General features: G+C 40.8%; 13 protein-coding genes across 17 annotated transcripts; 8 read left to right on the forward strand and 5 right to left on the reverse strand.

Moving 5' to 3' along the window:
* Positions 1-240: 240 nt before the first annotated feature.
* LOC115731590 (fumarylacetoacetase) lies at positions 241-4,716 on the forward strand. The gene is made up of 14 exons (XM_030662248.2): positions 241-559; positions 1,007-1,085; positions 1,283-1,341; positions 1,425-1,549; positions 1,643-1,717; positions 2,010-2,085; positions 2,266-2,365; positions 2,446-2,505; positions 2,706-2,776; positions 2,876-2,938; positions 3,063-3,127; positions 3,988-4,084; positions 4,224-4,349; positions 4,504-4,716. Exons 1-14 carry the CDS (start codon positions 269-271, stop codon positions 4,564-4,566), a joined length of 1,350 nt encoding a protein of 449 aa, XP_030518108.1. The 5' UTR covers positions 241-268; the 3' UTR covers positions 4,567-4,716.
* A 269-nt stretch (positions 4,717-4,985) lies between these two features.
* Positions 4,986-5,843, forward strand: LOC115731591 (BAG family molecular chaperone regulator 5, mitochondrial). The gene has a single exon (XM_030662249.2). The coding sequence runs from the start codon at positions 5,049-5,051 to the stop codon at positions 5,646-5,648; it is 600 nt and encodes a 199-aa protein (XP_030518109.2). The 5' UTR covers positions 4,986-5,048; the 3' UTR covers positions 5,649-5,843.
* Positions 5,844-10,003: 4,160 nt separating this feature from the next.
* On the reverse strand, positions 10,004-11,662 carry LOC115742931 (acyl-CoA--sterol O-acyltransferase 1-like). Its single transcript, XM_030677479.2, has 2 exons — positions 10,859-11,662; positions 10,004-10,513 (listed from the first exon to the last, which is right to left on the reverse strand). Exons 1-2 carry the CDS (start codon positions 11,536-11,538, stop codon positions 10,111-10,113), a joined length of 1,083 nt encoding a protein of 360 aa, XP_030533339.1. The 5' UTR covers positions 11,539-11,662; the 3' UTR covers positions 10,004-10,110.
* A 16,182-nt stretch (positions 11,663-27,844) lies between these two features.
* Positions 27,845-30,326, forward strand: LOC115742896 (disease resistance protein L6-like). Its single transcript, XM_048284831.1, has 3 exons — positions 27,845-28,338; positions 29,039-30,167; positions 30,273-30,326. Exons 1-3 carry the CDS (start codon positions 27,845-27,847, stop codon positions 30,324-30,326), a joined length of 1,677 nt encoding a protein of 558 aa, XP_048140788.1.
* Positions 30,322-32,467, forward strand: LOC115742979 (disease resistance protein TAO1-like). 3 transcript variants are annotated; one of them, XR_007199711.1, is made up of 4 exons: positions 30,322-30,600; positions 30,687-31,374; positions 31,406-31,746; positions 32,421-32,467. XR_007199711.1 is itself a non-coding variant. In XM_048285306.1 (3 exons), exons 1-3 carry the CDS (start codon positions 30,520-30,522, stop codon positions 31,432-31,434), a joined length of 798 nt encoding a protein of 265 aa, XP_048141263.1. In that variant the 5' UTR covers positions 30,322-30,519; the 3' UTR covers positions 31,435-31,773. The 3 variants fall into 3 exon arrangements, 1 of the variants encoding a protein (XP_048141263.1); XR_007199712.1 differs by lacking the exon at positions 32,421-32,467 and having other exon boundaries at positions 31,406-31,586; positions 31,705-31,787; XM_048285306.1 differs by lacking the exon at positions 32,421-32,467 and having other exon boundaries at positions 31,406-31,773.
* A 23,873-nt stretch (positions 32,468-56,340) lies between these two features.
* Positions 56,341-58,007, reverse strand: LOC125316484. Its single transcript, XM_048284832.1, has 2 exons — positions 57,339-58,007; positions 56,341-57,123 (listed from the first exon to the last, which is right to left on the reverse strand). The coding sequence occupies exons 1-2, from the start codon at positions 58,005-58,007 to the stop codon at positions 56,341-56,343; spliced, it is 1,452 nt and encodes a 483-aa protein (XP_048140789.1).
* A 19,800-nt stretch (positions 58,008-77,807) lies between these two features.
* Positions 77,808-81,720, forward strand: LOC115742985 (putative disease resistance protein At5g47280). Its single transcript, XM_048285307.1, has 4 exons — positions 77,808-78,515; positions 80,456-80,743; positions 80,823-81,250; positions 81,625-81,720. Exons 1-3 carry the CDS (start codon positions 78,492-78,494, stop codon positions 81,171-81,173), a joined length of 663 nt encoding a protein of 220 aa, XP_048141264.1. The 5' UTR covers positions 77,808-78,491; the 3' UTR covers positions 81,174-81,250; positions 81,625-81,720.
* Positions 81,721-84,614: 2,894 nt separating this feature from the next.
* Positions 84,615-85,427, forward strand: LOC115743005 (coatomer subunit gamma-2). The gene is made up of 2 exons (XM_048284833.1): positions 84,615-84,656; positions 84,926-85,427. The coding sequence occupies exons 1-2, from the start codon at positions 84,615-84,617 to the stop codon at positions 85,118-85,120; spliced, it is 237 nt and encodes a 78-aa protein (XP_048140790.1). The 3' UTR covers positions 85,121-85,427.
* A 7,216-nt stretch (positions 85,428-92,643) lies between these two features.
* On the forward strand, positions 92,644-97,940 carry LOC115742978 (disease resistance protein L6-like). Of its 2 annotated transcripts, none has more exons than XM_048285304.1 (6): positions 92,644-93,274; positions 93,814-94,924; positions 95,079-95,363; positions 95,448-97,085; positions 97,280-97,344; positions 97,375-97,940. In XM_048285304.1, the coding sequence occupies exons 1-6, from the start codon at positions 92,787-92,789 to the stop codon at positions 97,727-97,729; spliced, it is 3,942 nt and encodes a 1,313-aa protein (XP_048141261.1). In that variant the 5' UTR covers positions 92,644-92,786; the 3' UTR covers positions 97,730-97,940. The 2 variants fall into 2 exon arrangements, with proteins under 2 accessions (XP_048141261.1, XP_048141262.1); XM_048285305.1 differs by having other exon boundaries at positions 93,814-94,012.
* Positions 97,941-100,391: 2,451 nt separating this feature from the next.
* LOC115742981 (acyl-CoA--sterol O-acyltransferase 1-like) lies at positions 100,392-102,809 on the reverse strand. Its single transcript, XM_030677553.2, has one exon. It carries the CDS (start codon positions 101,868-101,870, stop codon positions 100,773-100,775), a length of 1,098 nt encoding a protein of 365 aa, XP_030533413.1. The 5' UTR covers positions 101,871-102,809; the 3' UTR covers positions 100,392-100,772.
* A 128-nt stretch (positions 102,810-102,937) lies between these two features.
* On the reverse strand, positions 102,938-106,752 carry LOC115742983 (rho GDP-dissociation inhibitor 1-like). 2 transcript variants are annotated; one of them, XM_048285536.1, is made up of 6 exons: positions 106,207-106,752; positions 105,875-106,100; positions 105,705-105,771; positions 104,374-104,592; positions 104,168-104,292; positions 102,938-103,451 (listed from the first exon to the last, which is right to left on the reverse strand). In XM_048285536.1, the coding sequence occupies exons 2-6, from the start codon at positions 106,088-106,090 to the stop codon at positions 103,371-103,373; spliced, it is 708 nt and encodes a 235-aa protein (XP_048141493.1). In that variant the 5' UTR covers positions 106,091-106,100; positions 106,207-106,752; the 3' UTR covers positions 102,938-103,370. The 2 variants fall into 2 exon arrangements, with proteins under 2 accessions (XP_048141493.1, XP_030533415.1); XM_030677555.2 differs by having other exon boundaries at positions 105,875-106,752.
* A 4,063-nt stretch (positions 106,753-110,815) lies between these two features.
* On the reverse strand, positions 110,816-112,374 carry LOC115742982. The gene is made up of 5 exons (XM_030677554.2): positions 111,934-112,374; positions 111,594-111,705; positions 111,425-111,503; positions 111,269-111,320; positions 110,816-111,158 (listed from the first exon to the last, which is right to left on the reverse strand). Exons 1-5 carry the CDS (start codon positions 112,333-112,335, stop codon positions 111,012-111,014), a joined length of 792 nt encoding a protein of 263 aa, XP_030533414.1. The 5' UTR covers positions 112,336-112,374; the 3' UTR covers positions 110,816-111,011.
* Positions 112,375-113,850: 1,476 nt separating this feature from the next.
* Positions 113,851-116,917, forward strand: LOC115742984 (ER membrane protein complex subunit 3). Its single transcript, XM_030677557.2, has 8 exons — positions 113,851-114,078; positions 114,222-114,315; positions 114,839-114,958; positions 115,041-115,089; positions 115,249-115,348; positions 115,428-115,489; positions 115,583-115,641; positions 116,559-116,917. The coding sequence occupies exons 1-8, from the start codon at positions 113,927-113,929 to the stop codon at positions 116,661-116,663; spliced, it is 741 nt and encodes a 246-aa protein (XP_030533417.1). The 5' UTR covers positions 113,851-113,926; the 3' UTR covers positions 116,664-116,917.
* Positions 116,918-121,367: the final 4,450 nt, after the last annotated feature.

Genomic DNA, 121,367 nt, shown 5'->3' on the forward strand with positions numbered 1-121,367 from the left:
ACTGAAGCTAATAGATAATGAATTTATCACGGATTACCACGTGAATATTAATTTGGAGATAAATATGACATGGGTGTATCGATTTGACATTTCTCGCAATACATATATTTTTTTTATTTGGAATCAATATGACTTGAGGTACGATGAAAATTCGTCCGTGTATTAATTTTATGAGACAGAGAAAAATTTTACAGGCTGATATTGTGATAAGACCTAGGATTGCTCGAAAAAAATAATTCACCAAACATAAAGACAGTGACTCCATTACATGCTATATCACTTCTCCTTCCCCCACTACTCACTCCCTCCAAGACTCTACCACACCGTCCGCCGGAGCTTCGGAAACAGCGCCTCAATGGCCCTAAAATCCTTCATCGACGTCGGCCCCGACTCTCACTTCCCGATCCAGAACCTGCCGTTCGGGGTCTTCAGGCCGGACAGCGGCTCGCCGGCTCGGCCGGGGGTCGCGATCGGGGACCACGTCCTGGACCTCTCCGCCGTCGCCTCCGCCGGCCTGTTCGGCGGCCCGATCCTCGCCGGGTCCGATTGCTTCCACCAGGTTTGGGTTTTCGCTGAGGTCGTTGCGTGCCTTCGTTTTGCTGGCCGCGAGAATCTTGCGCGGACTGAAGTGTCGGTTTTTACTGCGAGTTTCTTTGCGTTGCCTTCTGATTGCTTAGCAGGACTGTGGTCACTCCTTAGTGTGCTCTTTTTCTGTTTTAAGTTGATTTCTGTACGTTTTTGACTTGCTGAACAATCGGAAAATGCTCTGTTTTACCCGGTAGTGGTGTGGTCGACGTTTCGGATGATTTTCTGCTCATGAAGTGAATGTGAGCTTTGTCTCTTGTAATGTTCAATAATCAGTTTGTTAATTACATGAATTTTTCGATTCCTTTGTTTTCTGAAGGTTTAAATAAGAATTGTATGAATCTCTTTACTTTGTGTGAACTACATTTGAAAACCTGTAGTAGAAGTCGAATGATTGACCTTCGTCTGATTTTGTTGCCAGCCCAACCTTAACAAGTTTTTGGCACTGGGGCGGCCTGCGTGGAGGGAAGCTCGAACCACGCTGCAAAAGATGTTGTCATGTATGTCATCTACATTGGGTGAAGTGCGCTTTCTGTATGTGTTATCCCCATAAAGGCGTGAGCCTAAGGAAGGAATTTGTTTAATTTCCAGTAGATCTATGTGCCTATGGTGCTTCATGAAGGGAGCTCCTGGCATTCCTTGAGGCATATTTGTTTGTTTCATACCAAATGATGAAATTTTTTTAAATTGTACTCAGCGACTGAACCTGTGCTGCGTGACAACGCTGAGTTGAAGAAAAAATCACTTTTTCCCATGGTGAGACATGTTTTCAGTTAGAAATAATTTTCATATCGATAGATTACATTGTCTCTAACTAAAGTTTATATTTGAATTTTCAGGACAAGGTGGAGATGGTTCTTCCTATTGCAATTGGTGACTACACGGACTTCTTTTCATCGATGCATCATGCAAAGAACTGCGGGACCATGTTTCGCGGGCCACAGGATCCAATTCCTCAGAATTGGTATGTTCATTTAATTGGAAAGGTTTTTTCTTTTCATTCCCAATTCAGCCTCAGAATAGTAGCAAAACAATGCTTGTATTTGCCCTTTTTCAGGTTCCATCTTCCCATTGCTTATCATGGACGGGCGTCATCTATTGTTATCTCCGGAACAAACATCATTCGACCAAGGTACTTAATGTTATAGTTCTCTCTGCCTATTCACAGGAGAAAAGAAAGAACAAAGGTTTGGTGTATGTCGAATTCACACATCTGGGCCATCAAATAAACCATCCTTATTTGAGTATAATTCCACATGCAAGGACTCTCTCCTAGATAATTGGGGTCTGCTGGTTCTTCACGTATTGTCTTCTATGGAAGAACCTATTGGATTGTCGGTTTGATTGCTCAGTTGCATTGTTGGACCTCCCATTGTTTATGGATATACTCACCGCATCTTAATAGTTTTTCCTCTCCATCACAGAGGTCAAGGTTACCCGAGTGGCAACTCTCCACCTTATTTTGGACCTTCCTTGAAGCTAGACTTTGAGCTAGAAATGGTAAGTTTCATGCTCTGAATGTTAGAATTGTCTTTTCTCGCCAATGGTTATATAAATTGAAGAAATAAATTTAATTGCTTATGGCTTGCATTTATCCAATTAGCTGATTTACTGTTTACTCAAGTATTTCAACACATAACTGCACCTCTTATCCTCTGTCTGCATTGTTTTCGATGGTAGGCTGCTGTTGTTGGTCCTGGAAATGAATTGGGGAAGCCTATTGACGTTAACAATGCTGCCGATCATATATTTGGACTTGTGTTAATGAATGATTGGAGTGGTGTGTGCAGCTTCTTCATGTTTTTATGTATTTCCAGTAATTGTATTCGTGTTTTACATGGAAGACGTTTGGTTTTGCAGCTAGAGACATTCAAGCTTGGGAATATGTGCCTCTTGGGCCTTTCCTTGGAAAAAGTTTCGGTAAATGATGCTATTATTTTTGGATATTTACATGTGATTATATAAAAAGTAGTAATGCCTAAGCTGCACTTTACACTCCTAAAAACCGTAGTCGTGTCAAAATTTGACCGTAAGCAATGAAGGTCATTTTATATGTATGGAGAAGGCATCAAGTGTGGATATTACACCTAGTCTTGGGTTTCTGTTGTGAATGTTTCTAGGTACCACAGTATCCCCTTGGATTGTGACCCTAGAAGCTCTGGAAGCTTTTGCATGCAAGGCACCGGAACAGGTAAAAAAATTCAATATCACTTCAGCAAGTTCTCGATAATAGTGCCAAATTTTGCTGGTCTCAGGCAGTGTGCTGCATTACATCCTTTGTGATTTTCAGGAGCCGAAGCCATTACCGTATCTAGCAGAAAAAGTGTCCAAGAATTATGACATATCTTTGGAGGTGATATACCCTAACACCATTCCTATCTGCCAGTAATAACTTGTCTTAATTGTTCTACATCTTCCAAACTGTCCGGTATTAAATTATTCCTGTGTGCAATGGAAACTTTTACTACTGCTAACAGGTTCAGATCAAACCTGCTGGACAGAAAGATTCCTGTATTGTCACGAAGAGTAATTTCAAGAACTTGTAAGTCATCTCAAGTTTCAGCTGGCGAAAAATAATGCTCTGAGAATTTTCAGACACTGCTTAATAGGATGACTAAGGTCTTAGCAGCTACCCCTAAGCATGTTTATCATATCATTCCATGTATATCAGCTGCGATGCCACTGGTTCAGTGAAAAGCGGTGCTATCACCTCAACATGATAAATCTTATGCTGTTAAAATTGTCGACTGACAAATTGGGCAGTCTCAAAATATTTGATGTGCATGCCTTATTTCTTTTATGCATGTTATCTGTAGAATTATATAGCCAGACACTCTTTCCTTTATTTCCTTGCACTTCTCTTCAGACACCCTTTCTAAACTTTACTTTTCCTTCTTCCTCAAGACAAATGTACTTGCCTTCTTATAGACTCTTAACACTCTTGTATATCGATGGGGCGCATTGACTTAATTGCTCAATTTTGAGCTGAATGAGTGAGTGCGGAATTCGTTGCTCAGATAAGTGACACTCTAACGAATCTAGTAAGCTAGGCATCCCTGATCCCAAACTGTCATTCTACTTCGGCGTGGGTTTTGAAATTTGTACACGAGGACCCGTTTCAGTCAACGCCCACCTGCCAACATTATGATTAAATGTCATATTGTACCATGACGGGATTTCTACAGATTAGTACCACATGAAGAAAGTATCCCAAGTTCTATGTGCAATTTGTGGTGCTATGTGTTTGTGTGAGCTCATCTATTTTGAATTATGTACCAGGTGCTTAAAAAATTGCAACATTGAACTTTTCATGTTTCCGATGGCAGTTATAGTGCTGTCCATGAATTTACTCTGTGTATCTCTATCTGCCACCATAATCCACGATTTCCTTATGTTATGCAGATATTGGACGGTGACACAACAACTCGCACACCATACAATCAATGGCTGCAACTTAAGGCCAGGTGATCTCCTTGGGACAGGAACAATTAGCGGACCGGTATTGTCTTGTTTATCTATGTCTTTCTAGAACTTCTGTTTAGTATCAAACCTATTGCTTTCAGTCTCATTCTCTCGAATTGTACATACCAGGAATTTGTTTTAACTAATTCTATCTTTTGGTTTGTAAATTTGTATAGGAACCAGAATCTCGTGGATGCTTGCTGGAGTTGACTTGGAATGGACAGAATTCACTCTCACTAAAAGGGACTTCGCGCAAATTTCTTGAAGATGGAGATGAAGTAACCATTACTGGCCTTTGCAAAGTAAGCTTGTCAGCTTCTTTTTTCCTTCAATTTTGAATTTTGAAGATCATATTGCCTTTTTTTGGCTCGAAACTGCTGCTGAAATTTAAGATGACATGTCAATGGTCTTGCTGCCGGATATTCTCTGAACGTTCTAATTTCTGATCCTGTGCAGGGAGATGGATACACCGTCGGATTTGGGGCATGCTCTGGAAAGGTTGTTCCGGCACCTCAGTGAGTTCATCGGCTGCGGTCGAGGGCATTGTTGTTCTCATTAGTACTAGAGTGAGAGTCCCTTAAGGAGTCGCTGAACTGTCCAGTTGCAACCTATTTGTGGAACTCCAATAATGTACACTTTGGTTGATAAAAAAAATGCTCTCTCTCTCTCTCTCTCTCTCTCTTGCATTGGATAATCATACTATGGACTGAAGCTTGAGTTTCCATCAATTGGCTTGGAGCTAAATCGTAAAACAGTGAAGTCTCTAACAGTAGGATTTGGTATGTACTAGACAAATTTGTGGGTAGAGAAAAAAGTAGATGGGCCCACACGAGCAGAAAAGCGTGGCCCACTAGCCCAAAAGCAGGACAAAAATGGTCCGTTGCCAACGGGACGGTGCTCTCAAAACTTCTTCCTATTATGCGCCAAAAAGCATTCAAGAAAGCAACTTCTGTCCTTCACTTTCCCCCCCCTCTCTCTCTCTTGATCTCTCCGTCTCTGCCATGAAATCAGCTCGGAAGCTCAGCTTCTCCTCCTCCTCCCCCACCACCACCGTCACGGTCACCTCCCCAGATGACCCGTTTGTCCCTCCTCCACCACCCAACATCAAGCTCCACCTCCAACCCAACCAAGCCCAATCCCAGGCCGCCACCAAGATCCAATCTGTCTACCGCGCCCACCTGATCCGCACCCTCTACAAGATCATCTCCTCCGTCGACTCCGCCGCGGACCGCCTCCAGAGTCGGATCCAGCGGCAGGACACCGTTGATGCTCTCCGGGGCAGCCCCCTCGAGAGGGCGAGGATTGAGGAGGAGTTGATGAGGCTGCTGCTGAGGCTGGACTCCGTGCCCGGCGGTATCGATGCTGCGGTGCGGGAGGGGAGGAAGAAGGTAAGCCGCCGGATCGTAGGGTTGCAGGAGATCGTCGACGGGGTGTGCTGCAGCGGAGGAGAGACGGCAGAGGGAGGCGAAGACAGTTGGGGGGGGTGGTGTGAGAGGACGGAGGAGGAGGTGTGTAGGGAGAGAGGAGGGGAGGAGTTGGAGAGGTACTGTGCCAACTACTTGGGGTTTCGTTGCTTGGAGAGATTTCTTCACGAGCCTTAAAAGAGTTTCACATTCAAACGCTCTTTGGTTCTTCCTCTCAGAACATCACTTTTTTCTGTTCGTTTCCTTTTCATGGCTTGTGGCAATAGATCTATACACTCGTGTTCTTATCCGTTCTTAGATCTTGTAGAATTTTCTCTTTTGTCTTCAAGCTTGTAAACTATTCAATCTATGCATTTAAGAAATTAGAACTATGGTTGTGGGGGTAACTAGCATTAGTAATGGGTTGGATTCACAAGAAAAGTGCATAGTGAAACCGGCATTTTTGACAGATTTTGATTACCCGATGTCTGATGAATGATTTGAGTCCATTACGTTTTGAGAATTATGTGCTAGCCATTATGAAGTTCGTACGTAGCTTAAGGGATATATTCAATTTGAGTCGAGTTGATATAGCGCAACGTCCGAGCTCGGCTTGGCTCGACTCGCGTACTCAATGAGTGCCATCGAGTATTGAAACCTTCGAACTAGATAAAAGGAGGGCGTGCGACTAAATAAAACAAGGGCCACATCAAAGAGTGGGTCGATTTTTACTAGGTAAAGAGCAGCGTCATTCGATGCTTTGAATCACCTCATTAATTGTTGAATTTGAGGAGCTATTCGACCATCGTGTAGAATCGTACGAGCTTTTGTCAATTCTTATGCACGAATATTTACTTTTGCTCCATTTTGGGCTCTTATGTTAGCTATTCATTGTATCATGAAGGACCCAGCTTTTGAGAAACAGCTAATAGCCAAACCAGTTTCACCACCTAGCCGAAGTAATTATCAAGTGTCATCATGTATGGACTATGGATGATTGTAGGCCTGCTTGTTTGTCATTAATTAAAAGCAATTTTCTAATTTTCCCATCACAACTTATGATATTATCTCGATTTAAAAAAAATGTGCGATTTAGAAGTAAGTGGGTTTCTAAAATAAAGTGTAAACCGGGTGACAGATTTTGAAGATTAAAAGCGAGACTAGTGGTGAAATGCTATAATAAACAATGCGGATTAGACTATGGCGAAACCTTGAGCCCAACTGTGAAGGTCGGAACTTTAAAGATTAGCCACATCTATTGCAAACTGTTATGATTGGAAGTTTCATCAACTAGATGACCCATTGCATTTTTGCACGAAGACCTAAAAAATTATATATGGAGCAACCACTAGGATAATGATATCATGTATCTGACAATGGAGAAAGCAAATTCACGGGTAAGGACACATTGACATATAAATTATCCAATTATTGAGATTTGTCCTTTTATGTTTTTTTTTCCTCTGTCCTTTTTTGTTCTATCCTATCCTCCTTTCTCTTCTTCCTTTGTCTTTTCTTCTTCACTATCTCGAGCAAGCCACCATCGTTGAAGGTCCAAGCATGTTGTCGCTAAGGGGCTGCATGATAACACTTCTTTTTTTTTTATTTCTCTGCCAGAAGTCAATCTGGCAGGGAAATCCGTTTAGTAAAAACTCTGCCGAAGTAGAAATCCGTTTGGTAAAAAAATTGACTTACGGTAGGATTTTTAACTTCCGGCAAGATTTTTAACTTCCGGCAAGATTTTTGGCCAACTTTGAGAAGCAATTTTTTTTTACTTCTCCACCTTAGAATTACTTCTTTGATCAAGCCGACCACCGCCAGCCGCCTATCGCCGACCACCGCCGGCCGCCGGCCGCTGCCGCCCGCCCGCCGGCCGCCGGTCGCGGCCGCGGCCGCGGTCGCCGCCGCCGCCGCCCGCCCGCCGCCGCCGCCGCCGCCGCCGCCCGCCGCCCGCCGCCGCCGCCGCCCGCCGGTCGCCGCCGGCGGCGCGCCGGTCGAAGTAAAAATTTGTTTCGGTTATCAAACGCATTTCTTTGTCAGAAATCAACTTATGAAGTAGAAATAGAAAAAACTACTTTTGCTAAAAAGCAGAAGCTGAAAAATTCACTTCTTGCTGGAATAACTTCCGGAAGAGAGAAGTGTTACCATGCGCGCCCTAAGCTGTCGTCTTCCATCATACTAGGGGCGCATTTGGTTAAGTACTCTGAAAGCCCCTTGAAGGTCCAAAACCCCATGCGGAAAATTTAGGGCGTTTGACAACCATTCCGAAAGGGCTTTGGGGTGAAAGTTAGTCTTGGGAAGGGTGAAAGCACAATGGTTGTAGAGACCAGTATTGAACTTTCAATATTTTCGGAATGTTGAGGCCTCATTAATAAAAAATATTGAGTTGCCTATTTTGCCTTCAAAATCTTATTAAAAATTCAATTTTACCCCTCTTAAAAAGTGAAATTCTAGATCACTGTTTATCTTCCTTCTTGAGCTAGGGTGGTCGGCGAGGGTGGATTTGGGCAGCGAAGGGTTGGTGAGGTTGGTGAAGGGCCGCTTGGAGTTGGGCGACCTTCGTCTAGGACAGCCTGGGTTGCGCAACCCGGGTGACCTTCGTCGGAGACGAAGGATTTTGATATTTTTTTAATAGAAAATAACATAATCCCAGCCAAAGCCCTTTGCAAATCATTTTTTTTTTTTGCCAAACACTAATTATCCCAAAATTATATTTCAAAGGAGTTTTTACCAAACGCCATTTCCATTTCTTCAAAGCTCATTTCAATGTCGAACCAAACGCACCCTAAGAGTCTTTGATGTTGCCCCTCAAGCCACCATATATATACACACACACATACATAAGGATCAATTTTGCTACCTCTGATGCAGAGGTCCCAACCTCTGTTTAGAGTTTGCCTAAGGCGCGTGAGTGACATCCTTGATTTAACTCACTTGATGTATTATTCCTTTTGGTTTTGTCGAATGACATATAAGTAGGAACTATTCTAGGAAGCTAAAAGCCTGGGCTCAAGGATGGTCCCTTTGCCGTGCTAACAATCTATTAGGAGTCTCCTTTCGTTCAATTCCTCTCAATAGACTCCTAATAGACCATAGACTATAGCTTCCTAGGATAGTTCTTGTCCCCTTGCCGTGCTAAAAGTCTATTAGGAGTCTCCTCGTTCAATTCCTCTCACCTGGAAATTAGTCCTTGTCCTAGCCGAATCGGGTTCTTACAGTGCGACAACATATCTGTAACAGCGCGACCATCGTTGAGCCCATGCCGGAGGTCGTGGCCCCCACCTCACATGGCTTGCGAGCAACTGGGAGACAGGACTAGCGAGTGATGCGGTGGAGAGGACAGGGGCTGAACGACGCAGCTGTGGCCGTTTCGGTGGCTGCTGCGCTTGTCTCTGCAGATGGGATAACGGCGATAAATGGTGATGGTGGCGGAGCGCGACGGAGTTGGCTGAGAGAGAGAGAGAGAGAGAGAGAGAGAGAATCTGGGGGTTGAAGTGGCCAAATGGACCTGTGGGCTCGGAACCGGTCCGTTGACCAGCCCGAAACCGGCCCATTGATCGGGCCCACGGTTCCAACCCAAAACCAGAACCGGCCCTCAAGGGCCGGTTCCGGGTCGGTTCCAACCCGTTTTTTTTATTAAAAAAAAAAAGGGAGGAGGCCGGATGAAAAGAGTAATTGGGTCTTGGAATCGGCGGTTCCGAACCGGAACCGGAACCGGCCTGGAACTGGCCACGTCTAGTTGAAGGTTCTCTACTTAGTGGGCGTGTATTTTCGGAGAACGTGTGGGTATTTTGGTAAAGGATAGCGTTTTTGCAAGATGCGGACTGATCTAAGTGCTAGGGAGTTGAATTTTCTCTTTCATCCTAACCTAAGAAATTAATTGGAAAAGGACGTTTCGAAAATTTAGCTTTCCTAAGAGGCTTTAGGCAAGTCCCTCCGGAAAAGGGTGGGTGTTTGGCAATCTTTTTCGAGAGACATTGGATCAAATGTCAATCTCGAACATGAAAACTCAATGCTAGTGGGGGCTTTCAGCATTCTGAAAACACTAAAGGCCTCATAAATGAAAATTAGTCAATTACGTATTTTGCCCTTAAAAATTTACTGAAAATCCATTTTTATCCATCCTCTGAAAGTAGAACCCTAATTATTGTTCATCTTAGTCGCGTACTGCTCATCTTCTTCGAGAGGCTGGTGAAGGATGGCAAGGGCCCGTGAAGGCTACCTAGATTGCATGACCTCAAGCCTTATCGCCTGGGGTCGTGCGACTCAGGCGGTGTCGCCGGGGGTCGCGTGACCCCGGACGGCCTTGGTTGACGGCCACCAGCACTAGATTTGGCTCGTCGGTGGCTAGAGTTCTTCGGCGGCCGGCAAGGGTTTTCATTTCCCCTTTTTTTTTTACAATAAAAGAAAGAAATAAAAAAAAATAAATAGCGAAAAGAAATATGCAGCCAAAAGCCCCTTGCAAATCCTTTTTTGTCGAACATTACTTAGCCCAAAGTTGCATTTCGAAGTATTTGTTATGAAACGCCATTTGTATTTACCCAAAGCCATTTAGGTTAAAGATATTTGCATTTGCTCAAAATTCATTTTCAAAGCTAAACCAAATGCACCCTAACACCAAATATCTATCAAATGCACGTCGAGTCTTCAACCAATAAAATCACCTACTAGCTTTCACAATGGAGCTAAATCTCACAACGCTCCAAGTCTCCTTCACAAAGTCCACGACCGCCATGGCCTCTCGACGCGCCTTGTCCTCCGCGTCGCACCACAAAAGGGCCGGCAGGAACAACCACAGCGCCGTCGCGAGGATGAAGCCGACCGCCATCGGTCCTGACGCCCCCCTCGGGAGACGGAACTTGCCGGCAAGCGCTTTCTTGGCTGCGATCTCGGCGCCCACGCAGAGGCCGTGCAAGAGGAAGAAGGAGGTGACCACCCACCTCGGCTTCTTACGTCCGATGTAGTAGAAAATCAGCTCATGCATGAGCGCCGAGACGAGGAAGCACGCAAATGATGCCGGCAGCGGGGCCCACTTCCTCCCGATCACGCGGCTGGAAATGGATCTGGTGTGAGCCGAGGAAGAGAGCGATGCATCAGATATTGAAATCATAGTATGTCGAGCATTTTTTTTTTTTTTCCGAAATATGTCTTGAATTTATTGAACTTCTTTTATAGTTCGTTAGGTTGTACACAACTTCATTACATGTATGAAAACATACACAACATAGATATAGACATAAATGTTTCATCAAAACCGGTCAATGAGCGTCAACCCATTCAATGTTCATAGAGATAAACAATGAAAGCTAATTGATCCATGTCAAAATGATCCAAAGTACAATTTTAGTACAATGATTAATGATGCATCTGTTAGTATCTTAAAAAATTAAAGAAAAACAGAGTCTCACCTAACGGGAAAATAGACAGCAGGGCGGAGTATATCCGTGACCATGAGGTTCCATCTCCTCCCCCAAAAGTCCTGCAGTGAGGTCGAGATGTATGGCTCTTCGAATTGCGGCTCGAGCGTGATGCCGGTAAGTGCTCGGATCATGGCTCCGACCACGGCCAGGGACACCTCCAACCCGACGTACACGTGCACCAAATACATCAAATTGACGATCAACGGATGAACTCGATCCTTCCTCTCGTAGGCGGGCAAAAAGGCAACTATTACCAAGCACTTGATGGCATAATTCGTCGGCGATTTGAGGCCTCTCTTGTTGATCTCCGAACAAGGGCGTTCTTCGTTTTTGGTGCTCTCGATTGGTTTGTGAATCTTGATGGGAAGGCAAGCGATGGGAATGAAGTACGCCAAAGACCAAGACTGGCTCGATGACAGCGGGCCTTTGTCGTAGGCGAAGAGGATGAGCTTGAAGTTGCAAAGCCAGGCGATGAAGAACGAAGTGAGGCCGCCGAGGGAGATGGTGGTGAGGTTGAGCGGGAGGATGAAGAAGAGGACAATGACCGGCGAGATGGCCAAGAGCCTCTTAGTGCCGCTAGGGACGAATTTAGAGACGGTGTGGCAATAGGTGAGCGAAGTCACCACCAAGGTCCATACCATCATGAAGTTGCTGATCTCGCCCTCCATGTTTGGTCACTAGAGGCAAGCAACGGAGGCTGTGAAGCTTGTATAATTAGATGTAGCTCTCTCTAGCATAAGATATTGGTCTTAAATTCGCATTGAAAGCAGTTGTTGGGAGGGAAGGCATGGGGCTTGCTTTGAAGACAATGGCATGCCAGCCATGACCCTTTCCTAGTCAATGTCGGTGCTAATGAGGAGGAAACGACTGTGGAGCTGCAAGATTGACCGTTTGTTTTTGCTAATGTCGTGCGTGGGGAAAGGGAGTCATCAACTTCGAATAGTTGCCCTTTTTGAACTCAGTCGATTGCATAATGCTAAGTATTATTAGACTTGGCAAAGATTATGTTTCTTTGTTATAATAAACGGGTGCAATTGAATCTAATTGGTTTATGAATAGCCCCTTGTAGATTAAAAGTGTCAAACCTCTTCACATAACGGACGGGTTAATTGCCGGAAAAAAAGTTCTAAACCTATTGCAATGATACTAATTTAGTCTTATACCTTTTGATTTTGTGCCAAATTCAACCATTCCAACCAATTTTGATCGAAAATTGCTGACGTAGCGTGTCATGCGCCGACATGTCAATTATTAATAATATTTTAATATATATATATTTTATAGAGGTGAGCCTCGCCGCCCCGGGCGAGGTTAACCTCACCGTTGTTGGGTGAGGTTGGCCTCGCCGGTGGATGGGTGAGGCCCAATCTCGTCGTGGAGAGACTCGACCTCGTCATCGCCGGTGGTTGGAGAGGCCAACCTCGCCGTCACTAGTGGCCGACAAGGTTCGACAACCGGCGGGAGGAGAAAGGAAGGAAAATAAGAGAGAAGGAAAAGAAAATAGAAAAAAGAAAAAAAATTGACAATATTAGAATATTATTGAAAATTGCCACGTCAAGACCGGTCGTGATACGTCGGCGATTTCCCGCCAAAATTGGTCGAAGAATTGAATTGGCACGGATGCAAAAGGTTTAAGATTGAATTGATAAAAAAAAATATTTACGACTAGATTGACATAATTACAATAAATTTAAGACTGTTTCAAAAATTATCCCCGTTATAGACCTATCGACTCTGTTTATTGTTTATAATGAAGTGGTCTGGTGTTTGATCCAAGAACAAAAGCGGGATCGGGGGGCTCCACTCAAATTTGGCCACGCACTAAGACCGCATGCATATTTCCAAGTCATCCTAAGGGAAAAAGTCATTGAGGCACATATGTTTCAGAAGAATTGCTCACAACGCACCACTAATTCTCGGAGAAAATTGGCATGAGGTCGGAATGATACACGGGGAACATAAGCCAGATTGAAATACTCCAACACTCCACCTTTGTCATACGTTCCATACATCCCCAGCCCACCTAAACAGTTTGAAATCATCCCATTCTTGACCACCGCAGTTTTTCCTCCTGCTAATTCTTATTTAGGCAGCTCATACCTTCCATATGAAAGGCTTGCTCCGGGAATGTTTGGATAACTTACAATACACGGGTCTACGAAGAAGAGTCCAATAACGAGAATCGTGCACGAAATTTATTAAATTGAATAAAGCTGAGCTTAGGTAGAGATATTTATCCTAAACTTTTTCTGGTGATATCATAAACCCCAAACTTATATTCATGTGACACATTTACCTCAAATTATTCTTTTGTAAAACCAAAAACCCCAAATTTGTAGACATGTGATACATTTATCCCAAATTTGGCAAATTGCATCGTGTCAGTCACCCGCCTCGAGTCATTAAACGAATAATGTTTCCTTTTTCATTAGCTCATTCAGATATTTAGGATCCTTGTCATGTGGTTTCGAATTTGGATTTTAGATACTTTGTTACTTTTGTTGATGGCTATTCCAAAGTCACTTGGCTATGTTTAATAAAAAGTTGTTCATAATTGTTTTCTATAATTTGTGCATTTATTTCTAAAATTCATACTCGGTTCGGTGTGCGGTTAAAGTCTAGTGTTTCGATAACGCTAAGGAGTACTTTTATGCACTTTTTCCTCACTTATTTACTTAACATGCTATGATCCATGAAACTTTATGTTCTGATACACCATTACAAAAGGGTGTAGTTTAAAGGAAGAATAGGAATTAATTGGAAGTCACAAGGTCCATGTTGTTTGAGATGATGTTTCCCAAAACCTTTTGTTCTGATGCTGTCCTGACTACATGTTATCTCGTTAATTCCATGTCTTCTTCTGTTTTACGAGGTGATATTTCATTTTTTTATTTTGTTTCCAATTCAGTCTTTGTTTGTATTACAACATTGTATCTTTGGTTGTTTGTTTTATTCGTGATCATTGATCTAGAGTATCAAAATTTGATCTTAGGGCCATCAAGTGTATGTTTTTTGGGTTATTCTTGTACTAAAAAAGGATACCATTGTTATTCTCCATCATTGAGGAAGTACTTTATAGCTGTTGATATTCCATTCTTTGTGTCTACACACAATCATGATGTTTCAATCACTGTTTCTGAGGTGGACGAAGACTTACATGTGACCATCATTATTGTCTAGTTGTCTCACCAGTACCTGAACAGGAACCACTTCCTCTCAAGGTCTATATTTAGTGTCCTTGAGTAGTGTCCTTGAGTAGATACTACTCCCCCCTTCCTCCTGGCACTACCAAGTCATATTCATCTCTAAATCCGTTATTAGGTGATCATCTTCTTGTGTATGATCTTGATTTTCCTATTGCTCATCGCAAAGGAACATATGCTTACACTCAATGTGCTATTGCAAACTTTATTTCATACTCTCTATGTCTCTTTGCTTTCGATCATTTTTGTCCACTGTTGACCAATATCCTCTCCCCAAGTCTGCAGCTGAGGCATTACGAGACCTTGGCAAGAGAAAAGCTACGGAAGAAGAATTAAATGTCTTACAGGTTAATTAAACTTGGGACTTTGTACCTCTTCCTTAAGGAAAAACTACTATTAGTTGTCAATGAGTTTATGCTGTGAAAGTTAATCCCAGTGGTTCTCTTGCTCACTTAAAAGAAAGAATTGTTGCAAAAGGATATGCTCAAGTGTATGGGGTCGACCATATGGACACTTTTTCTCCTATTACCAAGCTTACATCTGCTCATATTTTGATCTCTCTTACTGTCACATATAACTGGCCCTTGTTTCAACTTGATATTAAGAATGCTTTCTTGTATGGTACTCTTCGTAATGAGGTCTATATGGAGCAACCTCCGGGGTTTGTTGCCCAGGCGGAGTCTCGGGGATTATTGGTTTGTAAATTAAAAAAATTCTTTATAAGATTTGAAGCAATCCCCATGGGCATGGCTTGGAAGATTTTCTGAGAGTGTACTCTCTTTTGGAGCGTCTAGATGAGAAAATGATCACTCTTTCCTATATAAACAGTTAGGAGGAGGCAAGCTATTTTTGATTGTGTATATTAATGATATTATTAACACGAGAGATGGCTTGATTGGTATAGCTGAATTAGAGCTTTATTTCTAGCAACAATTTCAGATTAAGAACTTGGGAAAGTTGAAATATTTCCTAAGGATTGATGTGGCACAATAACAGAAATGTATTGTTTTGTCACAACAAGAATTTGTCATGAATTTGCTCACTGGGATGAGCATTTTAGGATCAAAGCCTCTTGATTGTCCCATGGAACAAGAGGTTAAACCAGCAGTTGAGGGAGGACAAATTCTTGATAATTCTTAGAGATATAGAAGATTGGTGGGGAAGCCAAATAAACTCACAGTTACTCAACTAGAGATTGCCTTTCCAGTTAGTGCGATTAGCTAGTTTCCATCTTCCCCTCCTACATCTCACTGGGATGCAGTCCTTCAGATTTTGAGATACTTGAAGAAGGCTTCGGGGAAAGGAATTGTTTACCGAAACCATGGTCATGGTAGAGTTGAAAGATTCTCTTATGTTGATTGGGCAGAGTATCCAAATTGATAGGAGATCAAGACCACTAGCTGCCGTACCTTAGTTGAAGGAAATCTGGTGTCATGGAAGAGTAAGGAACATAGTGTTGTTGCTCGGTCCAGTCTTGAGTCGGAATATAGAGCCATGGCCCAAGCTATTGGCTGAATCAGGCTTTAAAGTTTCAGCTCTTACAGTACATATAGCTTCCAACCCTATGTTTCATAAGAGAACAAAACACATTGAGGTTGACTGTCAATTTATTCGAACGAAGATGCAAAGTGGAGTAATTCTTCCCAGTCATATTAGGATCGGTGAACAACTTGCAGACTTCTTTAATGAACCTCTGGCTAATGAGAGGATATAATATATTTGTAATAAGCTGGACGTAATTTATATCTATGCTCTAGCTCGAGGTATGTTCAAGATCGCTTAATGGATATATTGACATCTATTGACGATTATTGAATAAGATATAACAATTTTCCTTTCACTGAGAGAAAAGAAGATTTTGAGTTTGGTGCCATCCGGTATTTACGGGAAATTATCATTCCTCTATGTCTCAAACGGAAGGCAGGTTCTGCTTGACGCTCAAATCCAGATGTTTTCTCCAACCCTATGCAGAATAACTCAAGATCCATCCAGTCTTCATGTGTGAAAGCCAGAGTTCAGTGCTAGCAAAGGAGAAAGGGTCTTCTATCAACCGACCCTGCAAAAGATGGGTTCAGCGGCAGCTATGTGGCCTGCAACGATGCCATCGTCAGTCGCAAGCTCACCTTAGGCATCGGCGCGACCAGCTGCAATGTCTCAGAGATTGGCCGAAGCAACGTTTTTGTTTTTGGATGGAGGAAGAAGACGGGGCCTCCTCCATTCATGGAGTTTGAATCTCAAAATGATACCGTTTAAAGCCAAATTAAGATCACAATTTTGCCACATTGGATTATATAAGTAGTGTCATTTCAATACTCATTCAAAAACATCTAGTGTACTTTTCCCTATTTCCTGGTTTCTGCCATTTCAATACTCGTTCAAAAACTTCAGCAACTTCCTTGTATTTTCTCAAATTTACACATCAACCCTGAATCATCCCTCCACACTAGGATACTTCTCTCAATCTAATGTGCAAACCCGCTTTTAACCATCTAGAGAAGCAACAAAAGAAGCTAAATTATATCTACTGGCTCCAGTCATAATACATAATACAACACAATAATCTTAAGTACAATTTCCTATAATTTAAGAATCATCAGATCACAAGTACAGGTTAAAAGCCTCTCAAGATCAACCTCACTAGACCAAAATTGTGCTCACCCGAGCTCTTCTTTAAGCAGTTTGCTTTATCTTCTCTCCTGCTTTGCCCTCTTCGGACGCTGTCCCCTAACAAAAGTTTTAATGGGAAAAATCATGCTTTCAGGACTCGGACATTGTCCTAATTGTCGCATTTTCTGCTGTTTCTCAAACAGATCCTGCAATCAAGCAAAATCTTATTTAGCAATCTCTAGAAAAGACACAATCCTACAGATCAAGAATGAATCACTGAAAGAGAATTGTCACCTGACGTAATTGTGCAATGTGTGATAACATTCCAATAAGTAAGTCTGTGTTCAAGCTTCTCTCATGAGCCTCATCCAGAACAATGATGGAGTAACGCTTCAACAAAAAGTCAATCTGCACATGAAGTTCAGTAAAGAAGTCGACAAAGCAATTATACAATGTTTTCCACCCAGTAAAGCATGCTTGTAAACGAATTCATTCCGAGGGGGAACACCAAAAACTACTTGTAGTTTGGAAGTACAATTGGTTGAGTAACACCAGCTATTCCACTCCGCACAGTAGACTGGTTTGAACCAAATCCCGCTTCAAACAAAAACTGAGAACATTGGAGAAGCAATTGTTGTCAAAATCGCTCAAATGAGTCGTAAAGCACGACATCCTTGCTATAATTCAAAGTCAAAGCTTACTTTACCTGTGGAACTTGCGTTGTTTTACCGCAGCCTGTTTCTCCAGCAGAGAACAACAGTGGAATGGTAATTAATAGATTCCATTATCTACTGCTCCATCATGACTATTGGAAGATCTTTTCTCTTGTCTTCAACTTCCTTTGGCCTCGATACATGCCCTATAATAGGTGGTAGTCACTAGCCCACATAACTGTGACAGGCTTGTCTCGTCAAACTTTGATTTCAAAGTATCCTCTGAACTATCCTGCCATGCATTCAAATCCCCGAATCCTTATGATGACCGGCCACGAAAAAGTTGCAAGGATAGAATTCTGCATATGAATTTTCATTACCATGCAATTCCACAGTAATAGTCACAGTTATCTGTGCAAGAGAGTACGATTGAGATTCGTCATGTAAAGTATCACATAACGAAGGAGAACAAGTGATCTTGGAAATTATCCTGTCAAAGCAAGCACTCAACTTACTAGAAAATTACTGAATCAATGATGAGGGGAAGAACTTCAGAGATTAAAATTATGCCATAAACTCAGGCCCACCAACGTGCGAATGCATATGCAAGCACATGCCTATAGGCACACAGGCGTGAGCGCAATATGCATGGACATGACCGTGTACATGCAAATGCATGGACGGACGTGCACACTTAAATTCTTCTTAACTAAGTAGACATTTAGAAGTGTTTCAAAATCTGTATAAGTTCTAGACATTGATAAGTCAGAAAATTATTATGAATCAGCAAAAGCTATCGGACTCTAGGGATATCATATACAACTTTGCCCCATGAAACTCATATTCAGAACAAGCAACACCAGATTCGAGCATAGCATTCTTTCTGTCATCATGAGCATGAGTTGTGTGAGGAAATTTGCAGATATCCACCTCTGAATGTATCACTGTAGGCAGCTTTTCTAGCCAGAAGTTGGTTCAGGCGTTTTCTCACCGGTGTCAAAACTTTTGCCACCAACCAATTCTTGAGAAGAGCCAAAAGGAGCACATCCACTATCTACACGTCTCTTTTGTACTTTAGTTGGCTCCAAACCATTGTTACCAGTATCTTGCACATCAGAACTTACCTCCAATTTCTTTTTTTCTTTCTCTTTTGAGATGTACTAGGACTAGGCACAGTCTCCGATTTTATTTTCCCTTGCTGCTGCATAGACAGATTCAACTGATTGAACTCCTTCCATGACATTGAAAGAGTATAGAAGAGGAAACTGAAGGTCATTTATCCTACCTGATTCATGCCTTTCCTATCCTTCCTCTTCCTTTTCGGCAAGATTACCGCATTGCATTCATTGGTTCCGACACCGCGAAAAGCATGACCGCTTGACCTGAGTAAATGCAGTGTGATATCAGGAACATAATATACTTGCTATTTCCACTAGTTAATAGTTAATCCCGACATGGAATGAAAGAAGCCTAAATTAAAATTCAACCGCATTGACAATCAAAAACACAGGAAAGAGAAAAAAGATAGCCATGTTGGTTCAGAGAGCTCGGCTACAAAAGATAGCCCTCATATTTTGTGCAATAGTTCTAACTAGGGATAACGCGCACCTAAGCTCTTTCCGGGTGAGTTGGTGGGATTGTTTTATAGTCACGACGAAAGATAGAAATGGGATTACTACTTTCATTCCATTCCTCGTCATTATATTTCTTCACAACATATGTGCGGTTTGAGTTGCCAATAGCCATACCCCACGTGGAACATTCAATGTTGGTTCAATTAATCCTATGGAAATTCTAAGTGAAGAGTTGCCACTAGCCATTAATAGGGGTCGGCTAGATCTCAATCGAGACACGGGAGTCATTTCGATTTCTACATAATCAGAGATTTCTAGGAAAGGGGACTTTATTACACTAGCTATGTAGCTAATAGCCTTTCGGTACCTAAACTTAATCAGTTATCAACTGATGTGTCCATGCAGCCTATACTAAGCCCTAACCATGCTAATAGGGAAACAACAATCAATGTATTAAAAGTGCACAATCAAGTAATAAAAGTTATAGAGATGCAAGCAAAACAATTCTAATATTTGTCTCTAGACACACAATGCTCTATGGTAAAGCCCTAAAGGCTTATTCAATTTTGAGTCTAAAATTTAGTCCAAAGGTTTTCCCATTTTTTGCTAAACCTAAATGTTTATCTAAAATTCCTAAACTAATGTGAATTCTAACTTAGGAAAATCCGCACAAGTTCTAAACTAGAATTAGCACTAAGAATATAACACAACTATTCAAAACCTAATTGTTGTGGGTCGTGCCTCACCGCAGGCACTAAATGAATGAAATGAGTGGAGATCTTCCTTTCCTTCCCCCCCTGCCTGCTAGGCAAGAGGATAGCAAGTTACAAATCCTGCTTTGGTTTCAAAGTTTTTAATTTTTTTTGGGAAATTCAGAATTTTTTATTTTCTGAAAATTGAGGACTCAAATCACGTCAGGGAACCCGTGCAAACTCGTGGGTCTGACCCGGACCTTAAAGGTCCGAGTTGGGTCTCAAATTTGGACTGACCTTCGGGTCTGGTCCGAATACGTTCAAATCCTAACCCATTTTGCTCAGCCTGTAAATCCCTAATTAGCCTAAGCCCAAATGAACTCAAACACTGCACTCCCGGCCCGCCCTCCAATTCAGTTAGCCTAGCCTATTAATGCTCAGCCCACATTTTCTATTTTTATTTATTTGGGGTCATGCTTTTTTCACCTCTACCATAGCTGAAACACTCCTAATTAAAGTATTTTGACAATATAAATCCTTGTGGGTCCCATATTTTTCTAAGCATCCTTTTTGTTTGGTTATGGTGTCACTTTTTTTTTTCTTCTATCTTTTCTCGTGGGTCCCATTTTCCTCCTTTCTTTTTACTTCTCTTTGTCCCTCTTAATCCAACCATGGTTCAAGCCTTAGTCGTTCCGTAAAAAAAAAAAAAAAAAAAAACACTCTCCTTTGTGGTCTGCCTCTGTTACTTGTCGTATAGGCCACGTCGTACTCATTGATTTTTCAATCTTTAACCGAAGTTTGATACCCAAAAACATAATTGACCTAAAGGCAATAGCATTGAACTTCTTAATGGCGATTTGAACAATTGATAGACAACGGAGCCTCCTCATTGCCTAAGGGCTTGGACATGAGTGTTGAGTTTGAGATAACCTCTTCGGCGCTCTTAATTGTCCGCGATGGTGTGTTGGTGCCCGAGATTGACACTGAAGAAGGAGAGACTATGGGGGCCAAATCCTTCTCAGTCTAGAGGATTGTTGTTGTTGAAGGTGGCATTCTTGGTTTGCGTAAACAACTTAGTGAGATCAAGGGCGGATTCCAGCCATGGATTTGGAAGCGGGTAGGTGATGGCAAATTGGCAATGACAATGAAGATAAGGACCAAGAAGACGAAGAAGAAGTAGACATTGCTAATAGCTTGATGAGGATTTGGGCGAGCGATTCAACTCCTGGATTTGAATCTTCAATGGGAGTTCTTCTTGCCTTCGTGATTGATCAATCAAAATGTTTGATACAAAATGGAGCGAATAAAAAGGAGCGAAAGGGATGAAATGAGGGTGAAGAATAAAGAGATATGAGGTTTTTTCGCTTGTAATAGTTTTGAATTGAAGAAGTGTATATGGAAGAGGACTAGTTGGATAAGGGATAGGTTTCTGCAAATTTGGGCTTCAACTACGTCAATTGGTTGTGTCGGTGACAAACATTTTCTTTTGTGCTGGTGATGGACATTTTCCTTTTTTTTTTGTCAAATCCGGTGATGAAGATGTCAAAAACTTGTTTATTATTGGCATGAGAGGGGTGTTTTAGAAAGAGAACAAAGACATAAATGATAAGAAGGAAAGTGGCATAAAAAAGAGAAAGAAGAAAAACAAATGAAGAATGCTTAAAAAAAGTGGGACCCACAAAGGTTAATATTGTCAAAACAATGTGCTAGGGAGTGTTTTAGCCATAGTGGGAGTGGAAAAAATGCTACCTCTATCTATTCTACATTTTTTATTTATTTTTCTATTTTCTATTTCCTAAGCTTCAACAGATCCAATGCCTAAGCTTCATCAATCGGTAGATTTTTCAATAATATTATATTGTGATAATCTATCCGCCATAAGCTTTGGTGAGAATCCATTTTTCCATGCCAAGACTAAGCATGTAAAAGTACAATATTATTTTCTACGAGAGAAGGTGTTGCAAGGTGAGATCAAGATGGAGTACGACAAGACAAGTGATCAAGTTGCCGACATCTTCACCAAAGGTCTTGGAACTGCAAAATTTGAAGAGTTTCGAACTCAACTTGGTATGGTCGCAAGATGTGTCCTTAGAGAGAGTAGTCGGTGAGAGGGAGTATTGAAGAATTCACTGCCTATCTCTAATCCTTCTTGGTTAGTTTTGACTGTTTGTATTTTGATGATTGTCGATAGTCTTTACGTTTACCGATTGGCGTCTATTCGACACACGTGGTACATGTCATTATCGTATTGTTGTTTTCAAGAGTCTATTCAATTTTCAATGTTGGCTGTTCATATTTCTAAGAGTCTATCTTCTTGGAATTTTAGATGTATTAATGAGTCGGTCGATAAGTCACGTAGTTGAAGAGTCTTGTATGATGTCCATATATAGGCGAGTCTTGTAATTGTTTCTGTAAGGTGAATTCAGCAAATCAAATAGTCCATTTATCCACTTCCTTGAGTATTTCTCTTTGTGTGAGTGTTATCGAGTGAGTTTTTTACCTTCAATAGTTGTCGATCAAACTTGTGGATCGAGACTTGATAGCAAGCGTTGCACCTTTGATTCTCTACACTCATTGCGGCATTTTCTTTTTTGACTTTATGAAGATTGCCCTGCTTTTGTATTTTGCTTTCTCTGGGTTGAGGCAGTTGGGGATTGCTTGGTAATTTTGGGTGTTGAGGATAAACGGCGAAGTGAAATAAGGCGGCAAGGTTTTCAATTTGAGTCTGTAATTGAGATTGGGTTGTGGATCTGATCATTTAGGTAGATGTAGAATTGTCAAAAGCAAACTGCAAAAACTTGAAGCTATTTGTTGCTGTTTTGCTAGATTTCCTGATGCACTTAACTAATTTGTACACTCACATTGGTGAACCCAATTTCAAACTATGTTTGCTATGACACATTTACGTCAAGTTTCAAACTAATTGCCCATTTTGAGAGTGTGCAACTTCACTTGGACTTGGGAGCTTCTCGCTCCGCATTTACTGAGGATGATGGAACTAGAATGGACCTTATAGGTGCCGAAAGTACTCCCCCACAGTATGCTGCATGTTGCGGAAGTGCACAAGGTTGCCAGATTCTAATAGGCCACTGTTCCAGTCTCACAAATGTAAACATGTGGTCTCCCTCCTTTCTAACAGTTCCAATGCATGAGCTTCAACAGTATCCTCCCCTGTTTTCTTCCATTTGTCTAATCACCACTTCAAGCAGGATCAAAAGCAGACAGGGAGGCTGGGAAGATTGTCCCTCTCATGCCTAAGCTTCAACAGAATGCCATGTTGATTGCAAGTAAAGATGGCAGTGCTGGCCGATTATTCGTCAGGGGACACTTGCCATCAAGCCAGAAAGAAGGTGGCTGAAAGCAGAGCTAGAGAGTATAGAAACACTAGAAATGCAATGGAGGGAATACTTACCAAGTTTAGGGATTTATGCCAATGGCGTCAAGCAAAGCAAACCCAAAAGATGTCACCATTGGCCGGGAACAAAGTCCACCTAGTCTGTACTGTATTTGTGGTCTATTGTTATATCGTAGAAAGCATTGGTTTCTTTAGTACCTCTTTACTTCTATGCTCGGGCTTTGAAGTACATATTGACTCCAACCAATATGTACTTAAAGAATGTGGTGATTCTTCAATTTTCAAACAATGACTTCATAGATCATCCATGCTTGAGTTTCTTTCACTTTTTTAATTTTTTTTGTTTTTTCCCTTCCTGCCATGGCTACGGCTAGTGACCAACCACAAGCAAGGCATGAGCTCGAGCCTCGCGGCCTCGCTCCAGGCCGTCAAGGCAGCAAGGCGAGCCTCTAGCTGGCTAGATCCTGCGAGGCTAGCAAGGCCCGGCTGCCAAAATCTAGCGAGCTCGAGCCTCCCTAGCTAGTTGCTAGCCAAAGAAGAAAGGGAAAATCAAAGAAAAATAAAGAAAAAAGTGACAAAATAAAATGATTTAAAAATATTTCTTTAAAAAAAATTATAAGTTGTGTGCCGTGGAAATTAATTTTCCTCACCAGACAGCATTCGTTTTCAAATTTCAACCAAATATCGGAAAATATTGTCATTTTCCTAGAAAATGACCTCCTGAAGAACATTTTCCAAAAATGCCATATTTTTTTCGTGGAACAATCAGAGCCCAGTAAAGTTTTGATTTAGATGACAAGGGTGCTTACACCTCTCATTCTGGTCTTGGGTTCAAGTATTGTCGGGAGCACTCTGAGTGATCTTGAGCGCACCAAGCCGACCTGAGGAAGTGCTCTCTTAACATCGTTCGAACAAGTTAATAGATTGCGAACTTCATCAAAAGTTTAGAAGTACAGTAGTACAGTTAGTATTATTTCCCTTTTCAAGTCTTAAAAATTTTATATTATTTTTTTATATCCTAGCCACTATAAGACTATTTAGAATGAAAATTTTGAATTCTAATAAACAAATCGGTTCGATTATTGATAATAAAAAAAAGATATGTTCATTGGAATTCCTAAAACTTATCACGAAGATGCAATTGAGTCCTAAAACTTATAAAAATTACAATCGAGTCCTAAAAATTTGTCAAATTGATGCAGTCGAGTTTTTTCCGTTAACTTCATCCACTTTGGCTACCGGAAAATGATGACGTGGTATTTTTTTTTAATATTTTCTCTCTCCCATGTGGCGATCATGTGGCTAAAACGACATCATTTTAGCCCAAATCTGATTTTTAGTACAATTTTTACTTAAATTAATTTAAAAAATAAGGTAAAATTTAAATGATTAAAAAAAAAAATGCAGAAACAAAACTGCGGTAAGGGTTTCAGACCTTGTGCCGCCGCCCTATTACCACCGAAAAGGGCTGCTATTGGTGAGGAAGTGGTCGGCTCGTCAACTAATGGCGAGGGCCTTCTGGCCCTTGTCCAAATGTAAGCGAGGGTCGTCGGCCCTCGCCTAGTTCTGGCCTAGATTGAGCTTTGTTTTTTAGTTGTTGATGCTAGTCTTCCTCTCTGAACTGCTTCGAAATGAATAGATCTTATGAGGCTGGATATTTTGGATCTCATTTTCTCTAGTACATCCTCTGTGATTTATTCCTTGCTCTCCGGCCAAGTGATCGAGCTCATGTCGCCAGTTGCAGTGCTTGCTTGATCTGAAAGCTCGATTGTGTGATTGTCCTACTTGCTTCAAATTCTAGTGCTTACTTGATCTTAATGCCATTGGTCAGCGAGGGTCGCCGGCCTCTGGTCTAGTTTCCAATAGTGGTGGGGCAGTGGCGTGAGGACTGAAACCCTCGTCTCTATTCTGTTTTTTCCTTTTTTTAGCTTATTTTATTATTTTAAGTAAAAATTATATTAAAAATCAGATTTGGGCCAAAATGACATCGCTTTAATCATGTCCTCGCCACGTGAGAGAGAGAAAATATTAGCAAAAGTCATGTCAGTATTTTTCGTTATCAAAGTAGATGGTGTAAATAAAAGGACTTGATTATATCAATTTATCAAATTTTAAGATTCATTTATGCTTTTTGTAAGTTTTATGAATTAATCATACTTCATAGAAAATTTTCGAATACCTAGTGATCATATCTCTTATCGAAATTTAGGTGAGCCCGGAGCAATCCCGGATCAAAAGCAAGGCTAGTCCGGACTTTCTGCCTTTAGAAAAGTCAAAATTGGTTAGCCAACACGTTTTCTGGCAATCCAGCTAAAAGTCATAATGTCTTCCAGCATTACCTTTAGAACTCCATCAAATGCGGGAAATTTTCTAGTCTTTTTTCTGTGAATTAACCTAGATAGCACGGATATCGACATACAACATAATATGATATTACAAGTAAATACATAATTTTTAAAATGGAATTTTTGGACATATTCCAATACGTTGTATATTAAATATATAATTAATATTTTTATTTATGATTTTTTGAATGAATTTTCCATCATGAATAGTCCCGTAATTTGAACTAAAGTCTGGATACTTGACAGATCACACGGAACACGCTCTCTACCCTCCCTCCTGGAAAAATCTCTTGCACGCTTGAGCCCAGCAGATTTACGAAAATCTGGTTTTTTTCTCTCTCCTATTAATTGAAAAAAATTGAGTTCTGCACTAGCTATAGACTGCACAGTAGACTAGCTAGGTAGCACCGACACGCCTAGAAGGCCGTCGCGTCGGTGTCGGACATCCGACACCTGGTCGACACAGGCGACTCGCCGGCGACACGCGCGTCGTTGAGGAAGGAGAGCAGGCAAAGAACGGAACTGGAGGGCAGAGATCGGCGGAAGAGGGGGAGTCGACTTCGAGGATCAAGAGACAACCAGAAAAGTGAATCGGCGAGAAATAGAAGCAGCCACCGCCGTTGAGGCTGCGGTGGAAGCTGAAAGGGAAGGAGATAGGTGTCTGGAAGGGACCTGCCTCCATTTAGGTCTTCGGTAGAGGTGGCACTCAAAAGAGGCGAGGTAGGCATTGCGAGAAGGCTGACGGAGGAGCGGGGCCAGATCCAAATCTCGATCGAACCCGTCCTCTGCTTAGGAAGAAGTCTCTGCCTGGATGGAGAGAGGGAGAGAGAAGATGGAGAAAATGGAGAGAGAAAGTGAAGGAGACGACAAGATACGTGGCTGTGCAAACAGAAAAGGACGTGTCCCATCACATGAGCTGGAACGCAAGAGGCAATAGCCAAGCAGCAGTACACGAAAATATCTATTTACTCCATTTTGATTTTTTTTCCCCGATTTTTTCTTGATTTTTGATATTTTTTGGTGAAGAGGACTCTATCTTGGTTAACGAGATTACAATTTATCCCAATTTTAATGTAAATTCATTTAAGTTCTTTTTTTATTTATATATTTATGTATTTGAATAAATCAATTACAAAATATTAATTTTAAATATATATTTAATATATGACGTGTCCTGACGTGTCAAAATTTTTTATTTTTGAAAAATTACGTATCGGAGTGTCGAGTCATGTCGTGTCCCATGTCGCGTATCAGTGTCGATGCTAGCTACTACACAAAAGTCATAACACGTTCTCTTTCCTTTCTCTTGCGATCTTACCACCCCCTCCCTCTCTTCACTTTTTGAAAAGATCTCTGCCTCACCTCTCTCTCTCCCGGAGGGAACGACGACCGCCACTATTTAGCCACCACTTATGCTCCAAACCCATTTGATGTAATTTGTTTTATTACTCCATTATTTTCTGATGACGAGTTGACGCGGCCTCGTTCAACGACTTTCTGCTTCGACCCTTTCATATCGATCCACCGGAAAATTTGTCTGGAAAAATAGTTTGAATTATGGAGGTTTGATCCCTTGGCTTCGGCGCATCGCAGGGCATAATCACCGTTGTTTCAACCCATTTGCACATGGGGCTTGCAACATAAGCTATATATGATGGATAGATGAGAATGGTGAAGAGGGTAGAGAGAGAGAATAACCTTTGCTTTCTTGCTACGTTTGGGGAGTTGGCTTCAACGATTTCAAAAATTTTTTTTTTTTTAATCATTGGAGAAAATATTTTTTGGAAATTTTTTTTTCCGTAAAACAAAGGCAGATCAAGTCTGGGAAAGTTTTCAGATTTTTCCTCGACAGCACCCCAGATCTTATCCCCAAAGCTGGGCAATTTTGGCCTTTTCTGAATCCCTTCTGTCGACCACTTTGTTTAGCCACATCTTCTTTTTTTTTTCCCCCGTAACTCATCAACCAATAGCATTTGATTTTATGGTCGTCCTCGTAAGAAATTACGACTTTCTGTCTCCACCATTTTCTCATTGACTCATGACTTTTTCATTGGTTTTCGCTTTCTGTGCTCGATTATTTCCTCATGACGATGTTGACGCGACCGCTTTCTCTGTGAAGAACGTTGGGGAGAGATATATAGAGGAATAAATAAAATACTTGTGGAAAAATGCAATGAAAATAGAAAAAGTACTAACACATGAGTTATCAAAATTTGACTGCCGAGTTCCGTGCAAGTCATGCCATAATCACTGATCTTTCGGTCCTCTGCACATGGTGCCTGCGACTGGGAATGGTAAAAGAGCGTAGAAAGAGAGAATTCACATTGAGTGATCTGCAACTATGTCATGCATAAATAATATTGTAAACATCTTCTTCTCATCGACCAATAGCATTCGCTTTTATGGTCTTCGTCTTCTTTAAAGCAAAAACTCCCTGTTTCAACCACTTTTCATCCACCCATAGCATTTGATCGGTACTCTCTTTCTCTGTTGAGAACATCGGCAGAGGGATACAGAGATCTGCAAAGCTGAGCACACTACTATTATGGCGAGCTCAGGCGCGGGAACATCGTTGGGAAGCGAGTATGACGTGTTCTTGAGCTTTAGAGCATCCGACACTCGCGTCAGATTCACCGACTCCCTCTTCCATAGCTTGACTGATGCTGGAATCCGCGTCTTTCGAGATGATGAAGAGCTCCGCGTGGGTGAAAGGATCGATGGATTGCTTCAGCGAGCGATAGACAACTCCAGAATTTACATACTCGTCTTATCTCGGACCTATGCTTCGAGCCCGTGGTGCCTCCGCGAGCTCACACGGATTGTGGCAAACACCCTTGAATCGGAAGGTACTAAAGAGATCCTACCTATTTTCTTCGACGTGAATCCGGACGATGTTAAGCTGAAAACTCCTCTGTATCGTGATACCATAATCAATCTGGAGCGCAACAAGAAGTTGAGCAGTGAATTAGTAGATACGTGGAGAGAGGCCCTCGTGAAGGTTACTGCGATAAAAGGGTGGGAAGCGAACAAGTACGAAGGGTAAGCTAACTGCTTTCAAAATCGCTTATTTCCCCAATTTTCCTTAACAATCATATATATAGAAAATTTCAGTGGGATTGATGTGGGACTTTACTTAAGTAATACAAAATGATGAACCTATGCTCCTTCCGTATGAAAATATGAAATTGATTAACATGGTCATCTTGTATAATGGACGAATAATAATATTAACGACCAGGTAGCTAAATTAATATTTGTTTGTGCGCACCGAGGAAAAAGAATGGGACAATGAAATGCCATGCGCATTCCTATCTAATCAGCTAATCTTTCAATAGGTTAAACATTTCTTCTCTTGTATACGCGATGTTCAATTTCTATTGTCGTTGCTCGAACATAAATCATAATTGCCAATTTCAAATGCATATAAATTTATTCGTCGATTTTGCACGAAAGTTATTAACATAGTCCCAACATTGCTAATCTCATGTTGAAATAAAATCAAGTCCATTTTCGGGTTATGACATGGCATATGTATTGCCGAGAGCATAAAAAAGTTATGTTTCGGCTGATGTTATTGTCCAATATTGACTCTTAGGATATCACGTTTAGATTGTTAAGGTCCCATTATTTATCTTATTATTATATAATTTGTCATCCGGTGCTTGAATAGCAACACTTTTAGCTAGGTAATTGTGGTTTTGCATTTCTTCCCCACTAAAATGGTTTTCTCCTGTGGCAGCCTCGGTGAACTGATCTTATCGATAGTTAGGGAGGTCGTGAACAAGTTGAAGGAAGAACAGAAATGGGTGAATGAACGTTTAGTTGGACTTAATGATCAAGTTAAAGGAGTAATCAAATTGTTAGACTTCAAATCTGGTGGAGTGCGACTCCTCATGATTTATGGTATGGGGGGTATCGGTAAGACGACTCTCACCAGAGTCGTCTTAGACGAACTCTCTTATCATTTTGGAAAGTATTGTTATTTCCTCGAAGATGTTCGAGCAAACTCATCAAGAGCAAATGGCTTAGTTGAGTTGCAAAAGAAGTTATTATCCCAAATTGGCCATCCTGCAAAAATATGGAGAATTGAGGAAATTGATTATGGAATGGAGATGATTGGGGAAGCACTTTGCGATAAGAAAGTTCTCATTATACTTGATGATGTTGATAACAGTGAACAAGTGGAGAAATTAGTTGGAAAGATTAGTTTGCATTCGGGTTCTAGAATATTGATTTCAACTAGAAATAAAGATGTTTTGCGAACCTATAAACCACAGTATCAAATTTTCAAGTATGAAATGGAGGGGATGAGTTATGATAATGCGCTTCAACTTTTTAGTTGGCATGCATTCCATGGAGACCACCCTCCGGATGATTATACTGATCTTTCAAGGGACATCATAACTACTACAGGGAGACTTCCATTAGCTCTTGAAGTAATTGGTTCGTTTCTCTACCGCAAGAATTCACAAGAATTGTGGAAAGGGATATTGGATAAGTTGAACAAAGTATCTCCAATGGATGTTTATGGAAAGTTGAAGATTATCTACGAAGGCTTAACTTTCAGTCAACAACAAATTTTCCTCCATATCGCATGCTTTTTTGTTGGTCACGATACCACGAATGCACTTTATATGTGGACAGATTGTGACTTTTTCCAAGATCGTGAAGTTTCCCCAGTGATTACACTTCCTGTCCTCATTCGGTTGTCTCTGGTAAAGATTTTGGGGAACAATACTTTTTGGATGCACGATCAACTCAGAGATTTCGGTAGAGAAATTGTTCGTCTAGAAAATCTAAAGAATCCCGAACAACGAAGTAGGATATGGACTTCAATGGAAGACCTCGATGCAACGAGAATAAAGCAGGTAAATCACTGTTAAAGAGAACTAATAGATAAAAATTCATGCACACTGACTAAGGATGCTCTATGTTCTTCCTTTTTATTATAGTACTTTCACTCTTTGAAACAGAATACTGATGTCACTCATTGCTCATTCTCATTTGCAGATGGGCCTGGAAGTTGAAGCGCTATCTCATGATTCAAATGCACAAAGTTTCAAAGATGATGTCGTTCTAAGTAAAGAGATTGGAAGGTTTGATAATCTAAGGTTCCTTAAATTACTCGGAGGAACTTTTGCCGGCGACTTAGCAAATTGTTTTCCCCGCTTAAGATGGATTTCTTGGTATTTTCCTCCGCGAACCTATGAATGGACAAATATGTACCTAAAGAATGTGGTCGTTCTTGAATTTACAGGCATTGACTTGTTAGATGATTCAAGATTACGGGACTTAATCGAGGTGTGTAATTTGCTCATCTCTTTCTATTTTCTTTGAAAAATTTTCGTTGGCTGTTTGTCCATTGAATGTTGCGTTCATTTTGATAGGTGGCGAGAAAATTGAAAGTTCTCTCTCTTAAAAGTTGTCACAGCATAATGACAACACCAGTCTTCTCTGGATGCCCGACTTTAGAGAGGCTTACTTTCGAAGATTGTTCCATCTTGAATAGAATTGACGTCTCTATTGGGAAATTGCAGTGCCTGATTGACCTGAAGATTGATAGGTGCTGTTGTCTTAAAGATTTGCCTGAAGAAATTGGGGACCTAATCAATCTGGAGCACTTCTTTGTACAACGGTGTAAAGTGAAGAAACTCCCTGATTCCATATGGAAGTTGAAATCACTACGGGAATTGTACTTTTCAAGTCGCTTTTTGGCATTGACCTCAACAGATTTATGGGAGTTACCTAGTGCCATTGGAAGGTTTCAAAATCTGGAAGTGCTTCTAGTCAATAGTCCCAATTTGAAAGGTCAACTTCCTTCTGGGATCGGATATTTGCCTCTTCTAAGAATTTTAAATCTATCAAAAACTCAGATCAGTGAACTTCCAAAGACCATCAGCATGCTTCCTCGCTTGCAAGTATTGGAGTTGATGGCATGTCATGATATTCAAGAGTTGCCGGTGCTTCCAACAAGTTTAACCCATTTACGAGTGTCATCTGCATCATTGCGGAAAATCCCGAATCTCTCGAACTTAAATAATTTGGTTCGGTTGGATCTAATCATAGTGGATGAGGAGGAGAAAAACTCTGTCTCGGTGAATGATGATGGATTGGGAATTTATTCAAACTGACTAAGTTGAGCTTGGGACTTCACAATGTCCCTCCTCCCGGGGAGCTGGCTTCCCTTCTCTGCTAACCCAACTTGATTTGTTTGGCTCGGATCTGCAAACCCTTCGGCAACTGCACGTTCTCTGCGGAGGCTACGCCTTGATAATTTCAATTCCATTGTATCATTCTCTCAGAACTTGAGCAACTTGTCATGTGTAGCTGTCTCTTGGTTTCAAATGCAAGAATTTCAGCTCGTGGGCTTCAAGTTCCACATCCAATGGAGCTGCTTGTCGAAAGGTGCGTAACCCTCAGGAGATTCAGGAGGCGAAAGATGTCCAGGTGAGATACTGTCAAAAGCTAGTTGAGATCCAATTTTCTTGGGTGTTCAATTTACTGGAGGCTTTGTTTATTAAATTATGCTGTCTCTTTGTATAAGGTGACTTACATATTCATCCTCATTGTATAAAGTGTCTCATTGACTTCGGTTATCTGTTGGTCCGGTGTTTCCAGCAGTGTAACAAAGGAATTTTGACTTTCATTTAAGTGCCTTCTCCATCATCCTTGCTTGTATGTTAGTCATGTGTCATGATTAATCTATATTGTTTTCGTTTGTGATATGAAGGTGGTACGTTACTGTCTGGACTATGGACAGCAGGCGTCCCTGCCTCTTTGATGTCAATTAATCCTTTGCGCAAGCCCCAAGCCAACTCTCACCGGTCCTCATGTCTCGTGGATGCGTCCGGACGAGTTTTGAATGTTGTAATGTCATTTTCAAGTCCAAAGAATGTGTCATGCCCGCCGCTCACACTGGTAGGCATTCTGGACGAGGTGATTTCTTGCGCTGTTCTTTCATCTCACGTCCCGGGTTGGCCTCTATTGGCCCTTACGATCCGTAGGATGCGTCGGGATCACCCGGGGCTTGTTGTAGAGCCATTTTTTGCACTAGAAAGAGAGGTTAGCTCACGCGGTTAAGTAGAAAATGAAGCTCTCAAGTTTTTTCTATCTCACTTCAGGGAAATCGCTGCCGAATGAAGGGAGGATGATGAAGTGGAGTGTCCGAACCCTCACGCACTCTTCCTTTTTGTCCCTTTTATAGAGCCACGGTTGAATCTCCTATTAGCGGTCTGCCTTAGGAACTAATTAAGGTTGATACTCTAACATTAGATGTGAATTAAGTTATGTTGAAAAACGACATTCACTATACTTAGGTAGTCATAATGTGTTGCTAGAGATTGCTTATGACTTGTGAGCCAAAAAAAGGTTTTGAGCACACTGCTAATGTTCGGTGAACCTACGGGATCACACACAATAGCGAACCGAGTTCATATTTTCTCTGCGCCTTGATCTACTTAAGAAGTAGATTTTAATTTATTCTCATATTCTAAATATTTATGCGATCATGCATGTTATGAGATAACGATTAAACGCACGATTAGAGATAGACGGTTTGGCGGGCTCAATCGCTTGGCCCATCTTCTTTTGTTACGCGTAAATATTGAGGCTATATATGGCCAATTATAACCCCTTACTTCGGGCACGCACACGTGAGGTTAGAGAAACCGAAGTATGATCCGACGACATGTGAACCCCGTGCACGGAATGCGGGGGTTCGGGGGTAGCGCCTCCGACATGGGTGTCCCGCCGCCCTGTGAGCGTGCGGGGGTTCCGCTCCTCGGTGAGCGGACAGCTCCCCCGCTTGCCGGTGAGCCGACCCGCTCGCCGGTGAGTCGACGGGGGTTCGGGGGCAGCGCCTCCGAAACCTCAACGGGTTTGGGCTTTTGTTTAAGTTAGCTCATTTGTTGAGGGATTAAAGGAATTTTGAATAGATTAGGTTTTGGGGCCGTTTATGGCATATATATATATATATATTTGCTCGTTTTTGGCTGATCATTTAACAAGTTGTGCGGCTATAAACCAAAAATTATAGTGCCTTACCAAAAAAATCAAAAATCATAGTGAAATCTTTTTACGGGACGTGGCTCTATTTCGGGATGAACTTGGGTAAACCGTGCGTCGTCTATTTTTTTTTCTATTATCCGTGTGATCGTTCCGAATCGGTTTACAATAGATCTTTTCAGCAAGAGAAGCTCCAAGATCCGTAAGCTAGCACTTAGATCGTTGGAGACTTCGGTTCGTATGTGTGGATACAGATACGGACGCAATACTTGGGGCGCTAATCTGGACACAACTAATTGTCAATTTATCGTCGATCTATAAAAGGTACGTTTTGAACTCCTATTGATTTCAATATACGCATGAATCCTGTCTAGGGTTTCGATTTATAAATATATATTCCGCTGCGTTTTGACTATCTCAAAACCCCTTCACCTCTTGCTTTCCCTATCTTTGCCTTGCAATTTTTACACCTTTTCGTTTTTTCTGGTTTTCCTCTGCAATTTGCAGCAGGTCTGGCTAGCTCGTTTCCCTTTTGGATGATCTCATCTGGCTGTTGAAATGCTTCAGCTTTTTCTTGTACATTCCTTTCGCGAACCTCCCAAAGCAATCCTGATGCACGTTGGGGGAGACAGGTTTAGAAGTAGGGCCGAGCGGCGATAAACAGTCCCCATATTCGATGTTATCCCTCGTACGGCCCAAGTTCTCCAAACCCTTTAGTTCTTGTGATGTTGGGAATTTCTTTTCATTTGATGTATCTATGAATTTTATCCTATCTTGAAATAGGTACTTTAAACACTCGGTTGGCTTTAATAGGTGTCTCCTATGATCTTTGCCACATTATGAGTCTTAAAATCCTTCTTTATTAAATGCCAGTGCAGGATTGTTCATTTGATCTTGATGCTAGAGTGAATTCAACTTAAGACAAATGAAAATAAATGAATCACAACATGAAGGCAATGTACGAAATCAAAACAGCTAGTTGCTTTGTTTTGCACCTTAAGATATGGTCCCGATAAGCTGACCCGCACAAGCTGGGCAAAGACTATACAAAGCTTTATTATTAAGTGTTGGTACCTAAATTTTGACAATTCCCTCGGTCATTAATTCATTTTAAAACCAGGACTAACGTTAGTCCCTAGTAAAAATATCAAGTTATTTTTTATATTGATTTTATATAGGATAGTTTAAATTTAGCATTCATCACATTACATTTGCATTTAAACCGGATTGGCGATGAATGGATTTAAGTGGATGGTTCTAAGCTCAGCTAGTTTGGACTAACCCCACGGTGAGGAAACTTCGGTCAAGCCTATAAAAAATTTCATGTTGGCCGAAAATTGTGCTACGCGTGTGGATTGTTGTTGTCGCGACACACCTTTGGCCTCCCGCGAGGGTCCGACAGGTTTAGAGGTATTGCCATCGATCAATAGCTTGAACTCTCCCAAGTCCCATTTCGAGTGACATTGAATTTTTTTTTACCGATTAGCAAATTAAAATGCTATTAAGAGTCGCCACTATCCTATTGGAGTCGGCTAGAAACCAATCGAGACACGGAAGTGTTAACTTCATTCCTACACAACTAGAGCCTCTAGGTTCGGGGACTTGTTTATGCTAACTGGATAATTATCGTTCTTTCGGTAACTAACCGGTCAATATTCCCTAAGGTGACTATACATTCTGCATATCATTTTAAGCTTATCAAGTATCTAACCAGTACTAAATGATCATGCATAATATTTTTCTGTCATTTCGTGCAATTACATATTTATCCTTAACCTAATAATATAGGGAAAGTGATTAACAGACTATTTTTCAAAAGAGAGTGTATGTAAACACTCAATCACGTAAATATGCCAAATAAAGATCGGGATAAACACATCCGGACCTAATCTATGATTGTGATATTTAAACAAACAACTTCGACTCGAAGGTCGAATTAAAACAGTATCAAACCGGACTAGACATCGATCTTCAATCAACGCCAATTTGAGGCTTAAAATTTCACATGTAAAAAGGTCATGAAAATCAATTTTCTAATTTTCTGAAATTTTTCTGATTTTTTGGAAATTTTTTTATTTTTTATTATAATTTTTTATAATTTTTATTTTTATTTAATAAAAGGGAACCCGGGCCCGGGTCGGTTTCTCAGATCCAGGCCTGGATCAGGTCGTTGGACCTGATCAGGCCCTAGAAAAAGGACCCGAATCAGGCCCGATCGGCACAACAAGGTCAGGCCCACTTTTCCATGCTTTGACTGAACTGGGCCTAAAACCTTATGGCCCAGACTCCAGCACCCCAAACCAACACAGGCCCGGCAGCTTCTGTTCATTTCTCCTAAGCCAAGCCTCACGTTCGACTGGCCCAGACTAAAGCCCAAAGCAGTCAACAAAAAAACGTGCGATAGCCCTACTACTCCTATTCATCTTCTTCTTCGTGCATCTGCCTCTGCCTTTCTGCAACACCGACGGCAACTCTGCACCTCTGACACCCACCAGCTCTGCCGCTCGCCTCGCTGCCGGAACTCGTTCATCGCGCCTCCACCCCGCCAGACTTCCCTGGGCGCCCACCAGTTTTGTTCACCGAGCTCCCAGACCGTGATGCCAAGATCCGCCCGTCATTCCACTGCCTATCGACGCCGCCGACCACCGCCAGTCACCTCCGAGTGCCAACGACCACTACCAGGACCTGCTCGCTTGGATCCCTTCGTCCGAAAGTCTGGTTCGGATCGCTTCATACTGAACCATCGATGCTGGGATAAGCCTGCCGCGCCGCCGTTTCTGGTCTAGCCTACCATGCGCATCGCCACTAGTACGAGCTCGCAAGGCACCTTCACTCCGTTGGCTACCGTCGACGCCGGGTGGTTGCAAGCGTTGTCCATACCTTCTCACCCAAAAGCTCTCCGTTTATTTTCCTTTTCTCTCACGTGTCTGCAACATTCGACTGTCTTGGCACCATAGTCTCACTTTCCAGCGCTTCTTCGCGTCGCATTTGATCCGGGGCTTCCTCCCCAACTCTGACTCATTCTAGCCCGGCTTCGTTCCGAGGTCCACTGCGAGCCGAAGGCTTCACAAGATCTACTTCACGCCGGCACCTCACTGGAACCCGACCGGTAACACCAAACTTTCCATCAGCTCTGGCGACCCTTAGCAACACTTGACAGATGACTATGGCTTCGCGGCAAGGTTCCGCAGAGGCTACCAAGACCCATTACGCTCTCCACTCAGGCAGTTGAACCCCCGCAAGATCGTCCGCGGCAGATCCAAATACCCACTGCTACGACGGTGCTATGAACGACTCGTCGAGCGATCGAAACCAGGTGGAGGTTTAAACACGCAAAAGGCACCGAAACCGACGGTGAATAGAGACACAACCATAAGCAAAGGCAATGCATAGATAAAGGAATAAAGTAAAGCGAACAAGGGAAAATGCTGGAGCAGACATTCTACGACCACATACTAGGTGCCTACAGACTCGACATATAGGAAATGAATGTAGGAAACGACAATATCAAATAAACGTAAGAGAGAAAGCAGGATACTGGGAGAATGGCCCGGAACTCGCGCAAACCAGTGAGCATGAGACTCTGGTCTGCCGAGTTCCGCACGGCCCAAGACAGAGTCTTGGGTGCTCACGCGAGGCCTACCTAAATGGCGATGGGGGATGACGCACGAGGGCTAGAAACGGACGACCTTCTTGCTCTTCCTTGTGCTACCACCTCCCCCTCACCAGAACAGACTCTCTGTAAACTCCCCTTTTTTTCTCTTTTTGGAACTGGCCGTATATTTTTTTTGAGCCGACCCTAGGGCCTACCATCTCAGTCCTGTTTTATGCACGTCTTGCCTCCTTCAGCAAGTTTGTTTCTGTGGACGGGAGTAAAATTCGTTTGACATCGACGTGGTTGATGAGCGACCACGTGCAGTGTGTGGTGAAATTGTAGTGACGTAAGTTGATGAGAGAGGGAGTGATGTGAGTTGAATGAGAGAAAAAAAAAAAAAAACCGTGAGGGAATGAATGTGGGCTAAAAATGGGCTGTGGGAAATAAAAGGAAGAGAAGATGGGTTGCGGACAGGGCCCAAGCGAGAAAGAAAAAGAGGGAGACAACTGGGCTGCTAAGAAGAAGTCCATCCAAAGGGAGAAAAAGGCCCAAATAGGGCAATGGACGGGCTGGCCCCGCGGATTGAATTCGCGAGCCACAGTCTGCCCGCGCAGCTCCGGGCCTAGTCGCCCGATCCATTTTCTTCTTTTTCTTTTTTAAATAATAATAAAACTAAAAAATAAATATAAAAATAAAATAAAATAAAATAAAAAATGAAATTTAATTAATTTTTTTATTTTATAATAAAACAAGAAAATATGCATATTCAATAGCTTGACATTTTTTATATTTTACAAAGAAAATAAAATTCGGGATTGCCAAAATTAGGTGTCAACAATTGCCTCTCTTGGAATGAGAGCTTGAAGAGGTTTCATTCCAAGACGAAAGGACACATAATTTTGTCTGTAAACTAACTTGATAGTGCTTGGGAAAACCGTCAAAGCAACTATCGAGACCAAAAATTGAGGAGATTCACTCGGAGAACCGGCTCCGGGGTTGCACGCCTCTCGGTATCTACGCATGCAAGGTTAACTGAAACAAACAAAACTCTAGGACGACCGTATAAACGATACGGGCTTGGCCCTCATATGGAAATGGCACGACCTTATAAATGATACGGGCTTAGCATTGACTTGGCAATGCGTTTGTTCTGGGCTTTAAGGCTCACCGGGCTTGAGGGGACTTGCTCGGGGAACTAACTCTGAGGCTGCACGCCGCTCCGTACCTACTCCGGCAAGGTTACCTCAAACAAACACACCTCCGGGATGACCATATAAGCGATACGGGCTTGGCCCTTAGAGGAAAATACATAGTTCACGATATTCTAACCCATGAAAAGGTAATTTGAAAAGACTCGGTTCATGGTCTTTGACCCATGAAAAGATGATTTTGAACAAGTCTCGATCCATGGCCTTTGACCCATGAAAAGGCAATTGAAAAGTCTCGGTTCACGGTCTTTGACTCATGAAAATGCAATTTTGAAAAAGTCTCGATCCACGATCTTTGACTAATGAAAAGGCGATTGAAAATTCTTAGTTCACGGTTTTTGGCCCATGAAAAGGCTATTGTAAAGTCTCGGTTTACGGTTTTTCACCCATGAAAAGGCAATTTTGAAAAAGAAGGGAAATTGGCTTAGCATTGTGTTATGATCACTAGAATGAGAAACCCGCTTATGGAACGGGGCTTCGAGAAGCTAAAGTTCACCTTACCTGTCCAAAAAAGTTAGCTTCAACGAATAATTATACCAATGGGGAGAGAGTGCTACTCGAGGCTGAACTTACACTTTGGCCTTTGGAGTATATTCTCTAGATTGCACGGGACAAGCTCTCGACCTTAGCGGTTGCATGTTGATCGGAACTCTCCGAATGAAGTGGAAATATTGCCAAGGAACTCTGATACCGCGACTTATACTTGCGTGACTTGGCTCTTGATAAGCGCTTGGCGTCATATCTATCCAAACAAGGTTAGCTCAAACAAATACTAACGCCAATGAACAATTTTGATAGGTTCCTTTACAACTTAAAACTCCGCTGAGATAACCGAACCGGTCACACTGGGTCCATACACAATTGAGTACTTATGAAACATGTTTGGAATGATGGGTAGATGACATTAAATGCATGGGCAGATAGAGCTAAGTTTACCTCTTTGGGAAGCTACTTGGTGTGATGCGATACCAAAATCTTCTCATTCGGATAGACAACATCGCTGACCGTTGGACTCCATGGAGAAAATTAATTAATGGGAGAAGTGTCATTCCTGAATTTTTTTTTTTGGGTGAAAACTTCGATTAATGAAAATAATAATTTTGCTTCATGAAAAAGATTTATTAAGCATGCCAAGCCAAGATCCTTAATTTGAAAGGGCTTCTCACACACTCTCGCTAGTGAATATTTCTTGATCTCAATCGCTCACTTGAGGGTTACGGGATAAATACTCTCGAGACCTCGCACTCTTTTCATGTTTAAGGTTTCAAACATATTCGCAATGCGTACATTGTTGATCAACATGAAAGGTCTTTCAGGGATCATAATGTTAGCTTAGTCATGGGCTTACATAAGGGGTTTCTCCCGCTTTGAGGCCATACTGGGGAAACATTTGAAATTACTATCTTCATCGGGTTTACAAGTCAAGAACCTAAAAGATAAGACAAGAAATGATTGACTCCACTCCTTCAAGCGGTAGCTTCTTTGCAAAATCTTCATGTCAACTCGAAACATCCCAATCGGAAAAGTCTTTGGATGGGTTGTAATGTCGGTTTGGGAAGGCTTATAGGCTTTGATGATTTTTTTTTTATGGGGTTTATGAGTTGGTGACCATCTTGGTGTCTTTACCAATCTCGCTCCATCTGGGGAAAGCATATGACTCTGGAGATCGCAACATGCCTCGAGAGTCCAATCGGTTTTCTATTTTTGCTTGGCAAGAAAAGAGTTTTTCTCTATTTTCTGCATTTGTTTTTGTTCAAGGCAAGATCAATGCTTTTCTACATTTGGCTTTTTTCTCTATGGGCTTTGGCCTTGCTTTTACTAGGCATTTTGCTTTTTTTTTTTTTATGAGCTCATTGGACTCTTGAGACATGTCACATTGACCATTTTTCTGGTAAATCATTCATCTTGCCCCAATTTGCGGAGATGATCACCACTCTGGTTTATAAATGAATGATTTCGGGCTCAACTTGGCTAGCAAATGGTATTTAGTGTTTGGGTAGAGAAAGAAATGCTCTTATTCATTTTGGGACCCGTCGAGCCTCCATAAAGATTTACCCGAAGTTACCACACAAAGGTTAATGCAAGTGAAGACAATTAAATCTTTCTTACCTTTCTCCAAGCGATTTTCAACTACGATCTCCTGCATTTGCCCCGGTGTGGGGTGGTTCTTGACAGGGGTATTTTGAATTTCTCCTTTTGTCACCTCGGCCCATGTATATATTGCGAATGGATCCTCTATCCCAAGACATGAATTTTGTTCTCACTTCACTCGGTCTTAGAGTGTATCGGGGGTGTATTTAGGTGGGGCTTGCCTTTCATCCTAAGCACTCTCACTTGGCAAACTCAATATCTCCGCTTCATTAGGCAAAATCATCTGACCAAATGAACCGGCAGGAGATTTCAAAGCAAGATGCATGTATGCATGAATGGACGCACCAATTCGGTGAACGTGGATGCTTTTTATTTTTTTTGGGAAACAGATGCGTTTACTCCAATATGACCGGAAATGAGATGTTTTAACAATGCTTTATGGACTGAACAATTGTTATGACACGACCAAGGATGAAACATTTGAGCAGTCATGCATCTTACAAAAGTTTTAGAAGAAAGATACTTACCTAGGCTAGAGTGGCCAATTAACCTTTTATATCTAATCCTCCGAGGATTCATGCTAGCAGAGCATCTTGAGATTTTGTAAATTGTCCCATTTGACTAGTTATCGGGAGTGTCTAGTGCACCGCTGAATGGTGACACAGTTCTTCGCAGACCCACTACTGCAGAAAAATGATACGATCGACAAAAATTTTATTGCTTGAAGCTCAATCTTCAATACGGAGAAGGGAAGCACCTTAATGCCTCATCTAGTTTTCCACCGGGGTGAAGTATTATCTTTTTTCTACAAAAATGAAATGGACGCAAAAAGTTTTTTATTATTGCAAAAAATGAAATGAGTGCAATTTTCTTTTTATTATATTTACAAGGGAGCCCCCCCCCCAATTTTTACAATGTGGCTCACTGGGATGCCATCCCGGGGGTTCGAACCCCGGTCGCGTCCGGACCACCTTCATTCCCCTAACCACCAGGCTATGGCGCTATTGGTATCATGTGGAGGGCTTCGCTTTTATTTAAGCGATCCCACCGAGGTGAGGCATGACTTTCCATGTGACTTCGGGCGTCGGTCATTTGTATGTTCGCTTCCACTAAGGCGCTCCAGATTGAGTTAATCTAGTCATTTGGCTCGGGTTCATTGAGTATCACACCTAAATATGTAGCACAAAAATGATATACATGTATGCATGATATGTATGATGCTAACAATTGGAGTGACTCAAATCCGCACAGGAAACAACCACCGGGGCCTCTGATTTTATTCATGGGAAGTACTTTTTCACCATATCGGCATTTACAAGATTCGACCAGACCTAGCCATCTATCTCGCCTAAAATCAACGTGCTACTAGAGAGGACTTTCTTGATCACATATGGCTCTTCATAGTTCGGTGTGAATTTGCCTCCCGGGTGCAGTATAAATGCCAATCTCTTCTTCAATACCAAGTCATCGATCTCGAAATGCCGGGGATGAACTTTATGGTGGAATGACTTCGCCACACGCTTCTAATAACATTAACCGTGACCAGATGCCCCAGTCTTTTCTCATCGATCATATTCAACTGTTCATATCTCTGCTGAATCCACTCTGCTTCCGATAGTTTCAATTGTGATAGAATCTTGAGTGATGGAATCTCTGTTTCTACTGGTAGAACCGCTTCCATACCATATACCAATGAGAAAGGATTTTCCCCGGTTGAAGTATGGATTGACGTCCGGTATGCCATCGGTGCATAGGGCAGCCTCTTATGCCAATCCCGATAATTCTCTACTGTCTTGGATAGAATCTTCTTGATGTTCTTGTTCGCCGCTTCTACGGTACCATTCATCTGCGGGTGGTAAGGCAAAGAATTCAAATGCCGAATGCGAAACTCACCAAGAACCTCATCAACCACCTTGTTATTGAGGTTTAAGTCGTTGTCCATGATTATAGCCTCCGGCGCTCCATATCGAGCAAAGATATCTCGATGCAAAAATCTCGCCACATTCTTGGTTGTGACATTGGCGTATGAACTTGCTTCAATCCACTTTGAGAAGTAGTCAATTGCCACAAGTATAAAATGATGTCCGTTTGAAGCTTTGGGATAATTGGCCCTATGACGTCGATGCCCCACATTGAGAAAGGCCACGCCTCGGACATCCGGTGTTGCTCATTAGGAGGAGCATCGATTCTATCTCCATAGACCTGACATTGATGGTAGGAACGAACATGCTGAATATAATCGGCTTCCAAGGTGAGCTAATAATATCCCAATCTCATGATCTTCTTACTCAACGGGTGGCCATTCATATAGGGGCCACATTCACCCTCATGAATTTCACTCATCAATTAATTGGCTTCCTTGGCGTCAACACACCTGTCAGCCGCCGAGGAGAATGGAGTCATATGACCTCTTGTACAACATATCGCCGCCGAGGAAAAACTTTAAAGATAGTTTCATTAGATACTTCCTATTAGCTGCTTCACTACCTTCAAGAAACTCTCGGGTCTACGGGTAGACCTTAATGTCTTGATACCATGGCTCTCCATCCGCCTCTTCTTCTATTAGATGGAGTCGGCGGAACGCTTCAAGATTTCAATTCTCAAATGGCTTTATGTCTAAACCCCTGATCACTTGGAACATTGACGAGAGGGTGGCCAAGGCATCCGCAAATTGGTTATGGGCTGCGGGAATTTATTCGAACGCTATCCCATCGAACTCTTCAATTATATCATCCGGAAACTCATGATATGGGATTAACTTCGAGTCACGAGTCTTCTGCTTGCCTTCTGTCCGAAGGATAATGAGGGCAGAGTTACCATATACCCGTAGTCTCCTGATATCTATCTCCACGGTAGCTTGTAGCCCTAGAATGCAGGCCTCGTATTCAGCGATGTTATTGGTGCACGGAAACAATAACTTGGTGGCTCTTGGATAATGTTGGCCATTTGAGGAGATAAGGATTGCCCCTATGCCGGATCCGGATAGGTTAACAGGCCTGTCGAAGTACATGACCTACTTTTACGTAGTGACCAGTAAAACATGTGTTGAGAAAAATCCCTAGACGGTTTTGAAGTTGACAAAACAATCCTAGCACTCTTGTATTTTGAGATAATACCGTGATTTATTTGTTTTGCAGATTATCCTTTGGTGTGGGAATGCACATGATTGAATCCGGCAAAATGTTTTGGCTCGGATGTTGTTTCTGAGAGTCTCGGACGTTGTTTCTGAGAGTCTCGGACGCTGGTTCGAGCTTAGACGTTGAGTGGGGATAGCTCAAACGCTGGAATGATGCTCAAGCTCCGAGAGGAGTATTTCACTAGTAGTAATCAGAACTTCAAGAGGAATACAAATTGAGCTTAATTGATGCATCAAGCTGGATCATTCTTGAAGATTTTCAGTGACCGAGATCAATCAAGGATGCGGAACCAAGAGGACAAACAAAGACTTTCCAAATGGAAGAAACCATCTATGGAAACCAGGGATTATAATTGTATGGGCGATTTGATCCAATCCCCAATGGCTAGGAGATCTTCTTTTTGCAAATATCTCATCAAAAAGGGTAGATTTGGAGAGATCTCTTCTAGATGCCTTGCAACGGCTAGATTGGAGGCGGAAGAGTATAAAAGACATCTCAAAGACGAAGGGAAGGAAGATCGGCGTAAAGAGGGAAAAGTGTTCACAATTCCTAGATAGAGTGTACTCCATTTCAAACACACTTTTTGTTCCATCCATTATAATTGTGAGGAGGTGTACACACGAGTGTTGAACGCTAGGTGTAAAGTTCTGCGTGTCAAGGAGATCACCGATCCGTAACCTTTGAGCATATTAACAGTGGAATCTAGCCGATTGGGCGTCAGCAGAAGAAGTGGACGTAGGCTTAACCAAAGCCGAACCACTATAATCCCTCCGTGCGGTTTCTCTTTATCTCTTACTTTGATCACTCTATATATTTTGTGATAGCTAAATTGTACATGAAAAGCACGCATCGATCTTACTACATATCCTGCATCAATTGAATTGCTTGATCATCCGAGATCTCTGTTTTACACCGTGTCATTTGAATTCCGCAATAAAATCTTAAAATCACACTTTATCACCTATTCACCCCCATCTAGGTGAAATCACTAGCCACCAACAATTGGTATCAGAGCAAGGTGCTCGTATTTTGTGAAGTGTTTTTACTTTTGAGCTAACGATCTTTATGGCTAGCGGTTTCTCTCCTTCTTGGATTGAAGGTGGAAGCAACAACGGACCATCATACTTTGAAGGAAATGATTATAGCGACTGGCAGAACAAATTTAAAGCATTTCTTAGATGCCATGATCCTCAAATCTGGGATGTCGTACAAAGAGGAGTAAATCTAGCGACAGAGACTACAAGTGTGGGGGATAACACGATGGTTGCTCTAAGCGCAAGAGAGACAACCAAGAGAGATGTTCTTAATGCAAAGGCCATTTATTTCATTTTATAGTGCACTATCTCCTACTGAATATAGACATATTGCAAATTGCTCCCCATCAAAAGAAATATGGGATAAGCTTCACGTTACCTATGAAGGAACAGACAGAGTAAAAGAGACAAAAGTCAAATTTCTACTTGAACAATATGAAACATTTAAAATGAAGCCTGAAGAGACAGTGAAAGAGATGTTTGACGGGTTCATTGAAATAGTGAATGGTCTCACATATCACCGGCAACCAGTTTCTAGACCAATGAGAATTAACAAGCTACTACGAGCTCTTACAAAGGAATGAGACAATGTTAAAAATTCCATTCGAGAGACTCAAAGAATATCTCCCTTGTCAATGGATGAGCTCATTGGGACTCTTCAATCTTATGAAGAAGAAAGAATCAATGATGAAACCACAACTAGAGGTAAGAAGGCAATTGCCTTAAAATCTAATATTGATTATGATGTTTCAGATTCCGAAGTTGAAGATGATGAAGAGCTAGCGCTCATGATCAAAAGATTCAGACGAATGGCTAAACAAGGTAGAAACTTCAAAGACAGAAAGGATCTCGGACGATTTAATCGGAGAAGATCATCTGAGACAAAAAATGAAGGTCATGAAGTCATTTGTTTCGAGTGTAAGAAAAGAGGCCACATCAAACCCAATTGTCCTCTATTAAAGAAGAAAGGTAAGGATGAGAAATCCAAGAAAGCCTTGAAAGCGGAAACTTGGAGCGACACCAAATGTGAAAGTGATGAAGAATATGCAAATGTTTGTCTAATGGCAGACTCGGATGATGATCTTGAGGTAACTCACCCAAACATCTCTCCCGAAATATCTGCGTATATAGATGAGTTATGTTTAGAATACAAGGCTACTCTTAAGAAACTTTCCGAATTGAAAAAGGAAGTTGTTGTCTTTAAACAGAAGGATATTTCGCAAAAAGATAAAATCAGCTTTCTTGAAAAGGAATTTTGTCAATTAAATGAGAAATCCGATTCTATATCTTGCGAAAAATTGCAATTGAAATCAAGGGTAGAATTTCTCGAAAAGGAAAACGATTTCTTGAAAAAGGAAAGAAATCATTTTGAAAAGGAAAACACTTCTCCGAAAAAGGAAAAAGATCTTTTCGAAAAAGGGAATACCGTGTTGAAAAAGAAAGTTTGAGAGATACACAAAAAATTCTCATCGGGTTTAAAAACCTTACAAGATATACTTTCTATACAAGTTTCTTACTACAACAAGTCAAGACTTGGTTTTAAAAAGGGAAGTGATGAGAAAAATTATTTTCCAAAGAAAACTTAAGCGGCGACCTCCTAAAGATGCCTACGTGAGTCACTTTAGGAAACAATTTGTAAGATTCGAAGGACAACATCTCTCGGGATGTTCAAATTATGGTGATCCAAAACATTCCAAGAGCTACTGCTCAAAGATCAATCGATCAACACGTAACATGCTTAGATACTCTTCTATGGCTAACCTCAAAGGACCCAAACAAATTTGGGTACCAAAGAAAAAGTGAGAATCTTTGATCATTGCGGGTACCAAACAAAAGAAGAGACAAATGATACCTTGATAGCGGATGCTCTAGACATATGATTGGTGACTCATTCATGTTTATTGATTTAAAAAAATTTGATGGAGGAAATGTATCCTTTGGAGGCAACAACAAATGAGCGATTATTGGCAAAGGAACCGTGAAGATTGGAAATCTACTCATTAAAGATGTTTCATTAGTCAAGGGTTTGAATTTCAATCTTGTTAGTATTAACCAATTATGTGATATTGGATACAAAGTTTTTTTTGCAGAAAATAAGTGCTCGGGTACAAGCCAAGACAACAAGTCATCATTTCTCGGACGAAGATATGGGAACATGTACCTTCTTGATACATCATCTGAAAATGAAAAATGTCTTCTATCCGTCAAAGACGATCTAGAACTATGGCACAGGAAGCTGGGACATATAAGCCTCAAGCAAATCAACAAGCTCTCAAAAAAGAAGCTTGTGAGAGGACTTCCAAATGCCGGATTCGAAAAGACAAAACTATGCGAATCATGCACACTTGGAAAGCAAGTAAGAAATTCTTACAAACCCATAAATGAAGTCATCACTACCCGTGCTCTACAACTGTTGCACATGGATATCTTCGGACCCACTCGAATACAGAGTATTGGAGGTAAAAAGTATTGCTTTGTTATTGTGGATGACTATACAAGATTCACTTGGATATTCTTTCTTACTCATAAGAGTGATGCATTATCATTCTTTAAAACCTTTTCTAGAAAATTTCAAAATGAAAAAGGTTGTTCAATTACAAGTATCAAAACCGATCACGGAGGAGAATTTGAAAATAATTACTTTGCCGATTTACGTGATCAAAGTGGTTTTCAACACAATTTTTCTTCTCTTTATACTCTTCAACAAAATGAAGTTGTTGAAAGGAAAAATAGATCTTTACAAGAAATGACACGAACTTTTTTAATTGAAAGCAAAGCTCCACCTCATTTTTGGGTTGAAGTTGTTTCGATTGCCTGTTATATAATCAATCGTGTTTTCCTCGGACCATTGATTGAGAAAACTCCCTATGAACTCTACAAGGGAAGAAAATCAAATATTTCATATTTTCATGTGTTTGGTAGTAAATGTTATATTCTTAAGAATGCAAGTGATAGGACTGGTAAGTTTGATGAGAGATCGGATGAAGGTATATTCTTGGGTTACTCTACTACTAGTAAAGCATACCGAGTCTTCAACAAGAACTCTCGGACAGTTGAAGAATCAATGAATGTGAAATTTGAAGAAGAGCGGATTGCTGAGATGATGGATTCTGAAGAAACAATAAGATCTGAAAATCGGAATGCATCATCTCGAAAAGAAAAACCATCATCCGAAGACGCAGAACTAGTCGAAACATCTCAGAACATGGAAAACACTCCGCAAGGCACATCATTTGAAGAATCAAATGGTGAAAACCTCATTGAGACTGGACATAACAAGTCAAATAGGAGCTGGAAATACAGATCAAGTCATCCCGCAAATCAGGTTATTGGGAATATAGATGAAGGAGTCGGAACCGGATCCGGACTCAAGGATACAATAAATGCCTTTGCTCTAGTTTCTGAAGTTGAACCCAAAAGAATTGAAGAAGCTCTCGAAGATGAAAGTTGGATCGAAACTATGCACCAAGAGTTACAACAATTCGGACTGAATGAAGTTTGGGAACTTGTACCCAAACCAAAGAATCATCCTGTCATTGAAATCAAATGGGTTTTCTAAAATAAGCTGGATGACAAAGGAAAAGTAGTCGGGAACAAAGCAAGGCTTGTTGCACAAGGCTACTCACGGGAAGAAGAGATTGATTATGATGAAACCTATGCACCGGGGGCAAGACTGGAAGCTATCGGGTTGCTACTTACTTACGCTTGCCATCATGGCTTCAAGTTGTACCGGATGGATGTTAAAAGCACATTTCTCAATGGGTATATCAAGGAGGAAGTTTATGTCAAACAACCTCCAGGCTTTGAAGATCCAAAGAACTCTGATCATGTGTACAAACCGAAGAAGGCTCTTTACGGGCTGAAGCAAGCACGTCGAGCTTGGTATGAAAGGTTAAGTAATTTTCTAACTGAAAAAGGTTTCGAAAAAGGTAAAGTCGATACAACCCTTTTTATCAGAAGGGAAGGTAAAGACATTATGCTTATCCGGATATATGTTGATGATATTATCTTTGGCTTATCTAACCAACATCTTTGTGAGAACTTTTCTCGGAACATGCGGAATGAGTTCAAGATGAGCATGATGGGAGAACTCAAATTCTTCCTAGGGCTACGAGTAAATCGGACTAATCGGGGCACATTCATACATCAAGAAAAATATGCCTTGGAACTAGTGAAGAAATTTGGTCAAAATAATTACAAGAAACAGAATCACCAATGTCTACCTCATCCAAATTAGATAAGGATGAACAAGGTAAACAAAGTTGATCGAAGCTTTACGGGAGCATGATTGGTTGTTTGTTATACCTTATCGCTTCTCGATATGATATTATATTCGGTGTATGCATGTGTACGAGATTTCAATTTGATCCTAAAGAATCTCATATGTCTGTTGTTAAAAGAATCATCAAGTATATAGGAACCAATCCAAACCTAGGATTATGGTATCCCAAAACATCGGATCTTATATTACATGGCTATTCGGATGCTGATCTTGCGGGTTGTAAGTTGGATAGAAAAAGTACTTGGGGCACATGTCAAATTTCGGGATCAATGCTGGTGTCTTGGTTCTCCAAGAAACAGAACACCGTAGCTCTATCAACTGCATAAGCTGAATATGTGGCACTAGGAAGCTGTTGCGCTCAAATACTATGGATGAAGCAATAATCGAAGGACTTTGGTGTTGAAGCTCACAATGTGAAAATCAAATGTGACAACACAAGTGCTATCAACCTTACAAAGAATCCAGTTCTCCACTCACGAGCTAAGCATATTGTAATCAAGCATCATTTTATTCGTGATCATGTGCATAACCGTGACATCAACATTAAATTTGTTGATTCTAAACATCAATTCCTATTTGAGCTGAGATCTAGATAGGAGAAATTTCCTCAAAACTTGGAAAATATCATCTGAAGATCTTCAGCGGCTCCAAAGCATCTTTCGAAGGAACTCAAGAATCTCGGAACTTGAAAAATCATCTGAAGACAACATCTTCTGAGCTGACACGACAAAAGATTTGATCGTTCGAAATCTTGGTGCATAAGTCATTTTTATTTTTGGCAACAAATAAGGTACGCATCAACACAATCTTCTTATATATTCGGCAAATATTATGTGATTGTGTTGATTGCTCTGATTGAATATTTGATTGCCTTGATTGAATTTAAATTGATTGAGTTAAAAATATTCTCAAAATATTATCAAAAGAATTTCCTTTTTTTTTATATCAAAATTAGGATCATCTTTTACGGAATCCTTCTTTCTTTCTAAATCGAAGTCATCTCTTCAAAAGGGGTGATCTTCACACTTGTTTTTCCCCAAAACCTTCTCGGTTTCCTAAAACTATCAACGCCCTACAATCCTTGTGGACCCCAAAAACATCCCATCTTCAAAAAACTACCCCGATCTTTCTCAAAGTGATCCGGAGAATGATGATCATCTTTCCCTCAACGAGTTCGTTGAAGGAGTCAGAAAGGAAAGAACAACAGTCACCAAAGCAAAACATGGAATTCCGGAAGAAGAAGATATCTATCATAAAGAGATGTTGGCAGAATACCATGACGCTCCGGTTGAAAACCGTGAAGAAGAAATTGCTGATCCAATGCAGCTGTACGTAAGCCAAGAAGAAAAATCTGCGAGGGAGGACATGGAGACAGAAACAAGCATTGAGGAAGAAGAAATGAATCGGAATAATGACTCTGGCCTGTTGGAGGATGTATTGTACTACCGGACTAAGATGAAGTACCAAATCACTGGAATGTATAAATTGCTCTTTTAGGAAATAGGAGAAACGAGGGAAAGGCTGATGGAAGAGTTCGGTGCACGGGCACGGGAACTCTCGGAGAAAGCACGACAAATCCTCTTCAAAACCGATAGATTAAACAAGTTAGTGGATACACTTCGAGAATCCATCAACCAAAGGCTGGAAAAATTCTCAAAACTGGTGTTGATGAAATTCCCGCAAGACTTCATACTATCAACAGTACCACATAACTCCTTACAATCAACAAGAAAGGAAACCGACCAGCATTCTAAACTGGTAAAGTCTCTCACTACCAAAAGAGCTGCCTTTTATCTTGAAAGGAAAATAAGGCTGGCCAAAGTTGTTAGAAAGACAATTCTTACGGCTCGACAAAAAGAAGATGAAGAGGAATCCGTGAAAGCTTTGATAAGGCACAATGGGTTCGTCTCTGAGCAAGAAGTGATCGAATATGCAACCAAGCCAATCGAGGAAGAATTGAGGAATGCCTCACCGCAAGGAATTCAAACCGATAACGAGTTGTACCTCAATGATTTCCACATTCATGATCTTCTTTGCTTCTGCAAGGAAAATGAGCAAGACTTTGCTCGAGCGGAATGTGCAAGAGCAGTGGTGGAAGAACGGAAATTGGATCCAAGCTACATCTTGATCGGAATATAGGCTCTTGAAAAGCTATCTACGGAGATAAACAAGGATATCGTCCGGAAGATTCAACAAGATAAAAATGATCACACTCGGGAATATTGGTGTCATTTCTGGGACACAAAGAAATCAGAAATCTCTGACACGGACAAGCTATGGGATATTCTGTTTAAGCGGGGTAAATGCAAAGATAACTTGAGGAAGTTTAGCACATAATTCAACATTGAAATGACTGCGATCAAAGATCGCCTGAATTTGAAGGGACAGACCCTCAAAGAAACTATGAACAATAAATCTCATCTCACGGGTTTCGAGCTCGAACAAGCTGAAAAGAATCTGCACAAGCTAACATTATGATCAATGAAAAGTCTGTCGCACATGACACGAGCTGTTGTGTTTCAAATCTTCTAAAGCTCTCTTGCAACTCCTTTTAGTCTTAACCTCATTACTCTGAATAAGAACCTCATCTATCACACTCTTCACTTTTCTGTTCTTCTTTGATTGAATGATTGACAATTTGAATGCCAGCATCATTTGATTAAATGATTCATTATTTTCTGAATGCTAGTATATTTTGAGTATCTTGCGTAAATGACTTGAATAAGCATTGAATTCAGGGGGAGCAATGTTTTATCACTATATGACTATGTAGGTTACTCCATTTTGCTGATGACAAAAAGGGGGAGAATGGTATATAGTTGAGATATATTTGTGATGATGTTTTGATGGTGTTGTGATATACACTTCATAATTATATATAATTGCATGAATGGATCGTGTGAGATCAATCTGTTATATGCGTGCGTATTTTGGTAAGTATCCTTCAAATACGGGATTTCGGGTTAAGCATGTTCCGTGGAATACAAAAGCATGAACTCTGGAAACATCATCTGAGAAGGAACATCTTCTCCTAAACAGAAGCGGTGAACAAGTTCCACTTTTTTAAAATCACATATTTGAAAGCTCTGACTAAACAGGACAAGTTCTGAGCATTAACAAAGCGTGATGATTTGAGGAGTTACAATCTTCATACTTGTTTGTATTTGAAATCGTTTCATATCTCAATGTACTTAGAATACAAACTTATCAATTGAGATAGCACAAGTTCTGAAGATTGCTCATCATAGCGTATAAATGCATTCTTTCTTAGAACTTAATATTGCTAAAAGTACAAGGAACGAAACTCAAAACTTATTACTTAGCAAGATTATCACTAGAGTAACTTTGTTGAAGTTGCTCATCCTTTTCTAAACTAATTTTTCATAAGTGGATCGTTTTGTCACCATCAAAAAGGGGGAGATTGCTGAGAAAAATCCCTAAACGGTTTTGAAGTTGACAAAACAATCCTAGCACTCTTGTGTTTTGAGATAATGTCGTGATTTACTTGTTTTGCAGATTATCCTTTGGTGTGGGGATGCATAGGATTGAATCTGGCAAAAGGTTTTGGCTCGGATGTTGTTTTTGAGAGTCTCGGACGCTAGTTCGAGCTTAGACATTGAGTGGGGATAGCTCGGACGTTGGAATGATGCTCAAGCTACGAGAGGAGTATTTCACTAGCAGTAATTAGAACTTCAAGAGAAATACAAATTGAGCTTAATTGATGCATATCAACGGACGCCATTGAGCTGGATCATTCTTGAAGATTTTCGGTGATCGAGATCAATCAAGGATGCGAAACCAAGAGGACAAACAAAGACTTTCCAAATGGAATAAACCATCTATGGAAACTCGGGATTATAATTGTATGGGCGATTTGATCCAAGCGGGGAAGACTTTCCTTTGGCGATCCCCAACGGCTAAGAGATCTTCTTTTTGCAAAAATCTCGTCCAAAAAGGTAGATTTGGAGAGATCTCTTCTGGATGCCTTGCAACGGCTAGATTGGAGGCGGAAGAGTATAAAAGATATCTCAAAGACGAAGGGAAGAAAGATCGGCGTAAAGAGGGAAAAGTGTTCACAATTCCTAGATAGAGTGTACTCCATTTCAAACACACTTTTTGTTCCATCCATTATAATTGTGAGGAGGTGTACACACAAGTGTTGAACGCTAGGTGTAAAGTTCTGCGTGTCAAGGAGATCACCGATCCGTAACCTCCGAGTAGATTAATAGTGGAATCCAGCCGATTGGCTATCAGCCGAAGAAGTGGACGTAGGCTTAACCAAAGCCGAACCACTATAATCCCTCTATGCGGTTTTTCTTTATCTCTTACTCTGATCACTCTACATATTTTGTGATAGCTAAACCGCACACGAACAGCACGCATCGATCTTACTACATATCCTGCATCAATTGAATTGCTTGATCATCCGGGATCTCTGTTTTACCCCGTGTGATTTGAATTCCGCAATAAAATCTTAAAATCACGCTTTATCACCTATTCACCCTCCTCTAGGTGAAATCACCAGCCACCAACAACATGGTCATCAAGAGGATCTATCTCATCTCCAACTTGTGATCCTGCAGCGTTATATGCTAACATGTCCGCTATAGCTCGACCTTTCATTGATTTACGTGTCATGGTCTACACATCAAACTCAAAAATGAGAATCTGCTACTTGGCTAATTTGCTGACTAAAGCCAGCTTTTCCAGTAGATACTTAATGAGATCACATTCGGTGGTTAGCATGATATGGTATACTGTCGCGATCCGTGTAACATCCAAACCAGAGCTACACAAGCCTTCTCGACCTCCGAGTATTTGGCTTGAGAATCCGAGAATTTCTTGCTGAGATAGTATATCACACATTCTTTTCCATTTGATGGTCTTTTTCGCACCAATACAGCTCCCAAGGCCTCCTTGCGGATGGTTAGGTAAATGATCGGTGGCATGCCGGAACAGGTAGAACTAGAAGAGGGGAATGGGTCGGATAATGCTGAATCTTCAAGAAAGCGGTCTGTCATTCGATATCCCACACAATCTTCACATTCTTCTTGAGAAGCTTGAAAAATGGCCTGCAGTCTCTCGACGGTTGGGATATGAATCTTGCTACATAGTTCAATCTGTCTAGCAAACTACGAACTTCCTTCATAGAAGACGGGTGTTGCAGCTCACATATGGCCTTCACCTTGGATGGATCAATCTCGATGCCCCTACTACTGACCATGAAGCCTAGTAATTTCCTAGATTTTGCCCCAAATATACACTTTGTGGGATTGAGATGTAACCGGTATTTACGTAGGCGCTCAAATAGCTTGCGGCGAATTGCAACATGGTCTTCGCCCGATCTTGACTTCGCGATCATGTCATCGACGTATACTTCAATTTCATTGTGCATTATATCATGGAACAAGGTCACATAGCTCTTTGATATGTGGTACCCGCATTTTTCAGGCCGAAAGGTATGACCCTATAGCAAAAGGTTCCCCATGGGGTTATTAATGAAGTTTTGCTTCTGTTTGCTTCATTCATACGAATCTGGTTATAGCCGGAGAAACCGTCCATGAAGGAAAATAGCTTGAACCCGGTCGTCTTGTCAACTAACACGTCAATATACGGGAGCGGGAAGTCGTCCTTTGGCTGGCCTTATTCGGATCACGGAATTCAACGTACACCCCGACTCTTTCGTCTTTCTTCATCACTGGAATGATATTTGCTATCCAATCTGGGTAAAGATCGACTTCAATGACGTCGACTTTCGGGAGCTTCATTACTTCATCCTCAATCTTCTTAGACAATTCGGGCATCGTCCTTCTCAATCGTTGTTTCTTCGGCGGTATATCCGGGTTAATTGGTAGAGCATGTTGCATGATATCCGGATCCAATCCTGGCATGTCAATGTACGACCGGGCGAATACATCCCGAAACTCTTGAAGAAGGCCGACCAATTTGGCGGCTTACGCTTCCTGTAACCCTGCTCCAATTTTGCTTTCTCGGATGTTATCTTCAATACCCAAATTCACTGTCATAGTTGGCTTAGCTGTTAATGGCTTTGATTCCTCGTGGCGACTCTATTCGATGTTAATCCCTTTCGGATCATCACTATCGCTGCTCGAGTCTGAAGAATCGTCGCCTAGTGAGTCCGAGTCACATGCGCTCTTATCATGAATATGAAAAATGCTATGCTTGAGACATGATGCAAAAAGGTCAATTCATTTCAATGAGATATAAACAAGAGCAGAAAAGTGTGTTTTTCAAAACAAATTTGCAACGACATTTTTCAAATGAGTAAGCTCCGAGAAATACCTTCATATCATCGGGTCATCCAGGTTTTTTAGAAAAGCCAAAACTAGGAAGCGTGTGAAAGTCCAATTCTCGGGCTTATACTTAGGCTCATAATCACATCGTCATGGGACCGACAGTATACTTTCACACATCCTTAATAAACATGTACTGATTTTATTTAACCGGGAGCCGCGTTACAATATGTACTCCCCCAAGCTAATGGTTCGAGACCCGGGGGTATGCAAAAAATGGTTAGCACAGTAGAAACGTGTTCCCCGATAGGGAGTAGGGCAACAAAGTATATATACATGACAAAAAATAAATAAACCCCACAATCCTACTTTGGAGAGTTGGGGAACCGGGTCGACGACTCTGCCACCTCGGATACGGCAGCACATGTGGAAGGCTCTTCGGGAATAATCTTCTAAGAATTATCGGACTCACCCTCAAGAGTTTGTGCTTCAAGGAAGGCTTCAACATTAGTAGATGTGATAACGGTATCTGTGACAGGTTCCTTGAATAGCTGCGTTATCCCTTCTAAGTTGGAGAGGCTTGTCTCGTCTAGCATTTTGGGCGGATGAGGAAAAAGTAGCTTGGGGGATTTCCGATGGCACGGCTACCGGAACTCCCTCTTATCGCTAAGTGAGCGGCATTATTCACACGACCTCCTTGATTATCCCGACCTTCTTGTTCGTAGCGACTACACCAAAGGGGAGATGGGTAGGGCTTAGTGGCATTATGGTGCCTAGTCGAAATAGAAGGACAGTGGGGGCCGTTGGGTTGGTTGTGACCTCCTAAATATCAAAGTCCGAAGAACCGTTATTTGGTTACGTGCGGATGGGCTCAATGATGCCCCGACCACACAATCCCAAACCCTTTCCGAGGACATGGCCGTATTAGAGCAAGACTCTACTGGACATAAGGGTGGGGCCAAATAGTGACGAGGGTTGAGTGATAGCATCTTTCGGGACATGTATTGTTGATACCAATTCAAATGTATGATAACTGGCTTTTTCTTCAACCCTAGGCGGGATGTACGAAACGACTACTCTCTCAAGAAGTCGCATGTCCATTTCTCCATTAACTGCTATCATTTGGCCGTTATCAATAAATCGAACCTTATGATGGAGGCTTGAAGAGACAGCCCTAGCCATATGAATCCACGGTCTACCTAGCAACATGTTGAAGGAAGATGAAATGTCCGGAATTTGAAACGTCATTGAGAACTTGGAAGGCCCAATCAACACCTCCAATTTAGCTTCACCCAGGACATTCTCGCTCATACCATCAAAAGCCCTCACATTTGACCTAGATGGATGCATGTACGACTTTTCAAATCCCAGTATATGGTATGTACTCAAGGGGAAAATGTTCATAGCAGACCTATTGTCAATAAGGACTCGTGAAATCATTTTGCTTCGGCACTTAATGGAGATGTGGAGAGCATTGCAATGGAAGGACCACCGGACGGAAGATTCTCATCAGAAAACGATATTTGATTATTTAGCGGAATAGAGCCAACAAATTCCTCCAACTGGAGTGCGCCGGTACTATTGGGAACATGCACCTCGTTAAGCACCTTTAGAAGGGTCTCTTTATGCTTTTCCGACGATTGGAATAACTCGAGGATGGAAATGCGGGCCGGTATTTTTCTAAGGCGATCTACCACAGAGAACTCACTAGTTTTTACAACAGATAGAAGATGCTCGGCCTCCACTTCGATCACGGGTTTCTTCCGAGATAGCCCCGGAGATGCATAAGAACGACCTGTCCTGGTGGCCGAATCAAATGTCTCGGCCCCATAATCCCAGGCCACTTCCTTAGTGTTGATGGGAACTGGTGGACCTTTACTCGCAACCATTGATGGTGTATCAACCGTGATTAGGCAGAAGCTGCTTCCCACGATGTCCAAACTAGCATCCAACCGAGCTCCCATACGAATGAAATCTTCGGAAGTGAGATCAATAACCATGTAGCCCTCATCTTCAAGCTTGTAATTGCCTAAATCCTCTACGACAGTAAGGTCTATAACAACAGGCTCTACCATAGTGATAAGTGTCTCATTCAAATCCGACACTATTTCGAGGGCAATTGCATCATCAAGAGCCACCTCTTCTATGCTTATAAGCCGTTCTGCTTCATTCAAGACAACCGCTCCGTCGGTGGGCTCCAGCACGTCGAACTCATCCCCCTACTCGTTCCAATAAGCTCGTGTCTCGGGGATTGCTCCTCAAAGAACCAAGATGGCGGTGAATACTTTACCGGAAAATCATATCCACCATTGGGCTATCCCAAAGTATCAACGATCTCCCCTGTAGTATATGCGCTTCGCGAGAATTCTTGATCCTAGTAGTGCGAGTTGTATGTGGCATCGGTTATTAGATCTTGATTCTCGTCTGGTTGCACCGGCGCCACCTCGGGCACGATTATGTCTTCCGACTCAACAAAGGGATTGCCAGGCTCAACCACGGCTACCTCCAAGTCCGGCTCGACATGGGCGGTTTCGGGAATACCAACCACATGAGGGGATGAAGAGCCAATGACTTCCTTTGGGATAGCCCAAATTACTCCATTTTGGAACATCTCGGCGATGTGCACATGCTTCCCTTGGATAGGGATCAAATCCGTACCTTTGTAGTGCCCATTTGAAATGAGTGCATGATACATTTCCACAACATCTATTCGGAATCTCTTCTTGGTGACGCTCCTCACCTCTTCAATGATCGCCACATTTGAGGCATGGCCCGATAACGGATTCTTATGCACATTCAGCTCGAAGTCTTTAAACGACAAATAATTTCCCTCTAGAAGATCTTTGACTTTATGCTTGAGGATGTAGCAGCCGTCAACGTCATGCCTCTTTTCCCTCGTGTGGAAAACGCGGGATTTGGAAGGGTCGAACCCACGATACTTCGGGGGGTTAGCTCGAGCGACTTCTTTAGCTACAAGCTGCTTGCCCAACAAAGCGGGTAAAAGTTGTGATAATGGCATCGGCAATGGAGTAAATGGTCTTGGCTTTCTGAGCTGAGTATTCTGATATCCACTATTATGATAACTTCCGGACGCATAAGTCATCCGATTGGGGGCGGGTTGGGAAATTGGTGTTGATCGGGTAACTGGAGCTTGAACAAAGGATACTTCGACCTCCTTTTCCTTTCTGATCGGTGTCCTCTGCCGGTACCTTTCGTTATTCTTCCTTCATGCATTCTACCCTCAATTCTCTCCCCGGCTTCGATGAGTAAAGGGAAATTCTGAAATCCTGCTCCAATGAGCTTTTAATAGAACTTATTCGGAAAGGTCTTTACAAATATGTTGATCATCTCGGGTTCCTCGAGGGGTGGACGAACTTCGGCGGCTAAAGCGCGCCACCTGTGAGCAAAAACCCCGAATGATTCGTCTCTCTTCTTTATCGTACGGGACAACACTTCCCTTGTTGGAGCCATTTCGGTGTTGTATTGGTATTTCTCTATGAATACCTTAGCCAAGTCTTCCCATCTTTCAATTCTATCTGGCTTCGGATCTAATAACCAATGAAGCGCCGCATCCTCCAAACTATTCCGGAAAGTACGTATCAGCAAAGGAATATTCTTGACGTACCGACCCATCCGATTGGTGTAATAAATCAATTGCGCCCTTGGATCGCCCTTGCCAGAATACTTCGCGAAGTATGGAACTGTAAACTTATCGGGAAAGCTGACTTGTCATATCGGAACAGATTCCCAACATTTCCGAGTCCATGCTTGTCATTGAGCTGTTGCTCTAGATTCGCGAACCGCTTTTTGGTTTCCTTCTCCAATCGGGCCGAAATGGCTACCGAGATGGGATCAAGTGGAGCGGGCGTAAGAACTTAAGCAACTACCTCTTCAGTGATTGGATTTGCTGGGTGGTCATCAATAAGGCTAGGCACATCAGCGGGCGGCAGAAGCCGCACTTGATTCCGGTTGCCCTATACAGAAAGTGCCACGACTTCGGTAGATGACTGGATCAACATGGCCCTTAAATCTTGGACCTCCGCGAAGGCGGCTGCTCTTAGACTTCGATTTTGCGCTTCGTCATCTGCATGGGTTTCCATATGTGCCGTTACGGACCTAGTACGACTAGGTGAACGCGTAAAGCCCGTAATATCTACCTGTTTCAAGGTGAAATCCATCGGTGATTTCAAATAGAAATGTACACGATTTTCTCTGAAAATATAAACTTTTGCAACGAACTTGAGATAAGTAAATTCTCTAGCAAATCTAAATTGAGAGAATAGACTCTATCATGGGTCGTTTAGAAAAGAATACATTGTCAAACGGAAAAACACGTAATAATTAAATTAATAACAAAGTCGGTAAGGAAATGAAGACTTCATATAATAAGTTTAAGTAGGGTTTTAACAACAGATTACAAAAGACCAATTCGGAAAACACTAAAATATGATATAAACTCGATGGGTAACGGTTCCATCGATATCAAAATGCCCACTCCCTTGACCGCTAAATGGGAGTTTCGAGCAACCTATCCCTGTTCTTGGCTTATCGGCCGTGTTCTTGCTGGGGCCCATGATGAATGACCTCCGGGGGGATGACGGATAAAACGACTCGGTAATTAGGATCCTCAGGGCGGTGAATGTACGCCAATGATGCTTGATGGAGTCCCATCTCGCCTTCTAGTTCGGGAGCTTGGACAATGGTCCGCTTAAAACAACTCTCCCAGGCATTCTTGATATTGTCAATGTCCACTTGACAAAGGGCGATTTCTTGCTGATCCATATGACCGTGCATGAGGTTGAACCTAAACAATTGCCCTCTCGGTGGTGGTGGGATATCCTGAAGAGCCCCATATTGTCTAACCGTCCTCAATGGGTAACCGGTAATAGCACTAGTGAACCCCAACAAGGGTATGGGATCGGTGTTAGCGGGAGCAAGGTGGATGTTTTGGAATTGGGAACCCCCGAATTTCCATTGGATTTGGCACGGGGTTAAGCTCCTCAAAAAATAAAACCAGGTGCGGTATGACCGCGTATGAGGTTGCATATGCAAGTGTATAAGCTTTTCAAATGGGTGAGTACGATGCTTAAGATCGGAATATGTTATGTGGAAGGATCTTTCATGAATATGAGAGATGAACCAAGTATACAAAAGTCCAACAGGCGCTTCTCTAGTTTGTAGGAGTAATTTAGTTCTCCCGCTAATTGTTAGAACTTGAGAGGGATGAAGCTAAGTTAATTAGTCTAATTAATTCATTTGGTAATTCATTAATTTGAAACTTGAAAAACTCGATTTTTAGATTGCGACATTAAGCCTTGATACATGAATTCGTTGACTCGATCGCGACCATTGAAATCAAGGTCTAATTTCGACAACAATGTCTATTGGAGCCATCAAGATCACTTGGGCTGCACCTCCCATCAAACCCTATATGTTCGCAACTCGGTTGCTAAAACCGAGTCTTTATAACTCGGTGATAGAATCCGTATCATACGGATATTTCTGACGAGCAGAGCCTAGTGTCCATTCAAAGAATAGGTTTATCTTTTATTGTGATCCTAAGTCTGACTTGACCTAAAATATTATTACTTTATCCGTAAGAATATTGCCTAAACTACGGAATTAGGCTTAAATGGATTTATTCAAACTAAAACTATCCCTTGAATTATTTAGACTACATGATTAAATCTAAGCCTAAGTATAAATCCGGATTGCCAACTATGAAAGTAATCCGAGAAAAGTACATTAGAAGTGCTATAACTTGTGTACGGCGTTCACTTGAGTGCCATAACTTTCAAAACGTTCATTTAAGTGCCATAACTTTCAAAAATCGTTCACTTGAATGCTACGTCGGAGCAAAATCGTTCACTTGAGTACTACAAGAACTTTTCCGGCGTGCCACATCGGCTTTCCGGCGTGCCACGTCAACTTTCCGGTTTCTACAGTAACTTTTCCGGCATGCTACAATAACTTTCCCGGCGTGCTACAGTAACTTTTCGGGCTGCCACGTCAACATGGCACTCAAGTGAACGATTTTTAAAAGTCATGGCACTTAAGTGAACGTTTTGAAAGTTATGGCACTTAAGTAAACGCCGTACAAAAGTTATGGCATTTCTAGTGTACTTTTCCCAAGTAATCCTAACCTTAATGGAATCTGATGACCTCTTAAAACTCCTCCGAATTGAACCCAAGGTTCTCCTACCATTACATTGCAACCGTTATGATCCACATTTTAACAAAATTATTAGCAACTAAACATCGATAAGTACAATCCACAAGCAGCAAGTCACACTTATCAATCAAAGTAAGTAGTTTCTCCCCTCCCCCCCCCGCGCCTAACTTTTTCCTTTTCCTCACTATTTCCCTATCTATCTTCTCATCTCTTTATTTTAAAGAATTTTCAAGACTTCTTTCACGATTTTGTAGACGTCGTTCGAGCCTCCGTAAGTCTTGGGAGCTCCTTTCTCATTGCGTTCAACAATGAGTTTATCTAAAATTATTTTGATCAACTACAGTTGTTTTATAGCTCTTCTTTCTTCATTTAGAGTTAGATATCAATTTGGGAGTTCTTCTGTCCCAATCTAAATATAGATCGCTTTACAAGATGTTATTTGTGCATTTTCAATATATTGGTGTTGTTATCATCTCTATACGATGATGATGCGGGGATGCTTGAACTCGGGGTGCACCGCCTTTCGACAAAATCTTAGTTACTATAGAGAAAGATTTCAGCGTGTGCTCGTCACAATGATATACGAGTTTTGGTGATTGGCCATCCATTGTGCTATGATGCTATGAGTAGTTCGTTCTTGTGGAAGGAGGGAGTTGCTACATATTAGATGAAATTGATCTATTTTTCAGATTTGCATTGGATTATAAGGTTTTGTGATTGATTTGGTCTTGAAATTATGTATCTCTCTTTTGAGTGAAATGAAAACCTCCACCTCATAAAAAAATTCAAATCAAGCAAATGGAATCAATTCATACTTAATGAAAATTCAAACATAAGTCTCCCATTTTTCTATAAAGTGGCCATTATTCATTTGTTGACAACTTTTTGAGATAAGTGTTGGGGTGTGATTCATACTCCCTTGCGACGGGAAAGCATTTGGGTCCCACTCATGAATAGCTACTATTATATATACTTTTTTTCACTTATAATTGAGTGATGAGCGAGAGGTGTGAGGTGCTAATTATAGTGAATCCTCTGCTGGACGTAGCCCTAGTTTTAGGGTAAACCAAGATAAGATCTCGTGTCTCAATTTTCTCGTTCTTGCTTTTTTTGCTTGTATGCTATTGTACGCCGATCATTATATCCGGTATCAGAGCCTATGGTTGATTGCTAGCTCACTCCCAATATGTATTGGTGTTTAGCGAACATCTCAAGAAAGAAATCTAGTGGTCAAAGCGGTTTCCGAACCGATGGGTGTTGTGGTGTAACCGTGCGGGCTCAATGGGTGTTGATGACAATTGAAGCTGAGATGGATTTTCTCAAGGAAGGAATTTGGTGGCCAACACGGTTTCCAGGTCGGTGGCATTGTGGTGTAGCAATGCTGGCCCGATGGGCGTTGATGGAGATTCAAGTTGAGATAAGTTGGCACGGAAAGATACTTGGATTAAGGGGGAGCAAACCTACTACTGAAACTTACACGTGAGGGGAGATTGTTAGGATGCACGTATGAGTTGTGTTAAAGAAGTCCTAAATTAGAGAATGTGTAGAACAGTTAATATATCCAAATTGTCCCACAACTCATTGGCTTAAACTTTTGAGTGAAAGTGGGTCCAACTACGTATGTTAGCAGGCTCGGACTTGGGCTCTCTCTTGACGATCTCCCTGGTAAAGTATCGAACTTCCGCTACATCCCAACAAATGGTATTGGAGCAAGGTTTGAGGTTAGGGTTCTCTTGGTGAAGAGAGATCCGAAAAATCGAATCTTGGGAAGTTGTCAACCGGTCAATCGCGAATTAAAGCAGAGAAGTTTGGAGGAAAAGGTTTTGAGTTCTGAAAATTAAAGATAGAGGCTTTCCTTGTGGATAGAGATCTATGGTACGTGATCGAATAAGATAAACTTGTGGTGATTACCAAGGAAAAAGCGAAGGAGGAGGAGATTGCATTTGCATCAAATCAATTGAAGGCATGGATTAGTAGTGATCAGAAAATGCAAAGCCCGATCTGGCTATGTCTAGCTGAAAATGTCTTGGTGAACATGACCTTTGAGAAGACGACAAAGGATCTCTAGACTAAGATGGGAAGCCTTTATCGGAGCAAATCGCTCGTGAATAGGTTATTTCTGCGAAAACGACTATATAACCTTCGGATGAGTGAAGGTGATTCTTTTTCTGCACACTTAAACGAGTTTAATAGTATATGTGGGTAGCTTGTGTCTATTGATGTTAATCTTGATGAGGAAGATAAAAAATGTACTTTGCTATGTTCACTCCCGAATTCATGGGAACATATAATTGTTTCGATTGGCATTGGTGTTAGTACGTTGTCCTTTGAGAACGTTGTATCCGTTTTATTATCTGAAGAGATGAGGAAAACAGGTTTTGATAATACAACAAATGATGCTCTTTTCATAAGAGGAATGAGTAGTGAACGATCTAAATCTAGATTTGGTGTTAGGAATAAGTCTAGAGGAAGATCTAAAAGCCGAGATTGATCTCGAAAAAAGTGTTGGAAGTGCGGAAAAGCTGGACACTTGAAGAAGGATTGCAGAAGCAAAAGTGTGGGTCCGGAGAAGCGAGATGAGGTGACATCGTCTAGTTTAAAGAAGGATGATGACACTAGTGCGGGAGATATGTATCTCGTTTGCAGCTCATCTCAAATTGACTGCGATGCATGGATAATTGATACTAGAGCGTCTTTCCACATAACGCCTCATAGAGATTGGTTACGCTATTATGAGCCATATCATGGAGGTATAATGCGTATGGGAGATAATACGACGCTTTATATTATCGATCGCAGAAAGGTGAAACTAAAGATGAAAGATGGGACAGCCAAGAATCTTCCATATATGATGCATATTCCTAGTCTTACCGGGAATCTTATTTCTGTGAGAATGATGGCAGATGCTAGTATTACTTTCGCCAGCGATAAGTATTCATGCAAGCTAACCTATAGTTCTATGGTAATCACCAAAGGGGAACGGGAAGGAAAACTATGGAAATTACTGAGAATCACGGTGATTAGTGGTCAGAGTTATATCACGGAACAGGTGCAAGAAGATTCTTTGATGTTGTGGCATCGGAGATTGGGTCATATCGGTGAGAAAGGGCTGGTGACTCTTACTTCAAAGAAGATGGTGGATGGAAACCCAAGCTGTTCTATGAGTTTTGGATTTTGTGAACATGTCTACATGGGAAACAAAATTGGGTATCTTTTGAATTCGTAGGAGGAAGAGCGAAAGGGATTTTGGATTTAATCCACAGTGACATCTTCGATTCTACACCTGTAGCATCGTTTGGAAAATCAAGGTGTTATGTTTCTTTTTTCGACGACTTTTCCAAGCATGTATGGATATATTTCTTGTACAGAAAAGATGATGTATTTGAAAAATTTCTGAGTTTAAAGATTTGGTGGAGTTTGATAGAACAATCAAAGTTTTGCGGATCGACAATGGAGGAGAGTTCCGTTCAACGAAATTTGATTAATTCTGTGCAACTAGTGGTATTGCAAGGTGGAAAACAACGCCCTATTCACCTCAGCAAAATGGTGTAGCGGAAAGGCTTAATCGGTCTCTAAATAATAGCTCTCCTACATCAGCCTTGAAGGATAAGACACCTTTTGAGGCACTGTCCGGAAAGAAGCCATACATATCCCATGTTAGAGTGTTTGACTGCGAAGCGTATGTGCATCTGCCAAAGAAAAAGAGAAATAAGCTTGAAAAGTCGGAGAAGTGCATCGTCATTGGGTACAAGATGTGGAATTCTGATATTAAATGTATTATTTATAGCGGGGATGTCGTGTTCATAGAATCTACGATAAATTAGATTGTTTCACGGGCTCTTGAAGAACCACATATGGTTGAGTTAGATGTTGGTTTGCGGGGAGAGACAGAGGCTACACAGGCTGAAATAGAAAATTCAGATTTCGAAGGCGATGAGCCTAATATGGAGAATGATATAGTAGATTCTGATGCTGAGTTTGAAGTCAAAGTACCACCTAAAGCGGCCTTAAGGAGGTCCATACAACAACGAAGACCACCCGAGAGGTATATCTTATGTGTCAGTAATGAAAATTGTGCTCTGATTGTTATTGGTGATGATCCAAATACTGTTAAGGAAGCAAGAAGCGTGAAAGATGTCAAGCAGTGGGAGAAAGTCATGAAAGATGAGATGGAGTCATTAGATAAAAACAGAACATGGAATTTGGTAAAATTACCTGCAAATTAGAAGGCAATTTGTCATAAGTGGGTATTCAAGAAGAAGATATCTGCAAATGGAGATATAAAATGATACAAAGCTCGTTTGGTTGCAAAGGGGTACTTGTAGATAGTGGGAGTCAATTATGGTGAGATTTTTTTTCCTGTTGATAAATTAAATTTCATAAGACTTGTTTTTATCTATAGTAGCTGCATATAATCTAGAGGTAAAGTAGCTCGATCCAAAAATAGATTTCCTATATGGTGAGTTGGAGGAGGAAATTTACATGAAACAACCCGATGGGTTTATGGTCAAAGGAAAAGAAGATTTTGTTTGCAAACCGAGCAAGTCTTTGTATGGCCTAAAACAATCTCCAAGAATATGGTACCGGAAGTTTGACTCATATGCCTTGAAGCTTGACTTTGTTATTTGTGATGCTGATCATTGCGTTTACGTGAAGAGGTTAGATGATCATTTTGTTATTTTAGCTTTATATGTTGATAATATGCTAGTTGTTGGGAGTAGTATGAGAATGATTAGCACTGTAAAAGGACTGTTAGCGAAACAATTTGAGACGAAAGATCGAGGCTTAACAAACTTCATCTTGGGCATGTAAATAAAAAGGGAGCGTGAGAATGGGAAGTTGTGGCTCGGTCGGAAGATCTATATTGAAAGTGTGTTGAAGAAGTTCAATATGATAGATCGTAAACCAGTAAATATCCCCATGCCCACGAGCTCTAAGTTATCAGCCCTCCAATGTCCCAAGATTGAAGAGGAAGCTGAAAAGATGGCAGCAGTTTCATATGCAAGTGCAAGAGGGAGCTTAATGAATGCCATGGTGTGTACTTGTCCGGATATTGCTCATGCAGTGGGAGTTTTGAGTAGATATGTCCAATTCGAGTAAAGAGCATTAGATAGCTATAAAGAGGGTATTTCGATATCTTCGCGATATGTCTAACTTTGAGTTATGTAATGAAAGCATGAAAAGCTTAAAGGGACAGTAAGCGTTAGAACTGAAGTGTTTTGTTGATGTTGATTGGGGAGGTAACATTGATAGCAAGAGGTCGACTAGTGGTTATGTTATTTCTTTATTTGGCCGAGCTGTAAGTTGGATGAGCAAGAGACAGAGCACGGTTGCTTTATCTACTACTGAGGTAGAATACATGACTCTTACTCATACTGCTAAAGAAGTGATCCGGATACATAGATTGTGTATTGCACAAGGAGAAGTCAAGATTGGGTGTGATAGCCAGAGTGTCATATTCTTGGCTAAGAATCCTCCTTTTCATGCAAGAACAAAGCACATTGATATACAATATCACTTCATCCAAGAGAAAGTAGAACATAAAGTTGTAGTACTAGGAAAAGTTGACACACGGGTGAATAGTATAGATTTTTTTACCAAGGCGGTGACTACGGAAAAGTATGAATGTTGTACAACCGAGTTGAGTCTAAAGAAGCATAGGAAGTATTCACCAAGTGGGAGAGTGTTGGGATATAGTTCATACTCTCCTATAACAGGAAAGCACGTGAGTTTCGCTCCGACGGGGGTCTCAAGGGGGCAGCACCTTCTGAACACGAGAGGGCTTTTACGATTTAAACCAGTAATTTTTTATTAGTAGTTTAGGCTTAGGGTTATGAACAGCTACTACTATATATACTCTTTTTAGCTTGTAATTGCATGATGTACAAGAGCTGCGAGGTGCTAATTATAGTGGAATCATCTGCTGGACGTAATCTTAATTTAGGGGTGAATCAAGATAAAATATCATGTTTCAATTTTCTCGTCCTTGCTCGTTTTGCTTCTATACGATTGTGAATGCGATTGTGAGCTGATCCTTACAATACGGACCACAAAAACTCGAAATTAACAAATGCCCCGACTAGTCGGATTATCCCCTATATTTGGATCGGTACTTTGTGCCTTTACTTAACCTACCAAACCATCATAGAAAATTGTGAAAGTTCCCTAATTGAAAAGGTCGGGTGTCTTCTAAAACTTTCTAGTTCATTTTTTTGGGATGTAGCCCATTTGTTTACGCAACTATAGAAATAGCTCAACCGACTCTGAAATTAGCCCCGTACGTGCTCGCACTTTGGAAAAATCATTTGACCTGGAAAGTTGACCCGGATATTTGTGAATTTTATCTTGTTTAAAAGAATAAGAAATCCTATAAAACTTGTTTGCTCACGACTTTCTACAATTTTACGTTTAGGATTTCTAATTTCCTAAGTACCAAGACATGCTCATGAGGAATCTATCATCAAAATTTCCAATCGGTTTTCTTGGATTTTGGTATAGATTTGCAATGTTATTTTAATGTAGAAAACGATGTAAATTTTTCCTCAAGACCTATCAAATTGAAGCTTAAGATGTCTTCTTCAATTTATTAATTGACAATTTCCATTATTTTTCCATTAACTAGGTGAAATCACCTAATTAACGGGACTACGTGGACTCCCAAGTCGGCATGCATTCAATTAATGAATGAGCGTTCCTAGCCTAACAGCCAACTCAATTGGCTTCAAACCAAACTCATCTAGCATTATTCAGCATTCATCAATATCATCAAGGAATATGAAGTAATAATCACATGGGTGTACATGGAATCATCATCTATACAAATCGGTTATCAACTACAAAAACATATACACTTGCTCACTTATGCCAAAGCGAGGGCGGTGGTTGTTGCTCTCATGGTTGTCACATTTGAGACTCACTAGGGCTTCCGTCATCTTAGAGCATAGACCGAGCAACTGAAATAAACACACAAGCACCGTGAGAAAGCTCTATCATCGCCGACGAAAGGCACTAGATTGAAAACCCTGGCTCATCAAAAGCAATTGCGAGAGGGAAGGAATGGGTTTGCGTTGGAACCAAAACAATAATGATGACTTTGAAGATTTAGAACAAAAGCACAAATAAAGATAAGATGGAAAACTAATTGAAATGCAAATGCTTTTACTTTTGGTGAGTCTACAAGCCCGAACGCCACATCTTTTATAGAGGTTAGTTGCACAATTTCGGGCGACATTAAATGAGGAACCAAAGAAAGTCCACAAAGCGATAAAACCACACAAACAAAAAGTCAAATAAAACAAACTCCATAAATACATCGGAAAGCATGCATATCTTCCCATGATGAATTCAATTACTTCTGTAGAGCTCTTTGTCTTTATAAATGCTTGCAGTGTTTCTCTTTTACTCTTTTTTAGGTGCCTGCCATAAATCAAGCTTCACCGATTTATTTTCAATTTTCTTCTTCTTCGGCGCCCGCCATAAATCAAATGCATCTCTTTGAATTGGACCAACAAGCAAATCTAGAAACCGCAATTAACATGCTTAAAACTTCAACAATCAATTTTATGTTGTTCAAACAGTCCGGGAGAAGATTTCTTTATCGACATTAGTAAAGCTCTCAAGCCTCCGCGCTATCCATCTCATCTTGCTCCCCTTGGCATCTCACCTTTTCGCAAGTCTCCCTCTTGTCCTATTCTTGCAATATCTAGCTCTTCTTGCCATGGCCCCGTTGACACCTAAATTTACCCGAGGAGTCACGTGATAGGTACGTGGAGAAGTCATGATCGATTACAAATGAGAGCATTGGAATCGGAGTCTGGCTGATTGTAAGGAGGCCACGTGCCAAGGATGGGTTTTGACGAAGGAAAGAGAGACACGCGAAAGAGACCACAATCAAAGCGATTGCAGAAATGGGTAGCAATCCTCAAAAGTGTATAGTGAATGGCACATAAAACAAGAAATCATCGATGATAAATCGTTGATGGATAGGAGAACGTGCTCAAAGTGGAGCATGACATAGAAAGCCAAGGATGGTAACTGGTTGACGGTTACTAAAATATCTCTATAAATATCATGAGTCGCCCAGCAAGGAAGGCCCCCCCAAATCAACACAATAAGTGTTTTATCTTTCATTAGCTTTCAGTACTTAGCTTAGCCTAGCAGTAGTACAGATTCCCATCGTAGATTCAATTTCGGCGAATTTCTTATCCTAGGTTGGTGTTGTTGATTAGATTCCGGCATCCATCCACCATCCAGTGTCGTCGATTAAATTCCGGCATTGTGTCCTACCTTGTCCGGTGTCGCCGATTAAATTACGGCATTGTGTCCTATAGTGTCCAGCATCGTCGATTAAATTCTGGTGTTGTACCTTTAGTGTTCGTATATCATACGTCATCGGTTGCGTCGACCATTAATTGGTTAAGAGTCTTTATAGTGCTGCTGATATTAATATATCTTTTGTATTTGACATCTCTATCCAAAACCGACCCGAAACACTTTATTGGAAAATGAACTTCTTACGTTTGATAAAAGATTTGTGTCAACAATCCTTTTTAGCACGCCCGATGGGACCTGAAGGTGTTAGTTCGAGAGAGTACTATGCTACGCACAAGAGGACATAGCAACTTAGATGGCATTGGAGACGAACCCGTGAAAAAAAAATGCAACGAACAGAGTCATCAACTATTCACAGGTTGCTAAACCAAGTCTAGGGTAATGATGATGACATTCCTCGACAACATGTGGAAGAGCCAAGAAGAAACATGGAAATAATGCATGTCATGTTGTTGTCAATCAGACATACCATTGAGGAAACTTAGAATCGGTTTGCAGACCATATTATTCAACGGATGATTGATGTTGTTAGAACATTAATCATCAGCACTTATCATGAGTGTACCTCGAGTCAACATGAATCTTCGATAGGGCCGTTGCAGCCTCAAGTTGGGAATGTTCTCATACCCGCTAGGTACACCTAGTTATTAGCCACTCCATCGACGAACATGGGTTACGTTGGGCAGAACGTACCACCGATAGCCCCCGCTAGGGTTTTGCAATAAGGAGAAACTTGTCCGTCGCCCAAGTTAATGGTTAGAACCTTCAAGCAAATGAAAATCCAAATGAGGCGCCCGGTTACTTCATTCGACAAAATATGCCTGCTGCCCAACCTATCGTTGCTGCTCACGCTCAACAAAACTTTATCACTATAAATGAGCTATCTGCACCCATGGTTATCACTCCTCTTAGGGTGCGGTGTCGAGCTAGGGGCAGGATTAGTTGCCCCAGGTTAGGAGACCGGATCAGCCTTTCCAACCAAGATATCATGTACAGCAGTAGTTTGTACAACCAAGGTTCCAACCAGCGTATCGGGTTCCGCTGCAGCCGCAGGCTCCCCGATCAGTATTTCGGGCTTTTCGATCGACGTATCAAGCTCTACAGCAGCTAGGGTATCCGAGACCGTACCAACCAGTGTATCAGAATTAGCCAGCTATCGATTCGGTGGTACAGTATTACGATCCACCGATCGGGTATAGAGTTAATGTTTATCTTAAGCCATACCCCGATTGGATGGATACGATCCCTTACCCAAGAGGATTTAAGATACCTAAATTCACATTATTTATTGGCGAGGATAATCGGTCCACATACTAACACATTAACCGCTTCTTAGCATTGTGTGGAGATACTACTCATGCCGATCATTGGAAATTAAGGTTGTTCCTACTTTCTTTATCAAAGACAGCCTTTACATGGTATCTTGCCTTACCATCGAATTCGGTGCTAACATGGAAACAAATGGAGCAACTATTTCACAGCAAGTTCCAAGGAGCATTACTAAACACGTTGGTCACCGACTTGTAGACAATGAAGCAAATAGCATGCAAAACTGTGGACCAATTCATCACAAGGTTCAAGAGAGCTAGAAACAAATGCTTGGTTCCTTTGCATGAGAGAACATTTGCTATCAAGCATGAAAGCCTACTTAGAGATAAGGATTGAAGTTTGAAATTCGGGACAAAATGGTCCGCCAACTATGTGTAGACTTGTTTGAACCGTCGACAATAACTGTTAAGCATGAAAGCCTACTTAGAGAAAAGGATAAAAGACACACATGAAGGGGAGATATGAATTTTGTCGAACCATACGACCTCGATGAAGAACCGAGAGACCCTATTGCAATAATTGTTGCCCAGATGATCATCAACAAGCCATATACTTGCTAGGCGTTAAGGCCTGCGAGGGGTAAAGAAAGATCAACCATCATGGACAAGGCTAAGGAAGCTGTGTATTATTCCTTCGATATAAGTCAAACTAAGGAGATTTTTGATATATTGTTGGTGATTGACGGATCAAGCTAACAAAAGGGCAAAAATACCGACTAAAGATGAATTAGTAGGGAAGAAGTACTGCAAATTGCATCATTCACGGAGCCATAACACCTCGAATTGCCTAGTGCTCAAGAAGAATATCCAAGAAGCAATTCGACAGAGGAAAATCAAGTTTACTGATAAGGGTAAATCCCCAATGGATAGAGACGATGATCCTTTCCCTGTGATGACGTAAATGGTATCCCTAAGGTATTTAGACAAGGGGTATAAGTTGTCGAATCTATGTGCACGTTGCGGATGAAGGTTGGAGAGCATAGATCAACAAGAAAATGACTATTAGAGGGATGACCGAGCTGACATGAAGCCCCTTGATGCCAAGGTTTCCGGGCCGAGTCAAAAGCGATCCCAAGTTAAGAATGCAACGTCAAAGGGATTTCCTGTCTATCAAAAGCCTCGTAAGTCCTTTAAGCAAAGATATGAGGAAGGAGATCCTACTATTGGTACAATAGGAGAGCCTAGTGGTAAATTCAATTACTATGTAAGCTATGCTTCCTTGCCCGCATACCCTCGAAGTGAAGTTCCTTCTAGATAGGGAAAGGTGTTTAATGATGATATCTATCGGGGTTACTATGCTCCGATAAGACTACATCGACGATGAACCCTTAAGATACCAAATGATCCGCTCGAGGGGTTGTGGTATGAGGCGATGGAGGTCCCAAAAGAAGTCATGACTCGCACCTAGAAAAGGAGGATATAAAGGAAGAGAAGAATCCATCAGCTACATCAACGGCCTAATCAAGTTGACTTAGCTCAAGTTAAGCCGGTGCCGGTGGTAACTGGTGGTCTCAGATTTTGAAGGTCCAAGAATTTGGTTTGGAGGCACAAACCAAATGATGAGGAAGCTTGACTTGCTCGAGAGAAAAAACATGTGCAATCAGCTCCCTAAGAGGCCGCAAAGCCAAAGTCACGATTCGAATCTCTCATAAGTAGGTCGGTATCGCCCTTGAGGTCATGTATCGTCCAAGTGAAACCGCCTAATGAGTTTCGACTAGAATCGCCAGCATTTGGCGACGCTAGCGAGGATGCGTTTCAAGAAAAGGAGGGACCTCGATTATACTTCGACAGTGAAGAAAAAATGGAATTCGAGAAGCCCTCAAAGAATGTCTTCAATCATTCAAGGTCACTCAACATTAATGCCAAGATAAATGGGTGACCGACAATGAAGGTAGTTGTGGATGATGGATCAATGCTGAATCTCATCTCGTACGGGTTCTTTGAGAAACCGGGAAGGAGAGATGAGGAAATAATCTCATCGAATATTCAGCCGTCAGATTTTCTTGGTGAAATCACCGAGGTAAAAGGTATATATATTGTGAGTCTGATTGCAGGATCAAAGACGTAAAGGACATCTTTCTATGTTGTCGATGCTGACGATTCATATAATCTACTCTTGGGAAGATATTGGATACATGGGAATCAGTGTGTTCCATGAACATTACACCAAGGCATCGGCATTCGAAATGGAGATAAGGCAGAGTATGTGAAAGTTGATACTCCTCTTTGTACGACATCCCGTATTTGAGGATCCCGGCATCCGAGAAATGCTTTAAATTTGTTACGCCGATCGCTATAATCCTTTCCTTCAAAGTATGGTGGCCTGTTGTTGCTTCCACCTTCGATCCAAGAAGGAGAGAAATTGCTAGCCATAAAAATCGTTAGCTCGAAGTAAAAAAATACTGCACAAAATTCGAGCACCTTGCTCTGATACCAATTGTTGGTGGCTAGTAAATTCAACTAGAGGGGGTGAATAGGTGATAACGTGTGATTTTAAGATTTTATTGCGGAATTCAAATCACACGGTGTAAAACAGAAATCTCGGATGCTCAAGCAATTCAATTGATGCAAGATATGTAATAGGATCGATGCGTATTGTCCGTGTGCGGTTTAGCTATCACAAAGTATTTAGAGTGATCAGAGTAAGAGATAAGGAAACCGCACGGAAGGATTATAGTGGTTCGGCTTTGGTTAAGCCTACGTCCACTTCTTCGGCTGACGCCCAATCGGCCGGATTCCACTATTAATCTACTCGGAGGTTACGGATCGTTGATCGTTTTGACACGTAAGACTTCACACCTAGCATTCAACACTCTTGTGTACACCTCCTCACGATTACAATGGATGAATCAAGAAATGTGTTTAAAATGGAGTACACTCTATCTAGGAATTATGAACATTTTTCCCTCTTTACGCCGATCTTTTTTCCCTTCGTCTTCGAGATGTCTTTTATACTCTTCCGCCTCCAATCTAGCCGTTGCAAGGCATCCAGAAGAGATCTCTCCAAATCTACCCTTTTGGACGAGATGTTTACAAAAAAAAGATCTCTTAGCCGTTGGGGATCGCCAAAGCAAAGTCTTCCCTGTTTGGATCAAATCGCTCATACAATTATGATCCCGAGTTTCCATAGATGGTTTCTTCCATTTGGAAAGTCTTGATTTGTCTTCTCGGTTCTGCATTCTTGATTGATCTCAATCGATGAGAATCTTCAAGGATGATCCAGCTCGATGGCGTCCGTTGATATGCATCAATTAAGCTCAATTTGTATTCCTCTTGAAATTCTGATTACTACTAGTGAAGTACTTCTCTCAGAGCTTGAGCGTCATTCCAACGTCCGAGCTATCCACATTCAATGTCCGAGTTCGAACCAGCATCCGAGACTCTTAGAAACAACATCCGAGCCAAATCCTTTTGCTAGATTCAATCCCGTACATCCCCGCACCAAAGGATAATCTGCAAAACAAGTAAATCACAGCATTATCTCAAAATACAAGGGTACTAGGATTGTTTTGTCAACTTCAAAACCGTCTAGGGATTTTTTCTTAACAGGAAGGGGCTTGAACTTAATGAATTATCATTAAGTGCCTATATATCTTCTTGGGAATAGAAGAATGAAAAGCTCATATAGTTCTTTTACCTTTGATAACACCAACTTACCTCATCATTAATAAGTCGCTACCCATTGTGATACCCGTGGGGGAGGTTTCTCCATTATCATCATTGAAGATTTCGTCGTCTCGATCCAACTTTTGTTGTCGAAATTTAGGCTTTGTCCAATCATCAACACAAGCTTGAGTCTCCACAGCATCTGGATTTAATATTGAACTGCGATCGTCCAAAATTAATCCTCCAGTGCTAAATGCTTGTTCAATCGCAATCGTTAAAGAATGAATTGCTAATATCTGTCTTGCGATGAGAGCGAGGAATGGGAATTGGGTTGAATGAGTCTTTCATCACTCTAGAATTTTGAAATCTGTATTGTGTTCGGAATTACGGAGCTTAAAAGCAATGGTTAAATAGTTTTTTAATTTGAAAATATTACATGATGCTCCATTTTATTTTATTTTTTGCCTACTAATGAGCAGATTATACCCTCTACTAATTCTACCACTATCCTCCCTTTGTGAGGCGCTAGATTGAGAAGATCCACTATCACCTAAACCATATTTACTACAAAATTCATTATATAATGCTACTATAGCATCTTTAACCTCTCATTGTATAGTTTTAATATCTCTTGTTTCATTCAAATATAAATAATCATAATAATAATCCTTTAGATAATCATACAAACCATCTAATTTAGTACGTTAATCAAAAACAATAGTAATCAAATAAATAAGAGGAATGCATGCATAATAATGCAGTCATTTTTCTTTCATTGCTATTATAGTCGGAGCTAATTGATCATCTTTTTCATATTTACAAAAATACCAGCAATATTAACACGCTCTACTAAAAATAAATGCGTAGTAGGATAATAAACACCAGATAAAGTACAAGTTGCATCATTAAAAACTTTCAAAAAGTAAAATTTTTTTTCAAACAACCCAATTTTGCGGGAGTAAACTAATTTCGGAAACATTATTCGAAATAAATGCACATAATAAATCTTTATAAGCAAAAGATTGATGAAGCAACTCGTAGGTAGAATTCCAACGAGTCAGAACATCTTTTGAAAATAGTTTTTGTTTTTGTGCATGTGCTTGACAAAATCTGCCCCATTCTTTCATAACTTTGGGATCACTCCATAAAAATTTAATTACTCTCTTTATTGGGGTGAGAAAAACCTCAAGAGTTCGTAAACCATCTTGTACACATAAATTTAAAACATGGCAAGAATATCTAATGTAAAAAAATTATCCGCCAAAAGAGGGTTTACAAATATTTTCAAACTCGGGAATGGAAGCGGTATTTGATGCGGCATTATCAAAACCAGCTGAAAAAACTTTATTAATCAAATTATATTCTTCTAAAATTTGCCTAATTATTCTATAAATATTATTGGCCGTACGCCTTTCATCAAACACTCGAAATGCAAGTACTCTTTTTTTATTGTTCCAATCGTCATCTATCTAATAATATGTGATACCCATATAAAAATGAATTTGCCAAGGATCACTCCAAATGTCGCTACCTATATGCACACGTCCATTGAAATCCGTAAAAAAATTTTCAAAACCTTTTTTTTATTTTTTATAAACCCTAAAAAGTTTGCGTTTAAAAATAGTTCTCGGAACAGGTTTTGTTTGTAGAGTACATGTAGTGTTTATCAAAAAATTCAAACCAAAATTTTCACTAGTAGTAAACGGTAAATGTTCAATGGCAACATATTCAGCTAATGTTTCTTTATAAGCTTCATCACTGTAACGAAATAAATGAGAAGTGTTAGGATTTGCGTACTCGAAAATTTGTTGTTGGGTGGTGTCGATCCCCACTTGCGTTGCATGTTTTTGCATCGGATACCGACGGTATGTTCCATAGCTGTCTCCTTTATTAAAATTGTATGATTTCGTACAAGATAACTATCTCTACCTACATGTACCTTGTCGAAGTGTTGCCATAAGTTGGATGTACTCTCCCGGGCTTGCCATTCGACTCCTTTCTTTGTCGACATTTCTTCGATCTTGGTAGGAGGATGAAGACTTTCTTGTGTTTGGACGTGCTCGACTTTGGGAATATAGTTGATATTATCATCAACGTCTACCGAATATGTAAACTCGGGAGGTTGAGGATAATCGGATTTCCCCATCCCCATCGACATCAGACTCTTTCTCCTGTCCCTAGCTCCGCTTCCACTTGCCATTTTTGTCAGAGAATTGAGTGGAAAGCCGATTCAGAAAATTGAGAGAATTGAGAGAATTTGAGAGAAATTGTGAGGAAAAATGAAAGAAATGAAATGATATTTATAGAGAATTTAGGAAAAAAAATGGGAGGGGGTATTTAGCCGTTACAATGCAACGGTCAAAATGACCGTTACGTTGCAACGGCCCAAAATTGGGCCTTTGGGGAAAAGAACCGTCACCCCACATCTGCTCCCCCCCTTTTCGGCTTTAGCCCAATGGCTATAAGGCGGTTTAGAATCGGCTCGGAACCGCCGGTTTCGGGTCTGTTCCCAATTTTTTTGAAATCGTAACCGACTCATGAGAGGCGGGGCCGATTTCGATTTCGAATTGGTGGTCCCGATCAACGGGCTAGTTGTGGGCTCAAACCGGCCCGTGGCCATGTCTAGTTCCAGCTCAATAGGCTATGGATTTTTAGCACTAGCAACACCATAAAAAATATGCAAAAGATGGACGTATTAAACTATAAAGAAAATTTTGACCATAAAAAAAACAGGTGATTTATAAAGAAAAATGTGACCCAAAAAAAGCTATAAAGAAAAGGAGAGAAATTGGAAAAAATAAAATTCGGAAGAATGGAGTTGTCACGAGGGCAAATCGCATCCCCACCTATGAAGTATTGACATTCTCCGAAGGACTTCGTGTTGTGTTGGACGCATGTCAGACACTCCGACACTTTCCAACATGCGATCGACACGTGATTAGCACTCCAAACACACCAGCAACAAACGAGTCTCACATCCTAACAAGCTATTTTTGTCACATACGTGGATCAATTTTAAGCATTTTTAATATATTAAATGTCAAAATGTAAATCTATTATATATATACATATTTAAATCATATATCTAGTCATCCTAAAATTAATATATCTAGCCAATCTAAAAAAAAACCATAATTATGAATTCCTAACAAAAAAAGAAAGAGAGACTCACTCCTGAAATTTATTTAAATAATAATTTGTCATTCCTTTTTAAAAATATATATTTAATATATAATATGTATCAATGTGCCGCGATTCTATTACATATCGGCATGTCAATATGGGTGCTATTTAGATCTCTGCAACAGCGGGACAATCAACTTGGTGCCGAAAGCTGCGCAATTTTGGCCTTTTCTAACTCTGTCCTGTCTTCGACCGACAAAAAAAGAGAAGAAAACACTCTATCCTGTCGGCCATTTGTTTGGCCGCATCTTCGATTTTTATTTTTTCGATCGACCAATAGCATTTGATTTTATGGTCTTCCTCATAAAATTAGAACTCTCTGTTTCGACCACCGTTTTCTCATCGACCCAGAGCATTTCATTCTTTTTCCTATCAATTCCTCATTACCCGTGAACGTGGCCTCTTTCTCTGTTACGAACATGGGAAATGTCTTCAGATCTACATGTCTGAGAGCGAGAGAGAGCGAGACGGAGACAGGAGGTGAGCAAACTACTGCTATGGCAAGCTCAGATGCAGGAACTTCATCAGGAAGCAAGTATCAAGTGTTTTTGAACTTCAGAGGACCCGACACTCGCAAGGGATTCATCAGCTTCCTCTACAATAGCTTGGATGTTGCTGGAATCCGTGTCTTTCTAGACGATGAAGAGCTCTCTTTCGGTGCAAGGATTGATGGATCGCTAGAGCGAGCGATCAACGACTCAAGGATCTACATACCCGTCTTCTCTAAGAACTATGCCTCCAGCCAATGGTGCCTCCGCGAGCTTGAGCAGATCGTGTCTAACACCTTTAATTCGGAAGGTAACAAAGAGATCCTTCCTATTTTCTACGATGTGATACCTGACGATGTTAAGCTGAAAACTCAGCGGTATTGCAAAGCCATACGAATATTAAAGGACGAGAAGAGATTGAGCGATGAGCAAGTAAATGCGTGGAGAAAGGCTCTCAGGGAGGTTGATGCGATAAAGGGATGGGAAATGAAACAGTACAAAAGGTAAGCTTGCTGCTTTCAAGATGCTTGATTCCCCAATTTTCCTTGATACTTATTGATAGAGGTAAAAAAGAAATCAGTAAGATTGAGGTGGGACTTCAATTATAGTAATGCAAACTGATGAACCTATGCTACGTTCGTCAGAAAATTGTGAAACTGCTTAACCAGTTCATCTTATGTAATGAGCGCATAATGATATTCATAGCTAGGTAGCTACATCAATATTTGTTAGTGGGCACTGGGAGGAAAAACAAGGGGACAATGAAATTCCCTGCTCATTCCTATTTAATCATTTAATATTTCTATACGTTAAACATGTATCCTCTTGTATACACCGCGTTCAGCTTCTATAGTCCTCGCTTGAGCATAAATCATTAAATATGAATTTCAAACGCTTAAATATTTCTGCATCTATTCTGCGCAAACGTTATTAAGATAATCCCAAGATTGCTAATCTCATGTTGGAATCAAGTCAAATTTCAGGTCATGCCATGGCGCCCAAGTTGGCAAGTACATATAAAGTATGTTATGGAGGGATTTAATGTCCAACGTGGACTCTTAGAAGAAGATCACTTCTAGATTGATAATCTCCCATGAATTATCCAATTATTGTGGAGTTTATCCAGTGCTTGAATAACATCAATTCCAGCTAGTTAATCGTGATTTCACATTTTTTTCCCCGCTAAATGGTTTTCCATTGTGGCGGTGAAGGCGAGCTGATCAAGTCGGTAGTTGAGGAGGTCATGAAAAAGTTGAAGACAAAACATAGATTGGTGTCTGAACATTTAGTTAGAACTGAAGATCGAATATTAGAAGTGAAAGAATTGTTAGAGATCGACTCCGGTGATGTGCGGTTCATTCGAGTTCATGGCATGGGAGGTATCGGTAAAACGACTCTCACCAAAGTCGTCTTTAACGAAGTCTTTTCTCATTTTGGAAAGTGTTGTTGTTTTCTTAAAGATGTTCGAGAAAAATCATCAAGAATTGATGGCTTACTTCAGTTGCAAAAACAGTTATTATCTGAAATCGGCGCTCATGCAGGAATAGGGAGCATTAATGATATTGATGATGGAATGAATAGGATTGGAGAAGCACTTTGCAACAAGAAAGTTCTCATTGTACTTGATGATGTTGATAACAGCCAACAAGTGAAGAAATTAGTTGGACAGGGCACTTTGTATTCGGGATCTAGAATATTGATTACAACTAGAAACAAAGATGATTTGCGAATAGAATATCCAGTTTTCGAGTATGAAATGAAGGTGATGAGTGATGATCATGCACTTAAGCTTTTCAGTAGGCATGCATTTAACGAAGACTCTCCTTCAAATGACTACAGTGATCTTTCAAGGGAAATCGTATCTGCGATTGGAAGACTTCCATTGGCTCTCCAAGTAATTGGTTCGTTACTCTACCGCAAAAAACAAAAATTTTGGAAAGAGAGATTGAAGATGTTAAAAAAAGCACCTCATGATGAGGTTTTTAGAAAGTTGAAGATCAGCTATGATGACTTGACTTTGGAGCAAAAACAAATTTTTCTCGATATTGCATGTTTTTTTGTTGGTGAGGATAAGATGAGTGCATTTTATGTGTGGGAAGATTGTAAGTTTTGTCCATATACCCAAGTTCATGTCCTCATTAGCATGTCTTTGGTAAAGATTGTGGAGAACAATAAGTTTTGGATGCACGATCAACTCGGAGATCTTGGAAGGCAAATTGTTCAAGAAGAAAAGCAAAATAGGATATGGAATTGCGAGGACATCTTTGATGCAATGGGATCGGAGGAGGTAAAACAATTCTACAGACAACTAATAATTTCTCTAGGAGAAAATCCTCTACGTTCCATGAGCATGCTCGTTTTTTTCCCCCCTTCTATTCCCATTTCAATCGGTTTCCTCTCAATTAAAATATTGAATACCACTCATTTATGCTCTCCTCTGCAGCCGAATAAGAGCGTAATAGCAGTGGATCTTGATCTACGCAGAAGTGATTCAGAGATCGTTATTAGAAGCGAAGAGATTGGAAGGTTTGAACGTCTGAAGTACCTCAAATTAAATGGGGGAGCTTTGGTGGGTAACTTAGCGAATAGTCTTACCAATTTAAGCTGGATTTTTTGGAGCCATCCTCTTCCAACGTCTAACCCAACCAATATGCACTTGAAGAATGTGGTCGTTCTTCAATTTTTAGACAATGACTTCATAGATGATTCAAATCTACAGAGCTTCGTCAAGGTGCGTAATGTGCTTATTTTTGTTCTTTGAACGTAATATTTCATTGTTCATCTATTGAATATCGCATTCATTTTGACAGATGGCAAGAAAATTGAAAGTTATTTCTCTTAAAGATTGTGATAAAATAACCAGAACGCCAAATTTCTCTGAATGCCCGAATTTAGAGAGTCTTAATGTCGACCATTGTTCCAATTTGAGGGAAATTGATGGCTCTATTGGGCAGCTGAAGTGTCTAACTTACATGAAGATTGCTTATTGCCCTCGTCTTAAAAATTTGCCCGAGGAAATTGGGGACCTAGAGAAATTGGAGCACTTCACTGTGCAGCAGTGTGATGGAGTGAAGAGACTCCCAGAATCCATATGGAAGTTGAAATCATTACGTGAGGTACACTTTTCAACTGGCTGGGATGTTTATTCAGCAAATTCATGAAGTTACCTAGTACTATTGGAAAGCTTCATAAGCTGGAAACGCTTCATGTCAATGCTTATTATTCAAGAGGTCAACTTGTTTATGGAATCGGAAGTTTGCCCTTTCTGAAAAATCTAACTCTTCCACTTGAAATTTCAAAAACAGTTGGCAAGACTACTGGTGGAATCTAAAATGTTGTCTGTAGTCCGAAATCTCTCGAACCTGACTAATTTGGCTGAGTTAGATCTTGATGATTGTGGAGGAAAAGGAGGTAAACGTTGTACTGTTGATTTACGGTGGATTCGGAGATTATCCCAAGCTGACTAAATTGAGCTTGAGACTTCACATTGTCAAGCTGCCCTTCCTCTCGGACCTTTCATCAACTTCCCATGTCTCTGCAAAAGCTAAGCCCTGACGATTTCCATTAATTGAGTCACTCTATCTGCACATGAGAAATTTGCCGCATCCAGAGCTCTCTAGATCTCCAGTGCATGCATATGAACTCGATGGGCTTCAACTTCCCCATCTAAGGGAGTTTCTTGTGCAAAGCTGTGAAAGTCTTCACGGAATTTCTTTGGGTGTTCGAATCGCTGGAGGCATCGTCTATGGTACGTTGCCAGTCCTTGAGAAGTCTAGTTTATGTGGGGGAAGCACGGCAGGATATTAAATGAGTCTGCTAAGGAGTTGATTACTTGTGGGGTGAGACTAATCCTTCATTGACTGCTTCGTATAAGTTGCAAAGTTTCGTGCTGTCATCTTGCGGCAAATACACGAGATTCAAGTTTTCAGTACGTTGGGATCAGGGGAACAGGTTTGAGATAGTCGCAAACTGCGAAGTCTTCGTGGTTCACCAGACGGGAAGAACCTCAAGTCTTTTTGTATCAATTCATGCAATTGTCCAAGGACTATCGAGGGCCTCAACGAGTTGGAGTTTATAGATTAACTTACAAGTCTTGGCCTGTGGACAGTTAGAAAGGTCGACTGATGTATCTTTGGTTCAGGGAAGACTTTCGGGGCTCCCGCTTGTCTTACAAACACCCTAAGGTGAGTCTCACTGAACATTCTGTCTCTCTCGTAGTTAACAAATTGATTTGGTGTTTCGGTTTACTTCTTGTTATCAGACCATCACTGATGTCATTGGCAAATAACGATGTATTCCAATTTGATCTCACTAGTTGTGAAACGAATCTAAAATTTGGCACACTGCAAATTTTGTTTTCCAATTTCCTTTTCTCGTTTTCTACTCCTTTTTGCCTTTTTTTTTCTTCTTTTTTTCATTCCTTTCCGTCACCGAGAAAGTTTCGAAATTTTAGATAAGCTAGGGGACAAGGTCAAATGGCAACAAGATAAGTGGAAGAACTTCGTTAACTCCTAGGTTACTTATACCCAATCATGGATGATGTACATGAAGACTTACTAATTGAATCAACAAGCAACATAGAGGAGGTCTCAAGGTTCTGATCTTCAGTGGACTAAATATGGTGAGTCTGGATGAACCATTCTCTCTCCTTTTCTTTTAATATTTCTTTTTTATGCAAGCATCCACAAACACTAATACAACCTGTAGGTAGATTTGCAATAATTGTGTTAAATCCAAAAACAATCAAACAAACAAGAATTAAATAGGTCTCAGTTTTTTTAAGACCCACTCAACACAGGCTTTTTTTTATTTTCCGCTCCTGATTTCTTATTTTCTTATTCTTTTTTTTTTTTTTCCGTTTTCCTTTCCATGTCGATTTTTATCACAAATGATTGGAAAAACTTCAATGTTTACAAGAAATATGTAGAATAGCCAAAAGTCTCTTATGAAAATGTTCTTTCCATTTTAGGGGGAGTGAATTGTCTAGTTTAGTTTCTTTTTAAGGTAATATGCTCCACTTTGTATTATTCATTTCTTACTTAATACTATAGATTATGGAGATGAGTTTGGCGATTTGCGATTTCTACACTGAAGATAGAACATTAAAAAAAGCAGATACTCATTGCACAACTCAAGACAATTTTGCTAACGGAGGTGTTTCAAGAATCAGATACTCATTCCTACTAATCAAGTGACGAAATTTGCATGTGGCTGGGGTTGGCCAACTAGTAGGTTTATTCTAAGATATTACAGTTTGATTAAAGGGCACTTTCAAACAGGAGGAACAGGAACTAAAGCAGAGAAGAAGGCGGGGGAGAGGGTCGTTCCTGTTGAAAGTTGGTGCTGCAACTTGTCTTCGAAAGCCTTCGCTATGAACAAAAAAAATTGAAGCTTCTGGGCGGTAATTCCTCATTGCTGCATTTTCTCTTTTTACTTTCCGACGATTGCCCAGCTTTTGTGTTTTTTTTTTTTCTCTCTGGATTGAGGCAGTTGGCGATTGCCGTATTGGTGATTTTGGTTGTTGAGGATAAACAGCGAAGTGAAAGAAGACGGAGAGGTTTTTGACTTAAGTCTGTAATTGACATTGGGCTGTGAATCTGATCATTTGGGTTTATGTAGAATTGTCAAAAACAAGCTGCAAAAACTTGGAGCTATTTGTTGCTTTTTTGCTAGATTTCTTTATGCACTTAACTAATTTGTACAGTCACATTGGTGAACCAAGTCACTGTGACACGTTTACACCAAGTTTCAAACTAAATGGCCATTTTGAAAGCGTGCAACTTCACTTGGACTTGGGAGCTTCTCGCTCTGCATTTATCAAGGATGATGGAACCATAATGGGCCCTATAGGTGCTCGTGCCGAAGGTACTCCCCCTCAGTATGCTGCATGTGTTGGAAGTGCACAATGTTGCCAGTCTTACAGCTGTAAACATGCGGTCTCCCTCCTTTCTAACAGTTCCAATGCCTGAGCTTCAACAGTTTTCTCCCCGGCATCCTCCCCAGTTTTCTTCCGTTTGATTAATTGCCACTTCAAACAGGAATTAAAGGAGAGGGGAAGGCTGGGGAGAGTGTCCCTCCAATGTCTAAGCTTCAACAGAATGCCATGTTGATTGTGAGTAAAGAAGGCGAAGCTGGCCGATAATTCGACAGCTGAACCGGTGAGGCCTTCCTTCATAAAGAAGTCAGGGGACACTGGCCATCAAGCCAGAACGAATGTGGCTGAAAGCAGAGCTAGAGAGTACCGAAACCTAGTCTGTACTGTATTTGTGGTCTCCTGTTATATCGTAGAAGGCATTGGTTTCTTCAATACGTCTGCTTCGAAGCTCGGGCTTTGGCTCCAACCAATATGTACTTAGAGCACTTTGCTCATCGGTCATATAGCTCATTGTCGACCAACTTTAATTTTATTGTCGGCCATAGAGCGATTTGCTCGTTCTCATCGACTACCAGAGCACTTTGCTTTTCGGTCTTCCAGGGAGTACTATAATAATTTCAACTTTTGGAAAAGAAAGAGAGCCATCCTTCTTCTTTTCACACATGGTGTTGGATCTTTGATATGCACAACGCGAGACAATTCAAGTTTCACTTGGTCTAATTAATCCATGCGGATGTATGTAGAAGCTTCGTTCGCTCGTCATGAGCTAGTCTCCCCCACACGATGAAGCACGTGGCCTTCCAGATTGGTCTCAACCCGAGGATACCGTAATTTTAACCCGTACTCTGTCGCATCCAAGCCAAAATAAAAAACGAAACGGTTGATCACAAAATTGATGGCATTGAGAAATGGGAGGATGCAGAGGATTTTCCTTTCTCCAACTCAATGCAGATTGGCAATACATTTTTTCATTCTGTTAGATGTTTTCACTCATGATTTGATATCGTCGTGTGAAGTGAGTTTGTTTTATGTCTTTAGGGAACAGAAGTGATCCCAAGCAATTCCAGGTCCCACAGCTGCCTATTATCTGGTGTATATATTGGGAACGTGAAGGTCCTGGTGCGTTTGTCATTTGGAATCGATGGTCAGAGAGATGTTGCGATGAAGTTAGCCGTACGCTCCGAGGATGAAAGCGTCAGTGATGCCATACACGAGATCGTGGCGAGTGGTTGATTTGCGTAATCAATTTTTCTACTCTTTTGTCATTAGAAAGGAGAGTTGAAGTGGAATTTTGCAGACGGGGCCGAAACTTCTCGGCATAGGGGGTGGGTGGACATTGATTTGTGCGACTCCGCTTCATTCTCTAAGTAGATATGATTCAAAGTGAAAATAGGGAGCAAAAGAAGATTCTTCGATTTTCTTGCCGACTTAGCTTTAGTCGAGCCAGTCTGCCTCAGTGATCCCGCTCATATACGATGAACATGGCGGCACTTCGCTACATTGGCATTGTGAACTGTCTAATAATTGTTTCGATCATGCATCTCTTTCTCCCTTTCCTTTTCGAGCGCTGCCCCCGAACCCCCGCCCGCTGATCGGGCAGCGGGATACCCGTGTCGGGGGCGTTGCCCCAGAACCCCCGCATCCCGCGCGCAGGGGTCACATGTCGTTGGGTAACACTTCAGTTTCCTTAAGCTCACGTGGGCGTACCCGGTGTAAGAAACAAGAGTCCTCGAAGTATTCGCCAACTCCAACAGAATAGCCAAAAGTCCCTTATGAAAATGTTCTTTTCAGTTTAGGGGGAGTGAATTGTTTAGTTTAGCGTATGTGTTACGTAATATACTCTGCTTTATTGTCCATTTCTTTACTTAATACTCTTCATTATGGAGATTAGTTTGATGATTATTTGCATATACTACAATGAAGAATGTCCTTGATGAAATTGAGTGCTACTTGTATTTACATATGGTAGGAGTCGGCCAAGTAGCATGTGTATCCCCAAAGCATCTAAAATACTTATTCAAGATTTTTCATTCTTAAGGAAAAAACAAAATGAAAATCTGATTTGCGGAGGATGCATTTCTGCATCGTCCCCTGTTTTTTTTTTTTTTTTTACTGAAAGCCACTTCAAACAGGGACTAAAGCAGAGGAGAAGGCTGGGGAGAGTGTCGTTCCTGTTGAAAATTGGAGTGGCAACTGCAACTTGTCTCTCTTCCCTTTTCCATTCGAAAGCCCTCGCTATGAACTGAAAGAAAATTGGAGCTTCTCGTCGGTAATTTCTCATTGTGGCATTTTCTTTTTCTACTTTCTAAGGTTTGCCCTGCTTTTGTAATTTTCTTTTTGTCTGGATTAAGGAAGTTGGGGATTGCCGGATTGGTGATTTAGTCGTTGAGTATAAACAGTGAAGCGAAGGAGGGCGGCGAGGTTTTCGATTTAAGACTGTAATTGAGGTTGGATTGTGAATGTGATCATTTGGGTAGATAGTAGAATTGTCCAAAAAAAAAAAAAAAAACAAACAAACAAACAAACTGCAACTTGGAGCTACTTGTTGCTGTTTTGCTAGTTTTCTTGATGCACTTGACTAAATTATACTTTATATTCCATATTTACTGCTATCAGTTGGTACATTCAAGACAATTGCAAGCAGTTCATTGAATGCAGGCTTCGGCAAATGACAATTTATGTGGCGGAAAATAGTTCCTCAATATCCAATTAAGCATTACCAAAATCATGACATTGTTTTTTAAATTACTGGCTAAGCTTGTGGAGTATTGCAACATTCTAATTATTCGAATCATTCTCTCTCAATTTTTTTGTTTGTTTTGGTATTCTTTGACGTAACTATTCACAAAGACGAGTTCAACATTTAGTTATATTTGTAATAGCTGTGCAAAATCGAAAAACAATCAAACAAATGTGGATTAAAAGAATCAGATACTCATTCCTCCTAATCAAGTGACTTATGTTCTTTATGGAACTGAGTGTTACTTGAAATTGCATGTGGCTGGGTTTGTTCCTAAAGCACCTCAAATACTTCATTTAAGATTTTACAGTTTGATTAAAGGGCACTTTCAAACAGGACAAAGAGGAACTAAAGCAGAGGAGAAGGCTGGGGAGAGTGTCGCCCGGGTTGAAAGTTGGAGTTGCAACCTGTCTTCGAAAGCCCTTGCTATGAACAAAAAGGAGCTTCTGGGCGTTAATTTCTCATGGCAGCATTTTCTTTTTGAACTTTCTGAGGTTTGCCCTGCTTTTGTATTTTGCTTTCTCTGGATTGAGGCAGTTGGGGATTGCCGTATTGGTAATTTTTGGTTGTTGAGGATCAACTGTGAATGTGATCATTCGGTAGGTACACAATTGTCAAAGACAAACTGCAAAAACTTGGGGCTATTTGTTGCTGTTTTGCTAGATCTCTTGATGCGCTTAACTAATTTGTATAGTCACATTGGCGAACCCAAGTTTCAAACTAAATGGCCGTCTTGAAAGCGTGCAACTTCACTTGGACTTGGGAGCTTCTGAGGATGATGGAACTATAATGGACCTTATAGGTGCTGAAAGTACTCCCCCTCACCCTCAGTATGCTGCATCTGGCGGAAGTGCACAATGTTGCCAGATTCTAATATGCCACGTTGCAAGTCTTACTTATGTAAACACGTGGTCGCCCTCCTTTCTAACTGTTCCAATGCATGAGCTTCAACATTTTTCTCACCTGCAACCTCCCCTGTTTTCTTCCATTTGCTTAATCGCCACTTAAAGCAGGATCTAAAGCAGAGGGGAAGGCTAGGGAGGGTGCCGCTCCAATGCCTGAGCTTCGACAGAATGCCATGTTGATGCAAGTAAAGATGGCAAAGCTGGCTGATTATTCAACGGTGGAACCGGAGAGGCCTCCCTCTGGAAAGAAGTCAGGGGACACTTGCCATCAAGTCAGAACGAAGGCGGCTGAAAGCAGAGCTAGAGAGTGTAAAAACACTGGAAATGCAATGGAGGGCATGCTTGCCTATTCTAGGAATTCATTCCAATGGCGTCAAGAAAAGCAAACCCAGGACATGTCGCCGTTGGCCGGAAATAAAGGCCACCCAGTTTGCTATAAGAACAAGTCATAAATTCCATCAATCTAGTATAATGATAAATTAAAAAGTTCAAAAAAAAAAAATCCCTCTCTGTTAGCAAAAAGATAACAGGGGGAGAGAAGTAACAGAAAATCTGTTCGTGCGTGGATAAGGAGGGACGGAGGGAGGGACGAAATCCCAAGAAAATCTCTGCTCTGCTCTCCAGTTTTCTCTCTATAAAACCGCTTGCACCAGAGGAGGGAGAAGGCACAACAGTGAAAACTCTCAAACGACAGCCTTAGAAGTGCCACATCCTGCCCACAAGAAGATGTATGACCTGGCACTTGTGAGGCTTACAGTTGTCTGAGAACAATTATGGCCGAGTTGTCGAATCTGTTTTGCGTGGCAGGCCATAATCCCGGGTACGGTTTTGGACTCATGGGTTCCATGACTGTATCGTCCCAGCGAGGAGACGCGTCTGGATGCAACGATGTGCTCCCCATTTGGATGAACTAAATCGAATAAGAACGAACAATGTGAGGCCCAATACTATCCCGACAGAAGATGCAACAATCACAAGTGCCATGATTTGGTGATCGGGATAGTCGACAATGTGGCTGAGCATAAGGTCTCGGAGATTGAGCCTCGAGGCAATGTCGATCCACTTGGACACCACGGGATTCAACCTGTTGCCCTTTGAGAAGGCCAGCAAGCTCATTGAGTCTATGCTGAGGTCATGCTCACAGCGCCGCGTGATGTAACCATCGACGTATTCCAGGAAAGTATCGGTCGCGATGTACGCATGGTGCCCGCTGACATCCTTGCTCCCAAAGGTTTCCCCTTCGAATTCTAGAGCTGGGAGAGTGTTAAAGGCGTGGTTCCAGCCCTTGGACAGGACGCTGGTTGTGTTGCAACCCTTGGAGGTAAACACAACATGATTTTCTGAATTATCGGTTGAGGCAAGTAAAGGATGCCAAGACCGGAGTCCGATGTATCGACATGGCCCTCAGAATTCTCCGCCATCATCTGTTGTCGCCGACTTTGTCGTTCTAAGCAAATCTTCCTGCAATACAAAAAAAAAAAAAACAAGAGAACTGCTTGTTTAAAAAAAAAAACATGTTACTTGAACCTATTGCTGTTAAACCATAATGTAAAACTTCTTTTGTTCTGCTTGAAGGTTTCCTCATAGGATGAGGATGATTTAAGTCTTGTGAATGCTGAATTTTTCATGTTGCAACGAAACCTTTGAAATTCTAATTCACAGCAAGAATAGGCTAAAAGAAACACCAGCAACCTTAATAGATAGAACTCACGGGTGCTTGGCCCTCGCATTGTTCGTTCTCATCGGATTCAATTCATCCAAATGGGGAGCATATTGTTGCATCGCAGACGCGTTTTCTCGCTGGGACGATACAGCCATGGAACCCGCGAGTCCAAAACCGTACCCGGGATCATGGCCTGCCAGGCAAAACAGATTCGACAACTCAAAAACTCAAATGGCGATCGGATAATACAACTATAAGCCTCATGAGTGCCAGAGATGTGGTACTTCTAAGGATTAAAGTCGTATGATTTGAGAAGCAGAGAGAGTTTTCGCTGTTGTGCCTTCTTCCTCCTCTCGTGCGAGCGGTTTTATAGAGAGAACTGGAGAGCAAAGCGGAGATTTTCTTGGGATTTCGTCCCTCCCTCCATCCCTCCTTATCCGCGCACAAACAGATTTTCTGTTACTTCTCTTCCCTGTATCTTCTTTGCTAACAGAAGAGATTTTTTTTTTTTTTGAAATTTTTAATTTATCCATTCTGCACTGTATTTGTGGTCTACTGTTATATCGTAGAAGGCATTGGTTTCTTCAATACGGCTTTGGCTCCAACCAATTTGTACTTAAAGCATGTGGTGATTCTTCAATTTTCAAACGATGACTTCATAGATCATTCGAAACTCCAGGGCTTAATCAAGATGTGTCATGCTTTTTACAGTCTATTTAACTAATATGCGGTCGTGTGCAGCCGCTATAACTTCTTACAACAACATAGGCAAGCAATCAATTAAAACTATACACGTGGTTAATAAGTTACAAACATCAAAATTACCAAAAAAGTCCTAGACCTATCGCACTTGTGCCAATCAGTCCTAAATCTTTAAATTTGGCCAATTTGCAATAATTTATATAGTTATATTAACACGATACATTTACTAGAATAATATACACATAAAAATAGAAAATTATAATTATAATAAATTTGAAATTTGATTGAGTCATTTTTCTTATAATTTTAACTTATGTTGTGAGTGCCACACGTGTGCATAGAGTTGAATAACACATGATTAAGGCTCCATTTGTTTCATAAAAAATAACTTATAGGAAAATGTCTTCCGGATTTTATGGTGTTTAGTTTGTGGAAAATATGCTAATCAAAGAAAATATTTTCCCTTATCTTTCCTCTCTCCTCTCCTCCACATTCATTTTTTTAATCATTTATTTTTATTTTTCTTTTCTTTTATTTATTTTTATTTTTGATTTTCTTTTACTTTTTTTAAATTTTTTTTTTTTTTTCTTCCTCTGCCGGTTGTCGACCATGGCGATGGCCTCGCTACGACCATAGACGAGGCGAGCTTGTGCCTCACCGGCTTCGAGCAAGGCCAAGCCTTGCCGGCCTCAAGCGAGGCTCCCCCTTGCTAGATCTAGTGAGATTGAGTACGCCCGATGAGGTTCATTCTCACTTGAAGTCGTCGAGCCATAAGTCTTGCTGGATCTGGCGAGGCGAGCCTTGCAACCTCACCTATCGCAAGCTCGAGGTTGTCGAGGCGGCGAGGTCTAGCGATGTTAGGCTACTAAAATCTAGCGAGCTCAAGCCTCACCGGCCGATTGCCAACCAATGAAGAAAGGAAAAATAAAATAAAATAACAGAGAAAACGATAAAAGATAATGATTAAAAAATTGAATTTTTATTAAAAAAAATTAATATAAGGCGTATACCGTGGAAATTGATTTTCCTTATTAAACAAGAGAAAATATTTTTCAATTCGTATTCAAGTTTCAGCTAAATACCGAAAAATATCATTATTTTTTATAGAAAATAACTTCTTGAAAAATATTTTGCTTCCTTTAGGAAAATCAAAATTGGTTAACCTATGTCCAAGATTCATTCCTAGGTTGTCAAATAAAAAAGAAAAGCATTGGACAAGTAAAACATCATTTTATCTCACTTCCTATTCTTTCTAAAATTGAGATAAATTAAACAAGTAATTTGTCCATTTTAGCAATGCTAACTAGCAATCCCCATACATAATTTATTCTGTCCGCTGAAAAAAATAAGGTTTAATACCACTAAAAATCTCAAACTGATATACATGTGACAAATTTACCTCAAATTTTTTTTTACCACCAAAAACCTTAAACTGGCACATTTATGATAAATTTACCCTAAACTAAATTTTTTTACCATAAAAAATCTTAAACTAATATACCAATAACAAATTTACCCTCTGTTAAATTGGGTTAATGTCATGAAAAATTCAAAATTGATATACTTGTGACAAACAAATGATAAAAATCCCGAAATGATACACCCGTGAACTGTTACGTGCCATCTAACTCAGCAATTTGACACTTAAATTTATGAAAAACTAACTGAGGGTAAATTTATCTTATGTGCATCAATTTGAAAATTCGTAAGTATCCGATGGTGTTGGCATGTACCAATAGGTTATCTGACAATCCAATGAAAAGTCCTACTGTCTTTAAGCCTTACCTTTAGAAATCCATCAAATGCGGGAAATTTTTCTAGTTTTTCCTAGCTTGCGTTGTGTCCGCCACTATTTAGCCACATTTTCACTCTTCTTTCTCTCATCAACCAATAGCATTTGATTTCATGGTCGTCGCCCTAAAATATTAGAATTTCTGCTCCAACCATTTGATGTAACAAGCAAACTACTCCATTATTTTCAGATGACGAGTCTGACGCGGCCTCGTTCTGCGACTTTCTGCTTCGACCCTCTTTATATTCATACACCAGAAAAGTTGCCTGGAAAACTTGTATGAATTGTGGAGGTTTGATCCCTCGGCTTCCGCGCATCGCATGGCATAATCATCGTTCTTTCCACCCGTTCACACATGGGGCTTGCAACTGGATGCGCGGCAGTTGACTTGAATTATATAAGATGGATAGATGGGAATGGTGAAGAGGGTTGAGGGAGAGTAGCCTCTGATTTCTTGGCCAGTTTCCGTGTATCTCGTCTAGTTCATCTCCCCTCGAGATTTTAGGATTACACTCCTCCTCTATTGTCATATTGTCAACTAGTATTCGTTTTTTTTTTTTTCTTATTGTAATTATCCATAATATTGGTTATTTACTAACCAAAATTACTAACTTACTAATTTAATGGAATTCTTACGAATTTCTAATACGCTAGGCAAGTTAGCAAAATTTCAAAAAAAGTTGGTAAATATTTTACAAAAAGTACTTGAAAATTTTGAAAGAAATTGAGAAATGAATCAAGCGCGGGAAAGTTCTCATATTTCTCCCCTCTGCCGGCCACTTTGTTTAGCCACGTCTTTTTTTTAAATTTTTTTTCTTAACTCATCAACCGATAGCATTTGATTTTATGGTCGTCCTCGTAAGAAATTACGACTTTCTGTCGCAACCATTTTCGCATTGACCCATGGCACTTTCATTGGATTCCTTTCCACATTCTCTGCTCGATTATTTCCTCATGACGTGTTGACGCGGCCTCTCCCTCCATCTCGTCGACCCACAGCGGTTGATTGGTTTTCCTATATCTACTCCCTAGTTTCCCCACAACGTGCACCTTTCTCTGCGAAAAGACAGATCTGCTAAGCTGAGCAAACTATTGCAATGGCGAGCTCAGATGCGCCGTCCGGATGCGAGTATCAAGTGTTCCTCAGCTTCAGAGGACCCGATACTCGCACTGGATTCACCGACGTCCTCTTTCACAGCTTGACTAGTGCTGGAATCCGTGTTTTTCGGGACGACGAAGAGCTCCGTGTCGGTGAAAGGATCGATGGATCACTTTGGCGAGCGATCGACAACTCCAGAATCTACATACCCATCTTCTCTCGGACCTACGCTTCGAGCCAATGGTGCCTGCGTGAGCTCACACAGATTGTGGTAAACACCTTTAAATCGGAAGGTACTAAAGAAATCCTACCTATTTTCTTCGACGTGAATCCAGACGATGTTAAGCTGAAGACTCCATTGTATCGAGATGCCGTACTCAATCTGGAGCACGAGAAGAAGTTGAGCCCTGAGCAAGTAAATGCGTGGAGAGAAGCTCTCATGGAGGTTGATGCGATCAAGGGATGGGAAGTGAAGAAGTACAAAGGGTAAGCTTGTTTCCCTAACTTTCCTCAATTATAAATGTAAAAGTTCCAGTATGATTGAGTGGTCTTTTAGAATAATAACTTCAAATAAATACTTTGATTGTGGGCAGCGGGAGGAAAAAGAGTGGGATAATGAAACTGCATGCACGTTCCTCTCTAATCGTTTGATCTTTCCGCTACGTTGAAAATTTCTTCTCTTATCATACAGAATGTTTAACTTTCTTTTTTTTTTTTAACAATAATGTTTAACTTCTATAGTCGTTGCTCGAACATAAATAATAAAATGTCAATTTCAAATGCAAATATATGTCTTAACTCTATTTTGCACGAGTGTTATTGACATCATCGTGAGATCGCTAATCTCATGACATGGGGAACGCGTTGCCAAAGTACAATAAACAATATGTTAAGGATTGAGGTTAAGGTTCCATTGTCTTTCCGATTATTGTGTAGTATTTCCGGTTCTTGAATAACATCACTTCTAGCTAGGAAATTGTGACGTCGCTTTTTTCCTTCATTAAATTGGTTTTGCGTTGTGGCAGCCACGGCGAATTGATCAATTTGGTGGTTGAGGAAGTCGTGAAAAAGCTAAAGACAAAACATAGATCGGTGACGGAACATTTAGTTGGAATTGATGATCGAGTAGTGGCAGTGAGCAAATTATTGGATGTCAACTCTGGTGGGGTGCGGCTCGTTCAAATTTATGGGATGGGGGGTATCGGTAAAACGACTCTCGCCAAGGTCGTTTTCAACCAACTCTCTTCTGATTTTGGAAAGTATTGTTGTTTCCTTGAAGATGTTCGAGCGAAGTCATCAAGAGATGTTGACTTAATTGAGTTGCAAAAAAAGTTATTATCCGAAATCGGCCATCCCGCTGGAACAAGGAGCATTGATGAAATTAATTATGGGATGAAGAGGATCGAAGAAGTACTTCACAATAAGAAGGTCCTCCTAGTACTTGATGATGTTGATAACTACGAACAAGTGGAGAAATTTGTAGGAAAGAGTCCTTTATATTCAGGATCTAGGATATTGATTACAACCAGAAATAAAGATGTTTTGCAAATCCATAGACCGAAGGAGTATCAGATGTTAGAATATGAAATGGAGTTGATGAGTAGTGATCATGCTTTTCAGCTTTTTAGTAAGCATGCATTTGACAGAGACTCTCCTTCAGATGAGTACAAGGAACTATCCAGGGAAATCGTATATGCTACAGGGAGACTTCCATTGGCTCTTGAAGTAATTGGCTCGCTCCTCTACAACAAGAAAAAGCAAGAACAGTGGAAAAAGACATTGAAGGAGTTAAGAAGAGCACCGCATGATGGTGTTTTCGGAAAGTTGAGGATCAGCTATGATGCCTTAAGCTTCGAGCAACAACAAATTTTTCTCGATATCGCATGCTTTTTCATTGGCGAGAATAGGGCGAATGCAATTTACATGTGGGAAGACTGTGAACTTCTCCAAGACGATGGGGTCGATGTCCTCCATAGCATGTGTTTGATAAAAATTGTAGAGAACAAGTTCTGGATGCACGATCAACTCAGAGATTTTGGAAGAGAAATTGTTCGTAAAGAAAATCATATGAATCCTGAAAAGCGTAGTAGGTTATGGATCCACAAGGACATCGTTGACACAATAACCACAAAAAAGGTGAAGTGCCTTAGGTGGAAACCAATAGTTTCTCTACCAAAAAGTCATATACGCTGCAATATGATGCTCTTTTTTGTTCCTTCTTTTTCCCATTTTAATCCTTTCCTCTGAAATTCAATACTGAATGCCTCTCCTTTTGTTCTCTCATTTGCAGAAGAAGAAGAATGTTCAAACACTGGATATTGATCTGCGCAGAAGTCGTGTTAAGGACATTAAGAGTGAAGAGATTGGAAGGTTTGAAAATCTAAGGTGCCTCAAATTAAATGGGGGAACCTTTGTTGGTAACTTAGCGGTTTGTCTTACCAAATTAAGATGGATTTTTTGGAGTCATCCTCCTCGAATGTCTAACTCAACCAATGTGCACTTCAAGAATGTGGTCGTTCTTCGAATTTCTTATCATGACTTCATGGATGATTCCAAGCTACAAAGCTTAATCGAGGTGCGTATATGCTTATTTATATCCTATTTTCTTTGAAATAATATTTGCCCGTTCGTCCATTAAATGTTGCATTCTTTTTGACAGACGGCAATAAAACTGAAGGTTCTTTCCGTTGAAAGTTGTCCCAGAATAACCAAAACACCAAAATTCTCTGGATATCTTAACTTGGAGAGGCTTACTTTCACCAACTGTTCCAATCTGAGGAGAATTGACGATTCTATTGGGAAGTTGAAGTGTTTGATTAAACTAAAGATTGACATGTGCAATCATCTTGAAGATTTGCCCGAAGAACTAGGAGACCTAGTGAATCTGGAGCACTTTTTCGTAAAGGGTTTAGAGGTAAAGAAACTTCCGGATTCCATATGGAAGTTGAAATCATTACGTAAGTTGCGCTTTTTTGGCATTAAAAATTTTTATTTAACAAGTTTCTGGGAGTTACCTAGTGCTATCAGAATGCTTCAGAACCTGGAAGTGCTTATAATCAATACTAGTAATTTAGGAGGTCAACTTCCTTCTGAAATCGGAAGTTTGCCCTCTCTAAAAATCCTCGACCTATCGTTTACTAGTGTCAGTGGAGTTCCAAAGACCGTTGGCATGCTTCCTCGCCTGCAAAGATTGGAGTTGAGGCTATGTAATGAGATTCAGGAGTTGCCAGCGCTCCCAACAAGTTTAACCCATCTACTAGCATCATCTATATCGTTGCGGGTGGTCCCGGATCTCTCAAACTTGGCTAATTTGGTTGAGTTGAATCTAAATGAAGAAGGAGGAAGAGGATGTTGCACCGGTGAGTTACGGGGGTTTGGAAGATTATCCAAACTGACAAAATTGAGCTTAGGACTTTGCAATGTCCCTGCTACCGAGCTGGCTTCCCTTCATCTGCTAAAGGAACTTCATTTGTTTGGGCTGGACCAGGAAACCTTTCCGCAACTTCCCTTGTCTCTTCAAAAGCTAAGCCTTAACAACTTCAATTCAGCTGCGTCAATCTTTCCGAACCTGAGAGATTTGTTATCCTTAGAGCTGTATAATTGTCCTATGCAAGAATTTCAGCTCGATGGGCTTCAACTTCCACATCTCAGGGATTTCACGGTGCAATGCTGCGGACGCCTCAAGAGATTCAGGCTATCAAACATGACGAAGCTGACATGTTTTGCGGTGAGGGCTTGTCCAAAGCTGGCAGAGATCCAATTTTCTTGGCCATTCGAGTTACTGGAGCATCTGTGTCTTTCAGGGTGTGAGTCTTTGGAAAGGCTGGTTTATGTTGGGGAAGCAGCGGATGATGACGACGAGTCTGTTAAGGAGATGATTACTTGTGAAGGGAGACTAGTCCTCGCATCGGAAGCCTTGAGAAAGTTGCGAGTTTTCGAGCTGGCAGCTTGCCATAAGATTCTCGAGATTCACGTTGTGGGTACGTCGGAATCATGGGAAGTCTTCCACGTTTGGAATCATCCTCTGCTGCAAGGCATTCGGGGTTTACCAAACTTGAAGAACCTGCGTTCTTTATCAGCTCACTTCTGTGCGGGCCTAGAGGTTGTCGAGGGGCTCGACGAGCTGGAGTTTTTGAACCTGTTAAGTGTTAGAGGTTGCCAATCTTTGGAAAGGTTGATCGACAAATCAACCACCAGATTGCCAAATGATTGCCACTTAGATATCTCAGGTTGCGAAAAATTACGCGAGGCTAGGAGAGGATTCGAGGGCTCCGTAACGTATTTCAAGCATCATAAGGTGACAGTCTAGACCATTCTCTCTCTCTTTTCTCTGGTGTCATGACACAACCATCCACAAACATGAATTCAACTTTTAAGTAATATATAGAATGGCTCAGAGCTTCTAATTAAGTAGGAGGTGTGTTCCAAAAGCACCTCTCGAATACTTTTATTTAAGATTTTACAGTTCGATTAAAAGCCCACTTCAAACAGGAGCAGCAACAGGAATTAAAGCCGAGTAGGGGAGTGTCGCTCCAACCGGTTCAGGAGCAGGAACAGGAACAGGAACAGGAACTGGAACTGGAACTGGAACTGGAAAGTCACTTACATCAGGAACAAGAACGGGAACAGGAATTAGAGCCGAGTGGGAGAGTGACGTCCCAACCGGAACAGGAACAAGAACAGGAAAGCCACTTACATGAGGAACAGGAACGAGAAGAGGAACAGGAAAGCCACTTGAAACAGGAACAGCAACAAGAAAGTCACTCCAAACAGGAACAGGAACAGGAACTAAAGCAGAGGAGAAGGCCGGGGGGAGTGTCGTTCAAATGCCCGAGCTTCACCAGTTCGAGCCTCTGCTGCTTCCATGATGGGAACCGGAGAGGCCCCTCCTTCAAAGAAGTCAGAGGACGCTCGCCATCAAGTCACAAGGAAGATGGCTGAAAGCAGAGGTAGAGATTACGGAAACACTCGAAAATGCAATGGAGGGCATTCGTTTCTTTAATTCGTCTTTGCCTTTAGGCTCGGGCTTTGGGCTCCCAACCAATATGTCACTTAAATGAATGTGGACTTTCTTCAATTGTCCAACAATGGCTTCATAGAGGATTGGAAACTACAGAGCTTAATCAAGGCATCCATGCTTTTTTCTCTTCTACTTAACTAGTATGAGATGGTTCGTTCGACGAATTGTGTTGTGGCATTCATTTGTTTAATGATGGAGATGAAATTGATAGTTCTTTTTCTCGTACGTCGCAGCCTGCGACTTCTTTGGATGCTCAACTTTAGAGAGGCTTACTTTCCAACATTGTCTCAGCTTAAGGAAAATTGACAGCTTTATTGGAAGTTAATGTATCCAATCAATTTGACTGTGAATGTTCGCCCAAAGAAATCGGAGGCCTCGTGAATCTTCAGTGCTTGGCTTTAGGATGGTGTTGTTGAGTGAAGAAAATACTAGATTCCACATGAAAGTTGAAGTCGTTGGGTAAGTTGCAGTTTTTGACCGAGTACTTCGAATCAAATTCATCTCCAAACATTGCATGGCAGTTGCCTAGTGCAGCGGAAATGCTTGAAGTCGCGACTCGAAATTTGAAAAGCCAACTTCCATCTAGAATGGGAAGCGTCCCCTTTCCAAGGATCCTATGCTTGTCGTTCTCGTACCCTTGTGTCAGTGAAGTTCCAAAAATAGTTGGCATGCTTACTTGCCGTAAACACTTGAGATAGAAGAACGTGATGAGATTCAAGAACTGCCAACGCTTTCTAGCAAGTTTAAGTAATCGACAATTGTCATCTAAATCGTTTGCAAGACGTCCCAAATCTCTCGAATTTGACTAATTTGGTTCAGTTGGACCTGTATGATGGCTCTAGTTGGAGATAAGGAAGCAAAATTCACCAGTGACATACGGTGGATTACAAGGTTATCCAGACTGATGAGCTTGAAACTTCCCAACGTCCCTGCTCCCACTGAGTTGGTTTCCTTTTCTCAGTTAAAGGAACTTCGTCTGTCTTGTTTGGACCTGCAAACACTCGCGCAACTTCCGCCATCTCTGCTAATTTAAGCCTTGACAACTTCAATGCAACTGGGTCACTCTCATCCAATCTAGAAAATTTTGTCAAGCATAGGGCTCTCCCAGTCTCAATTGCAAGGAATTCAACTCAACAGGCTTCGACTTCAAAATTTAACAGAGTTGGTTCTGAAAAGCTGTGAACCTCCTGAGATATTGTTGCCCACAGCTAGTTGAGACGAGACCCAACTTGCCGAGCTGTGTGAATCATTGGAGGCATTTTCTATCATCTGGTGCGAGTCCTTGGAAAGGTTTAGCTTTCACGGGTGAAGTAGAGTCTGCTAATGAGTTGATTATTTGTGAAGGAAGATAAGTTTTCTGTCGAGAGTTTTAAATAAGCTTAAAAAGTTTCAACCTTAGGGGTTGCCCGAAGATACTCCAAATTCAAGTACTAGGTACAGCATTTGACCCAAAAAAAAAAACGTATTTCGTACAGCAGAATCAGGGAAGGGTCTGACTTCTCGGATTGTTTTCCGGACTTCTACCCTTTCGGCATGCCGAAAATAACTGATCAACGGAAAATACTTTCCGGTCAACGAAATGTTCCTGCATAAAATTAGGAAAGTGAATTAATAAATTTAAATAGATGAAAATACTTTTCAAAAATGCGCCTATCGAATTATTTGAGTAAATTGAAATCGTCTGTAAATTTATTTTGATAGTACCTTTGGCTCAAGTGAAGGTAGGAATACCAGGAAACATATGGCATGCAAAGACATCATATCTCTGATCGTCTCAAGGCAAATTGTTGCTTTAAAAAGGAAAGCTCCCTCAGGATCTGCCTTGAAACGTCCTTTTCCCACAAGCCATCTGGGCTTTTTGGATTCGAAAAAGACTAGTCCTTATGCTTAAATCGAGCAAATTTCTTTCTCAACAATGCCTGTGGCAGTAATCTTTCTGAGAAAGTTGATGATTAGATTGTTCGCTGGAGACTTTTAGAGGAAGGGTGGATTAAACTGAACACGGATAGGTCAGTTGCTCGAAACCCTGGTCCGGCATGAGGTGGGGGCGCCTTGCAGAGCACCTCGGCCATTGGGTTTCGGGCTTTTACAGGTTTTGAGGAACCACCACAACTCCCCGACGGCGGAATTGTGAGCTCTTAGAGATGGTTTAAGAATTGCTCTGCATTGTCATGTATCCCATTCACGTTGATCTTCGATGCAAAAAAATATCCTTGTGGACATGTTTCTGGTTAATACTAATTGTAATGAGAATCTGAAACTGCTCTTTTCGGAACGCAGGACTATCCTCGGGAGCTTTATCCGATACCGGATGAAGCACGTACCCAGAGAGGCAAATCAGCACCCCGATTTCACGGTGAAGAAGGGCCACTTGGAATAGGATAATCTCAGCATCTTAGAACAATCTCCATCAGACATTTTGAAGCTGCTGGAGCGTGACTGTTTAAGTCATCCCTTAGTTTCTGCACTTTCACGACCACTGGGTCCTATTTTATGCACCTGATATGATACCATATTGTGCTTGCAGTGAGACGGACCGTCGCTAATCAATACAGACAACCAAACATCTGCTGCCAAAAAAAGAGAAACAATCCCTAGTTCCCATGGATGCAAATCAATTAGCAACTCCTGGGCTTCTGGCAGTAGCACAATGCATTAAAAATGAAAACTTTTGTACACCTCAAGATCTACGACCGGATCACGTCCTCAACCGCTTTTGGAGGACGAAGAAAAGAAGAAGAGAACGATGAAGATCATCTTGTATTGCCCAAAACAGAGATGTGAATGACAGAACAAAGAGGAAAACCGATGCCGAAACTCGCATTAAGAAATGAGGGAGACCTTATTCCGAATAATTACCGCCCATTTTCTCCCATCAAATACAGGCAATGAATGTCTCCTTGGTAATATTCCCAATCCCAACTCTCTCATTAGTTAGAGTCATGACATTCTGTATTAACACGTTCACTGGATCTGAGACACCACAGCACGACAGACGTCCTTAATGAGCGCGCCTACAGCCTCATACTCTTCCACTGCCTTCTTGACAACACCATCCCTCAGGAGTTGCGGGAAAAACAGCCAAGATCCGGTCACCATCACGAATGTCACTGTCGCCAGACCCGTCAAAGCCCTCGGCAACTGCCACTTCGCGCCGCACTTCCTTTTCACCACCACCTCGATCACCAGACACGCCCCGTGGAGCATGAAAAATGACATGACCTCCCAAGTGGGCTTCACCCGCCCCAGGTGGAAAAACATCAGCTCATGCATGAGCCCCGACACCAGGAAGGCAGCCATCACAGCCGGCGCCGCCGCCCACTTACGACCGACAGCCGCCAACGCAGCTCTGTGGATCGGTTCGTATACAGTCAATCGCAGGATGTTGGTGACCATGAGGTTCCACCGCTTCCCCCAGAAGTCTTGAAGTGAAGACGAGAGGTACGGATCACGGAACTGCGGCTCCAGCTCCATTCCGAAGCCTGCTCGAGCTGCCGCTTGTATGGAGGATAAGATCAGATCAAGGGCAAGGTATAGGTGGCAGCAATAGACTAACAAGATCAGGTTTGGATGGAAATGGTCGCCATAGTCATATAAACGTAATAGCATCACAAAAAGCAAAGCTTTTGTGGGATAGTTGAGCAGCAAGATACTTTCAGGTCTAATGTTTTCAGGATTCTGAGGGGGGTGTGTGTGATCTTTGGTGTTGTGTGTCCTCTCTGGGGATTCTTTGGGCGAGTGCTTCTGGATCTTGATGGGTAGGCAAGCGATGGCCAAGAAGCGTGGAAGAGAGATGGGAGGATCTGAAGATAAAGGCCCTTTGCCGAAGGCGAAGAGGAGGAGCTTGGAGTTGCCAAGCCATGAAAGGATGAAGCTAGTTTGGCCTATAAGATTCACAGCAGAGAGATTGAGAGGAAGATACAGGAAGAGAGCCACAACAGGTAGTATCGCCAAGAATCTTGTGGCCCCTTTTGGGATGATCCTGCCCACTATGTAGCAATAGCACAGAGACATCAAAGCTGTGATGCATACCTTGGAGAAGTTGCACATCTCTCCTTCCATCTTGTCTCTCTTTCTCTCTCTGTCTTCCCCTGTTCCTTAATTTTCTGCTATTCGGTCTTTCGATCTCTTCGCTGCATCAGCCGAAGGTGATATAGCTCTGCACGAGTTTTGACAGTCAAAACGTTGACAAGAGAAGGTAAGCTGTGTCTCCCAATAAGCAAGATGCCGGAAGCTGCTTCCCTGCTTTTAATTATTGTTTCCCCCCATCTGAGCCTGCTTAAATGTACCTTATTTTTTTTGTTCAGGAATCCGAAATGAGCGGCATTTTTATTCAATTTTATGACCTCGTGCTTGGCTTTCCCTGCGATGAACTGGCAATTTTCTATGTTGCATCAACGAAACCTTGAGCATGCCATGTGCGTCTGCTTTTGTAATATAGCCGAGGACGCGGTGGAGAATGGCCAAACTAACAATCTCTTCTCCCTTGATAGTCCTTAGAAAAAAAATTCGTGCTGCTAATACTGAAATTTGAGATCAGACATAGAAAGACAGAAGACTAATCCACTCTGAGTCTGAACTGAGCTGTTGCAGATTTTGGGCTGTTTTTATAGACAGACAAGATTTCAGAACAGACTCAACCGAGATAGCCCTTGCACATTGCAGTTGTACAAATACAATAGCAAGATTTGATTTGAGCAGAACAAAAGAATGGAATTGTCATCATTTTCTGTAAAGGCAGGCACGGCCATTTGGCCATTCCCTCTCTTTGTTTCTTCTAGTAAAATTACTGCTTTCAGATTGTACCTTCATTTCTTGGCTCTCCCAATACTTCTTCCCAGGAACATATTCTTGGATTCTCATATTCTTTCTTGTTACAGACAAACACAGATGCTAAGATACTCATTCCCGTCCATCCAGCATCGTTTCATCATATGAGTCATACCGGTTTTCTCTCCTCATCACAAACTATCTCCTTTCCAAGAGTGAAAAAGGCTATTTCGGAATCCCAGAATATGCAGCAAACAGGTTCCAAACTAGCAAATGCCAACCATACACAAATTATCAAATGGCAACTAAAATAAAGGATAAACGGGGCGAGAGAAAGGGAGACAGACACAAAAGCAGCGTCACCAACAAATTTGAGCAACTTCATTAATGTGAAGGAATCAAATACAAGTAGCTTGATAGGGCCTTTACTTCACCACTTCCTTGCGCACAGATTCAGCCAAAAGATACCAAAAGATATAGATGACGAAAACATACATTGCTCTTGACAACTAGTTCTTATGATCACAGTACTCGTTAAGACCGAGAGACAGAGACACAGAAAACGCTCAGATGCACCACTTCCAAATTACTCATAAGGAACAGCAGCTTCTTTCTTCAATCCTAGTTTCTTCATGCCAATAAAATTTCGAACAAATATCTTCTCTCGAATTGTCTAGATGACCATCCAGGACAAAACTCAAGATAAGTTACACAGCAATGGTAATACATCAGATATATCAACCTGCGAAGCAAGTAAGACCGGGGCCATGCTTGATAGAGTTGGGGAGCACTTCACAAAGTTGAATTCCAGTCTTTTCGGATGTCAAAAGTGTAGTTGATCTCGAGGTAACACTTGTTGTCATCATCAACAAACTAGAGATCAAAATAAAAGCAGAAAGGAAATTGGTAAAAACAACAAAGCGCAGCAGGAATCATTGGTGAGAGGATAATTACAGTGATTTTTTTATTTAGCGATCAAGTTTTCAACCCATAAAAACTTGCATTAATCATCAATTTTGGAGCTAATGACCAAGTAATGTTTCTTTCCTACAGATCGATCCTGGTGACAAGAATGAATGCAAGGCTGCTGTCAACCTGTGACTCAAAAAAAGCAGGTTTTAAATGTTGAAGGCCAAAGTCATGCCTCTTCTGGATGACTAGATATCTGAACGAACAAAGTTGATCTAATTGTTGCACAATTCTTTGTGCTCCATAACCTATATACATTTAAATTCCCTTATCCCAGACATGATGTTTGAATTAAAAGAAATGCTTTATAATTATCTGTGAACCATGATTTATGAAAATGCATGCAAAGCAACTTAGCAATCGCAATACAGGAAGGAGCTGCACAAGTTGACTATTGAAATTTGAAATTGCACGTAGTAAACTGACAAGCTGTCATCCACTCAAGTGAATTACAGTCTCAGAAATTTTCAGATTTTAAAGAAGTCTAATAGTGTGTGCCAAGATGCTCCATCACTTAAGAAATTTAGCACCCATAATGTAAGACCCTCCATCATCTTTTAACATAACTCATATTGCGGGTGAAATTATAACGAGGGAGAAGTGGAAGCAGCTGAACTAACCTTACTTTTGGCTGTATACGATCCTCTAGCAAACATGCCAGACGGTGTCGTATCTTCAGGCATTTCATGCGTGTAGGGCTCCTGCTGTGGACTGAAAGTTCCGATCATCTCTTTTGAGCTGTCCACTGCAAAAAGTGACAATAAAACACAGCTTAATTTACAAACCATGAAATTGCAGGGTTGAGAAAAGAGGGGACTAGCGCTACCTTTAACACCAGTTTTCCATACTGTGTTGCTGTATTTGAGACCCGACACGATGTTGTTGCTGACCTGGAAGGTGAACTTGAGGCTATAACGGCTGCCTTCTTTCAAAGTAAACCACAAGCCTTTGGGTTTTCCATTCTCAGGAATTGGCAGCAGTATATCAGGTCTACCAGGAGAAATTATTGCAAGGCTCACGATCTTGACATCTGGTTCCAGTGTTTCTACATTGTGAAGGAATGATGAAAAAAGAAAATGATCAGTGACAATTGAATTAGGATCGGCATTAGAAGAAAGGAGTTTACAATCAACAACTTAATCAAGTAATCATTCGAGCTCTGCATCAAATAAACCAGAAATACGCAGTTCCAAAGCCATCATTCAATTTGCTAAGGAAAAAGGCTGAAAGAGCATTTATCTCAAACTTGATTTCATTTTATGAAACAACACTCAGAAATATATAACAATCTCAGTAATGGCATCGATGGCAAATTGGAACTCGAGGGAAATTTGTGCGTTCATTTAAAGATGATGACAAGCAGAAAGCCTAAAGACAAAACTCTGTACTCCACCTTCCAGTGTGGTGAGAAACAGACGCAACGGACAGTAAAGAACCAGAAATGCTCTTCAGATCAGACAGATTCCCTCAACCAAGCTCGCTTTGAAAAGCTACTTTAAAAGAGATTCTTCTTTTTCGTTCTTGTTTGTCAGCTCTCATGCGCATACTTAGTCCCGCTTTCTCAAGCAAAGACAGATCTTTCGCATTGAGACCAAAAGATTCATAACATAAACTTCCTCAGAGATCTCAGCCATCTTATGAACTTGGTGAGCTTAATTCTAGAGAGATTATAGCTTGCATATTTGCACCTTTTGAAGCATTCACACATACCTAGGGAAATCCTAAAAAGGAGACTCCTAAGAATTATCTACAAGAACCATTTTAACCTTAAGAAAGAAAAACAACTAAGCCTCATCCCATTACTTTGTTGCACTTTTTTAGCATATAAAGTGTCCTGTACGATCAAAGTACAAACATTTGTAAGTTGCAACCCGTAATTCCAGCCGTAGACAAGATAAAACCTCATTGTATACTGTGAAAAATGAAACCAGCTTACAGATCTGCTTACTTTCAACCGAATTAACCAAAATTGCACCCCCATCTATGCGCTTCGTTTCTTTAAGAAAATCACAAACTTCATAATCTAACTGTTCAGTTCTGTCAGACTTTTGTTGATTATAAATGACCCTATTCTAGTTCATTTTCACATCCCCTGTGCCAGTCCAATCAGGAAATAGTTTGTACACTTTTTTTGTCTTTGGGTGAAAAAAAAATTACCTCCGACAGAATCAAAGTCCACGCTTCCAAGAAGCTGTTCCTTCCACCTCCTCAAGCTTTCATCATCCTATATACCATTCTCAAAACATCAACATCAAAACCCATAAAACTTACACCCCAGCAACTTTCAAACACAAGGCCAAAGAGTAATATTTCTTTTTTTCTCAAACCTTATCCTTTTCAAACTGTTCCTTGAGAGTGACCTGAGGACCCAAGTCAATCTTCTTCACGTCCTCCTCTTCATCCTCCTCGGTGGCGTATACCGAGCTCTCGCTCGTGGTCCTGTGAATCTTCTCTCCTTGCAATTCATCCTCGTTCTCTTCATTCGGAGGTGTCTTCACCTCTGCATTTTCCTTGGACGTGCTGCTCTTCTCATCAAATCCCATGTTCTTGGAACTTGAAGCCACTCCAACGGCCAAAGACATCAACAGCACATCCAAAACACGAACGAAAAAATGTCCAAATGACGCACACAGGATACAATCAACCCCCGCTCACTTACCAAATCGAAAAGACAAGGAAAGGATCTGAAGTAATTGAGGGAAAACACAACGAGAACCCACCAAAATCCTTGCTTTTGCGAACGAGAAGAAAAGAAAGATGAAGAACGCCCCCAATAAAAACTCAAAAGGAGAGAAGAAAAAAGAAAAAGAAAAGATGAAAAGAGGGACTTGGGTCAAAGAATCCAAGAAAGGCAAATGCAGACCAATTAAAGAGAACCCAAGAACGCAAACACAGAGGAAAGAAGAGAGAGAGAGAGAGAGAGAAGGCAAAGAAAAAGAAGAACGGAGGGACGAGAGGAAGCGAGAGAAGGGTTGCTGTTTAGGGAAGTTCAAAGAAGGAAATGGTCATGTGGTGATGCGAAATTGCGAGCGAATGAGCTTGCAAGGAGAGAGGAAGAGAGAGACAGAGCGAGACAGAGAGAGAGATCGTGAGGGTCACTCAGCGAGGCCGAGAATGGAGGGAGGGGTCATTCCAGCCGAGACGACACGCGCACATCCACGCACGAACCAACCATCGAGTTTCGCCTTGGATTTCGCTCATCATTTTGTTTTCCCCCCCTCTTTGACTTCTTCCTCCTCTTCTTTTTTCTCGTTTCTCGAATTTTCCTTTTATTTTCCCTCTCAGTTGATTTTTCTTTCCTTTTTCCTTTTGCTTTTTATACTTCCGTAACCGGGAGCCCTAATTCTCTAAAAGCCCTCAACTTTAATTCCAATCTCAAATCTATCATGAATTTTTTTCTTAAAAAAAAATTGACTTTAGATCAAGTCACAAATCTACCCCAAACTTTCTTTTTGTCTCAGAAAAAATCACCAACTTTAGGTCATTCTCAAATCTACCCCCAACTTTTTTGTATTGAAAAAAATCCTAAAATTTAGATCCAATCTCAAATTTGTCAAGAATTTTACTTTGTCTAAGAAAATCACTAACTTTCAAGCTATTATCAAATTTAACTCGTGGTCCAATCCAAACTTGATATGACATTTTCAAATAGATAAAAAGTCCAATCATCAAAGTAATTGGGTTATAAGCACTTGACCAACATTACGTTTCAACGTGGATAATAAATACACCCCCAAAAAATTGTTGAAATTTTCCAAAATGAAACCATTATAGAATATGAAAATTGGATGGAATAACATTGATATTTGGACAGATAGGCAATAGGGGCAGATTTTTTTTTTTTTTTTTGGTCATAATAGGGGCAGATTTACTACTAGAGAAAAATTGACGATTTTGTTCTTAGACAAAAAAAAAAAGGTTCGGGATATATTTGGGATTGGATCTAAAGTTTGGAGTTTTTTCTAAAACTAAAAAAAAAAATTATGGTAGATTTGGAAATGTAAATTGAGGTTTTTCCTAATACAAAAAAATTAAAAGTAGATTTGGGACTGCACTTAAATTTTAGGATTTTTCTGAGACAAAAAAAAAAGTTCAAGGTAGATTAGAGACTAAACCTAAAGTTAAGGATTTTTTTAGGGAATTATGTCTATTTCCAAATGGCTCAAATGTTTTTTTTTTTTTTTACCCTTTTGCTGTTCTGAAAATTTTAGTTTCTTTTAAATATGTTCAAAATACAAACTAACCACATGATTTACTAAATAAGCAGCTTATCCATGTCATTAAAAAACTTGTAAGTTGGAAAAAACCATTATGAATAAATAAGTGTGTCAAGTACTTTTTAATTATGCGAATGTAATATAACTTTTCAATTTTTAGTAATTCCATTGTAAAAAATAAGTATCTTTTTAAGTAACACTTACCGTTACTAACTTTGATATAAAAAAAAGAGCGATACATCTACACCATACTAGAATTAGGTATTTAATATATGTGGGTAAATTTTTCTATGCTATCGACCAGTTTTCATAAGAAGTGTCTTCAATTAACAAGCAATGCTTCCAAACAAAGCCTAAAAGTTATTTGTCACATGGAAACATACATAATAACCACGTGATTTACTATAATAAGTTGTTGTCATTAAGAACCTTAGACTTAGAAAAGTAAGTATGAATATATAATATGTCACATTTTGCCCACGTTTTAGTACTTGTTATGAGAAAGTTAATTTGACTTATAAAGTATAGTAATCTCACAATCGAAAAAATAAGCTTCTTATCAATAATATTTTTCTGTGTTTCTCCATGTACTCGATAATTTTCTTATGTCAATGACTAATGATTTTTCATGTGGTCAATAACTTTTCATGGGAAAAAATAACCGCCACACTATCAGCATAATCAATAAATTCTCTGTGTGGTTCAAACAATCTTCGTAGAAGAAGTTGACAAATAATTATTTTGCGAAACATTTTCACTGTGATCGTCATTTCCATCTCAAAATATAAATATGAAAATACCGATAACTAATAATAATATTTCCATGTGATTTGCAATTTCCCATTAGGAAAAGAACCTTTCTTTCTACCAATAATTATTTTTCCAAGTTGTACAGACTTATGTTATGTGTTCACGAGACAAACATTTATCCTGTCATATCCCTTGGAATTATCTTCTCACATGCCACAGCATTTTTTGTCACATCGAGGGTTTTGGTGGTACTCTATTCAATTCACCAGCCAGCTCCTACGCATGTTTCTCATGAAATCATTAGCACATGGAGTGGTTTTTAATATTAAAATCCAATCAAATGGGCCACCATGAACAATTGAAAAATTTCCTAGTAGCTAAGGGCGTGGATGACTACACTTACTGAAGTAGAATTGCTGTTCTCAAAGTACTTTTAGGTAAAAATAAATTTAGTTACGCAACTTCACTTTTCTACTTATAAAGCTTTTTTTTTTTCAAAAGTAGTTTTAGAGCCATTTGAAAAAGTAAAAAAAAAAATTATTTCTCTCCAAAATTTAAAATAATAAAAAGACAATCAATGCCCAATCTCTCGACGTCAATCTCTCTCCCTCAATCAACTTATGCTCGGAAGCAGAAATAGAAAAATCAATTTCGGCCATAAGTTAATTTTTAGAGCAGAAGTGTTGGCATGCACATCCTTAGAATAGCCATTTTGTTGATAAAACAAGAAGCTTTTTGTTTTTTTCGGATTCATGTTAAGAAGCAGGTGAATATAAGAAACTCTTATCTCAAGTTGTTAATGGGATGATCGTCATCGATCAAAATAAAACTATCTTGGCATGCTTGTTGCAATTTTCCGGTTCTTCTGTTGACGACTTGGGGGCACGGCCCTAATCAGCCAGCTATCCGGAGGGAAACTAGTACAATAGCTCACCAAAATGGAGCTCATTAAAACATAAGATTTACCGGCCGTGAATTGAGCTTGTAAGCATCAGTTTATAAGTCGAAAGTATGACAACTTCCTTATTGTTGTGTCAATGTTATGGAGTTCGAATTAATCCTTTTTTGCATGTTTATATCATCTGTTAATAATAAGAATCTGCAGGTTTTTTCTTTTTTGGCCCAAAGAGGGTTTAGTCTCCACCAGATTCGTGAGCCACGCCCCCTTTAGCAACTACCATCATCAAGTGCCTTCATTTAATAATGGGTTAGGCCATCTAATCAGCTAAAATCAAGAGAGGATGTATTCACTCTCTCAATCTCCAACTTTATTAATGTATGGCGAATAGAAAATCTTGAGCCATCAAAATTTAGGCTAATAGTTAACCTGTCAAATAAGCCATCAATAGCCCTTTGTAAAGTCTCATGGTGGTTGTGCGAACCGAAAGTAATTAATTCCGATGGAGAGAGATAGAGAGAAAGAGACAGAGCTATCGCAACGCCTGTGCCAGCGGAAGCTCTTGCAATCCAGCCGATGTCGAGCCAGAGCCTCTAATGTTCACCGCCGCGACGCCTCGCTATTGGATTCTCAAAGCAACGTCATTTGACATGTTCGATTGCATTGCTAGGAGACAGAAAACAATCAAAATGGTCATGTTAGTTGCTAAAGACCATAAATTTGACAGCATAATTTTTTACAATGAGGAAAATTCCAACATCGAATGGTACTTATTTAATGTTTTAGTATTTCTAATACACTTAACTGAAATTATAACTTTGTATCGTCAACTTTAGATGAATAAATTCTTTATAGCTTTTATATTGAAATAATTTCTCTTGCCGCTCACCAATTGAAAGATTGGATGACTTTATAGTAAGGTCCTAGATTAGCAGCTCATCTTCCTTAATTATTACCGGATTTCAACCCAACAAGTGCAATAGATGCTTGCTGTAGACAGGTGCTTTTCCATGATTGTTGACCCAACTCAAAGCCTCCGAGGGAGTTGGGAGGGTTCCATAATCAAGGGAAGCTCATCATTAATCATCACTGATAATCCCAAAATGGAAGAAAAATGATTCCAGCGTTGTCAATCACAGGGTTAAAAGAGAATGAGTTATCTCAACTAAATTCGCCCACCCGAAGTGCCTTTAATTCGGGGAACGATGGAGTAACTTTTTCTTTTTGATCATGAAGTAAATGATCCTTGAATTTATATGTATTAGTCAATATCGGTATCCCTATACTTTTATTGCATTCTTGAAATTTCAAAGTACAGTACGATGTGGTCCTTCCATTACGTGTGTATGGGCGGATTTTACTAAATTGAGAACAATGTTTCATTAAGATGTCAATTTTGTCATTTGTCCAAACTTTTATCCCATTAAGAAGCTTACTGTATAAATATTTAACCTAGAAACTATGCATAAAGTAGTTAGTTTTCCATTATTGTCCCTTGTGCCCCTGAAATTTGAGACAACACTTCCTTCTTATACAATGGGAAAGGCGAATGAACAAGAAAGAGAGAAAATTTGAGAATCTATCTTTTTTCGCCTCGGTCTACTGGATCTTCAGAAGCAATACAAAAATTGCTGCCAGAGAAAGCAGAACAAGCAAAACTATGAACCCTGCCCTCTTTGATTTACTCTTGGAAGGCATGTAGGAACTCATCTTCTCCAACATGCTTATCAGAAATCCCATCATTTTCTGCATAAAACAAGGCAAGGCAGCATTCAGAAAAAGTGAAAAATAGGATTAAGACATGACATATACATTTGCAAAGACATATGTCCCATGATAACTTGTAGAACTCATACCAGTCTGAAGAGTTCCATGTGAGGAAATGATTCCATGAACATCTCTACATTCCTAAAAAATAGTAAACCAACAATAATAAACCTTATAAGAAAAGTATAAATAAAAAAAAAGAATGAGACACAGAAAGCACTGATAACTTAACTCCAGCTTCTCACCTTATTAACACTCTTCCTTGGTATATCTGGCATATATGGAAGCTGAAACCTTTTCCTAAAGGCACAGTTTCCTTCCATTCTGCTTATATGTTCATGAAGCAGGGTATGAGCTCCCAAGTCATATTTGAAGGCAAGTATCTCAACCGGTAGGACCTAATTAAGGGCATACCTAGCTTCCACGCGACGCCGATGCTCATTCCATCGTGTGTGGTCGGTTGCACCACGAACTCGATGTTATTCCCCAAGGTCTTGATAAGATTTGAGAAAAATGCCAGAACTTGCTGCAACAAATATGAATAATGCGAACAATTTCCACTAGGAATCCAATCTGGAGATGAATTCACCACCAGAACAAGTGCCATTTCTAACACACAGATTTTTCATTCTTATATAATAGAAACTGGAAATGGGCATTAGCTCTTGTTATGAAGTGAAGGAGATGATTCAATACAGCCGTGAACTTTGAAGTATATTTCATGTGCCTTTTAATACCAAGCTTTGGGATTTACCTTCTTCCCTTGGAACGCCTGGCAAAATGGGATGAAATTACAGACGCATCGGCATTCATCTCCAAGAATATCCGATAGTTCCCGGAGATTTTTGTTCTGTATTGCCGTATAAAGCTTGAGGACGGCTTCAAGAGCCCGGTGATCCTCCTCGTTTCCCAAAGACGATGAATTGGTAGCGGTTAATGGCTTTAACAGCAGGCCCTTCTTCCTCCTGAAATGCCATGATTCATATGAAATTGTGGATGGACGATAACAAGGAATCGAGTCATGAGATGGTGTGAGAGGATCGCTATGAATGTGAAGGCCATGGAAATGACTTGGTTGAGGGACCCATGGATGGGAGCTTAAAATTACTTTTCTGCAGCACAGCTTGGCAGAGAGAGGGTGTGTTATTAAACCCATTTTCAGGTGGAAAGAAGATCATGGAATGATCCTTAAAACAGCAAAAGAAAGAGTAAGGAATCTGCAGAATGATTGAATATGGAACTGAGGGTGATTCTATAAGAAAAGAATGAAGCATCTTCACTGTGCATCAGTGACAAGCTATGGATCTTCCCTTTCTCTGTGCTGAAGCTAAAAAACACTACTTTAGCCTTCCAACATTCTGTTGTCATGAATTTTTTTCCCTTTTAACTTGCATCAAACTACAAACTACAGATCTGCATCTCTTTTCAACTATAAAACCTTGAAAAATCGTCAACTGAAATCACGAATAAGGTTTGTTTCCAATCCGACAGTAATCGAAACTCGCAGGTTGTTGATGTGCTGATCAGCTGGCACGATGGTCCATGACCTCATTACAACAACCTTGCCCCGCATGGAGGTAGATTTGATCATGATGCTAACATGTCTGTCAAGGGGGGTCAGAAAAGGAATTAAATGAGAGAATCAACCATCGAGCCGAAGCGAACAACCTATGCCAAACAATTCGGTTTTGGCGGGTTCATATGAAAACCAATTCATAATTAAGATGTTGTCAAAAAAAAAAAAAAAAAAAGGGCACTTAGGGCCTCCAATGAAGTATTTGTCGTGACTTGAAAATTGTCGTCTTGTAGTGATGCATTGAAAGAAGAATTAAGCTCCTAAGAATTGTACCAGGTTATTGCCGAGTGCCCTTCATATGCTCGTGAATATTTCTTCGGAAAAGGAAACTCTTCATCAAAAGGTGGAGCTCAGTGCCAATATATATATATTGGATCACTGAAATATCAATTTTTTTTAAAAATGATTATTTTGTTGCCAATTCCGGTGAACTTCGGCGGAAATCATACGTGGTTCTCCGAAGGATCTAGTCAGCCAAAAAAAAAAATCAATAAAAAGATCCATGTAATATTAAAAAATTAAAAATAAACTAAAAAACTAAAAACAATTAAATAAATAAATATATAAAAGAAGTTGTAGCAGGAGGTTATTTTTCAGTTTATTTTTAATTTATAAAAATTAACTTATTCTTAAGTTTAAAAGTTCACGTGGACACCATGTGGCTTGAATTTTAAAACAAAAAATTACCACGTAAGTGATCGTTTATTAGTTGGCTAGAATTTCTCGCCGTTGACACTTAAATGATCGTTTTTTTCTCCAATTTGACACTTAAGTGATTCAAAGAAAATATTAATACTAAAGTGAGCACCGTATGCAAATTGGCATTCCACGGGTGTCCTTTTGCCGAATCTTTTCTGGCAACTCTTATCTTTTGGGTTTCGCACATTTTTTTTTTTTTTACGTGTATTCACCTCTTATAGAGTAAATTAAACGAAAGTCTGGCCCAAAGTTATCATTCTTTGGATGGATGACGGGCCAAGAAATTTTGAAGCTTAGTTAATCATGGGCCGGTCGGGCCGAAACAAAAATCGGCCCAGGCCAAGCCCAGATCTGTTGCCTCTCGAGCACCCACTCGCTTCTTCGTTCCTTGTTGCATACTCGGTAGTCAAAACACGAGCCAAGGAGGAAGAGAGAGAGAGAGAGAGAGAGAGAACGAGCGAGCGAGAGAGAGATGGCGGAGGATCTGGTGCTAGACACGGCGATCAGAGACTGGGTGCTGATACCGCTCTCGGTAGTGATGGTGCTCATCGGAGTCCTTCGCTACTTCGTCTCCAAGCTCATGCGCTCCTCGCAAAACCCCGACGCCAAGCTCGTCAAGGAAGGGTCTGTTTCTCCTCCCTCTCTCTCGCGCGCTATCAGTTGCATTGTTTCCGATCAGTTGGCTGTGAATACGTAGTCCCTAGGACCTGAGATTGTATTGGGTCCGACTGATTTTGGTTGAATTTTCGTTGGTGCGGATCTTGTAGGCAGGTGATTGTTAGGGCTCGGAACTTGCGTGCCGCGGCTAATTTCATACCTCCCAAGTCGTTCCGTGCTCGAAGGTTTTACTACAGCAACGAGGTCTGTGTGAAATTTTTGGCCATGTCATCTCTTGGATTTGTTTTGTGAAACTCCTTCCTATGTAGGTGCAATTTCTTGTGACTAGATCGCGTCCGATAATGTTCAATTGAGCAAATTTAGCTTTTGCGAGCTCAGCTTGTCGGGACTTGCAACTTCTTCTCTGCATTACGCACTTAATCCCTTGCACTCGTTCCTGCTCCGGCTGGTTTTCATCTTTGATCAATAAAAAAACTGATATTGACGATCCTAATTTGCAGTTGGTCTAATGATTGGCTCTTAAGTTTGCCTCTACAAATGCTGGGTCATCTAATTTAAGTATATTTGTATGGTTGATGAAATTTGATGGCCTTGACTGTCACAGCTAGTGTTTTTCCACTGCACTGGGGTCTCCACTCTTCTTCTTTTAGGTTTTTTGAACATTAAAATGACCCGTGCTTGACACATTGTTGAGTGATATTTTCAGTTGACTGCATTTTACTAATTATGCTTGTGGCTTATTGCATGTATTTCTTTGGTGGGGCAGGAAAATGGACTTCTATTTGTGCCAAAGGGCCAGGCTCAGAATGCTCAAGCTCAAATGTTTTCTGATCCGAATATGGCTATGGATATGATGAAGAAGAACCTGTCTATGATCATACCCCAGGTATTGCAAGTTACTACTCTGGATTTCTGGTTTGGTTCCTGGAACCAGATGATTGTCTAATGGTTGCGCCTCTTTTATCCAGACTCTGACTTTTGCTTGGGTCAACTTTTTCTTCTCCGGTTTTGTAGCAGGTCCATTCTTTTCCCTTAGCTTCGAATGTAGCAATTGCCAAATTGGGTTCTACTATCTTTGCTAGTTGTTCTTCATACTGTTCTGTGCATGTGGGTATGAATTTTTTCCTGGCTGATATTACTCTGCTATGAATGACTGAATTGTTCTTCTTTACCCAGCCAAAATTCCCTTTCCACTCACTCAAAGGTTTAGGGGAATGTTGCAAAATGGGATTGATTTGAGTACTGTCGATGTTAGCTACGTGAGCAGTCGCTCGTGGTATGTTTATTGTTTTTATATATGTAAATACTTTTGTCTCGTGTGTTGTGTATTTAATAATTCTGTTTCTTTCTATCAGGTACTTTCTCAACCTTTTTGGGCTAAGAGGTCTATTTAGTCTCATTTTGGGAGAAGAAAATGGTTAGCATTAGTCCAATGACATTCTTTTTGGACTATGTTTTGGGTTCTAATCATAATACTGTCAAATATGCTTATGTGATTTTTTTGTTGCAGCTACTGATGATACGCAGCGTATGATGCAGATGACTGGCTTTGGCTTCGACCCAAGCAAGGTAATTACCCAAATGCGCTTTCTTGCTTCTTTGTTGAACATTAGTTCTTAGATGTGTGCCACTGCTATTCTCTGCCTTTTTCCTCTTCAATTATAATCTACTTGATCAGCATCTTTGACAGTGAATGTGATCCTATGCTCTACATCTTTTGTGGCAAAATTATTTCTATGACAGCATATCCATCAGCCTCTATGGTGGTTCAGCTAGATTTCTGTTTTCATCCTTTAGTGCTGAGGGGCTGCAAGTTTGTGTTGACTGGCTTCTGCTTTGGCAGTAGCTATTCATAGTTTGATGTGCTGATAATAGTTGCGGTGGCATTTTGATGGTGTTGCTTTTTGCTCCTCATTCATCGAGTATTTAGCGGGGTATTTGGCCACAATTCACTCCTCATTCATTTCCTCTCTGATAAATGATGCTTTGTTGTGGAAGGAGGGGGAGGGGGAGGGGGAGGGGAAGGGAAGTAGGGGGTGGGTGTGGAAAATTGGATACTTTTAAAAAAGATTGAAGGTTAGGAAGGAAATTCAAAATTTCCATTATATTGTCTTTCCCCTTGGCTTCCAATCAAAGCCTGATTCTCACATCTCATGATGTTGTCATGTCTTTTGTGAATTTGTGTAAATTTGTTTCTCTTGTGCACCTGGTCTTTTCTCTTTTGTGGCCAAGTCATCCTTTCTTTTCTTTTTCTTTTTGGGTGGAGGAGAAAATTGGATTTGCATGCTTGCTTTTTGGCTGATATAGATATTAGTAGTGTCCACTTCAAGATATAAAGTGTGATTTCCAAAAGTTGTGCGAAACTTTAACGCTGGTTATGGTATAGCGTATAATTTTACCAACTTGAAAATAGGACTTTTGCACGTCCATTAACATGCGTGATGAATACTTGCTTATATCTGGCCCTTTTCATTGCTGTGTTTCAGAGCCTGGGTGCTGAGAAAGACGGCCTTGACATAGTGCAGCATGACTGGACGATGCCCAAGTTTGAGCGTCGTGCTGAATCTGTATTGAGGAAGCTTGTCCGCTGAGTAATGCCTGTATCCGCAATGTTTTTCTACTTCGTCGGCCGTCATCCCGTTCTTGATTTTAGCAAAAATGTATCGGCCAGCTGCGAAGTCTGCTTCATGGATGATAGCAAATAGTGGCAACAACCTTGGTAGTGGTCTGTTCTAAGATTTCTGTTCTTTAATATAGGAATTACACTTTGTGGTCCTAATCTTTTTCGAAATCCCTGTTTCGAATGATGTATTATTGGGTTCTCAACAGTTCTGCTACGGATTAGTCAACGATGGTCTTCTTTCTTTTGCAATTTCAGATATAGAAATTAGAAATCTTATGAAGCACCCATGAGTGATCTCTTTTAAAAGAAGTCAATTGTTAAGTACAATCTCTCTCTCTCTCTCTCTCTCTCTCTCTCTCTCTCTCTCTCTGTGGACCACCAGATGAGGAACTGATCGATGTGAATTGAAACTCTAGAAGCATATGTGGAATTGATTCATTAAGGACGATGACCGACAATCTCTTTTTCATTATAGCGGGATCTTCGGATGAGCAATTTTGCTGCACAATCCGGTATCAAAAGGCCTACAATCTCTGAGACTAGCAACGGACACTGGGAAAGCCAAGTTGGCTCGATTAGAGCGCGAAATGGGAGAAAGATACTTGCACAACGCGCGCTTTGCTCGCACTATTTACCTAAAGCAAAGCGGCCACAGACAAAGCAAAGTTGTCCGGGCCCAGCTTCGGCGTGGCCGGTTTAGAAGTTAGCAATTGATTGATAGCTTTTACAGTTCCTTAGGTTGTCCGTCCTCTGGCACTCCCCTTTGGAGTTCAAATCAATGGCTCAATAGCGCTTGTCGTTAAAAATCCAGGCCATGCAGCTTGATTAGTCAAAAAGTCGAGAACTTCGGTACAAGGATTTCGGCCAGCTCAGGGAACCAAACCCTCTCTCACGCTTCTTGGATCGCTTAAAGATGGCGCAAAGTAATCCATCACAACGTACAACGGTTAATACACTCAACTCATTCGATTCTTACTTTGGAAACCCGTCAATTCGTCCCATATAATGTGTTCCCCCAAGGTCCAATCCTTCTTTTAGGTGATGATTTCTCCATGTCTAGAGAAGTTCCTTTCTTTCTTTAATTCTGGGGGGGACCATGGAGAGAAGTTCTTTCTTGGCGGTCTAGTCCAGTGTGATGGGTCAGTTTCAATACCAAGCAAAAACTAGAAGATAGAAATTGGGCAAATGGACAAGCATTTGCATTCGAAGGGGAGTATCTAAATTATGTTAGCAGCCTTTCGATTCCTGGGCCCCACTGGTGCTTATCTGTCTCATCAGCTTCCAAAATTTTCAATCTTTGTGGGGTCCATCCCCAGAAGGCTTAAAGCGTCCTACCAGCCTAGCAGACCCAAAGTTTAACCATGTTCATTTCCATGAATGTGTGCTAAAGAATACATATGAAAATAACAAGCCATTTTAGACCAGGTTGTCCGATATTGGGCACTAGACGTTGATGCGTCGATTGAAAATCAAGATTAATGGGTCAAATCATGGTCATTGGGCCCCATTTGGTGGGCCATCCTCCACCGCCCAAAAACTTCAGGCAACTTTCTTTTTCCCTCACACTTTACAGAGCGACATTTATGATTGTAGGTTTTGGGGAATGTTTTTTTTTTTTTTACTGGGCTATCTTTAAAAGGGTATGGGCTCATACTATAGAAGATGGGACATCTTTTTCACCAAAAACAGTTAGCATGTTACCGACATAAACTACTGGGGCTGGAGATCAAGGGATGCAATTCAAATTCAGCCGACTCCAATTGAAAGTGCCGCGTAGGTTTAAACCTCCATATTAGCAATTTCGATATGCTCCTTCTAGCTATAGCCACCATGAACCTATGAATGTGTTTTATGCACATATATGCATTGTAATATGTTGATTTTCTCGAATTTATAGCATGTTTTCCGACATTGAGGGCCACCATCCACTGTGCTAACCTGATTTCGTAAAAGAAAAGCTGCTACATAAAGAGCTGCTTCCACTTCTTCCTTTGCTACCAGCTTCTTTCAGTCCTAGAGTCAATCGAGAGGCTAAACTCGATCTATCTTTCCGGCTTAGCCCAACAAACGAGAAAAAAAAAAAAGAAATTTGAAACTGAGTTCTCAGTATAATATATTGTGTCACACAAACAGAAGCGGATATCGTATCTTTTATCAATTTTATGGTTCGAAAGACCAAGGGTGCTATCTCCATCCATTTTCTCAATAACACTGTCGACCTCTTCCTCATTGGCATAGATTAAATAGCCTCGAATCGATGCGTGTTCTTACTTATTTATTTACTTCCACCGTCTCGTCTCTTCGTAACATGTTACTGCCAGAAGGACCAGCGTTTAACATGGCCAAATGGGACTTTTTTCTTGGCACAGTTTCTGCTAATCCCAGCAAACTCCAAGCTCGGATCTATTTCAATTTTAACCCCATCATTCAAAAGCATCGACAAGCGCGCAGCAGATCACAACACACACAAAAAAAGCCTCGCGCCACCAGACATGTCAAGACATTTTTATAAGGTCTGCTTGGGAATCATAGAGATCCACAAAAGTATTTTTAAGGACACTAAATTCAAAAGACATCATTGTACTCCAATCTGTAGCCGACACTAAACAAAAGCCAAAATGCTACCCATTCCATCATTCATCCCCAGCTCAAACCACCGATGCTGATGTGAGTGCATGCACATGTATTTCTCTTTCGTTTTTTTCTTTTATTTCTAGTAACCACCAAAAACCCTAACTTGGTACATATTTTACCCCTAACTTTTTCTTTGACACAAGAAACCCCGGAATTGTTTGTACCCCATATAATAAATTTACCCTATATTTGTACTAGTATGACACATTTACCTTCCAAATTTATATTCATGCGACACTTTTATCTTAAAGTTTTTGATGTTGTAGGACAAAATATATTACATGGATAAAAGTTTGAAGTTTTTGATATCACAAAAGAAAAAAAATTGAAAGTAAATGTATCGTACGAGTACAAATTAAGCATTTTCGGCGTCACAGAAAAATTTAAGACAAATATATAGTAATGGGCATAATTGAGATTTTTTTTTTTTTTTTTTTTTTTGGGCAGAGAACAAAAGTTGCTTTCAACGACCGTGTCCTTTGGCGAGGTGGGAGCTTGCGACGGCATGGAGAGAGATGGGGGGGGGGGATGGTGACAGCGATCTTGCGTGGCGGATCAGACGGCTCAGAGGTGGGCCCACACGCTCACGGAGCGGGGAGTCCTACCTGGGGGAAAGCATCATCTCCTTGGTGGGGTCCAACTCAGCTTCATCTTCATCTTCCGGAAACGGCGGTTTTCACTTTGGCTCTAATGAAGAAGGTGAGAGAGAGCATAGCAAAAAGCATATATAACATAGGCTAACCCTAACCCACCCCCTCTAATTTTGATTGTAAAAATTTCCACATAAAGATATACAGATAGATAGGTAAACGATTTCTCGAGAGATCAGAAACGTACTCGCCTAATCTGTACCGCATCGCCTAAGAACACGAATAGCTGCGATCGATATGTCCGCAAAACCGATCCGAGATTCGAACTTCTCATTGCCCCGCCACCAATCTTTATGTGCGGTGCTAGCAATAAGAGCCATTGCAAAAAAAAAAAAAAAATGGAATGTGGACTCGTTATGCTAATCCGGAATGCGTAAATCAATTATAATTTGCGTTTGTTGTGCTTGTATATTTTTTTTTGTGCATTTGTGAATGATTTTACGCTATTTTTGAACTAGCAATAGATCCGATTTATTCAAGTAAGTATTCCAAAATCACCTGTTTATCCTAGGCGAAAAGATGACACGTGTCGGGTGTCGCGGGCCGTTTCTACGGTACTATCCAGATGGTGATCAAAGGTATATTTACACGAATCCGACTTACAATGTACCGTCGAATAAGGTGGGAGGGAACCTGCTCGAGCGTCGAGCTCGCGTCCATCGGGTGCTCCTGTGCTTGCTCGTGACCGAGATGATGATCACGGTGGTTGATGCACCGGGTGGGCCCCGGGGAATGTGCACCGCCCCGACATCCCCCGTCGTTGCCTTTCGTTTGGCTCCTTCCCATGCGTAGATCAAATGTTTCTGCACCAGTTCAAGAAAAAAAGCGATCCCCTTTTGAAAAGACGGTTTAATTAATTTTGACCTCAACAGTCTATCTTCGTCTTAATTAAGATTATTAATTATGGCCTTGCATAGATAAGTAGACCACTTTATTTAGGTACTTGAATTAACTCCGTAATTTATACTAAGTTAGGTCGCTGAGTCCGTTCATTTGGCCATGTCATACATAATTCGAGTTCCGATTTTTGTTGCTTCATGCTCGATCAGAGGCGACTCGGCATGCATTAGCAAGAGGGAAAGGAGTTGAAAAAGCCTCTGCAGCTCATGTTGAATGTACCATTTCTTGATTCATTCAAATGACAATGCTCACTTTATGTACGGTATGATTTATAAACACAATTTCAATGGAGTTTTTATAAAATATTTGCCCGCGAATCCACCGCTTTGCCTGGACGAAAATTTAATTGAGGATTTTATTCGTTTTCTGACGAGAAAGTACCAAGTCATGTGCTTCAAAAGAATCAATGATGTTAATTTCAAATTTTCTTTTGTATGTTCCAAGTTAATTAATATACCATATTGCAAATTTACATATTAGTTCCTATC

This window comes from Rhodamnia argentea, chromosome 9, assembly GCF_020921035.1.
Source record: "Rhodamnia argentea isolate NSW1041297 chromosome 9, ASM2092103v1, whole genome shotgun sequence".
NCBI classification, from domain to species: domain Eukaryota; kingdom Viridiplantae; phylum Streptophyta; class Magnoliopsida; order Myrtales; family Myrtaceae; genus Rhodamnia; species Rhodamnia argentea.

Excerpts from the sequence above, each read along its gene's own strand:
- LOC115742983 (XM_030677555.2), bottom strand. The coding sequence starts at position 106,129 with ATGTCTTTGGCCGTTGGAGTGGCTTCAAGTTCCAAGAACATGGGATTT. Across the intron at positions 104,593-105,704 it reads GGACTTTGATTCTGTCGGAG|AAACACTGGAACCAGATGTC; the intron begins GTAATTTTTTTT and ends TTCACAATGTAG. Across the intron at positions 103,452-104,167 it reads CGTATACAGCCAAAAGTAAG|TTTGTTGATGATGACAACAA; the intron begins GTTAGTTCAGCT and ends TTTGATCTCTAG.
- LOC115742985 (XM_048285307.1), top strand. The coding sequence starts at position 78,492 with ATGGGAAATGAAACAGTACAAAAG. Across the intron at positions 78,516-80,455 it reads GAAATGAAACAGTACAAAAG|CCGAATAAGAGCGTAATAGC; the intron begins GTAAGCTTGCTG and ends TCTCCTCTGCAG. Across the intron at positions 80,744-80,822 it reads ATCTACAGAGCTTCGTCAAG|ATGGCAAGAAAATTGAAAGT; the intron begins GTGCGTAATGTG and ends TCATTTTGACAG.
- LOC115742978 (XM_048285304.1), top strand. The coding sequence starts at position 92,787 with ATGGCGAGCTCAGATGCGCCGTCCGGATGCGAGTATCAAGTGTTCCTC. Across the intron at positions 93,275-93,813 it reads GAAGTGAAGAAGTACAAAGG|CCACGGCGAATTGATCAATT; the intron begins GTAAGCTTGTTT and ends GCGTTGTGGCAG. Across the intron at positions 97,345-97,374 it reads CCGGTTCAGGAGCAGGAACA|GGAACTGGAAAGTCACTTAC; the intron begins GGAACAGGAACA and ends GGAACTGGAACT.
- LOC115742981 (XM_030677553.2), bottom strand. The coding sequence starts at position 101,870 with ATGGAAGGAGAGATGTGCAACTTCTCCAAGGTATGCATCACAGCTTTG.
- LOC115742982 (XM_030677554.2), bottom strand. The coding sequence starts at position 112,335 with ATGGGTTTAATAACACACCCTCTCTCTGCCAAGCTGTGCTGCAGAAAA. Across the intron at positions 111,321-111,424 it reads CAAGGAAGAGTGTTAATAAG|GAATGTAGAGATGTTCATGG; the intron begins GTGAGAAGCTGG and ends ACTATTTTTTAG. Across the intron at positions 111,159-111,268 it reads ACATGGAACTCTTCAGACTG|AAAATGATGGGATTTCTGAT; the intron begins GTATGAGTTCTA and ends TGTTTTATGCAG.
- LOC115731590 (XM_030662248.2), top strand. The coding sequence starts at position 269 with ATGCTATATCACTTCTCCTTCCCCCACTACTCACTCCCTCCAAGACTC. Across the intron at positions 1,086-1,282 it reads GCTGCAAAAGATGTTGTCAT|CGACTGAACCTGTGCTGCGT; the intron begins GTATGTCATCTA and ends AATTGTACTCAG. Across the intron at positions 1,718-2,009 it reads ACAAACATCATTCGACCAAG|AGGTCAAGGTTACCCGAGTG; the intron begins GTACTTAATGTT and ends TCTCCATCACAG.
- LOC115743005 (XM_048284833.1), top strand. The coding sequence starts at position 84,615 with ATGCGGATGTATGTAGAAGCTTCGTTCGCTCGTCATGAGCTA. Across the intron at positions 84,657-84,925 it reads CGTTCGCTCGTCATGAGCTA|GGAACAGAAGTGATCCCAAG; the intron begins GTCTCCCCCACA and ends TTATGTCTTTAG.
- LOC115742979 (XM_048285306.1), top strand. The coding sequence starts at position 30,520 with ATGTACCTAAAGAATGTGGTCGTTCTTGAATTTACAGGCATTGACTTG. Across the intron at positions 30,601-30,686 it reads GATTACGGGACTTAATCGAG|GTGGCGAGAAAATTGAAAGT; the intron begins GTGTGTAATTTG and ends TCATTTTGATAG. Across the intron at positions 31,375-31,405 it reads TCTAATCATAGTGGATGAGG|TGGATTGGGAATTTATTCAA; the intron begins AGGAGAAAAACT and ends GGTGAATGATGA.
- LOC125316484 (XM_048284832.1), bottom strand. The coding sequence starts at position 58,007 with ATGACTTATGCGTCCGGAAGTTATCATAATAGTGGATATCAGAATACT. Across the intron at positions 57,124-57,338 it reads TCGTGCCCGAGGTGGCGCCG|GGGGATGAGTTCGACGTGCT; the intron begins GTGCAACCAGAC and ends TGGAACGAGTAG.
- LOC115742896 (XM_048284831.1), top strand. The coding sequence starts at position 27,845 with ATGGCGAGCTCAGGCGCGGGAACATCGTTGGGAAGCGAGTATGACGTG. Across the intron at positions 28,339-29,038 it reads GAAGCGAACAAGTACGAAGG|CCTCGGTGAACTGATCTTAT; the intron begins GTAAGCTAACTG and ends CTCCTGTGGCAG. Across the intron at positions 30,168-30,272 it reads ATGCAACGAGAATAAAGCAG|AATACTGATGTCACTCATTG; the intron begins GTAAATCACTGT and ends TCTTTGAAACAG.
- LOC115742984 (XM_030677557.2), top strand. The coding sequence starts at position 113,927 with ATGGCGGAGGATCTGGTGCTAGACACGGCGATCAGAGACTGGGTGCTG. Across the intron at positions 114,079-114,221 it reads GCCAAGCTCGTCAAGGAAGG|GCAGGTGATTGTTAGGGCTC; the intron begins GTCTGTTTCTCC and ends CGGATCTTGTAG. Across the intron at positions 115,349-115,427 it reads TACGTGAGCAGTCGCTCGTG|GTACTTTCTCAACCTTTTTG; the intron begins GTATGTTTATTG and ends TCTTTCTATCAG.
- LOC115742931 (XM_030677479.2), bottom strand. The coding sequence starts at position 11,538 with ATGGAGGGCGAGATCAGCAACTTCATGATGGTATGGACCTTGGTGGTG. Across the intron at positions 10,514-10,858 it reads GCTGTCTATTTTCCCGTTAG|ATCCATTTCCAGCCGCGTGA; the intron begins GTGAGACTCTGT and ends GGCTCACACCAG.
- LOC115731591 (XM_030662249.2), top strand. The coding sequence starts at position 5,049 with ATGAAATCAGCTCGGAAGCTCAGCTTCTCCTCCTCCTCCCCCACCACC.